This window comes from Aquarana catesbeiana, linkage group LG12, assembly GCF_042186555.1.
Source record: "Aquarana catesbeiana isolate 2022-GZ linkage group LG12, ASM4218655v1, whole genome shotgun sequence".
In the NCBI taxonomy this organism is placed as follows: domain Eukaryota; kingdom Metazoa; phylum Chordata; class Amphibia; order Anura; family Ranidae; genus Aquarana; species Aquarana catesbeiana.
The window spans coordinates 61483769-61627947 of NC_133335.1; the positions used below are offsets into that span (position 1 = coordinate 61483769).

Consider the following 144179-nt stretch of genomic DNA (forward strand, 5'->3'; position numbering starts at 1 on the left):
TGGTGTGGGCATATACCCATAACAAAACCCAAACTATTGTGTGAGGTGGATCAGACACCTCACTCAAGTAAAACAGTGACATAAACAAAACCCCAATCAGAGTCCTGAGTGATGAAGGCTGGTATGGAAATATTTCCCTAAGATCCAACTTCCCAGGACCTATTGTGGTAAGGTTTGTGTGGCATAATGAAATGAATTTCAGGTTGTATCTACGTCCATAAGCCAGGTCACTCTGTCAGTGCGAGGGGGGGTGAAACTTTACTGAGTTAGTCTCGCATATGGTAGGACTTGTGTCTCCGAATAACAGTTCTCCGTATGTAAAGGGGAATGATAAGATTGTATGCGGCTGTAGCCTGGGCAGTTTGTACATCTCGGCCATAACATTCAAAGTACAAACACGTGTACATGGGTAAGGTATATTGACTGTGGTGATTGGGTGGGCTGGGCTCCATATGGTATCATTATTGCAATTGATGTGCACAGGAAAAGGAGAGAGTTGCCATTGCGGGATAGATATGTAGATGTAAGTTCAATAAAGGATGTACAATACCTGAGATACGTAGGACAATGTCCTTCCTGTTGTAAGGAAAGAGGCCTGCGATCCCTTGCTGCAGTACATGGCCATGTGCTGTATATGGTGGGTTATTTATTCTTTCCTGTTATCTCGGCGCTCCAGCCAGGCGATGGCATCTTCAGGAGTTTCAAAGAAAACGGCTCGGCCATCATCCTCCACACGAAGGCGTGCGGGAAATAACATTGAGTATTTAAGATTTTTGATACGCAGGCGCCTCTTGGCTTCTGTGAAGTTTTGTCTGCGCTTCTGTACCTCAGTGGAAAAATCAGGGAAGATGGCTACCTTGACGTTGCCAATGGGTATATTACCTTTCACCCGTGCCATGCGCAGCGTTGTGTCATGGTCTTTATAATTTTAGTAATTTAGCGATAAATGTGCGGGGGGGGCACCTTGTGGTGGCGGCCTAGCGGGCATGCGATGCGCTCTTTCGACCGCAAATGTGGGCGAGAAGGCCTCCCTGCCATACGTTGTAGTTAGTAATTGTTCCAGGAATGTGGTAGGGTCTTTCCCCTCCGTCCCCTCCGGCAGACCAATGAAGCGAAGGTTGCACCTACAAAGCCTGTTCTCCATGTCATCTTGCTTTGCCAGGAGTTGGTTGATCTGGTATTGCATGCGTTCAGAGGTATTCTGTAATGGCGGGATCGCGTCCTCCACTTCTCCTAGTCTGGTCTCAGATGTCTTAACTCGCTCCTTGAGCTTATGCAGGTCTTGTCGGACCAGGGAGACATCTACCTTCACCTCCTCAATTTTGGTCGTGATGGCAGCCTGGAGTGCAGAGATGGCTTCCAGCACTCTGTCCGTGTCCGCACCCGCCACCTCTCTCCCCACCGACGCGGTGCCGCCATCCTCCTCCAGGTTGTCTTCATCCTGTCGACGGTACTTATCAAGTTTGGCAGCCATGTCGGACTTGGGTTTCAGCGGGGCCATGACTGTTAGTAAGAAGTGGCAGATGCAGCTGGACGAGTGGTTTCGGAGTTGGCACGGAGGGTGAGCTGGGGGAGTTTGGAGGTCAGGGACAGCAAGATGGCTGCCACGCGTGTCACCGAGGACAAGGCCTCAATTACTGCTCACCCCCGATGGGCCCGAGTACCCCAAGCAGACTTGGGTGGGGACAGTGTTCTGGCAGGTTGGGGTACTGAGATTGTCAGCCAGGGTCCAGATCAAGCTGAGGAAAGATGGGAAGATCAGGGGTGCCCGTCAGGAAATAGCGAAATGGGTGCCGCTCACCTGGAGGATGCAGGAGCCATCTGTAGGCCTGAGCACTGTGAAGTCCCTGGGGGGGTTGTGGGGAGCAGTATGTGGGCTAGGCGATCCACTTTACTGAATGCAGAGTCCAGGAAGGAAGGATGTAATGCTGGTGAAGAAGCCAGGAGTACCAAGATGGGCGCCGAAACTAGGCCAAAGCCACGGCCCGGATTTGGGGCTGCCGCTGTGTGGGAGGGCACTGCACAGTTCAGTACCCCCAGTCAGGAGCCAGTGTGGCAGGATCAGCGTTTGGTGAGGGAGTCAAACGTCAGAGGGGCCAGGATACAGCGCTGGTGGAGAGGCCCGGAGGAGCAAGATGCCCGCCGGAGCTCGGGACTAGGCCGAAGCCGCGGCCTAGATTTGATGCCGCCGTGCGGAAAGGTACCGCTCCGTTTAGACCCCCGACCGGACGCCCACGGAGTAGGATCTGTGTGCGGTGAGGGAGCCAGACATCAGGGGAGCCAGGAACCAGTGTTGGTGAGGAGGCCGAGAGGAGCAAGATAGCCGCTGGAACCGACTAGGCCAAAGCCGCCGCCTGTAGTTGTGGCTGCCGCCGCGGAGGAGCACCGTACCGTTCGGAAACCCCGTCCGATCAGAGGCCCGCAGGATCAGGTCAGTGCATGTGGAGGGCCCCCAGGGGGTATGCCAGGCTGCTGCAGGAGGTTGCTGGGTAGCAGGATTAACGTTTGAAAAGGAGTATTGGACGGAGCTCGGGTCCTACACGTCCTACTCCATGCTGTACCAGGCCACGCCCCCCTTTCGAGGCCTTTTTTATGCGCAGTTTCATTCAAGACTACTGCAAAACAGTATCCTGTCAACTTGGAACAAGAAGGTCCAAGGTCTGGACTTCCCAATGCGTTTATCGCCCAATGTGTGTCAGAGCCTCAATTGGTGGTTGATATCCCAGAATCTTCAAAAAGTGAAATCCTTTTTACCAGTTACCTGGAAGGTGGTAACAACAGATGCCAGCCTTCTGGACTGGGGAGCAGTCCTGGAAGAAGCGTCTGTCCAAGGGAAATGGTCCAAATCAGAGATGACCTTGTCCATCAATATTCTAGAGATTCGGGCAGTACGCCTGGCCCTGGAGGCCTGGACGTCCAGACTACGGAATTGTCCTGTCAGAATCTAATCCGACAATGCCACAGCGGTGGCCTATATCAATCACCAAGGGGGCACGAGAAGTCGTGCGGCCCAGAAAGAGGTGAATCATATTCTTTCTTGGGCAGAAAACAACATTCCTTGTCTATCAGCAATTTTCATTCCATTGTTCCCGGGAGAATGGTCCCTTCATCCCGACATCTTTCTGTCAATATGTCAAAAATGGGGAGTTCCGGACGTGGATCTGTTTGCGTCCAGGTTCAAAACAAGATCGACAACTTTGTGTCAAGGACAAGGGATCCAATGGCATATGGAACAGATGCCTTGGTCTTTCCGTGGGATCAGTTTTCACTAATCTATGCATTCCCTCCTGTTCTGCGTCTTCTTCGCGGGATCAAGCAAGAAGGGAAGGAGGTGATTCTGGTGGCCCCAACATGGCCCAGGAGATCTTGGTTTGCTGAGATCATAAAGATGGTGGTAGGGGACCCTTGGACCCTACCACTGTGGCCAGACCTTCTCTCGCAAGGTCCGGTATTCCATCCTACCTTACAAACGCTAAAATTAACGATTTGACTATTGAGACCCACAATCTAAAGGACCGTGGGCTGTCAGCTTCAGTAGTTTCTACTTTGGTTAATGCTAGGAAGCTGGCCTTCAGAATCGTATACTATAGAGTCTGGAAGGCATATGTCTCCTGGTGTGAATACAGGGATTGGCACCCCAGAAAATATGTCATAGGTAGGATCCTTGAATTCCTACAGATGGGATTAGAAATTAAGCTGGCCTTAAATACTATCAAGGGCCAGTGGTCGGCCTTATCGGTGTTTTTTCAACGACCACTTGCTTCAAACTCTCTGGTTCGTAATTTTATTCAGGGGGTAAGGCAGTTAAGTCACCCCTAAACCCTTGGGACTTAAATTTAGTCCTGTCGGCTTTACAAAAACAGCCTTTTGAGCCAATGCGAGGTATTCCCTTGGTCCTCTTGACGAGGAAAATAATATTCTTGGTTGCCATAGCTTCTGCAAGAAGAGTATCAGAGTTGGCTGTTCTTTCTTGTAAAGAGCCATATTTGATTATTCATAAGGATAAGGTTGTATTGCAGCCTCATCCTAATTTCCTACCGAAGGTAGTGTCAGGTTTTCATTTAAACCAGGATGTTGTTCTGCCTTAATTTTTTCCAGAACGTCGTTCTGTGGAAGAAAAGTCACTACGTTCTCTTGATGTGGTGAGAGCGGTCAAGGTCTATTTGAAAGTGACCACTCAGATTCGTAAGACAGATGTTTTGTTGATATTGCCAGACAGTCCTAAAAGAGGACAGGCAGCTTAGAAATCTACTATATCTAAATGGATTTGTCAAGTGATTGTTCAAGCTAGTGGTTTAAAAAGTAAAATTCCTCCTTTTCACATTAAAGCGCACTCCACCAGGGCTGTTAGTGTTTCTTGGGCAGTGCATCACCAAGACTCCATGGCTCAGATCTGCAAGGCCGCAACTTGGTCTTCAGTCCATACATTTTACCAGATTCTATCAAGTAGATGTAAAAGGTCATGAGGATATCGCCTTTGGGTGCAGTGTACTGCAGGCTGCAGTATAAGTCCTCCTAGTCTCTTAGTGCCCTACTTTTGTTGTGTCTCCCTCCCTTCAGTTGGCATTGCTATGGGACATCCCACATAGTAACTACTATGGCTCTGTGTCCTGTGATGTACGATAAGAAAATAGGATTTTTATAATAGCTTACCTGTAAAATCCTTTTCTTTGAAGTACACCACGGGACACAGAGGTCCCTCCCTTCTTGGTATACACGTGTATTGCTTTGCTACAAAACGTAGGTACTCCCAGTAGTGGGAGGGGTTTTATAGGGAGTGGACTTTTTGTCTTAGGGTGTGCCAGTGTCCATCACCTGAAGGTGGCCTATAACCCACATAGTAACTACTATGGCTCTGTGTCCCGTGATGTACTTCAAAGAAAAGGATTTTACAGGTAAGCTGTTATAAAAATCCTATTTTTCAGAGTAGCAGCAAGGGCCCTTAAGCCTCGTACACACGATGTGATTGTTGGCAGGGGATTGTCTGTTGACAGACTGTTGTCCTAAAATCTGACCATTAGTACGCTCCAACTTTCGGCCAACAAATGTTGGATGGCAGGCTAGTAAATTTTCAGCAGACAACGGTCTGTTGTCAGATTTTTGTATGGTCAGTACACAAATCTGTCACACAAAAGTTGAAAGTACAAACACGCATGCTCGGAATCAGTGCTCACCAAACATGAAATTAGCAGAAGGGGCCCAAAGGGTGGCGCTCAAGAGCTGAAATTCCTCGTAGTACGTCACTACATTCGTGTTTGTTGCACGACATTTGCGTACCGTTAGTATGCAAGACAAGATCCTGGCACACGCCCTTAAGACAAAAATCAGACACTCGGTTGGCCAACAATTGTACCGTGGCACTCAAGTCCCAAGACAGTAGTGCAGAAACATTAAGTTACATAGATTGGAATGAGTGCCATTGAAATCAATGGGCTGCAACTTGAGGTGAGACACGATTTTGACTTCCCACCTGAACACTAACTTACATCTGCTCACAGCTGTACACATACTTCGGACATGGCAAAACGTGTCAAGGGCAGTGCCGCTGCTGAACACGACTAGTTGCACCACGGTAGTGCAGCTATTGTAGAGTTAAACCAGGTAGTAAAGAGGCAACATATCACCTTTTCACCGTCTGTCAGATGATCCACCGCAAATTGCTCATCAGAGGGCATCGCTCTTGTAAATGAGCCCTTACAGTGATAGCCACAATCTTCTGGGCCCTGCGCAAGTGGCTTCCCCACTGCACTCTTACCACAGGGGGTTGCTCGCTCAGCACAGCCACCATTCACAGAACACCTTTTCATTTTTTCAATGAGTACAAGGTGTTCTCTGATTGGACCAGGCCAACGCCCCGCCTTCTCACCAGTATAGGGTGCTCTTCCGATGTTTGTGTAGGTGCCCTCCTACTGCAAGCCACAAAACATAGAGCTGTGTTTATTGTCTTGTGATCAGTCAGCCTGCTGTGGAATTGTTTGTGTCTATGGACCTCTGCCAGGGATAGCAGGCAGTTTTATGAGCAGAAGGGACTGATATGAAGGATTCTTGTACTACCTAAAGAACTGTTGAATTTGTCTAAATAAACATAATGGTGAAATAAGCAATAATTGCCCAGATCGTATTTTGTGAAGGTAGATTTTCTGTTCTTAGAATGTAATCAGAGGTCCTGGTCTTCTCCTGAGCCGCACACAATAGCTGTATTATACTTCCCTAATCTGCTCTTTGTTCCCCAGTCTGCAGGGGCTCTCCCTCTCTCCCCATAAATCTGACTGAGCTTTCTCTGAGTCCCGTAGCTCTTTTATACTCCGTGGAGGACAGAGAGTTCTTTAACATCAGTTCTTCAACCACTGGACATAAACCCCAGGGGGTACTCCAGCCAAGCACATGGGGGTGTTCGCCCTTTAAAGGAAAATTACTAGAGCTTGAAGCAGCCGTTCTCAACCTTTTACCCCGGAAGAAGCCTTGAATCAATTTTTAAGTCTAGAAGAACTCCTGCTAGACACATTTTATTGGGGGTGTTTGTGGAAAAATGCCCCTTACTTTAGTGGTCATGGGGAAGAATGCCACTCTTACAGACAGCTAAAGGGCTCTGGCACACAGCTGTATGAAAACATGCCAATTGGTTGCAGGTTCTTGGTAGCACAATCTTGCAAAAAAAAAGTGCTTTGTACACATGTAATTATTGAGTAACGATTACATATGTTCAGTTTACATGGGCACTGCAGCCCAGTATCTTTCCTTTGCTAGGATACAGGCAGCTCCTCAAGGAAGCCACCTAGAGTCCATTGTTGCTAGGAAGCAGGCTGCTATTGTCACCTAGCATTTTCTGTTACTAGGATACGAGCGGCTATTGGTGTCCTGCATCCGTCTGTTGCTAGGATACAGGCAGCTTATTGAGGAAGCCACCTAGAGTTCTCTGTTGCTAAGACCCAGGTGGCTATTGCCACTTGGCATCCTTTGCTGCTAGGGCGCAGGTGGATAATGCCACCTAGCATCCTTTGTTGCTAGGGCACACGTGAATAATGCCACCTAACATCCTTTGTTGCTAGGGCACAGGTGGATATTGCCACCTAGCATGCTGGGGCACAGATGGATATTGCCATCTAGTGTCCTTCCTTTGCTAGGATACAGGCAGCTTCTCAAGGAAGCCACCTAGAGTCCACTGTTGCTAGGACACAGGCTGCTATTACCACCTAGCATTTTTTGTTACTAGAATACAAGCGGTTTTTGGTGCCTGGCATCCTTCCCTTGCTAGAATACAGGCAGATTCTCAAGGAAGCCAGCTAGAATCCTCTGTTGCTAGGACACAGGAGACTTCTGAAGGCAGCTGCCTGGCGCCCTTCTGTTTCTAGGATGCCGGCAGCACTTGCACTACAATAGAGCACATTTGCGATATAAGCAAGTAAATGTTAGCACAAATGCATACAGCATAAAATACTGCCTATACGCAGAGAGTCGGGCACAGATTTTTTGTGTTTATTTTTTCTTATCGATCAAAATGCAGCACGTTTACTGATTGTTGCTCAGTTGTGTGTATGGGCCCATAGAAAATAATACATAGACAAACACTAGTAAAAACGCTGCGTTTTTCACAGCCATCTGTATTTGCCCATAAAGTTAACTGGTATCATGCCACTGGCACATCAGATGGGAGATCAGTCAGCCACAGCTGGAGGATCCCCCAACAACCTCTGCAGCAACCATGGTTGAGAATGGCTGGCATGAAAACATGTGAAAACAGGAAGGAAGGCACAGGTAATCCAGTGTACATATGTCAAGGGGGAGTTGTAATCAGCAACTTCATATCAAAAAAGTCTCCTTCAACACAGGTGGCAGACTTTACCGTGTTCTAAAAAAACGTTCCACAGTGGATAGCTTTTTAGACCCCAGTTGATAGCCAATTTATAGGCATTGAAGAGATGACACTTCTGCCTCTTGATTGCCTGTTTTTTTTATCTGCAGAGAGAGAGTTTACATGTATTTCCATGACGCAGCCGTGTCCGCAGACCATCATGGTAATGTAAACTCACCCCTCTGAATGCCATGTAAATTTGAAGGTAGCCAGCAAAAACACAAATCAACCACCTGTTTTTTTCCCACTACTCCACAGCCAGTGTGAGCTAGGCCTAAATATCCTATTTTTTAGTCCTGGTTCACATTGATGCGATTTGGCATGTCAAATCGCATGCCAAACCGGAGGCAATTGCCGGCAATGGCAGTGTCTGAATCGGTGCGACGTCGATTCCCAAAAGTCGTTTCTGTACTACTTTTGGCGATTTCAGGGTGCGATTTCCTTTGACATCTGTGCAGAAACCTGCACAGATGTCTCTGAAATCGCCCCCAAAGTCGGGACTGACATGCGGGAATGAAATCCTGCAAGTTCAGCTGAACTCCCACGATTTCATTTCTGCAGTCCGTGTGAACCTGGGCTCATGGAGAGTTTTTCAATAGTCATAAGAGAACTGAATGGAGAGAGCAAAAATGAATAGATAACCTCTGTTGAACTACAGGGAGTAAATCATGAGTTGCTAAATAGCTTTATATCAAAAAAGGGCAAGAGTGTGTTTAAAACCCAGCAGACACTAAATACCCACAATGCCTCCTTCCAAGCAGCTGGTAATGCTGATTTAGTGAGTATACAGACCAAGAAAAGGTCAGTCCACCCAAAACAGGTTGTTTAGTTCACTGGAAGTGGGTTATACAAATTATTATTATTCAAGATTCTATAGTGCCAACAGTTTCCGCAGTGCTTTACAAAGTAAAGGGAGACAGTAAAGTTATAGTACAAGAAAAAAAAAATAAGCAGGGCCCTGCTTGTGAGAGCTTACAATCTAAAAAAAACTACAGGTGCTTTCCAAGTACACAGAGATCCATGGTTTCTGTGCATAACGACAGGATCCTGGGGCTCTCCACAGTGATTCATTAAGTGAATGCATCATCATGCTCAAGCACAATATTTTGGGCTCAGTTTTGAAGGTGGGAGTGGGAACACCCAGTGGTGGGCAGAAACAATCAAACCTCCAGGGTGGGCAAGGAGAGCCTAGGGCTGGAGACCCTGGAAGATTAAAGTGGTTCTAAAGACAAATGTATTTTTCTTAAAAAAAAGAAGTTATACTTGCCTGCTATGTTATTACACAGAGCAGCCCCGATCCTCCTCTTCTGGGGACCCCCACCGATGCTCTCTGCTCCTCCTCTTCTCCGAGGTGCCCCTTCAGCAAACTGTATTCCTAGGCAGGACCTGTGCGGGTGTGCTCCCAAATCGGCATCCATAGACAAAAAAGTTTTTCTAAGTTTCTCTTATAAAATGTTGTAAATAATTATTTTCTCTCCTTCACTGATATGCGCTGATGAGGCTTCATTGATGGGCACCGTAAGACAGCACTGAGTGGCATCACTGCTGGGCACTGTTGGGGCTGAACTGATAATCAATGCCCTGAATGAATGAATGATTTGTAAAGCGCTGCAAATGCGAACTGAATCGCCTCAAGGCGCTAGATGCATTTTCTGCCCTGATTGTCTGTGAAGATCTCCCCTGTGGGGAAATGCCGCTGATCAGCTCTCCTCTCCTCAAACGCTGTCAGTGTAAGTTAAGGAATGCCAATGACCGGCATTTCCTTGTTTATATGTGATCAGCTGTGATTGGGCACAGCTGATCACATGAGTAAAGAGCTTTGTCATCGGCTCTTGTCATGTCCAAGGGACAGAGTGCAGCACGATCGCCGCGCTGCGCTCCCCCACGTGCACGCAAGCGCGGCAAGAGTGAGATGACGTCATGATGTTATCCCAGAATGAGATCATTTGACGATATGGTGGGCGGCAGGTGGTTAAAGTGAACTTTTTAGTAACTTTACAAGTCCACATAAATTAATTCCTGATATGTTGCAGTGTATACAGCAATTATATCATTTTTCAAAAACTCTAAAAAGCCATCCAAGTGACTTTGTCTAGGCTGAGGAGATGCCATCAACTGTGGGCAGGATGAAGCATTTTCTCAGTCTCCTCTCTCCCAGTGATCAGACTGCAACATTGTAATTTTGTAGCAAATTACAGGGTAAGAGGCTGCAGCTGGGCCTGAGATGATGTCATAAGTTTGCTGCAGGCACTAGGAAGTGTTTCCTCAGTCTCCTCTCCCTCGGTGATCAGACTGTAACATTGTAGCAAATAATGGGGTGGGAGGCTGCAACTGGGGCTACAAGGATGTCATCAGTTTGCTGCAGGTGGTCCGTCAGAATCGGCAACCCGTCAGATCAGTTCACGGAAGTGACGTTCCGTCAGCTGCGCATGCATTCCTCCGCTACCAGGTTTGCTAATCTGACAGAACATCTGCAGTCAGAAGACGGCAGCGCACATCTTACTACACCCAGCTATGTCTTGAATTTCAGGGTAATTTGAGCAATAAAGTAAGCGTATATAAATAAAATAGTATATTGACATCTGTGATGCTGTTTGGATGTTTAATTTTTAAAGCCTAAAGGTTTAGCGCTGAGCAGTGTGCGGTGCAACATGGCCTCCGCCACCTTCCTACTGCTGGTGCTTCTTTCAAAATGTAACATCAAAACAGCATCATAGATGTCAATGTACTAGATTTATTTTTATACGCTTACTTTATTGCTAAAATTACCCTGAAATTCAAGACGTAGCTTGGTGTAGTAAGATGTGCGCTGCCGTCTTCTGACTGCAGGTGTTCTGTCAGATTAGTAAACCTGGTAGCGGTGGAACGCATGTGCAGCTGACGGAACGTCACTTCCGTGAACTAATCTGATGGGTCACCGATTCTGACAGAACACAGGCAGGAGGAAGCATTTCCTTAGACTCCTCTCTCTTAGTAATCAGAATGCAACACTGACAATTAAGGTCTGATCTGTGTCAGACATTTGTGAACACAGCCAAGAATTCTTTTGGAATTGAATCTCTCTATCCATATTTCCTCCTCAGTTGTCCCTCTTTTTGGTATGATATATAAACCTGTAGAAAAGATACCACTAAAAGTGCTATAGTGCACTAAACTTTTCAGCAGTTTCTAAATTTTGCATCTGTTTTGTTAAATTGCTGGCATAATTGAAAAGTAGTGATGAATGAAAACCACTTGTTTTGACTAATCATTTATAAATTAATCTGTTTATAAATTCTCAACTTTTTTGCCATCAGTGTCCTAGCTGGAGAGATTTCCTTCACTTCCTGTCCTATTTCCAAATTTGAAGATTGGGTAGGGAGACTATGGAGGGGAGAGAAGGGTGAGGATGAGAGGGTGGACGTGAAGTGGAAGGGGTGGAGAGAGAACTATTGAGCGGGGAGAAGAGAGAGAGGGAGAGAGAGAATGGAAACAGAGGGAATAGAAGAGAAAAAAGGTGAGGATGGACGTGAAGGGGAGGAGAGGGGACTATTGATGGGGTGGAAGAGAGCTGATGGGATAGACCCAAAAGAATTAGAAGAAGAGGAAGAAGGAGAGGGTGAGTGATGAGGTAGAGAGTAGGAGGCGGGGGGGAAGGGAAGAAGGTTAGTGGAAGGGGAGAAGGGGGGGGGGGGGATTGAAAGGAGAGCGAAGAAGATAGAGGGGGGGGGGCAAGGGGGAGAAGGGTGGGGAGGAATGAAGGCATGTCGGACGGGAGAATGGAGGTGAAGGGTTGGTAAAAGGGGGTGAGGGAAGAAGAACGGTAGATGAGGAGAAGTGATAGAGGGGAGAAGGGGGTCGGGGGGGAGAAGTGATGGAGGGGAGAAGGGGGTCAGGGGGGGAGAAGTGATGGAGGGAGGCAGAAGAAGTGGTGGGGGTGGTGAGGTAGGAAAAAGGAGAGTCTGGATGATGGAAGAAGCAATGAGTAGGTGAGGGTGAAGGTGTGGAGGGAGGGAAGGGTAGAAAGGAGAGGCATAGGGAATAAAGCGACAAGTGGGGGGGGGGGGGGATGGGTAGGGGAGAAGTAGGGGATGGAAGAATGAGGGGGGGGGGGTTAGGTGGGTGTAGGGAAGGAAGAAGGGGTGGAGGAAGGAGGATGGGAAGGATAGAAAGAGGATAAGGGTTGAGGCCAAAATGGGAGGGGGAAGTAGGGGGCGATGAAAGAATGAATGGGGAGAAGGTGAAGAGAAGGAAGAATGGGTGGGGAGATGGGTGCATGGGAAGAAGGTGGCTGCTAAGGCCTCCATCATTCCAGGTTTGCATCCGTCACGTGGAATAATGTTGCTGGGGTGGATGGGCCGAAACAATGAATCGATAACTAATCGATTATGAAAATAGTTGTCAACTATTTTCATAGTCGATTAATTGGCCAGCCAATTAGTTGGCCTGCATACAGAATGCATTATTTGTTTACATATCAGAAGACACAGTGCAGCACACATACCGCTCAGTACACCATCCAAGCATGTTACCCTGTTTCCCCGAAAATAAGACCTAGCGTGATTGCCGGTGATGGCTGCAATATAAGCCCTACCCCCCAAATAAGCCCTAGTTAAAGTCATTGTAGGTCTTATTTTCAGGGTAGGGGTTATTTTCGGGGAAACAGGGTAGAGCTTATTTGTGGGGTAGGGCTTATATTGCAGCCATTACTGACAATCATGCTAGGTCTTATTTTCGGGGAAACAGGGTAGTAAGTGCCTGAGAACTTATGAATGTGAATGTGTGAGAAGCAATGCTTTATGGGACATGTAGTCCTGGGCGGGAAGTGAGTGGTTAAAAAGGCAGAAGTTTTTTTTTTTTTTTTTTTTTTTACCTTGCTATAGGGCCTCCCTATACTATAATTTGCAGCTTGCTACTGGGGCAACCTGAAGGCAGGAGGAGGACCCCAGAAAAGGAGAATCAGGGTGGCTCTGCGCAAAACCATTACACAGAGCAGGTAAGTATAAGTAAAAGCAGGCAAGTATAACATGTTTGTTGTTTAAAAAAAAAAAAAAAATCACTTTAAAGACTGTGCAGGGGAGATCAGCATCTGAACCCAGAGAAGGTGGAGGCTGATAGTCTGGAGGTAATAGAAGGCAATACAATTACATTTAAAGTACATTTGTACCAGTATTGTGCATTATATTTAAAATGATCATATCCATAAAAAAAAATAATAAAATTAAGCTTTTAGTACTACTTTAATATAAAAGATTTTTTATCTCCTTTCCACCCTTCATGTCTAACCCCTAGTTAACTACGTCAGGCCCGGAAAGATTTGCCACCTTAATGACCAGAGCATTTTTTACAATTTGGCACTGCGCTGCTTCAACTGGTAATTGCGCGGTCATGCAATGCTGTACCCAAATGAAATTTACGTCATTTTTTTCCCACAAATAGAGCTTTCTTTTGGTGGTATTTGATCACCTCTGCGGTTTTTATTTTTTGCTATATAAACGAAAAAACCAAAAATTTTGAAAAAAAATGATATTTTCTACTTTCTGTTATAAAAAAAAAATACAATAAACTCAATTTTAGTCATACATTTTGGGCCAAAATGTATTCAGCCAAAAATAAAATTCAATAAGCGTATATTTATTGGTTTGCGCAAAAGTTAGCGTCTACAAACTAGGGTACATTTTCTGGAATTTACGTAGCTTTTAGTTTATGACTGCCTGTCTAATTTCTTGAGGTGCTAAAATGGCAGGGCAGTACAACAACCCCCCCCCCCCCCAGAAAAGTAGACACCCCAAGGAGTTTGCTGAGAGGAATGTTGAGCACATTAAATGTTTTATTTTTTTGTCACAAGTGATTTGAAAAAAAAAAAAACAAAATAAAAATTTTTTTTTGCATAAAGTTGTCAATGAAATTATATATTGCTTACACATGCCATGGGTATATGTGAAATTACACTCCAAAATACATTGTGTTGCTTCTCCAGAGTACGGGGATACCACATGCGTGGGAGCCTAGCCACGTACAGGACCCCGAAAACCAATCACCGCCTTCAGGATTTCTAAGGACGTAAACTTTTTTGATTTCACTCCTCAGTACCTATCACAGTTTCGGAGGCCATGAAATGCCCAGATAGCACAACCCCCCCCCGATGACCCAATTTTGGAAAGTAAACACCCCAAGGTATTTGCTGAGAGGCATGTTGAGTATTTTGCAGATCTCGCTTTTTGTCACAAAGTTTTGAAAAAAGAAAAAATAAATTTTCCTTTTCTTTCTTCATTTTCCAAAACAAATGAGAGCTGCAAAATACTCACTATGCCTCTTAGCAAATACCTTGGGGTGTGTACTTTCCAGGCAGTCACAATGGCCTCTGCCGTCAAGTTCAAAAGGTAATCCCCAGGGTCAACCCCAGGGACAAAAGAGGTCTTGGGAGTGTCGAGACAGATGGGAGACTTCCTCAATTGCTCCAGGGTACAAACTGGAGTTCCAAGAGTTCCCGTCTCCTCGTTTTCTCAGATCAAACGTTCCTAAGGATACAGAGAAAAAAGTCTTTCTTTTAAGCATTGGACCATCTTTTGGCAAAAAGTGATCATGGTGGTCCCCATGTAAGAGCAGGGGTTGGGGTTTGGTTCAAACCTTTTTTTACAGTGCCAAAACCGAATGGACATTTTGGATCTCAAAATCGAATTCGATTCCTGAATATAACCGCTCTTTTTTGCATGGAGTCAATCCAATCAGTTGTTTCTATCCTACAAGGAGGAGAACTTCTGGCGTCAATCAACATCAAAGATGCATACCTCCATGTGCCTATTTCCTCTCTCACCAGTAATATCTACTTTTCAAGGTAGAAAATCTTCATTTTCAGCGTGTAGCTCTTCTTTTCGGTCTAGCTACTGCACCTTGAGTGTTTACAAAGGTTCTGGCCCCTCCTCTAGCCAGATTAAGGGCCCAAGGTATAATGATTATAGTTTACCTAGACGATCTGTTCTTGATAGAAGAAATCTTCCTTAAAACCATGAAGAAGGCTAAAATACTTGGGTCAGATCATAGATACACCCACAAAAGGATATTCTTGCCCCAGGCAAAGATCAGCGCCATAAAGGAACTGATTCGGGTGGTCGAACAAGATGAATTCTTTTATTCAGCTTTGCATGAGGTTGTTGGAAAAGATGGTGGCTTCATTCGAGGCCATTCCTTATGCTCAGTTTCATTCGAAACTGCTGCAAAACAGTATCCTATTGGTGCGGAACAAAAGGGTTCAAGCTCTAGATTTCCCAATGTGTCTGACTCCAAAGGTGCGCCGGAGCCTCAGTTTATGGTTAATAACCAAAAATCTGCAAAGGGGAAAATCCTTCCTTCAGTTACCTGGGAAGTGGTAACAACATATGCCAACCTTTTTTTGGGTTGGGGAGCAGTCCTGGAAGAGGCAACTGTCCAAGAGAAGTGGCCCTGATCAGAAATGGCCTTGCCCATTAACATTCTAGAAATTCAGACAGAGCACTTGGTCCTGAGGGCCTGAACATTCAGTTTACGGAATTGTCCTGCCAGGATTCAACTCGACAATTCCACAGCAATGGCCTATATCAATCACCAAGGGGGCACAAGAAGTTGTGCAGCCCAGAGAGAGGTGAATTATATCCTATCTTGGGCAGAGTTTCACAGTATACATGAACCCCTTATAGTAGCGATTATCTGTTCTTTTGTACTATATAGGGCTAATTTTAGTTTTTTAACCCCACTATTACAGGTGATGCAAAAAAAAGGCATGCTGCTTCTACTAGACATCTTAGGCCTGGTTCACACCTAAGCATTTTTGGTGCTTTTTGCAGAATTGCACTACAGTTCATTTAACACGGTTTTCTATGGGACATGTTCACATCTATGCTTTTTTCAGCCACTGCGTATTTGGAAAGGGTTTAACCACTTAAAGGGGTTGTAAAGGTTCGTGTTTTTTCACCTTAATGCATCCTATGTATTAAGGTGAAAAAACACCTGGCAACCACCGGCCTCCGTTTTACTTACCGAACCCCTTCATTCAGTCGGCGGGGACGCGCTATCTCTCCCTCCATGGGCTCCCGACTCTTGATTGGATAGATTGATAACAGCGCAGCCATTGGCTCCCACTGCTGTCAATTAAATCCAATGGGGGGGGGCAGGACCGAGTCCTTGATTCGGCCTCTATGGCCTCTATGGATGCTTCCCCCACGCTGCACAGTGGAGGAAAGTATTACATGTTTGTTATTTAAAAAAAAAAATACCCTTACAATCACTTTAAAGGGGTTGTAAAGGTTCATGTTTTTTCACCTTAATGCATTGTATGCATTAAGGTAAAAAAACATCTGATGATTACCTGCCCCCCAGCCCCCCCGCGCTCGATCCCGCTCTCGATTGTTCCCCGGGCTTCTCGGCTCTTCTTGGCGCTGCTGTCAATCAAATCCAATGATGCGGGCGACGGCGGGCAGGGCCGAGTCCTGCACTCGGAGGCTATGGATGCTGAATGCAGGACACGGGAGTGCACTCGCAAGGTAACCCCCCGGGAGAGCGCTTCTCCCAGGGGGTTATCTGAGACGGGGAGGAGCTTAGGAGAGCCACCGGGGAACCCCAGAAATTGCCATTCGGGGCCACTCTGTGCAAAACAAGCTGCACAGTGGAGGTAAGTATGACATGTTTGTTATTTTAATAAAAATCAAACCTTTAGTGCCGGTTCACACTGGGACGACTTGTCAGGCGACTTAGCCGCCTGACAAGTAGCGTTCCGTTCTGTACAATGGAACCATTCTTTGTGTCGCTCCGACTTATAAAAAGGTTCCTGTACGACTTTGGGGGCGACTTGCATTGACTTCTGTACAGAAGTCGTTTTGCAAGTCGCCGCTCCTGTTGTGTCCAGGTCGCCTGAGGCAGTCGCGCTGCAAGTCGTGCTGCCTCAGTGTGAACCGACACTTACTGTCACTTTAAGGACTGAGCTTTTTTCTGAGATTTGGTGTTTACAAGTTAAAAACCTTTTTTTTTGCTGGAAAATTACTTAGAACCCCCAAACATTACAATTTTTTTTTTCTAACACCCTATAGAATAAAATGGTGGTCGTTGCAATACTTTCTGTCACACCGTATTTGCGAAGCGGTCTTACAAGCGCACTTTTTTGAAAAAAAAAAATACTTTTTTTCCATTAAAAAATATGGCAACAGTAAAGTTAGCCCAATTTTTTTTGTATACTGTGAAAGATAATGTTAGGCCAAGTAAATTGATACCCAACATGTCACGCTTCAAAATTGCGCCCGCTCAAACTTTTACCCCTAAAAATCTCCATAGGCGATGTTTAAAAAAATTCTACAGGTTGCATATTTTGAGCTACTGAGGAGATCTAGGGCTAGAATTATTGCTCTCGCTCTAACAATCGCGGGGATACCTCACATGTGTGGTTTGAACACCGTTTTCATATGCGGGCACTACTCACGTACGCGTTTTGCTTCTGGCAGGATGTGCCACATTAAATGTTTTTTTTCTTATTTATTTTACTTTTTATTTTTACACTATTCTTTGAAAAAAAAATGGTATCACTTGTATTCCTAAAACATCCCTTGTAATAGAAAAAAGCATGACAAGACCACTTAAATATGAGCTCTGGTGTGAAAAAGACCCCAGAGCTCATATTTACACTAAAATGCAATTAAAAAAAAAAAAAAATTGGTTGTTTGAAATTTAAAAAAAAAAAATGTCCCTTTAAGAGCTATAGGCAGAAGTGACGTTTTGACATCGCTTCTGCCCTGCAATGGTATGGAGACAGGTGGGGGCCATCTTCCCCTCACACGTCTCCATGCCTAACACCGAGAAAGGATCCGATCGCCTCCGGCGGCTCCGGTCAGTGGCGGTGGACAATGGAGCACGGTGGGAGGGGGGCCCCTTCTCCCGCCTCGATAAAAGTGTTCTTGCGGCGAATCCGCCACAGAGACCACTTTTATCGGAAACCGGACCGCTCGCTGAAGAAGAGGATACCAGGGTTATGGTATCTAGCTGCTGCCATAACAACGATATCCCTCTTCAAAGTGCCGACGCATAACAGCGTGAGCAAGTCCGGTAATGGTTGAGGACTTTCTTCAATGCAAAAGGGTGCTTTTTTGGTTCAATAGACTCCAATGGAGAAGGTTCAGAAAAGCATGTAGTGCGTTGTCGCGATATGCGTTTTTTACTCTGCCCAACAACAAATTGGGCAAAAAAAAAGCATAAAAAATGCAAAAGGCAAATTGCAGCAAAATTGCGTGTGTAAAAACGCACAACAAAAAGCACTGCAGAAACGGATTAAAAGCAAACTGCATAGGTGTGAACCGAACCCTATGCTGTGGCCATACACGTATAGATTTTCGGACGAGAATATTCATTACGAAAAATCTATGTACATTCGCTGTATGAAAGAAAATTTCCCTTGCTTTTAACATTTTAGTTTTAAAATGAATGTAATTTCTGAACGAAAACCACATACACTGTCTGAAAATTCCTTTGACCAAGAAGTTTTCTATTCTGCTCCTTCGATTTTTCCATCACTGTGGTCGAAAACGACCGTTGATTTGACCCGACTAACGATTAGAAAATCGAATGAACCTTCTTAAAATTCATTTTTTTTTAAGGATGACATTGTTTTTGTATGGCCAGCGGGGAGCTTTTATTAAGCCACCTACCTGCCTGTCATACATAATATATTACACTTCTGTATGAAAATCGACAAAACTGAATTTAATTCTTTTTCTTTAACTCTCTTCTATTTAAATTTGCCGACCAAAATACGTACAGTGTGTGTGTGTATGTGTGTGTGTGTATATATATATATATATATATATATATATATATATATATATATATATATATATATATTATACACACACGTTGTGGGTTACCGGGAATATGGCTGAAGATATCATCCATAACCCTGGTACTGTTTTTTTTCTCAGCAGGTTACCGGCTTTCTCAGGAAACCGGTCTGAGCAGCTTATTAGCCACTGGAATGGTTCCTGAAGAGGCCGGAGCGACGTCATGACGGCACTTCCGATCCAGGCTGGAAGATCCTTTTTTTTTTTTTTTTTTTTTTTTTTTTAAAGTGAAAGATTAAAAAAAAGTTTTTTTTGATCTTTTGCTTTTAAAGGCAAAGAAGAAATTTGGGGTCTTTTTGACCCAAGATCTCTTCATAAAGAGGACATGTCATCCTTATTTCTAATACAAGGGATGTTCACATTCCCTGTAATAGCAGTAAAAGTGATAAAAAAACAAAACAGAAACAGAGGGACAGTGCAAAAATCTAAATCAAAAAGTAAAATAAATAATAATAATAAAAAAATTAAAGCGCCCCCTATCCCTCCGTGCTTGCACGCAGAAGCAAACGTATACGTAAGTCGTGCACGCATACGTAAACTGTATTCGAACCACACATGTGAGAAATCGCCGTGAACATTAGAGCGAGAGTCATAATTCTAGCGCTAGAACTCCTCTGTAACCCTAAACAGGTAACCTGTAAAACATTTTAAAACCTTGCCTGTGGAGGTTTTTAAGTCAAAGTCGCCATTCCACGAGTGTGTGCAATTTTAAAGCGTGACAAGTTGGGTATCTATTTACTCAGCGTAACATCATATTTCACATTATACAAGAAATTGGGGTAACGTTTGCGTTTTTGTATTTTTTAAAATTCATTAAAATGTATCTTTTCCAAAAAAATTGCGTTTGCAAAAACACTGGGCAAATACCGTATGACAAAAAATTGCAACGATCCCCATTTTATTCCCTAGGGTCTCTGCTAAAAAAATGTATAATGTTTGGAGGTTATATGTAATTTTCTAGAAAAAATAACTGATTTAAACTTTCTGGAAAAAGCCTGGTCGGCCAGTGGTTAATTGTATTCTTACTGTCCTGTTTGTAATTGTTTCCTTTTATATAAAACGCTGTGCAAACTGTTGCCACTATATAAATCCTGTAAAATAAAAATATAGGAATACAAGAAGAGCCTTCTTTCTGTAGAATTCTGTGACCCTGCAGCCTTTATATACACGCTGGTTGCATCCATGACAGCACACAATATACGTGTGAGATAGCATGAAGGCATCTTGCTCTGGGCAACCCGGGGCCTCTCTGGAGAGGAAGAAAAGGCAGGGCAGAACTTCTACTCACTGGCTTCATAGCAACAACAAAAGCCATCGAGACATAATTTCCATGTATGTGTTTACTGGGCAAACATTACATGAAGGATGACATTTACCCTGCCAGAGATGATCAGGACTGTGTCGGCACATTTCACCACGTCAACTTGCATTAATGTCTAGTGCGCCCAATGATGCTAATTAGGGGGAATCTAACTCCAGATACATATGTAGAGATGAGGCAGTGATTTACAGGACTGCCATCTGGGTGCTGCTTTGTTTGGGTGCAGGGACCGTGTGATTTGGTGTTGAAATACACAGCGATTTATTGCTTAGCACTTCTGCCTTGCAGCACTGGGGTTCTTGGTTTGAATCTCAGCCAGGATATTCTCTACATAATGTTTGCATTTTCTCCCTGTGCTTGCTCGAATTTCCTCTAGGTACTCCACTTTCCTCCTACACTCCTAGTAGGCTAATTAGTTCTTACATAAATTGGCCTGTGTGTGTGTGTGTGTGTGAGATAGGGAACTTAGACTGTAAGCTCCTTCAGGGTAGGGGCTGATGGACAATATGTGCTGCGTAAATCGTTACCACTATATAAATGCAATAACTGTAATAAATAAATAAGAAATACTTTTGACAAGTCATGTTGAGACTAAAGTTGGGTAGAGGTTGTGGCGGCTTACCATAGAGATGACCAAGGACTGGAACGTCTCTGATTATCTCTATGCTTTAAGAAACCTGGGGCAAGGAGTATTTTGTCACTTCCAGGTTTACTCTAATGTAAACCGATCTCAGTTGGATCCAATGCTTTTAAGGGCAGAGGAGAGATTTGGGGATCCTCCCCAGATGTCTCAGTAAAGAGTACCTGTTACTGTCTATGCTATTACAAGGGATGCTGTTCATTGCTTGTGAGAGCAATAAAGTTGATCAAAAAACAAATATACAGTATAAAAAAAGAATAAAATAAATAATGAAATAAAAAAATTTAAAGTGCCCCCGTGCTTGCGCACAAAGGCGAATGCATACGTAGGTCGCGCACGCATATGTAAATAATGTTTGCGCCACAAATGTGAGATATTGCTGCGAAGGTTAGAGCGGGAGCAATAATTCTAGCACCAGAACTCCTGTGTAACACTAAACTGGTAACCTGTAAAGGATTATAAAGTGTTGCCTATGGACATTTTTAAGCACCCTAGTTTGGCACCGTTCCATGCAAAATTTTAAAGTGTGACATATTGGGTATTCTATGTACTTGGCGTAACATCTTCTTTGTATATTTTACTGAACAATTAAGTGTTTTATATAGTGTTTTTGTGCATTAAAATTCACTATAGTGTATTTTTTATCCCAAACAATTGCGTTTGAAACACCGCTGCGCAAATACCATGTGATATAAAAAAACTCCAAAACGTACCATTTTATTCTTTAGGGCCTTTGCATAAAAAAGTATCAAGTGTTTTGGGGGTTCTAAGTAATTTTTGAGCAAAAAAAAATCTGATTTTTACACTTATGTGAGACGTGTCAGAATAGGCCCGGTATGTTGTTAAAGTGCAACTCCAAATAAAACTTGAAGAGCAGGAATAGAGTAAAAACTATTGTTGGGGTTATATTGATGTCAAAGGCCTCATAGGGGAGGTCTCTACACACTTCATGTATTGATGACAACATCAGAACTTGGGTCACTATTCTTCCCACAGATACAAGGCACTATTCCTCCCACCGACCCCAATGATGGGGCACTATTCCTCCCACCGACACCAATGATGGGGCACTATTCCTCCCACCGACCCCAATGATGGGGCACTATTCCTCCCACGACACCAATAATGGGGCACTATTCCTGCCACCAATAACAATGATGGAGTATTATCCCTCCTCCTAATACCCACAAGCGCTTTTCATTTTTTTTTCTCCTACTGACCATCAAGCCTGAGGAATTGTCTACTCTCCCTATTGCTGGGGCATTTTCTACTCCCACTGGCCACAATCCAGCCCCACTAAAGTCTGAAGGACAGTAAACTGGGCCTTTGCATAGAAAGTTTGGAGACCTCCTAGTTTGTATGAACCAGAAAACTTTAATGCATAAAGGACAAAATAATCCATCTTCAGTTTTTGGAAAATACCCGGTTGTTGACAGTGTTCAGTTACTGCAAGATAAAAAAACACCTAATCTTCTAAGTGCTGTTTGTGTCGGTAATTTCCAAGTGTTTTGGTTATTAGAAGCTCCCTGTAATTACTAAAAGTGAGGGAAATACTGAGAAGATGGACATTAATGGGAATGGTGGGGATGGGTCGTGGTATGTCACACTGCAGTGCTGGCTCTCTAAGTCACACGCACCTGATACTTTGTCTAGTGTGTCCTGCCTCAATGACGGCCTATTACATGGACACAATAGAACATTCCGGGCACTGTGTCAAAATGGAGGTCTGATACCTATCAAATGTTACCAGATGGCAGAAGACACACAAAGCTTATATTCAGAGTACTGTGGGAGCTTTGTGTGTATAAAATTCCTGTATGACCAGGGGGATCAGATAAATATTTCTTCTAGTCCGTATCAAATGAGCTTCAATGTCTTTAGATCTCAGAATGAAAGGTAAAGTGTTCATATTTAGAGATTACAGTATTTATTCTTAAAGAGGAGCTTCACTTTGCTTTTTTTTTTTTTTTTAAATCCCCCTTACATGTTGTACTGGGTTGTCCTGAATTCACATACCCACTCCGCATTGTCTTACTGCGATCTTACTACTGGGGTACAACAACCTGGGTTCCATGACACCATCTTCTTCTATGACATCATCAGGATCCTGACTGCCTCTTTCAGCTTCCGGCAGCTGGTCCCCAATGATGCGCGCCAGCTGCACCCACTGATGGCTATGTATTCCTGATCCTGCAGACTCCCAGATATGTCACAAGGATATCCCAGGAGGGTGAGGGAGTAGTGATGCATTATTGCTGCATAGACTAGATATATGGAAGAGGGTTCAGGGACGGGGTAAAAATTCAAAAGAAGAAAAAAATGTTTGCTCTATTTTTGTATGCAGAAAAGGGGAGAGTACAATGATGCCTAATGCAGCAATTAAGTGAAGGTTACCTGTTACAAAATTGATGTTATTATTATGAATATTATTATGTTACAAGATTTATATAGTGCTAATAGGTTGTGCAGCGCATTACAATATGATTTTTATTGTTATTATACAGAGTTTATACAGCAGCACTTTACAAAATAAAGGGCGACTGTACAGTTACAATACAAATTTAAAGTGTTACTAAACCCAGGACCCTGCATTCACTATATCTGGTCTCCCACAGCACATAAAAGTGCAAAATATTTTAGTAAATATAAACTGCTAAATACCTTTTCTCATCAGCAGTATATAGCAGTCTTGTGACTTATATCAGCGTCTAGTTAAAGATTTTAGGAGGAGTTTTTATTCTCCTCTGACTGTCCTATGAGGCTGCAGGACTCCTGACTTTCGGTCTGGACAGTGCTGATTGGCCCTCTGCTGATCACCTGTACTCTCCCCAAAAAAAAAACTCTACCAAACTGAGCATGTGCAGAGTGCCTCCAAGGCTCTGTGCTATCAGGAGATGGATTGGGGACAGTAATAGAAGGGTAGGATCATAGAAGACAGAATGAAAACAGCCTTTTTACACAATGCGGAGGATTAACCCCTTAGGTTCCACAGTGAGTATAACAAGCATGCTTTACTGCATATGCAGACTGATTTTACTGTTGTGGGTTTAGTAACACTTTAAAAGGATTAGGAGAGCCCTGAAGAGATTTGAGGTACACCTAAAAGTGGATGGAATAGGAGATAGCCGGACAGATTGGGGTTGGGAATTCCAGAGGATTGGAGAGGCTCTGGAGAAATCCGAAAGGCAAGTATGACAACAGCTGACAAGGGCTCTAGAGCAGGAGGTCTTGGGAGGAGTGAAGTAGACGGGTTGGGCGATATTTCGGAATAAATTTCATGATGTAGCTGGCAGGGGGAGTTGTGGATGGCTTTTTTTGTTGTTAGTATTTTGAATTGTATTTGATGTTGAGCGGAAGCCAGTGGAGGGATTGGCTGAGAGGGATGTCAGAAACAACAGTTGGTAAGGAGAATTAGTGTGGCAGCAGCATTCATGGTAGACTGAGGGGGGGGGGGGGGAGATAGTCTGTGTAGAGGTAGACCAACAAGAAGGGAGTTGTAATATTTGATGTGGGAGATAACTAGGGAGTGAATAAGTAGCTTGGTGATTTTTATTGGTTAAGGGGCGTATTTTGGAAAAAATGGAGGTTAAGGCAGCAAGATATGAACAGTGATTGGATGTGGGGTGGAAGAAGGTTAGCATCCAGGATTATACTTAGCACCCTGACACGAGGGGAGGTACTGATAGTTGTGCTGTTGATCTTGATGGAAAAGTTGGGGTAGGGTACACGGGTTGGGGGGTGACATCAATACTGATATTTCAGTAAGTAAATTACTGACTCACGGGGAGACTGAAGGGGTGAGCTGAGAACCACAGAAATAGATTTGGGAGACATCAGCATAGAAATCGTATTGGAAGCTGTGGAAAGGAGATGAAGATGGTAAATAGAAGGAGTCCAAGGATAGAGCCTTGAAGGACCCCTATAAAAAGAGGAGAGATGACAGAGACCCTTACTGGAAGAGGAGAAATTGCATCGCATGTAATCCGCACAGCAATGCGGTACGACTCACATACGATGTCTGGTATCGCATTAGTGTGAACCGGCACTAAAACCTGGTATACACTAGAAGTTCTTTTTTTTTTTTTTTTTTGTTCAACCCAGCAGGCTGAATGAACAAAACCTCAGGAGGAGCCCCTGTACTAACTATCTGCTGTTAGTACAGCAATCTCCCCCACTGAACAGGGGACCCCCCCAGCCAGAACACACCTGTCAGTGCGCTGATTGGGTGATGATCGGCAGAACTTTTTTGATCATGCTCCTTCGACTAAACTGCCTGCCTTATACGTGGGCTGAATGTTCCTTTTGAACCGGCAGATTCCGCCTGATATTCAGCCCGTGTGTACAACCCTTAACATAGAGCCGCTGACGACGGTGCAGTCTCGGAAAAACGTAAACCGCATGCTGCTTCCGTGCTGCAGCTAAACAAACCCAACTAATACAGTTCTATGTAGCTGCATTCAATGTTCTCTATTGTGGGATGGTAGTACGGCAGTTATAGGGTTAAATGAGGAGGTGACATATCGCCTCTATACTGCCTGTCAAACACCTCCTGAAAACCGAACAAGTGTGGATCATTTTTCAAAGAAGCGGCAGTGCCTGCCACACATGTGAACGAGCCCCAAGTAAGGTTGGGGATATAATACCCCTTGGTCGAGTCCCATTTTTCCCACTACCCCCATTAGTTGGTGACACAGCAGCTGGGGCTGTACACATGATGTGGCTGCTATGCTTTGGGGTTGTAGCAAGAATTAAACCCACCTGAGGTGTCCACAGCACGCAATCTATTCAAGTGAATGGGACCTCTCTGCAGGCACCCCGTACCCATGTGCTATGCACACTTGTGCAGTGATCAAAGGGTTAAAGCAGGAGGTGATACAACACCTCCTCACTGCCTGGCAAATGCTGTCTGAAGAGCAATCTGAACATGGATCTCTCTTCAGAAAGCACTGCAAGTGTGAACAAGACTTAAAAGGTGATATTGGCAGAAGAGAAAAGAAAAGATTACATCTTGCTACTTATGTGTTTGATGGATGGTAATAACAATAAGCTATTTCAGTCCAGTACATAGGAAGAAAGAGTTGTCTAATGGACACTGGATAAGCCCCATATCCTGGGATCTATGGTACGTCTGCCTGATGGTGAATAGGGCGACTCTTGCAGGATCTTGTCTACTCCCCTCTGTGTGCTCAGCCTGGGCTCCACCTCCTCCTCTATTCACACACATTTCAATTGATAGCAACCGTCTGCTCCTCTCAGTCACTTCACACAGCTTGCAGCATCCAGGTGTGGGGACACCACTTCCATGATGTAACGGGGACACCAAGCGGGCCAACTGGGGTACCAGCAGCAGGACTCCATCCACCATGCACTACAAGATTCTCAGGTCAGTGGGAAAGTTTGATGCATGATGATCCTCCCTGCTTGACACGTACATTACAATTCACTGCTGTAACTAACTATACAGGCGCCTGATCATCACAATTGTTCTTTATGGGTCAGTCCATCCCAAAGTGATATTTCAGATTCTGGTAGATGCTGGAAAGTTTAAACACTTGTTGGCCCTTTGTGTCTCTCTATTGGTGAGATTGATGTGCTCTGCCCACCTGCCGTGCCCATTATGAGGGGCTCTCACTATCCCTGCTGGATCTCTTATTTTATGTGATAGAATGGCTGTTTTCTGAATGGAGAGGTCCTGTATGTAACATCAGAAGTTTGGCACCCCTTCCTCAAGACTCTACACGACGCAACTGTGTGCTATGGGCACATAACAGCATTCAGCGTATACGAGGCCCGACACGGCTACCCTCAGTGCCAATCATCTATATCCAGGCTTGATCAGAGGTTCTGATCATATGTAACCACTCATGTAAGCAGTTACTTGTGATCAGCGCCAGCCATTGATTTACACCCAATAAATAAATGTGCCCCTCAGGCTGCACACTATTACTTGGGTTTAATAGGTTTTATTTATACTTTTTATCACTTGGAATTCTATGTGAGGAGTATGGTGTAAAAACCTACGTACATCTTTTCTTTCTGTATTGAACTGTATTATAATTGTACTGTCCCCCTCTATATTGTAAAGCATTGCATAAACTGTTGGTGCTGTATAAATCGTGTATATTAATAATATGTGTGTACTTATCAGTGTAATGTTGGCGAGCAGGTCCAGTACCAGCATACACGGGTCTCCTTTGGCTTGGTTCACACCCATGCAGTTTGCTTTTGATCCATTTCTGCAGCTTTTTGCAGTGCATTTTGCATTTTTTTGTAGCATGTGTATTTTCACGCATTTGGATGAATTTTGCATTTTTTAATGCTTTTTTTTTTGCCCAATTTGTTCAGATTAAAAAACGCAATCCACACTACATGCTTTTCTGAAGTTTCTCAATTTTAAGTCTATTGAACCAAAAATGCACCATTTTGCACTTAAAAAAATCCCTGACCATTTCCCAAAACGCAGTGGCTGAAAAAAAAAGCATAGATATGAATGTTTCCCATAGGAAACCATGTTAAATGGACTGTAGTGTGTTTCTGCAAAAAAACACTAAAAACGCATAGGTGTGAACCAGGCCTGGGCTGCAGTCGCAGGTGACCAGAGTGATCGCGGTTCAAGCGATGATAAGAAGTGCTTTCTGTGTCTAATTCCTATCGAGTACTCAGTGAGACTTCTTACCCTTGAGACCCATGTGCATTGTACACATTGGGGACATTGTACACATTGGGGACATGCCAGTGTCATAGGACCTGGAACACATGAAGGTGAGTGGGAAACCCAGACAGAAAAGTCATTTTTAGAGCAGCCAAGTTATAAAAGCAGCCAGGGACTGCTGCAGCCCACCAGGCGCCACTTATAACTAAATATCAGTATGAGCAGAGTGGCCTTTTAAACAGCTCTAGTCCCTTTTGGAACGGATTTGAACAACAATCAGGGACACCATAGCGTTTCTGTAAGTTACATGCACATTGGTTAGTGGAATTTGGGTAGATTCAAACTGGTGAGGAAGAACTATGGGGCTGCTGGCTTGAAAATGCTGCTTGGATGTCATTTTGATTCTCTGGCTAATACTTTCCAAGTCTATGATCTGAAGTAAGTATGCAGCAAGTGAAGTTGGTGTGAAGTCAGAATTCATGATTGGCATGCTTGTGGAAAGTCAGTGACTTGAATGATTGAAGATAGATAATCAGCATAGCCAGGTGACCAGCATTTTCCAGAAGAAGATTCTTTGGTGTGATGTTTGTTATAATAAACAAGCCATCAGTTTCCAGCAGCATTTTCCTGTATAATGAATGTAGTCAAGGTAATGTGTAATCTTCTGTGTGATCGCGTTTCAGTCTGGCTGTTCATATCTGAGCTGATGTCCTTCAGCCGCCGTTCTTTCTGGCCAGAGAAAAGCCAATTTGTAAACCACTGAACTGAAAATTTTGTGACTCCCTATAATATATGCAAAGTGATATGTTCAACATTTGGAGAGTCGTACAATTCATGGATCCTGGTTACCTTTCCTGCTTAATTGAGTGGTTTTGCACATTCATAGGGACCTCAATGAAAACATTCAAGCTAAACAAATATGTTATCTGCTGACTGTTATCAGTTACATTGTTTCCAGTTCTCTTTGTGGACAACAGAACACCTCTTCCTCTCTCCATCTCCAGAACATGAGGAGGAGGTGTTCTGTTGTCTGTAGCTCTAACACTTTCTGTGCTGGAGTGACGGCGCCCCTATAGAGTAGTGAATGAACGTTGTCACGCTAGGACAGGAAGTGTGTTACTGACAGGATCACTAGGTCAGAACAAAGAAAAGATCCTGAATAAAAAGAAAAGGGATGCAGTCACCACATCTAAGGACTGGTGAGCTGCAATGTATGACATTTTTGTTCTTGAGTTTAGATAAAATTTTTAAACCGTTGCAGGTACTATAAATCTGATGCAGGTATTTGGAATCAGTTGTCCAGAATTGCAGATTCATGGGTTAAAATTAATGGGTTTAGATTCACTTTAAGTTCCCTCCATTTTTAAGATGAGGTCAGTGAACATTTCATCATGCAGGTGTATTTTTGCTCAACTGCCTGAATGAACACCTCCACCAGGTATATTGGGCAAAGTCCATGTTTGGTGGCTAAGCCGATTTATCGGGAGATGGGATACTCAGAAATCAGCTAATCCAGGTCTCTGCGATGGTTAATGATTAATGTGGCTTGTCATGGTTCTTCCATAATGTAGAAGCCTAAGCATAGAAATCGTATTGGAAGCTGTGGGAGGGAGATGTAGGTGGTGAATAGAAGGAGTCCAAGGATAGAGCCTTGAAGGACCCCTATAAAAAGAGATGATGGAGACCCCTACTGGAAGAAGAATTGGAGAATCACATGCGATGTCTGGCATTGCATAAGTGTTAACCGGCACTAAAGCCTGGTATACACTAGAAGTTTTTTTTTTTGTTCAACCCAGCAGGCTGAACGAACAAAACCTTAAGAACTCGGGAGGAGCCCCTGTACTAACTATCTGCTCTTAGTACAGCAAGATCTCCCCCACTGAGGTATTGTGCTCTGACAGGGGAACCCCCCCCGCCAGAACACACCTGTCAGTGCGCTGATTGGGTGATGATCGGCAGAACTTTTTTGATCATGCTCCTTCGACTAAACCGCCTGCTACATACGTGGGCTGAATGTTGGCCGGTTTCTATTGAACCGGCAGATGCCGCCTGATATTCGGCCTGTGTGTACAGCCCTTAACATACAACCGCTGACGGCTGTACACATGGTGCGGTCTCGGCAAAACATAAACTGCATGCTGCTTCCGTGCTGCAGCCAAACAAACCCAACTAATACAGTTCTATGGGGCCACCCTGCAGCTGCGTTCAATGTTCTCTATTGCGGCATGGTAGTACGGCAGTTATAGGGTTAAATGAGGTGACATATCACCTCCATATTGCCTGTCAAATGCCTCCTGAAAAGCGAACAAGTGTGGATCATTTTTTAAAGAAGCGGCAGTGCCTGCCGCACATGTGAACGAGCCCCAAGTAAGGTTGGGGCTATAATACCCCTTGGTCGAGTCCCTTTTTTCCACTACCCCATTAGTTGGCGACACAGGAGCTGGGGCTGTACACATGCTGTGGCTGCCATGCTTTGGGGCTGTAGCAAGAATTAATCCCCCTGAGGTTTTTAGCGGGCGTAGCGCCCACAGCACGCAATCTATTCAAGTGAATGGGACCTCGTTACAGGTACTATAAATCTGATGCAGGTATTTGGAATCAGTTGCAGAAGCAGAAGATTGCAGAGTTAGTCCATTATATCCTACTAATAGTACAACAAAGCCTACCTTGTGTAGATATCCAAAAGCTCTGAGTCTGTTGCTGGGTGCCGCCATCTTGGATGCGATGTTAGTAGTCTGAGCAGACTCAGAGCTGTCACTCGGGTGACATTGTATAGTATTCCTTAAATATTTGCAGAATGGAGAGACACTAGAGAGGAAACCCGGGATTTGCTGCTCACCCCTTGAAAACTGAAAACAGAGGAAAAGTTCCCCCAGGGTGGGGTTTTTAGGCAGCACAATGATAAAGGGAGTCGGATTCAATATCAAAAATATAACAAATTTATTGGGGTGTATCATAAAAGTTAAAACAATGAGCTCCAGTAGGGGGTGCTTAAGATAAAATTACATGTTAAATGAGCTGAACATATATAGGCAGACATATATTCACAACAACACTGGGTAGCATGAATATTTGAACCTGACGCGTTTCAACCCCTGTACTTGGGGTCTTCTTCAGAGGATTGGTCTGAAAAATATACATAGATGAAATTGATACATGTAAGTAAATTACATTGATATAGTAATAGTTACATTCACCATGTAAGATATGGATACAATAATAATAATTACCCAATAATATATGTTCGGCAGAGAAAGGAGCAAGGCCTCCCATATGGAGATCCCTTAGAAGGACTGTCCTCCCGTCCTCCCCAGAGGAAGAATACCGGGCACCCCTACCGCCACCGTGGTTCAGGCCAGGGTAGTGAGGGCAGCGACGTGGCTTGCGAGAGGTCACACTCTTGAGTACCACCCACCAGATTAGCAATCAACCAGGGAGCACAAAAAGTTACACCTGTGATGGTAATCAAAGAATTTCTCATAATAAACTCAGTCATTTACACAGTATTAGTCATGTGTCCAAGAGGGGACGGAAATTGTAAACATTATTTACATATATATATATATGGTATTCTCCATAGGCAGCACCTCAGTATGTGCTCAATGTGACAGCGATCCATGTAAAAATGTGAAAATGTGAAGAAACTAGGGTAAAGTGAAAGGGTAAAAAATGTAATGGCTAGTGGGGAGTAAGTGTAAGAATATGGTGAGAAAGAGTAATTACACCGAGAGTGCTGGAAGTAAAAAAGATGTGAAGGGGGAAGGAGAAAGCGGGAGAAGTGGGAGGGGGGGAAAGGGGGGGGGGGGGAGAAGGGGAAAGGAAAGGGAAAAGAAAAAAGAAAAAAGAAAAGAAAAGAAAGGAGAAGGAGGGGAGGGGGGGGAAGGAAAGGGAAAAGAAAAAGGATTGCACAAAAGTGATTAATTAAAAATTGGATTAATTACCTCCAAAGGGTACTAAAGGACATGTGTTTTAGCACTATGTTGTCCCATACATACAAGACTGTTGCCTGTTAACCAAACCCGGGATTGGTCATAAGGTACAGCGGGCTCGGTGGATTGGTATCCCACACTGAGTCCACCGGTCTAAAAAATAAGTAAACACAAAAGTATAAGTTGTAGAAAGCAGATGGTGGCCAAGCCATTATAGAGCAGGGCCACTATAAATAAACGGGGGTCAATGCGGAGTCAAATAGTATTCGCATGAACCCCCATTGTATAGGGCAAGAAATAGTGCCTAGACACGGAAAAAACGTAGAATGATGGAAATGGTACTTACTTAGTGAGAAGTGAAAAGTGCCTGCTATTCACCAGAGAGGAAGGGAGACTGAGGGTATGCTGCAAATATACCTCTTATATACTGCCTAATGAGGGTGTGTGCTTACTTGTAATCAATCCAGGTGTGTGTGCTAACCCTAGGTCGCTCTACGGTGGGCGGCATGGCCGCCATTGAGGCAGTCGAGCGTGGTTTCCCCGGCGTTCCGGAAGAGCTAGGCTCCGACTCGGCGTCACTCTCGCCGAAATCTCGCGATGCCAGTGACGTCACGCCGCACGCGCGGGGCCCCGCGCATGCGCAGTGGCGAAAGGCATCCGAGAGGAGGGAGGAGCCACCTGAAAGAGGCCGGCTCGTTCCCCCCCACCTTGCCGGGAAGCCGGGGGGGGAACGAGCCGGCCTCTTTCAGGTGGCTCCTCCCCCCATGTTATTTCCCCATTGGATGCCCGGATGGCCACCGGGCGCCACATTGGGGATCACTTCCTCCTTGCCGGCGGCATTCCGGAACACTCTCGGATGCCTTTCGCCACTGCGCATGCGCGGGGCCCCGCGCGTGCGGCGTGACGTCACTGGCATCGCGAGATTTCGGCGAGAGTGACGCCGAGTCGGAGCCTAGCTCTTCCGGAACGCGGGGGAAGCCACGCTCGACTGCCTCAATGGCGGCCATGCCGCCCACCATAGAGCGACCTAGGGTTAGCACACACACCTGGATTGATTACAAGTAAGCACACACCCTCATTAGGCAGTATATAAGAGGTATATTTGCAGCATACCCTCAGTCTCCCTTCCTCTCTGGTGAATAGCAGGTACTTTTCACTTCTCACTAAGTAAGTACCATTTCCATCATTCTACGTTTTTTCCGTGTCTAGGCACTATTTCTTGCCCTATACAATGGGGGTTCATGCGAATACTATTTGACTCCGCATTGACCCCCGTTTATTTATAGTGGCCCTGCTCTATAATGGCTTGGCCACCATCTGCTTTCTACAACTTATACTTTTGTGTTTACTTATTTTTTAGACCGGTGGACTCAGTGTGGGATACCAATCCACCGAGCCCGCTGTACCTTATGACCAATCCCGGGTTTGGTTAACAGGCAACAGTCTTGTATGTATGGGACAACATAGTGCTAAAACACATGTCCTTTAGTACCCTTTGAGGTAATTAATCCAATTTTTAATTAATCACTTTTGTGCAATCCTTTTTCTTTTCCCTTTCCTTCCCCCCCCCCCCTCCCCTCCCTTCCCCCTCCTTCTCCTTTCTTTTCTCTTTTCCCTTTCCTTTCCCCTTCTCCCCCCCCCTTTCCCCCCCTCCCACCTTCTCCCGTTTTCTCCTTCCCCCTTCACATCTTTTTTACTTCCAGCACTCTCGGTGTAATTACTCTTTCTCACCATATTCTTACACTTACTCCCCACTAGCCATTACATTTTTTACCCTTTCACTTTACCCTAGTTTCTTCACATTTTCACATTTTTACATGGATTGCTGTCACATTGAGCACATACTGAGGTGCTGCCTATACCCTATACTGCCTATGGAGAATACCATATATATATATATATATGTAAATAATTTTTACAATTTCCGTCCCCTCTTGGACACATGACTAATACTGTGTAAATGACTGAGTTTATTATGAGAAATTCTTTGATTACCATCACAGGTGTAACTTTTTGTGCTCCCTGGTTGATTGCTAATCTGGTGGGTGGTACTCAAGAGTGTGACCTCTCGCAAGCCACGTCGCTGCCCTCACTACCCTGGCCTGAACCACGGTGGCGGTAGGGGTGCCCGGTATTCTTCCTCTGGGGAGGACGGGAGGACAGTCCTTCTAAGGGATCTCCATATGGGAGGCCTTGCTCCTTTCTCTGCCGAACATATATTATTGGGTAATTATTATTATTGTATCCATATCTTACATGGTGAATGTAACTATTACTATATCAATGTAATTTACTTACATGTATCAATTTCATCTATGTATATTTTTCAGACCAATCCTCTGAAGAAGACCCCAAGTACAGGGGTTGAAACGCGTCAGGTTCAAATATTCATGCTACCCAGTGTTGTTGTGAATATATGTCTGCCTATATATGTTCAGCTCATTTAACATGTAATTTTATCTTAAGCACCCCCTACTGGAGCTCATTGTTTTAACTTTTATGATACACCCCAATAAATTTGTTATATTTTTGATATTGAATCCGACTCCCTTTATCATTGTGCTGCCTAAAAACCCCACCCTGGGGGAACTTTTCCTCTGTTTTCAGTATTCCTTAAATTTAACTTATTGAAAGTAAAACTGCTGCAAGTTAGCATTTCATATACTTGATTTTTTCTGTGCTTTTACCTGTTATTTTTTTGGTTGGTGACAGAGTTTCTTTAAATAAGAACAAAGAGGAAAACCCTGGAGTCTGCACCTTAAACCCCCGTTCACATCGGGCCGATTTGACATGTCAAATTGCATACCAAATTGGAGCCTATTGCCGGCAACGACACCATCCGAATTGGTGCGACACCACACTGATTCCCAAAAGTAGTTCCTGCACTACTTTTGGTGACTTTGGGGGTTATTTCAATAGACATCTGTGCATGAACCCGCACAGATGTCTTTTAAATCGCCCCCCGAACTCGCACTGAAATGTGGGTTTGAAATTGTGTGAAATTGTGTGATTTCAAACCCGCCCTCAGTGTGACGCTTGTAGTATCCAGTGAAAGCTCTCAAAAAATCCTGAAACAATCCCTTAAATCCCTTAATTATTTTCCACCTGAACTGAATCTGTCGTTTGTACGATTCATCTGTTTGTCTTTCTTCAGAGTAGCTTTTCACAACCTTTTTACCCCAGGGGAACCCTTCGATTAATTTTCAGATCTTGGGAAATTCTTGCTAAAACCAATCCATTGGGGATCAATGGGAAAAAATGCCTCTTATATTTCTGGCTAGTGGGAAGAATGCCCCCCTTCGCCCCGGTTCACACTCCGTGACTTCCCAGCTCAAACTCGGCACGACTTGCATAAAACTTTAACAAAAGTCAATGCAAGTTGTGCCGAAGTCGGACCAAAAGTAGTGCAGGAACCATTTTCTAAGTCCGAGTGACTCAAGTCGCTCCTATTAGAATGGTTCCATTGCACGTAATGGGGAATGACTTGTCATGTGACATGGGCTCAGTCGGAACGCATGTCGCGGCAGTGTGAACCGGTGCGTAGATAAAAAGATTTATCTGGCCCTGGAGGTATGCAGGTGCCATTAACTCAATGAACCTCTAGCAACTTCGGAAACGTCTTCAATCAAGAAAACCTTAAATAGGCATCTGTATTGAAGGTCATGGTTGAGGTTATTTGGTCAGCTTTATATTCTAACCTTGCTTTGTCTCTTGTGTGGAAAGCTTTATTGAGAATCTGTCACTTTTCCCATTTCAGGTTAAAATACTAAGTTCTCTTGTTAGGGTTTCCAAACACTGATACCCTTTTTCCATCCAAACCAGTCTCTAATCCATGAGTATAATTTGAATGAAGCTGAGTGACAAAACTTATACACGTCTAATTCCCTTTTTCCTCCTTACAAAAGTGTTCAGTCCTGGCGATTAGAAAGAAAATTAAAGGCTTCCTCCATAACCAGAAATACTGGTTATTTTTCAGTGCTTCAATAAAGGAGTAGTCAGGGGGCAGCACAGTTAAGTGGGTTTCCTATCAGGAGAACCTGTCACCCTGCCATGAATAGGTAAAGTGACAGGTAATGATCAGAGACGGCAACATCTATGTTACTGTCACGATAAGTCGAATTTTGCCATGTCCCTTACCTTTAATGGCTGGAAGAGCACAATATCATATGTATTACAGGAGCTATAGAAAACTGACTGCATGCTCTCAGATGGGTCTGAAAAGCTTGCCTGATCGCAATAATCCCTGACCTTAAGCCAGCCATGCACTGCGTGAATAATCAAAGGATGGAAATGTATTGGCCCAATAATGGCTACATCCAATCAGATGCAACCACTGTTTGGGTACTCTGACAGTCACTGGTGCCAGCAGTCAGAATACAATAGCCACACATGGAGATACATCAATCTGTGCCGTATAGTGTGGATGGAGGAATCGATTTGTTTTTAGTTCAGCCTGTATTTTTTTTTTCTCTTTTTTTTCTTTTGCTCTGACTGTGTATGGCCAGCTTTACTCTCCTTCATTCTCCTCCCTTCTTCATTGAGCTAAATATGTATACTTAGGGGTGCTAACACACTCACAATTGAGATCACTGCCTAGGCCAATGGTAGTCAACGTGAAAATTATGGAGGGTTCTCATGGGTGCACCCTGGCACTTCCAAAGGGCTGTACTGGAGCAGCTCCCATACAAGAGCAAGCCATCGTCAGTTTTATAGTGTATTTGAAGTGCAATGCAGCGAATTACACAGCCAGTTCAAAATTGTTGGGCTACAATGCACCTCAACACCCATAAATGTTGATCCTGCTGTAATTTGTACCGTAAAAACGCTGAAGACAAATTGTCAGTAAAATTAGACCCATCATTGGTGTCAGTTGCTGCAGTAATAACCCCAGCATTGGCCTCAGTGACTGTAATAAGAACCACTAGCATTGGTGTCAGTGACTGCAATAATCTCCAGCATTAACGTCTGTGACCACAATAATAACTCCCAGCACTGGTACTTTTAATTGCAATAAAACACCTCCATCATTGGTATCGGTGACTGTAATAATAACCCCCAGAATTGGTATCATTGATGGCAATGATGACCGCCAGACTTGATGATGCCAGTGACTGCAATAATAACCCCTAGCATCGGTGCAGGTAGATGCAAGAATAACCTCCAGCATTCGCGGCAGTAATAACAACCCCCAGCATTGCAATCAGTAATTTGCAATAATAACCTCCAGAATTGGTGGCAGCGACTGCAATAATACCCACCACATGCTGGTGGTGGTCAGTGGCAGTGTTAATTAACCCCTTCCTCCTGCATTGGTGGTCAGCGGCGGTGTTCATTAGCTTTACCTGATTTCACTGTATGATGACGTCGGGAGGGGAATATACTTCTACTGTTGAGCAGGGATTACTCTGTCTGACAGTATTTGTTTCATTATAGAACCAGGTGTGGGAGCACAGAAAACATCCCAGTACCCAGCACCCCGCTGCCACTCTGCAAGGTGCCTGACCCAGCCTAGGATGTGACGGCTTGCATAAAATGTGCTGGCTGGCTGCATGCGGCCCATGGACTACCGTTGGACACCAAAGAGTGTTTAAATTGTACTTACGAAGTTGTCTTCCATCCCATGTCTATGGCTACCTTTCTGTGCTCTAATTGTATACAAGCCTTGGTGTGTTTACTTGTAGAGCATTAAAGAGCGATGTTTTCCTCATTAGGGATGGTGAAAATTGTCTCAGGGTGAAATTTGAAGTGACAGTCACAATAAATATATGTCCTATAACCAATCAAAGCCACCTGTACAAACTTTTAATGCCTTTAATGTGTTAGTATACATCCAAGTGACAAGGACAAGAGTGTCAGAAGCATGCTATGTCATAAACAACTGGCCCATTGGACATCTTTAAAGACTCGGTTTTCTTTCATCTGAGATTAAGTAAGCAAACGTTTGGTGATCTCTTTGAGAAAATGGGCTGTTGAGTTCTTAGGTCTAAGTCCCTTTGTTGTCCTTGTTTGTTCTCCGGATAAACATTAACTTCAGCACAGCAGTAAACAGAAAAGGAGTCTTCCTTCTTTTGTCTGCTAGATTACCGGTGCCCTCTGACCCCCCCTTCCAGAGGAAGGAACCTTCTTCCCTTGGTGCTAAGTTGTAAGCAGGTTGTTTAATTTGTTACTAATTAATCATTAACTGACAAAAAGTCAAATCTCCTGGACCCCTTTAGAAACCATTTAATACATTATTTTGGTGGGTACAAGGCAGTCGAGGAAGCTCAATTATTTTGGTTAAGGTAGCCCTATTAGTGGAAATTCTAAATCAACTTCATTTACCAATCTTGAACTAAGAGTCACCATAGACCAGACACTAGACCAGCTGCTTGCTGTGGGGACACTTGTGCGTGCTCACTCCCGAGTGGGCTCTCTGCATCCATAAAGCACAGAGAGTGTGGCCTGGCCCTGCCCCCCGCTTCCGCCTCACTGGCTGTGATTGACAGCAGCAGGAGTAAATGGCTCCGGCTACTGCATCTCAGCCAATCACTAGAGAGAGACCCAGGAGAGCCTCGTGCACGTGGCTGGATCATGCTTAGGTAAGTATTGGGGAGGGGCTGAGGTGGGTAGCTGCACACTGAAGGTTTGTTACCTTCATGCATAGAATGCATGGAGGTAAATAACCTTCAGCCTTTACAACCACTTTAACTGAGCCCTCACTCGATCCAGGGCTGTGCCCGTCTGTAGCGGCTCTTCTTGCCCTCACAGGCTTTGTTGGGGCAGTGGGAGCCGCTGGGGCTGGGGCCAAGCCGTGCTGTCTGTTCCTATGGACGCAGGCATGGGATTGAGTCTGCAGATGTGCCACGATAGGAAGCGGCTTTTATGATGGCCAATCAAGAACAGGAGCAGCCGAGAGTGCTGGTGGGGGAACCCAGAAGAGGAGGATTGGGGCCTCTCTGTGCAATTCTGTTGCAGAGAGTAGGTAAGTATAAACATTTATTATTTAAAAAAAACGAAACAAAAAAAACAAACAAACTTTACACTCATATTAATCCTGACATACTGGGTTTCCGGTCGGGCCCTCTATGGACATCCTTAGATATGTGTGCGCAAACTGAGTGCATGTTGCTGCTTGTTGTATGATCAATTTGACTAATTTACGATATCAGAATAACGTGGGGAAAATTGATCAAAACTTTAACAGCTGTGCATCGCAGCCAATCTTTAGCTTGTTTAGTTAAGCTTTGAAAATTAACAACATAAGCTGATTGGTTGCCATACTGCTGCAGTTTTGCTAAATGACCTTCCTTGTGTTTTAAAGTGGTCCTGTATTCCAATATCAACACAGACGTACATTAACAGTTGCTATACCATCTATACCCATTGCTTCACTTAGTTTGGCGCCCCCTGGTGTTTTGTTCTCAGCTCTTCCCGCTGATCTTTCTCCACGATTGTGGATCCCCATCATGCCAACTTTCCCACCAGAGGCGGCATGACGTTGATGTGCATATGATTTTATCTGCCACATGTGAGTTGCCATTTGTCTTTCTTCACAATAAATTTGTAATACGCTACACTCGCGCCCATCCGTTCTCCTTACGTTAACAGTTTTGCTGGGAAAAGAACAAAGAATAATGAACTGAAATACATAACTTTCCTAGAGAAGATGCTGCTTCAGGCTCTCTGTCCAGTGCCACTTGCCAGTGAGGGTTAGATGACCTTCAGGAGCAACACATGGCCAATCATCTACATAGTTGGTCATCTAACCAGCACTGGAGTTAGTATTAAATACTATTTTTCCAGATAAGGTAGAATTTCAGTCCTCCTTATTTGTCTTCATTTACCTGTCCCAGCAAGACTTTTATAGTAGCATATACTATATTTTGAGCATACAATCACTTTATTATATAAAAGGTGTACAAGATTTCCACATTTTGGGTTGAGACCCCCCCCCCCCTCCAGGATTTACTGCCATCTTTGGTAGGGAGAGCTCTGCACAGCTGTGACTGACCAAGCTTGGCTTTTCAGTAAACCTACTATTGTCATTGGCCTACAGGGCCCAGAATTCTGAAACATCACATTTTACTGATATTTGTCCATCTTCCTCTTTACAGCAATGTTAGTATCCACAGTCACTGCTGTAATGATCACTGAACTTTTGTATTTATCCACCATGATGTTAGAATGTGGATGGTGTGGATCCCTCTATCTGTTTGTTTGAAGAGTAAGACCCCATACACATTAGATTTTCTGCAGATTTTTGTCTTCAGATTTACCAAAACCATGTAGGGCAAGGGCCTGTCTGATTGCATACAAATTAAAACTCTAATGCCACGTACACACGACTGGACTTTTCGGCTTTAAAGGTCCGATAGAACGAATCCGTCAGACAATTCGATCATGTGTGGGCTTCATCTGACCTTTTCTGTCGAAAATTCCAACAAACCTAGAAATAGAACATGTTTCAAATCTTTCCAACGGACTTGATAACTATCGAAAAAAACGTTTGTCTGTATGCTTGTCCGACGGACCAAAAACGACGCAAGGGCAGCTATTGGCTACTGGCTATGAACTTCCTTATTCTAGTCCGGTCTTACGTCATCACGTTCGAAATGATCGGACTTTGGTGTGATCGTGTGTAGGCAAGTCCGTTTAGTTGGAGCTCCGTCGAAAAGTCCTTCGGAGTTCAGTCTGGCGAGAAGCTCGCTCGTGTGTACACGGCATTAAGGTTTGACCTCCATATGGTTTTGGTAAATCTGAATACAAAAATCTGCAGAAAATCTAATGGTGTGTATGGTGCTTTACCCCAGAACCTTGTTGTCCTTCTTGGTCACATTCTCGGTCACATTGGCTGGTTGATGGTCACACAAATTGTTGGCAACATGGACCCATCTTCTTCAGTGCCAGCGGACGATTGAGGTGACTTGCTCATATCGAGCCTTGTACTCCATTTAAGCCGGCTTTGGGCAGACCCGACACCAAATACTTGTCTAGTCTATTTCCTGCACAGTTGACACTTTGGTCTCTCTACATCTGTATATAACTTGTGTACCCATTTAACCAGACAAAAATGTAAATTTAAAGAGGAACTACAGTCTGCTCAAATAATTTGTAATAAAAACATCTTTGCCATTCTGAAGATTCCCTCCAACCACTTTGCATATTTTCATATACAACCCCTGGCAAAAATGATGGAATCACCAGTCCCTGAGGATGTTCCTTCAGTAGTTTATTGTTGTAGAAAAAAAGCAGATCACAGACATGGCCAAAAACTAAAGGCATTTCAAATGGCAACTTTCTGGCTTTAAGAAACACTAAAAGAAATCAAGAAAAATAATTTTGGTGGCCAGTAACAGTTAGATTTATAGAACAAGCACAGGGAATAAATTATGGAATCACTCAATTCTGAGGAAAAAAATATGGAATCATGAAAAACAAACAAACAAAATAACACTCCAACACATCACTAGTACTTTGTTGCACCACCTCTGGCTTTTATAACTGCTTGCAGTCTCTGAGGCATTGACTTCATGAGTGATAAACAGTACTCTTCATCAATCTGGCTCCTTCTCTGATTGCTGTTGCCAAATCATCTTTGCAGGTTGGAGCCTTGTCATGGACCATTTTCTTTAACTTCAACCACAGATTTTCAATTGGATTGAGATCCGGACTGTTTGCAGGCCATGACATTGACCTTATGTGTGTGTCTTCAAGGAATTTTTTCCCAGTTTTTGCTCTATGGCAAGATGCATTATCATCTTGATAAATGATTTCATCATCCCCAAACATCCTTTCAATAGATGAGATAAGAAAAGTGTCCAAAACTTCAGTGTAAACCTGTGCATTTATTGAAGATGTAATGACAGCCATCTCCCCAGTGCCTTTACCTGACATGCAGCCCCATATCATAACTGACTGTGGAAATTTGCATGTTTTCTTCAGACAGTTGTCTGCATAAATCTCATTAGAACGGCACCAAACAAAAGTTCCAGCATCATCACCTTGCCCAATGCAGATTCAAGATTCATCACTGAATATGACTTTCATCCAATCATCCACAGTCCACGATTGCCTTTCCTTAGCCCATTGTAACCTTGTTTTTTTGTGTTTAGGTGTTAGAGATGGCTTTCTTTTAGCTTTTCTGTATGTAAATCCCATTTCCTTTAGGCGGTTTCTTACAGTTCGGTCACAGATGTTGACTCCAGTTTCCTCCCATTTGTTCCTCATTTGTTTTGTTGTACATTTTCTGTTTTCAAGGCATATTGCTTTAAGTTTTCTGTCTTGACGCTTTGATGTCTTCCTTGGTCTACCAGTATGCTTGCCTTTAACCACCTTCCCATGTTGTTTGTATTTGGTCCATGTTTTAGACACAGCCGCCTGTGAACAACCAACGTTTTGTGCAACACTGCGTGATGATTTACCCTCTTTACCTACATACTAACAAGCAGATTTAATCTGATGCAGGTGTTAGTGTTTGTAATGAAAATTTACAGGGTGATTCCATAATTTTTTCCTCAGAATTGAGTGATTCCATAATTTATTCCCTGTGCTTGTTCTATAAATCTAACTGTTACTGGCCACCACAATTATTTTTCTTGATTTCTTTTAGTGTTTCTTAAAGCCAGAAAGTTGCCATTTGAAATGCCTTTAGTTTTTGGCCATGTCTGTGATCTGTTTTTTTTCTACAACAATAAACAACTGAAGGAACATCCTCAAGGACTGGTGATAATTTTTGCCAGGGGTTGCATACTGTGATTCTGTACTTGCCAAATATGCTTCAGAAATCTCCCTCCACTGAGTCTGGCTGCAACCATTTTAACTGTGGGCAGCTGAAGCTGCTGCCTGTTCACTTCCTGGATTTACGCAGAATGCAATAAGAAATATAAGGGTGCAATTAGGACGGCTAAGATAGAACATGAAAGACACATAGCGGAGGAGAGCAAAAAAAATCCCAAGAAATTCTTTAAGTATGTAAACAGTAAAAAAGGGAGGACAGACCATATTGGCCCCATAAAGAACGAGGAAGGACATCTGGTTACAAAGGATGGGGAGATGGCAAAGGTATTGAATTTATTCTTCTCCTCAGTCTTCACGAGTGAATCGGGGGGCTTCAGTAACCAAAACTGCAGTGTTTATCCTCATGACACAACACAGGAAGCACCTCCATGGTTAACAGAGGACGGAATTAAAATTAGACTTGAGAAACTTAACATTAATAAATCACCGGGACCAGATGGCTTGCATCCGAGGGTACTTAGGGAACTCAGTCAGGTGATTGCCAGACCGTTGTTCCTAATTTTTACAGACAGTCTATTGACTGGAATGGTACCAGCTGATTGGAGAAAAGCCAATGTAGCACCAATATTTAAAAAGGGCCCAAAAAACATCCCTGGGAATTACAGACCAGTTAGCCTAACATCAATAGTAAAATCTTGGAGGGGATGATAAGGGACTATATACAAGATTTTAGTAATAAGAACGATATCATTAGCAGTAATCAGCATGGATTCATCGTTCTTGCCAAACCAATCTATTAACCTTCTATGAGGAGGTGAGTTGCCATCTAGATAAAGGAAGGCCCGTAGATGTGGTGTATCTGGATTTTGCAAAAGCATTTGACACAGTTCCCCATAAACGTTTACTGTACAAAATAAGGTCCGTTGGCATGGACCATAGGGTGAGTACCTGGATTGAAAACTGGCTACAAGGGCGAGTTCAGAGGGTGGTGATAAATGGGGAGTACTCGGAATGGTCAGGGGTGGGTAGTGGGGTTCCCCAGGGTTCTGTCCTGGGACCAATCCTATTTAATTTGTTCATAAACGACCTGGAGGATGGGATAAACAGCTCAATCTCTGTATTTGTAGACGATACTAAGCTAAGCAGGGCAATAACTTCTCCGCAGGATGTGGAAACCTTGCAAAAAGACCTGAACAAATTATTGGGGTGGGCGACTACATGGCAAATGAGGTTCAATGTAGAAAAATGTAAAATAATGCATTTGGGTGGCAAAAATATGAATGCAATCTATACACTGGGGGGAGAACCTCTGGGGAATCTAGGATGGAAAAGGACCTGGGGGTCCTAGTAGATGATAGGCTCAGCAATGGCATGCAATGCCAAGCTGCTGCTAATAAGGCAAACAGAATATTGGCATGCATTAAAAGGGGGATCAACTCCAGAGATAAAACGATAATTCTCCCGCTCTACAAGACTCTGGTCCGGCCGCACCTGGAGTATGCTGTCCAGTTCTGGGCACCAGTCCTCAGGAAGGATGTACTGGAAATGGAGCGAGTACAAAGAAGGGCAACAAAGCTAATAAAGGGTCTGGAGGATCTTAGTTATGAGCAAAGGTTGCGAGCGTTGAACTTATTCTCTCTGGAGAAGAGACGCTTGAGAGGGGATATGATTTCAATTTACAAATACTGTACTGGTGACCCCACAATAGGGATAAAACTTTTTCGCAGAAGAGAGTTTAATAAGACTCGGGGCCACTCATTACAATTAGAAGAAAAGAGGTTTAACCTTAAACTACGTAGAGGGTTCTTTACTGTAAGAGCGGTAAGGATGTGGAATTCCCTTCCACAGGCGGTGGTCTCAGCGGGGAGCATTGATAGCTTCAAGAAACTATTAGATAATCACCTGAATGACCGCAACATACAGGGATATGTAAGGTAATACTGACACATAATCACACACATAGGTTGGACTTGATGGACGTGTGTCTTTTTTCAACCTCACCTACTATATGTAACTATGTAACACAGACACACAGAGGCACACTGATTGGCCCTCCTATAACTCCCCCCCCCCCCCCCCCTTCCAGGCAAACTCTCAGGAGAGAGAGAGCTGTGCATGATGTCATAAGCCTAGGCTTTTTACCAGACAAGAAACAGGAAGTGGGCTGTATAAGGGATTTACTGGCAGAAAAAAAAAATGTTTTACTATCCAAAGTTAAAACAACAAGGGCAGAAGATTTAATAAATGGAAAGATGAAAAAATGACTGAAGGTCCGCTTCAGGAAAAAATAATGGTAAACCAGAACATTGTTACTGTTTACAATATCTAAATCACACTTTTAATGAAATTATAGGTTGATATACAATTAATGCCAAAGTGTTTATATCCCTGTTATTAGTCCTAGTGAAAGGGATGAACAATGTGTTGACTCCTTTAACCTTCAACAAACATTGCAACTTTATAAAGGTTGTCATGGTGTAGAGCAGAGGATCTCAACATTTTTGAGAACAAGGTCCAGTAAATTGTTTAAAAAAGCTTCCATGTCCCAGCAGTAAAGAATAAAGTTTAATCAGAATACAAAACATGCACTGAAATGCTGGAAGGCTCTGATCGGGGCTGGGTGTTGGTGTATGGGGGGTTTGGGGCTATGGCGAGAGGTAGGGGACTCTGGAGCTGACTTAGTGGCCCTGTAAGGGGGTAGGGTTTCTGGAAGGGCCTGGGAGGCACTGTGGGAATTTAGGGGGGGCACTGTGGGATACAATTTGATTGGGGGGTACTCAGTCACCTGCGGGTGTTGACTGTCAGAATACAATAGTTGGCAGGGATGAGTCCTCCATCCACACTGTTTAGCATTAATAGGTGAGTCCTTTAAATTTCTGTTATTCAGCCTGTGGGCAGAATGACAGAAGTCTGTGCTTCTATGGCTAGCATTACCTCTCTAGCAGCCTGTCCCTCCTTCTCCTTGTTCCAGGACTGCAGCAGTTACTTTAGCATTCGACTGGGAGTGTCAGATGCCAGCGTCTCCTGCCATGGTTCCTTCCTCTGACCCCTTCTTATGTCAGTATGGGACTCAGCGATGACCTAGGAGTTGGATGAATGTACTGTAGCACATGACATGGGACCCAGACATCTGACACTCCCAGAAGTGCTGAATGCTGCAGAGTATGACAGAGGCTGCAGTGCTGGAATAGAGGTCGAGGACAGGCCTAGTACAATACTTCAGCTCTACAAAGGATCTTTCAGCTGCAGTTTTTTTTAGAACTCAACAAAGTTACAATATGACTTGTGCTGATAAGTGCAGCAATCTCTCAGTTTGACAAGTTGTTTGTCACTGTGCATTTTATTATTTTCGACCTTGGCGTTCACTTTGGGGAAAAAATACAATTATTTTCATTGTGCAAATTGTAACCTGATCCCAAGATGTCATCCTGTTGTAATAATACTATGTAGTTAGAATGGGGTAATGCTGCCATCTAGTGTACAAATAGTATTAATACATGTCAACATTTATTTCATTAGTGTTTATGAAAACTCTGTAGAGAATATTTTAAAAACATTGTCACTTTTACTCTGAGATGTTGTACGAATTATTTCAGACTGCCAAATCTTAGTATATTTACACGAACACATCCAGGATGTTGCTACATTTTAAAATATAAAATGAAAACCATAAGACTATAAAGAAACAACTTTCTATAATATACCTTTTTTCTTGTATATCGTTTTTAACGTATGTTCTTTAATAATATGTCGGCAATATAATATAATACAAAGAGCAGTATAAGTGACTATAGAAGCATTTCATTCAGTGTTTTCTAATACAGCACAGTGTACACATGTAATTTTATTTTTTCTAATTGTTTTACTTTTGACTTTCTAAATATTAATACTAGAAATAAATATTTCAGTTCTGGGTGGAGGCTGGCAGCAAGCTCTTTGCACCTAATTTTCCAGCCTAAAAGAATTGGCAATTAATAAATCAAGATGATATAATTATATGCCTAAAATGGCAAATGGAAAAATGGAATAGTGATTTATGAACTGATCAGGCATTATCACAAGCTTTAAGTTTATTAAAGAAATTCCACCAAAAAATGAAATTTTATTAGGCAGTGGTGATTGATTGTTTTTTTTTTACATTTGTTATTGCCATTTTCTACATTAAAGAGGACCCATCAGGGAGAATGGCTGCAGCATTTGGCACTGTACCTGACTGCAGCTGTTGGACACAACAGGGGTTACATCATCATTGTAGTTTGCCTAGAAGAGCAAGAGAGACCTAGCCTGCTAGTAGCAGTGCAAAATTAAAATGCCAGTTAAGGCCCCTTTCACACTTGTGTGACCTGAAAGTAGCACGATTTTGACGTGACTTGAAGCAATGCCTGTGTAATCTTGAGGTCTATGGACTTCAAGTCGCATCAGTCGGACCAAAGTAGTACAGGGACTACGTTGAAGTCACTGCAACTTGAAGTCACACAGATATGAATGGTACTCATTGGAAATCATGGGGTATGACTTGTCATGCGACTTTGCAGTCCCAGGTCACAGTAAAAAGTCGCACAAGTGTGAAAGGGGCCTAAGAATGTAGTAACCATGTAGTTTCTACACACCTAGAATTTTGATTGCAAGTTATTTTGGGTTTGCCCACCTAGTCTTTATCTCACTTATAAAGATTTTGCGTAAGGGAAGGCTTTGTTTATCTCAGGCATTTTTAATGGTTTCCCACTAAATACCTTGGCAGTTAGATCTGCCAGATTATTCTGTTCAGCTAGTCATGCGATTCATGCCCATCTGCAAAGCTGAATCCCTAAAATATATATATTTTTTTTTTATATACATGATGATTGGATAGTGAAGGAGGTCATCTCTGTGTACTCTCCTCCTGATAGCCAATTCCCTTTATTAGACTGACATCACTGAAACTGAAGCAGAGCCTCATTGACTTACAGTGCTCCCCATTTCTCATTTCATTTTAAATCCTGACCGGGAAATTAAAACTGAGGTTATATTTATAAATAATAGACTTTTTTAATGAGTATGTAATTGGGATAATTTTTTAACATTCTGTTGTGTTATGTTAAACTCTTCTAATCTACCTTCTAAAGAAGCTGTACAACTATTAGAAGTCTCACATGTATTAATAATATTGTGGGCTGTTCTTGTGCAGAGCAATCAGTGTTGGCCTCGCTGAAGAAAGGCCCGGATATCTCTTCTGTCTCCCGGAACAAGGCTTCCATCGATCATCAGTGCATGGCGGCCTGCATCATCCCCTGACTCCTGCCAAGCTGGACTCCTCCGAATTCCGTGAGGAGGCTGCCAGTTACCCACCTGTGTTCCCCACTAATCACCAAGTGCCTGCTAATAACCCTACACTCCAGGACAATGAGACACATGAAAAACCAGCAGAGGACATCCCTCAGTTCAAAGATGTTTCTACTATCACAGGTAAGGAAGCCAGCAGGTTAATACTTTATCATTTTATCAACATTAGTTTCAAAGTCCACTAAAATGATTCCCTGGGACAACGAAAAAAAAATAATGTTTTTTATGTTCTTTAGCAAGAAACATACGTTCTACATTTATAATTCTGCTACCAAAATTATTGTATGTTGTAAATTGCCTCCAGAATTGTTCTGGAGGCCGCCATTTTGCTGAAGTCTAAAGCCCCTGAGCAGCAGTAAATCTTTAGGCTGTCAGCAGATCGGCCTCAACATTTTCAACAAGGTGCTGAAAAATACAGGGCAACTGAGCATGTGCAGAGCAGGGTAAGACAGTGTATTACTGGATTTTAAACAGTATAGACATGTATTTTTAACTACTTACGGACCGCCCGCCATCATTGTACGTCGGCTGTTTGAAGTGGATAACCGTTGTTATGGCAGCAGATAGCTTCCATAACCCCAGTATCCTCTTCAGCAGCGGGTGGTCTTTGTGGCAGATTCCCGCCTCCCGCCGCAATACGGTCGCCTCGCAGCTTACCGGAGCTGTCGGTAGCGGTGGAGACGATCCCGTCCTTCCCCCCTGACAGGCCTGGAGCCGAGTGAGGGAAAGATGGCCCCCGCTCGACTCCATAGCATTGGATGGCAGAAGCAATGTCAAACGTCACTTCTGCCCAATGGTCATAAAGGGGAATTTTTTTTTTTAAAGAGTTTTGTTTATTTATTTTTTTTATTGCATTTTAGTGTAAATATGGGATCTGAGGTATTTTTGACCCCAGATCTCACATTTACAAGGTCCTGTCATGCTTTTTTCTATTACAAGAGATGTTTACATTCCTTGTAATAGGAATAAAAGTGACCCAAAAAATTGTAAATGTAAAATAAATAAAAAGAAAAAAAAAATTGAAAGCGCCCCCTCCCACCGAGCTTGTGCGCAGAAGCGAACGCATACGTAAGTTGCGCCCGCATATGTAAAGGGTGTTTAAACCATGTGAGGCATCACCGCGATCATTAGATGTCATTTCACTTTTCTATTGACACCCGCTGCAGATCGCAAATGGAGTGCATTTTGCATGTGCTCTGAATTGCACAGTAAAGCACAGTGCGTTCCTGTGCAATCCATTTGGAGCATGGCGCGAACCGGCCCTTAAACATCCATCAGAGCAAGATCCATAGTCAGTGACACATGCTGAGCATTATATAAGTACCTGCCCCCTGTTCAGACTTGCAATCGCAGTGTTTAGCAGAGCAAAGTCTTCTAGCATCAACTTCCTTTGTGCCTCTGAGATACCTATGTCTACCAGACCCAAAACAGATAACTCTTCTGGGTAGAATTTGGGTCTGGGAGTTCAGCTGTGGTGAGGACCAGTCTGTGTTCCTCCTATTGGGCACAATTGACCTTTCAGATTTACATCTCAGGGATGTATGTGAAGATCCATGGGCCACCTGTGCCTCTGAACGGATAAACATGGCCCTCTACACAGGTGTATGGATCCATCCCCCCTGTCAATGAGCCCTAAATAGTAAGGAGTGAAGGGGGTTGCAGGCTTTACAGCTTTGTAAAACCATAGCGGAGTTATATGTCCATTTCGCAGTAAGCCCCAGATTAACATTGACTGCGGCTTTGAAATTGTGCGATTTCAGATAAAGTCGCACAATTTCAAAGCCGCATGTCAGTGTGACATGGAAGACATCTGTGTGACTTCATGCACATATGTCTATGCATGTCGCACCTGAAAGCTCCAATAGTAGCGCAGGAACTACGTTTTCAAATCAGTGAGGTGCTGTAAAGTCAGCATCGCACCGATTTGAACAGTGCGATTTCCGGCAATAGGCTGCGACTTGTCATGCGATTTGACCTGTTGCTCCAATGAGAACAGGGGCATAATATCCCTTTATCGCCTATCATCAGAACACACCATGATCCCGCTGTCCTCTGCATTCATCAAAAATAGGGAATCAATCCATAACAGCTAAAACAATGTGTGACTACTGGAAATGGGGCAGGCTTAGTTGGTATTGGCATTGATAAACCATGCATGAGACAGGAAGACCCAGGAGCTATCCTAGCAGGTTTGTCCATAAAATGTGGGACGTACGGCCTAATTCTACTCTCAGGTTAAGTTCAGCGTGACTCTACAAGTCTGTATGTTACAAAATCTCATGAAAGATTACCAGTGTTCCAGTTCTTTATTGTATGTATAAAAACATATACTGTTTTATACAATAACTGGAATTGTTAACTTTTTATACTTCTCTGAGTTTAATAAACCACTTCAGCCCCTGAAGATTTACCCCCTTAATGACCAGGCCATTTTTATGCAATACGGCACTGCAATACTTAAACTGACAATTGTGCGGTCGTGCAACGTTGTACCCAAATAAAATTGATGTCCTTTTTTCCCATAAATAGAGCTTTCTTTTGGTGGTATTTGATCACCTCTGCATTATTTTTTTTTTTTTGCGCTATAAACAAAAAAAGAGCAACAATTTTGAAAAAAAACAAAAATCATGTTTTTACTTTCTGCTATAAAACACATCCAATAAAAAAAAATTAAAAGATCACATTCCTTCATCAATTTAAGCATATATTGATTGGTTTGCGCAAAAGTTACAGCATTTACAAACTATGGGATAGATTTTTTTTTTTTCAAGTAATAGCAGCGATGAGCGATTTTTAGTGGGACTGTGACATTGCGGCAGATAAATCGGACACTGTTTTTTTGGGAACCAGTTATATTACAGTGATATTACAGTGATCAGTGCTAAAAAATATGCACTGTTACTGTACTAATGATGCTGGCAGGGAAGGGGATAGCACCAGGGGCGATCAAAGAGATAAGTGTGTCCCTAGAAGGTGCTTGCTAACTGTGTGGGGGATGGTCTGACTTGGGGAACACAGAGATCTGTGTTCCTGCCTAGCAGGAACACAAGATCGCCATCTTTTTCCCTGTCAGAACTGCGATCTGCCTTGTTTACACAGGCAGATTGCTGTTCTGCCTCTCTGGGGAATGATTGCGGGTGGCAGGCGGACATCGGGTCCGCCAGACCAGCTGATTGGCTCCTCCTCTGTCCAATCGACATGCACGCATGCACCCCTCCTCCCCGGTATCTATTGTACGAAATGACGTACAGGTACTCAATCAGACAGGCACAATATACTTGTTGGGTAGACCTCATGGAGGTTGTAATATGTGTGGTCATTTTTTGACAGATGATGGAAATATTATTTTTGGGGATGATCATGAAAAGAAAGGTCCGTTTGTAGAGTTAGACTTTTGTGTTAGATATACAATTTTGTTGGGTGTCTATTACTCTGTTTTATGCAATACAAATGCCCCTGAAAGGATTATTTTGATATTATATAACACCAATAACTTTGTATTTAGTGAAAGAACGACCTTTCCTGCACATAAGATAGTTAGTGTTAATGATTTGTTCCTGAATATGGCAACCACTTCTTTAGCTAGCCATACAAGTTACAACCTTGTTGTACAATCTCTTGAGTACATCCCTCCCATTTTTGTAAATATTTTATTATTATCTTTTCATGTGACAACAGTGAAGAAATGACACTTTGCTACAATGTAAAGTAGTGAGTGTACAGCTTGTATAACAGTGTCAATTTGCTGTCCCCTCAAAGTAACTCAACACACAGCCATTAATGTCTAAACTGCTGGCAACAAAAGTGAGTACACCCATAAGTGAAAATGTCCAAATTGGGCCCAGTTAGCCATTTTCCCTCCCTGGTGTCTTGTGACTTGTTAGTGTTACAAGGTCTCAGGTGTGAATGGGGAGCAGGTGTGTTAAATTTGGTGTTATCGCTCTCACTCTCTCATACTGGTCACTGGAAGTTCAACATGGCACCTCATGGCAAAGAACTCTCTGAGGATCTGAGACAGATCCAGAGGTTGTCTTTGGGAAATAGATGTATGAGAGCTGCCAGCATTGCTGCAGAGGTTGAAGGGGTGGGGGGGGGTGGGGGGTCAGCCTGTCAGTGCTCAGACCATACGCCGCACACTGCATAGAATTGATCTGCATGACTGTCGTCCCAGAAGGAAGCCTCTTCTTAAGGTGATGCACAAGAAAGCCTGCAAACAGTTTGCTGAAGACAAGCAGACTAAGGACATTTATTACAGTAACCATGTCCTGTGGTCTGATGAGACCAAAATAAACTTATTAGGTTCAGATGGTGTCAAGCGTGTGTTGCGGCAACCAGGTGAGGAGTACAAAGACAAGTGTGTCTTATCTACAGTCAAACATGTTGATGGGAGTGTCATGGTCTGGGGCTGCATGAGTGCTGCCAGCACTGGGGAGCTACAGTTCATTGAGGGAACCATGAATGTCAACATTTACTGTGACATACTGCAGCAGAGCATGATCCCTTCTCTTCGGAGACTGGGCCGCAGGGCAGTATTCCAACATGATAACGACCCCAAACACACCTCCAAGACGACCACTGCCTTGGTAAAGAAGTTGAGGGTAAAGGTGATGGACTGACCAAGCATGTCTCCAGACCTAAACCCTATTGAGCATCTGTGGGGCATCCTCAAACGGAAGATGGAGGAGCGCAAGGTCTCTAACATCCACCAGCTCGGTGATGTCGTCAGAGAGGAGTGGAAGAGGACTCCAGTGGCAACCTGTGAAGCTCTGGTGAACGCCATGCCCAAGAGGGTTAAGGCAGTGATGGAAAATAATGGTGGCCACACAAAATATTGACACTTTGGGCCCAATTTGGACATTTTCACTTAGGGGTGTACTCACTTCTGTTGCCAGCGGTTTAGACATTAATAGCTGTGTGTTGAGTTATTTTGAGGGACAGCAAATTTACACTGTTATACAAGCTGTACACTCACTACTTTACATTGTAGTAAAGTGTCATTTCTTCAGTGTGGTCACATGAAAAGATATAATAAAATATTTACAAAAATGTGAGGGGTGTACTCACTATTGTGAGATACTTTATATAGTGTAAGACTGGCCATACACACATAGATTTCTCTCATTTAGCCCCACAGTTGAATAATCACATGATTTCTGGAAGTATGATTGGAGGATGTTCCCCTGCCAGCTACTGTATGCAGACAGCCACGGGTTCCAGAAAACCCATCTGATTGGCTGCAGTCACTGATTGACTGACTGATAATTTTACACCCAGCTCCTTTGATTTTCAAATTGAAATGTGTTGACCCCGTAGTACTGACCAGGCCATTCACGTCTCAAATTTAGGCCAGGTCAGAAAGAATCAGCCATGTCTAGCAAAAAGGCCTTCCTGATTGGGTACAACTTAAATGGATTGGGCAGGTAGTTTATCATATTACCTAATTGTCAGTAAATCTGAAGGAGATTGTACAGGGTGGATAAAAATCGATGATTTAAAAAAAAAAAAAATCAAGAAAATTAGATATTTTTTTTTGGATTTTTATCACATTTATTTTAACCGCTTCAGCCCCAGAAGATTTTCCCCCCTTCCTGACCAGAGCGTTTTTTGCGATTCGGCACTGCGTCGCTTTAACTGACAATTGCGCGGTCGTGCGACGTGGCTCCCAAACAAAATTGACGTCCTTTTTTCCCCACAAATAGAGCTTATTTTTGGTGGTATTTGATCACCTCTGCGATTTTAATTTTTTGCGCTATAAACAAAATAAGAGCGACAATTTTGAAAAAAACGCATTATTTTTTACATTTTGCTATAATAAATATCCCCCAAAAATATATATAAAAAATGTTTTTTCATATTCTTCTACATATTTTTGGTTAAAAAAAAATCGCAATAAGCGTTTATTGATTGGTTTGTGCAAAAGTTATAGCGTTTACAAAATAGGGGATAGTTTTATGGCATCTTTATTAATAATTTTTTTTTTTTTTACTAGTAATGGCGGCGATCAGCGATTTTTATTGTGACTGCGACATTATGGCGGACATGTCGGACATTTTTGGGACCATTGTCATTTATACAGCGATCAGTGCTATAAAAATGCACTGATTCCTGTGTAAATGACACCGGCAGTGAAGGTGTTAACCACTAGGGGGCGGGGAGGGGTTAAGTATGTCCTATGGGAGTGATTTCTAACTGTAGGGGGGATGAGCTAGCAGTGTCATTACTCTGATCACTGCTCCCGATGGTAGGGAGCAGTGATCAGTGACACTTGTCACTAGGCAGAATGGGGAAATGCTGTTTACATCAGCATCTCCCCGGTCGTCCTCTCCGTGAGGTGATCGCGGGTATGCCCGCGGCGATCGAGTCCGCAGAACCCGCGACCCGACTCATGGAGCTCCCGGCGTGCAGGCAATGGCACAGCGGGGATTCAAATGGACGTACCTGTAAGTCCATTTGCTCAGCCGTGCCATTCTGCCGACGTACATCGGCGTGCGTCGGTCGGGAAGGGGTTACTAAAATGCTTTTGGAGTAAAAATCTATCTAAAGATGATTTTCTATTTAAGCTACAATAATAATTTAGTTTGTTCAGCATGAAATGGAGCTTAGTTATGTAGCATGAGGCTGTATATTCTGCAATATTTACATTTTTGGTAAACTCATTCAATGAATCCAAGCTCTGCAAGCTGAGATAACATGCACTGCATTGATGCATTCACACAATTTCACAGTAACCATGAGATAAAACAAAGTTCAGGAATATTCCTTTATCCCATTGTTTTACAAATCTATGTACACTACAAACTGTGTGATTGAATTGGTTCTGATATTCATTCATTTTGTTTGCAAATATTAAAGATTCTAACTACCTGCAAGAATAAGTCCTTACATTTAAGGAGCACCTGTCATTTCAGATCCATCATAGCAGCGCCTGTTAGCGGGCATCCACGTCCCTCACCTTGTTGTGTCACTGCCGCATCACCAGCTGTCCCATTAAAGTGAATGGGACTGTTGGTAAGTCAACAGCGGATCAGATGAGGAGCCGTTGTGGGACAAAGATGACAGTTGCTCTTTAAAAATTATGATTTAAATCAAATCCACCCTGACAGAGACTGAACCATGTGACCGGCTATATGTCTGTGGGTAAATTGGGAGTACATCTGCCAGATCCTATTCGGAAACAATGCTTGCATTGACATAAACAAGGCTGATGTCTAAATGTGGTTAATGCATATATTCTAGATCGATCCTGAAAAGTACCCTTTTTGTAGTTCATTCTGTTTTTACCTACACCTGTTCTGCCCTATATCCCCCTCTTTGGTTCCCTTTGTATCTTAAAGGAAAATGTTTATGAAGGAATCGAAATGTGGAAGCTGTGTCTGAAAAAGCAAGCAGAGAGCAAAGGACTAGTCGCCAGTATTTCCTGTGGCCTCCCTGTAGCAGATTTTTCTCCATTATGCCTTGTTCTGCGCTGTGTCTGTGGTGTGGAGGCAGCCATCTTGGTAGAGGCAGGGATTTGCTTCCTCATGTCAGAGCCTCCAACAAGGAAAACAATGAGCCTCCCCACTTCTAAATGTTCCCTAAACAAACCTTATAAATCTTAACTTTTAAGTTCAGGTCTACATAAGACAGCGTAAAGAATGACCATGTGAACCTGTGTATTTCCTGCATCTTCATGATATTGCTCTAATTAACCCTTTGTGCTTTCAGACGTGTGTACCAATGGGGATGTCCCAGAGGTGGAGATCTTCAGCCTCTTGCAGGAACGACTCCCTCACTACACTCTGCGTGCCAACACCACGTTTGGATACGACCATGACAACTGGCTACACACTCCACTACTACCGCCTGACCTGCCCTTCCGTCTTACACCTGAACAGATAGAAGAGACGCTGAAGTATTTCCGTGAGTGAACGATCCAGACTGAGATCAGCTACAGCTAAGACAGCCTACACTTGAGGCGGATGGGTGAATCACTCCCGCTGTGCTATTTTGTTCTGATGGCGGGGAGCCTTCCCCACTGTCACAATACAATGATCAGTGCTGCCAGCGGCACGGATCGATCAGGAAAAACCCATCAGGCTGGTTGTACGGAAGTTGATTGATTAAATTCTGTACAACCAGGGTGCCCATACATGGATCGAAATTCGGCCATTCACTGCTGAAACTACTGAATTTCAAACCAAGTATGGCTGGCTTCAGTGTCAGGATTCATTATTATTTTTGCCATGTTCAGTGTAAAGCCATGTGCTAAAGCTGGGTCTACACTGTGAGGTTTGAACAAAAAAAAAAATCTCATATTCACGCATTTGCACAAGCAAGGTAGATGCAGGGATCTCCCCCGATGCGTTATTGGGAGAATTTAATAAAACTGGAGCGGACAGAATATAGAGCAGCTATGCATAGTGATCAATCCGCATCCAACTTTAGCTTGTTCAATTTAAGATTTGGAAATGAAATCTAAAATCTGATCGCTCGTGACAGAAATTTTTGTAAACACACAAATCCCGGTCCTTTCAGGGGAGTAGAGACAGATCGTGTGTTCATACTACACCGATCTCTCTCTCCTCCTAGACAGTCCCCTCCCCCTACAGTTAGAACACACCTAGGGAACACAGTTAACCCCTTGATCGCCCCCTGGTGTTAACCCCTTCTCTGCAAGTGACATTTATACAGTAATCAGTGCATTTTTATAGTACTGATCGCTGTATAATTGTCAATGGTCCCAAAAATGTGTCAAAAGTGTCCAATTTGTCCACCGCAATATTGCAGTACCGTAAAAAATGTCAGATCGCCGCCATTACTAGTAAAAAAATATTAATATAAAAATGCCATAAATCTATCCCCTATTTTGTAGACGCTATAACTTTTGCACAAACCAATCAATATACGCTTATTGCGATTTTTATTACCAAAAATATGTAGAAGAATATATATCAACCTAAACTGAGGAAAAAATTAGTTTAAAAAAAAAAAAAAATTGGGGATATTTATAGCAAAAAGTACAAAATGTGTTTTTTTCTAAAAGTGTCACTCTTTTTTTGTTTATAGCGCAAAAAATATAAAAAACGCAGAGATGATCAAATACCACCAAAAGAAAGCTCTATTTGTGGGAAAAAAAGGATGTCAAATTTGTTTGGGTACAGTGTTGCACGACCTCGCAATTGTCAGTTAAAGCGACACGGTGTCGTATCACAAAAAATGGCCTGGTCATTGAGCAGCCAAATCTTCCGGGGCTGAAGTGATTAAAGTGGTTGTAAAGTCAGAAGGTTTTTTATCTTTAATGTAATGTATTCTATGCATTAGCAGCAGCCCCCCTCAGCCCCCTAATACTTACCTGAGCCCCATCTGGGTCCAGCGATATCCACAAGTGCCTCGGTCGTCCAGGACTTTCCCTCCTGATTGGCTGAGACATAGCAGCATGCGCCATTGGCTGCCGCTGCTGTCAATCAAAGTCAGTTAGCCAATCAGGAGAGAGGGGGGGGCAGGGCCAAACCTCGGCTCCATGTCTGAATGGACACACAGAGCTGCGGCTCCGCTTAGTTGCCCCTATAGCAAGCTGCATGAGGGAGGGGCCAGAAGCCTTGGTGAGGGACCTGAGAAGAGGAGGATCGAGGCTGCTCTGTGCTTTTGCACAACTACACAGAGCAGGTAAGTATAACATTTTTGTTATTAAAGAAAAAAAAAGAGACTTTCGTATCACTTTAAGGCTGGTATCACTTCTGTGATGAAAATGATTGTTGATTGGCTGTCCAGTGTACAACTGACTCTGTGTGAGCGTCAAAATGACTAAATTAACATCTGCAACTGGTAGCTGAGGGTGTAAGCTATCAGAAGATAGGTTTTTCTTTGGGTATTGTCCTTACAACTCTGCCTGAAGCTACCTTGATGTGTCTCCACACTGTATAAAGCTGGCCATACACTATACCATCCGATTGTACAATCAGCTTTAGAGGTACAAAATCTATGTAATGTAATGACAAACCCACACAATACATTCAATTTGTATCCAATCAGGAAGGCCCTGGCACTACATAACTAATAATAAATCTAAAAGAGATTGTACAATCAGATTGTATATTGTATGGTCAGCTTTAGATTAGACACAAACATTGCCCCATCCCACAAAGCAATGCATGAGCAACCTATTAGCAGGCTCAGACATTGTCACATGGCGTGTGCTTATAGGTGTGCAGATGCAGAGTTCACTAATGCTGGCAGTACACAGATCCAATCTTTGCTGACTCACTGGGTGAAAAAAACAGTCGCCGAATGCTTACTGCAGCCAATCAGATTCAAGTAGATAGCTAAATGAATGGTAACTGTTTCATTTGTCACGTTATTGTGTTCTTTCCATCCAGTCCTGATGGGTATACATCCTCGCCACACAGCACAGCCAAGCTAGTGACCTTATATTCTCTACTGCAAATAAGCAATACAGCTTGATCACTAACTTGCCCCCAACATGTGACATCGAAGGGGCAGCGACAGACTGATGAGCTCTTCCCTTGACTCCCGATCATTCCTACTAGTCAGTATGTTCTATGGCAGCACATATGCACTATATCACATTTGATTCGCTACTAGCGCTGACCCTCCCTTTTCCTGCTTGGGTACTTAATAGGACTCTGTACCTTAGATGAGATCAGTATGTTCCCCCCACCTAGTGTTCCACCCTTAGGCTTTCAGCGGTGCTGATGAAGAAACAGTTCTGCCACCACTAGATGGAGCCCTAGGGGTTGGAAGACAGACTGCTCATTCATCTCAGTGTACATTGCCATGCTATTAAAGTGTATGTCTGGGCAAATAAAAAACAAGTGCATTACACCTCTGCAAAGCATGCATATTTCCCAAGGAGCTCTGGCAGATCAACAGGTGTTTTTCTAAACATTCAGCACTTTTTAATGGATAAAATGTAGGAATACAGGCATGTATTACATAGCTGTACTATTTTTTTATTTATTTTTTTTTAACCCAGACATACTCTTTTAATAGTTAAGAACATGTTAAAATAGAATATCTTCTTCCTCAGCACAGCAGGATGCATACAAATCTGAGGGGCTGCCAGCTGCAGTGGGGGAAACACTCTGATCTCTTGAAGTAGGGGACCTTTTCCTGTTTTCGTTTTTTGTGGAGCGTAAAAAAAAATAAATAAAGCACTACTAAAAGATCTATAAAGCTGGCCATACACAATTCGATTTTATTCATTCAACTGTACAGTGCAGAGGAACAAATCCCCCTGCTGGGCCATTGAATTCTGACCTCTGGCACCAGTGGCTGTTCGAATAACAGAACAGCGGCTGCATCTGATTGGATGTAGTTGTTGGGCTGACTATTGTCTGCCCAGCTGTCGGACAGGAGGGCCACTCTCTAACCAGACAAACCAGACGAACCGCTGCGGGTGTCAATATAAAGGTAATGACACCTCCAAATTGGTCCACAGAACGCAGTGCAAACTATGGAATCAAAACGTGTGGCTCTGAACACCCATGCAATACGATTCCGGTGTGGACAAAAAAAAATGGGTCCTGCACCTTTTTTGGTGCGGATCCAGTGTGACTTGAGCCATGCATAATGTATGTCATAATTCTCACTGCACTGAATTTGCATGTCATTTGTACAGGTATACGGTGCGATTCCTGTACAAATGACATGCAGTGCGGTAGATCGCATCAGTGTGAACCCAGCCTAAACAGCGTGTAGGTGTTGTATTCAATCTGCCATGACAGCTGCGACTGCCCTAATACCCAAACAATGACTGTATCTGAAAAGATACAGTTTTTATGTGGCCTAAAATTTTCCCCCCAGATCAGTTAATTTTTTTGAGTCTGTCAAGCTGGTTGGTGCGGACAAAGCCACCCATGGCTCAAATTGCAGCACATTCATCAGAAATGTGAGCCGAGTATGGCCTGCCTAAGGTTTCAGGAGATGGACAGGTGGACGGAGCAGTGTTATTGTCACACAGCATGCCTGAGGCTCATGGGTAACGGCGTGTTCAGGTGTTTATGTTCAGCAGTAAGTCATAGAAAGGTTATAGCTCGTGTGTGTGAACACTCCTTGTTCCTTATCACCTCCAGGGAGGGTCTCCATAGCTGCCTTTTCAAAGCACCACTGAACTTTGTACAGCATGTCAATGCGCAAACATGGAAGAGAGCTTATTGGTGAATATATAATGAAAGGCATAAGATATTGCATGATAAAGCTGAGATTAGATAATAACTTTCCTTATTCCTGGGAAGTGATATTTCCAGTTTCTTGTTGATTGATTTTCATTGTATCCTCAGTCACAAACAGCTCCCTAAACTGAAAATTCTGTATTGTGTGAAATATGTTACGTAAAAAGACTAAAGTATTTTTGGGTGTCAAGTGATAGGGGTATGGTAAACCATAAAAGCTCATTTTAGGGGTTAGGCTAAGCAAAGGGCCAGTTTACTGCCCTTCAAGCTTTGAGTTGCAGGGGGCAGACTGTGGCCAATGAGGATAGAAAATGCCCCAGCATCAGTGCCCCATCATTGTGTTAATGGGAGAAATGGGGGCCCAGCATGGTATTAATCTGCTTTCTCCTCCTATCCACGGTTCCCTTTTGTAGTGGTTTTTTTTTTGTCTGCCTTAAAGCGGGGTTCCACCCAAATTTTGAACAACATCTGTATGTATTCTCTTCCTTGCCTAGATGCTGACATGCCGTTTAAAAAAATTTAAATCGCCGTAATTACCTTTTATTTTTCTATTCTTCTTTGCACTTCCTGGTTCTCCTCCCATGGGAGTAGGCGTGTTTCTAGCCTCTCCCAGACTCCTGGGAGCTAGTCTCAGGCTTCCCAGGATGCCACTGAGCATGTGCTGGAACGAGCGGTGAATGCTGGGAGCACAGCATTCACCGCATCCAGGAAATAAATGCTTGTGGGCTTCAAATGCCCACAATGAAGATGGAAACTGCCTGCAGTGAATAATATAAGTTATTCTTTCCGACGAAATCTGACACAGGCGGACATATTACACACAATATGTGAGTATGTAATGCTGAGAAGAAAAGTTTGTGAATGAACTCAAAAAAAAAAAACGATAGATAGGTGGACCCCCGCTTTAAGTTAAGCCTCAAGATTTATGCTGGGCATACACAGTTTAAATTTTCCAATTTATAAACAATCAGTGCAGCGAAGCTGTGTGATATAGCTTCTGGCTGTTAGTAAACATACAGGGCACCAGCAATTCCATAACACAACCCAGACAGCACTGCATGTTAATTCATAAGCACTGCGGGGCTGTGTGGTCTTTCTGCCAGGGTTTTGTATTTAGAAAGCACCTCAGACAAGTCACTTGGCCCCGTAGCACTGCATGATCTGCTGTGAATAGCAGCGCTGGTCTCCAAAGCAGCTCCTGCTGCTATTCCAGCACCACCACTGACAATTCTGTCTTCCAGCTAGCAGCGTGGTCACATAGCGGTGGGTAAATTATCTGACCAAGCTGCTTAGCAATGGCAGGACAGATCCAAACAGGACAGTTACATGCACTTAGACACCTGGGGGATTAAATAAAAGTTTAACAATTTTGCTGAGGGTTCTTCTTTAATATTTAACTTCAGCCCAAGTTTTATTTTTTCATTTTTTTTTTTTTACGGTTTTATTGAAATTATTGCAGTCGATGTTCTCTTTAGGAATATTTTTTTCACTTTCTGTCTCAGTAATATTGTGACCTGAACAGGATGTGGGGGGAAATGTTCAATGGAACAGTAATTAAAAGCTCGAGCTTACACGGCTGGGGAAGGTGGGAAGAGTATCACTATATATTGTCACTTGAGTCTGCTGGGGCTTCTAAAGCTTAGTACACACACCTAGTTTTTTTTCATTCAACCCAGCAGGTTGAACGAAAAAAGACTTACTGCTCCAGTCGGAGCCAATGTACTAACAATTCAATGTTCGTACCGCAATCTCCCCTGCTGTGCTATATTGTGTTCTGACTGGGGGACGGCCCCCTCACCGGAACACTGGTTAGCGCTCTGTCATTGGCTGAGAGCGCTAATCAGGAGTCGGTCTGCTGCTGGTTTTCCAGCATGCTCATCCGACAGAAACCTTCTTTCGGACCGGCTGCCATAAACACAGGCCGAATGTTAGCCGGTTTTTATTGAACCGGCTGATGTCGCCCATGTGTACTAGGCTTTACATCACACCCAAAATGATGGCCCCCCAGTAGTAGTCTCAGGGCTTTTGGTTGTCTACACCAGGGAGGCTTTTACAGATAAAGGACATGCATAAAACATACATCAAATGCACATATATTCTGTGAAGATTGTTGTTGAAATAAATGGTATGGGGACAGGGTCTCTTTAAATTGCTTATGGCCCTGTTCACTATCGATCTATCTATCTATCTATCTATCTATCTATCTATCTATCTATCTATCTATCTATCTATCTATCTATCTATCTATCTATTTCCACTATCATGCATTTTTTCTTGCATTCAGGCTCCGTTCACACTGATGCGATTCAGGAAACCCTGCGAATCCAGTGCGGGTTTCCGCATTGCACTTGAATTGCAGACAGTTCACACTGCCCTATGCTAACCGCTGGGAGGGTCAATACAAAGTTAATGACAAATGACCCCCCCCTCCCTGGATCGGTTCTCAGATCACAGTGCAAACTGTGAATTCGGACAGGAATCTGATCGCATGGGTGTTCACACCCATGCGATCCAATTCTGGTGCAGGCAAAAAAAGGGTCCTGCACGAATGCGATGCAAATTCAGGTCATACAGTTTGTATGGGTGAATTTGCATCGCACAGACATCGCATGTAATCTGCGCAGCAATGCGGTGCAAATCATAAGCAATGTCACAGCAGTGTGAACCGGTCTTAATGTTTCTTTTTGCAAATTTAAGCATGTTTTACATGCAAGGGGTGTGTGTGCATGCATCTGCGGGACAAGGAATGCCTTGTCTACCTACCATTGGCTGTGTACAGTGACCGCTTCCTGGCAGGGTTGCTCAAGTCAGTTCAGACAGGGATCCGAACACACCTGGGCTCATCCATGCATGGCAGGTGAATTGTGGCTGAGCACATGGCAGGTTTCCAGGGGAGGTCCTTGTAACTATAGGATGACCATCTACCATGAGCTCACCCACAAGTTGAAAATGCATAAAAAATTAAAGAAAACTCATATAAATGGACATGCCTAATTTTTAACAATGCACTGTGCAGATGTGCACGGCCTGGAGAGTGCAAAATCCGGTGCAGCTGTGCACGATAACCAATCGGCTTCTAACTTCAGCTTGTTCAATTAAGCTTTGACAATAAAACCTGGAAGCGGATTGGTTTCTCTGCAGCGCTGCACCAGATTTTGTACTCTCCAGTTTTAGTAAATCAACCCCACTGTGTTTTGGGGACATGCATTTCTATGCATAAAAAAAAAAAACAGGCCTATATTATTAGCAAACATGTTTTTGCTGGTATTACTGTACCAGAAATACGATTCTGTTTGAGTGGAGGTGGGGTGGGTATGAAAAGTCACGACATAAACAGAAATCTATTGCATAATAACATATTCTGCTGTGCTGCTTTGATATGGGAAAGTAAATGAACAAGGTAGGCAATTAATCATAACTCAGCTTCATGGTTGTACCTTAATGTATATTTACCCCTGTATAATATATTACTAGAATTGTGTGGAATGTTACCCAGTGTCCACATTACTCCATAGGGTGTGGTCTAGACAGCGTGTTTATGTTCTGAAGCTGAGAGACCTTGAGTGCGATAATGATTATGGCGGCATTCCCGCTGAGAGCTGGCTTTCTGCAATGGCAGGTTTCCAAAGACAATCCCATATAAATGAGGTATTGAGCCTACCATGGCTAACCTCTCCTTCCAAAAATGCTAGTTGCAGGGCTGTCATGCTAATCCAATATAGTACCTACAAAGTCCCATAATATACTTAACAAAGCCGGTACAAATATCATGAGTTACTGACTGAGAAGAGCAAGTATGCAAATTAGGAGCTCTGACTTTGCTGTGACTTTCCTGATCTGAATGCTTGTTTTGGGTCAGTAATTCAGAAAGTACTGAGGCCACGAAACCGCTATTTCACACCCATCCATTTAGTCACCTGGGTGGAATTTTGTGTAGACTGGAATGGGCTTGTAGTCCAGCTAAAGTAGCGTGGTCAACTGGAAAATTATAGGAGGCCTCAAATGTGACCTGTGAAACTTGCAGAGGACCGCACAATAGCAGCGCATTTTTACACCTCAACACTCAAAAATGTGTGCATTGTTGTCAGCGGTCACAATGATAACCCCCGATACGATAAAACCCCATCAGATTGGTGTCAGTACTATTAACATTGACACTCATTGGTGGTCAGTGACAGTGAAAGTTAAGCTGACCATAAACTGTTCGAATATCAGCCGGATCAGCACCGGCCGAGATTTAGACCATGTATGGGTAGGCTGACTGTACCCAAGTTGATCGATCAACTTGGGTACAATCGGCCTGTTGGATTTTACATGCGATTACTGCTATTATCACCGCTGGCAGTAATCACTGTGTTTTCCTGGCAGGGAGGCAGGGGGAGCTGGGAAAACAATGGCTCAGTTGGAGGGATTCCCCCATCAACAGTAAGTATTGATGGAGGAATTTCTTTAATGCAACCAAAGAAAATCGTTCCATCTATGGCTGGCTTAAACCCTCCATGCCTCCCTGCATTGGTGGTCAGTGGCAGTGAAAATGAACCCCACCCACCCTGCATTGGTGGTCAGTGGCAGTAAAAGTTATTTTTTACTGGAAATTTTTAATTTTTTTAGTGGTAACAGCAGCTGGGAAGTTACAGATGGGTTTTACAACATTTCCCTAATTGCCTGCAGACAGAGCAATGCGCTGTCAATCTGAAGGGCTGTGGGTGGGGCTAAGCACCGGCAAGGGTGACAGTGTTGTAGTGATTTCACTTCAAGAGCAGGAATGTTGTCACCTTGCCAAAGGAAGTGCCTTTCTAGCAATTCTTGGCAGAAAGGACCGGTATATACAAAATATTCCAGATCCGTGGCAGCTCACTTCACATATACAATTATATTGATTGACCATAGCTCTGCTTTAATAGGAATTAGTCATGATAGGACTGTAGGTGAGGACAGTGCTGGAACAAGGCCATCTAGAGCCCAGGGCGAACATGTCAAGCTGCACCCACCCCAAGATGTATGAGCATTATTAGTAGTGTTGGCAAAAATCGCCCCCCATAAAAAAACAAAAAACAATTGAGCACCAATGTGCATGTTTACACCCTCTCCTCAAATCCCCCCCACCCCCCCAAAAAAAATCACTCCTCCTCGCACACATCCTCAACCCTTCGAATTTCCTCTTTGAGTACACATGCTCTCCACCCCACTCCAAATCCCACCCATCCCCCTTACTAGCACAAATCCCCCCCCCCCCCATAAAAATGTCCCCTCCCAGCACAAATCCCCTTTACCATATCACTTTTTCTAGCACAAATCCTCTTCCCCTTCCCAGCACAAATCCCCCAACTCGCATGATGCTACAGTGCCCCTCCTGCCCGCACCTTGTCCCGGACCTGGGTATGGACAATGCTGACCTGTTTTTGAACACGCAACCTACAAGGTTGTCGTCTTCATCCTTGACTTCACTACTTGGTGGGCCTCTGACCTGGAACAAGCATGTGCATATCAGATGTGGGGGACACTGGATATTTCCTTGTCAGTGACACAGTAATGGAGAATGTTCATCGTCCCTGGGGCATGCACATTTTTGTTCTGGTGCAGCTCTGCACAGAAACCAATTGGCTTCCAGATTTTTGATCAAAGCCTAAAGGAGAAGTACAGCCAAAGCTTCAGTACTTCTGTACTGTAGATCACAGGAGTGCAACCCATTCTGCACTCCTGTCACCCGTTTTCAGCAGACAGCAGTCTTAAAGCCCGCTGTCGGATGACGTCACAGAGCTGGTCCAGGCTCAAGTTGCGACAATAAAGTCGGGATCCGCCCACAACCCTGGACCGGCATCTGGCTCAGCCTCTCATCGAACGGCCGAGAGCCTGAGCTAGCCACTCCCACCCCCTCCAGCGGGGGGGGGGGGGGGGGCGCAGAGAGCCGATGACTGACAGTCACCAGCTCTCTGCTCACAGAGCACTGAGAATCGAGCAATCGGTGGACTTTGATCGCTCGGTTCTCACCATCGGTTCTTGTCACTATCAGGAAGCCAGTCCAAGCAAAGCTGTATATATCCTGGAGCTGGTGCATGTAGACTGAAGTAGCTGTAAGAGGGTGGAGGAGATCTGCAGTACTGAAACAAAAAAAGGATGAAAAAAATGTGTAAAAACGATTTTATGAAAAAAAACATGGCTGTTGTTTAATACACAATGCTTTAGCAAATAAAATGTCATCCACTTAGGGAGGCTTCACACTGATCTGCTGCAGTTACTTCACAGCGTGGGTGCAGCACAGTGTGCTTACAGTTTTTGTGTGGGTTAGTCACACTTTGCCATAGACTTCCATTAGACTAGGCGGCTTTGGTGCGTTTTGTGAAAACCATGGGTACACTGCGATGTGGCCAAACCGCAGCGGATCAGTATGAAGCCGCCTTTAGGGGTTCCTATCATCGTTCCTCAGTTGTTTCCAGGACTCGACTGTAATTACACAGAGCAAGATTGATTGAAAGGCCATTATTGTTTACTGGTTGACTGTAGAAAGAAGCGACCCATCAACTGTGCTTCACAGATGGTATCTGATCAGATATCTATTTATATATTTTCTATATATATTCTATATACACACATACCATTTTAACCTGTTTTTAAATAGACTCCTCGGTAAAGCTGAAGGTTAATCATGTTTCCTTCCCTGTTCATCACTTCCTCTTCTTCAACATTCTTATGACATTTTTAAATAGACCCTTTTCATTTTATACATTTTAGACCTATTGATGTCATCACTGGTCTCTATGCTGCTCTATGCAATGCAGGCAGATCATGGCTGGTAGGAGACGCCAGCAGGGTGCTGTGCATAGCTTCCTGAAAACATAACCGGACCCTGCCACTCCTCTCAAGAGCCCTCAGTTCTGATATAAGTAGTGGGCTGACTCTTGGGTGGAGTTTTGTCAATATCTAAATGTCTTGATGGGTGTCTGTCAGTCTGGAGGAGTGGGCATTCTTAGGCAGGCTGTATTTGCATGCAGATCACCCTATGTAACACTCATATGTGATGCTGAGGCTTCATGATTGAAGAACTGAAGTCCAGTGAATGAAAGGGGGACAGGCTAGGGAGGAATGCGCTAGATGATGTTGGACATCCTCCAGCCAGGAAATGAGGCGGGCAATATCTTGCTGCAGCTTCCAATGCACACTGCAAGAGGCTCACAGTGTGCAGTGAAATCAGAGGACGCTATTTCAGTACAGAATAACTGTGCAAGACTGAAGGGAAGGCCACATTAGTTAATGAACTGGATGATAGTTACAACACTGTATACAAACATCATAACTCAAATAGGGCACAGGTGACAGAGTGACACAGGAGCACAGTTTGGAGACTGTTTTCATCCTATAAAAAGAAGTACCTGAACAAGGATCTGCATGGGTTTGCAGATATTTTAAACCCCAGTTCACGCTGATGCAATGCTGGAAATGCACAGGAATTGCTGCATTTCTTCGCACTGCATAGCAATCACACTGTGTTCATGCTATCTGCTGCGGTTGTCAATTAAAAGGTAACGACACCCCAAAAGCAGGTCGCGGAATGCAGTGCATTTGCCTGAATCGGATCGCATGGGTATTCATACATATTCAATTATGGGCTCAAATTGCACCGCACAGAATTGCATTTGATTTGCATAGGAATGTGATGTGATTCCTGTGCGACTCACATGCGATGTGACTGTGAACCAGGGCTAAAGGATAAGTTCAGCTTTCATTACATGTTATACTGTATGCTACACCTATATCCAGGGTGTAACATGTAACTAAATGGGCAACCCCCTCCAACCCTCACCCCAGAGGCCTCTGTTATAATGAGGGCCGGGAATCTTCTCCCTGCACCTTCGCTGTCACAATTTGTTAAAAAAAAAATGCTCTGAGCGCTCACCTGGCTGTATCTTTCATTCACAGAGTTCTGTGAATGGGAGAAGAACTGCTGTCAACCATTGCGGTTGCCGGCTTGTAATTCTTCATGAACCACCAGGGTGCTAATGAGCACTTCAGGTAGTTTATTGAATCTTCCTGTAATTCAGTAACTGCCTGCCTGTATGATGTATGAGCAGACAGCTTACACTGACAGGCTGCAGGAGCCTGAGATTGCACCCATGACCCATGCTTTAAAGGCTCCTAATAAATAAATGCACATTTTTTTTACCTACAAAAAGATGTGAATCTATTATTATTTTTTTAAAGGATGAACTCATCCTTTCATAAAAGCTGCAGATTCAAAAATATTGGAACCAACTTTTAAGTTCATATGTTAAAGCTTATATAGTTACATAGTTGGTCTGGTTAAAAAAAGAAACAAGTCCATCTAGTTCAACAATAGAAGAAAATAAATTAAAAAAAAAAAAATATATATATATATATATATATATATATATATATATATATATATATATATATATATATATGTGGTCCTATACCCATATTGGTGATTGGGTTTAGATCTCCAAACAGTAAAAATGTAATAATAGAAGATAAGTGGGTCGCTGTGCAGGAGCACAGAGGGTCAACCTATAGAATGTTTACAATAGAGAGCTGCATCCAATCTGTGCTGACGTTTAATCTGATTCTCTAATATTACTGTGCTAAATGAGATGTTTGTCTGGATTCCTAAGTGGCTTGTGGATGTGACTACTGGCATGTCATCAATGGAGGACCTTAATCTTCACGAGGGACAGGCATGCAGTTAGGGCCGGCCTAGAGTCACTCTCAGCCCCTCACATTTTAAATGACAAAAGATGGATCAGGTTTTCGTAGCCACGAGGCAGAAGGCAAAAGATTGCGGGAATTCTTTCAGTTGCAGCTTCGCCCTCACTTGTTTTTCTACTTGTTTTATGACCTTGTGTTTTCCCTAAGCCTTTTTCATACAAAGGATTTACTAAAAGGCAAACGATTATCTCCTCTCAAGCAACAGATATGTACCTGATGACAGTTTAAGTCAATAGCAATGTTTTTGACCACAGGTTCACACTGTAACGCTGGCCATACACTTCGAAAACTTGTATGAAAATTCTTAGTACATCCGATGACTTGACAAATGTCATTCGCATTTTAAAATTGAGTTTGCTTCTAACATTTGCTTTCTGAAGGAATGAACTTTACCAAACACTGTTCCATTCAGTCGAGGAAAAATATTCCATATTTCGGTTATACAAAAAAGGGGATTATTTCTTAAGGGTTCAATAGAAAAGTTTTTTTGGCAAACCTATTCCTAATATATTTTTTTCATCTTATTTATAAAAATGTGTGTCGAGGTTTTGTGCAGCAATTTGTCAAAAGTTTTTCCCCTTTTTCCATTTCACCATTTATAACAGTTTTCTGTGTCAAAATATAGCTCATTTAGGTGGTACATGGAGCAGTACATGGACTTTAACCATCTCAGTACAGGCTACTTTACACCCCCTTCCTGCCCATTTCAGCTTTTGGCGCTGTCACTTTGAATGACAATTGCGCGGTCATTCTACACTGTAACCATGTGAAATTTTTTTAGAATTTTCTTCAAGCGGAGTTCCTCACAAAAATGTAACTTCCGCTTTTCGGAACCCTCCCCCCCTCCGGTGTCACATTTGGCACCTTTCAGGGGGGAGGGGGGGTGCAGATACCTGTCTAAGACAGGTATTTGCACCCACTTCCGGCATAGACTCCCATGGGAGTCTACGCCTCTTCCCGTCCCCACCGCGCTGTCTGCTGGGAACACACAGCTCCCAGGAGAGAGCGGGGACCACTTGGGACGCGCAGCGCGACTCGCGCATGCGCAGTAGGGAACCGGGAAGTGAAGCCGCAACGCTTCACTTCCTGATTCCCTCACCTAGGATGGCGGCGGCAGCTGCCGAGAACTGAGCGGGTTTTCGGCGTCCCCTGCCGACATCGCTGGACCCTGGGACAGGTAAGTGGCCATGTATTAAAAGTCAGCAGCTGCAGTATTTGTAGCTGCTGGCTTTTAATATTTTTTTTTTTGGCGGTGTGGGTGGACCCCCGCTTTCACACAAATGGAGCTTTCTTTTGGTGGTATTTAATCACTTCTGGGTTTTTTATTTTTCCCTAAAATAAAAAAAGAGACCGAAAATTTTGAGGGAAAAAAAACGTTTTTCTTAGTGTCTGTCAGTAAATTTTGTAAGAAGTAATTTTTCTCCTTCACTGATGGGCTCTTACGAGGCAGCACTGATGAGGTGGCACTAATATGCCGCACTTATGGGCAGCGATAGGTGGCACTGAGCACTCATAGGTTGTACTGGTTGGCACTGATGGGCACAGATAGGCAGCACTGGTGGGCACTAATGGGCGGAACTGATGGGCATTGGTGGGTGGCATTGATGGGCAGCAGTGATGAGCATTGATGGACAGCAATGATTGGCTTCACTAATGGCCACTGATTGCTGGCACTTGTGGGCACTGATTTCTGACACTTGTGGGCACTAATTGTTGGCACTTGTGGACAAAGGTGGGCACTGATTGCTGGCAGTGGTGGACACTTAATTGTTGATTACACCCCTAGAGTGGGAGCCGCTGATCGGCTCTCCTCTCCTCACAGGAGCGCCGATTACCGGCATCTCCGGGTTTACATGTGACCGGCTGTGATTGGACACAGCCGATCACGTGGTTAAAGAGCTACGGCTCTTTACAGAGATCGGGGTCGCGTTGTGTCCTAGCAACACGGCGCGGCCGATCGGTCATTCTGGGAGGCTGTCATATGACGTCCACCCAGAACAAGAGCCGCACCGCCCAACTGTCATTTGACGGTGGGCGGGCGGCAAGTGGTTAAGGACAAAAAAAAATATTTTTTTTTCCAGTGAATTTTTTTAGGGTGTAATATACAAAACAACAATACCAAAGAAAAAAACCCCATATGTTCTATATATACATTGTGTACTACAGTGCTCTCGGTCAATCCAAAATGTTAATAAACCTAAATATTTAAGAGAGTACAGATGAGGTTTTGGCTTTCTTAGGAGAATATGTATGTGTGCACAATTATTGGGCAACCATTAGTGTGCAGAATTATGATGCAACTACATGAAAAACAAAATGTTTCCTTCTCATTTACAAATGAACATTTCTGACATTTAAAAAAAAATAAAAAATCAGTGGCCAATATAGCCACCCTTCTTTTCAATAACAGTCATAAGCCTTCCATTCATGGAGACTGTCAGTTTCTTGATCTGTTGATGATCAACTTTTTGTTCTCCCGTGTAAGAAGGGCCCACAAGTTCTCAATAGGGTTTAGGTCAGGTGAGGAAGGGGCCATGTCATTATTTCATCTTTTAAGGCCTTTACTGGCTAACCACACAGTGGAGTACATCGTTGAATGCGATGGAGCATTGTCCTGCATAAATATCATGGTCTTCTTGAAAGATGCAGACTTTTTTCTGTACTACTACTAGAAGAAAGTGCCTTCTAAAAACTGGCAGTTGGTTTGGGAGTTGATTTTGAGTCCATCTTCAACCCGAAAAGGTCCAACTGGCTCATCTTTAAAGCGGAGCGCCGCCGAAATTTTTTTTTAAAAAAGTCAGCAGCTACAAATACTGCAGCTGCTGACTTTTAAAACATGGACACTTACCTGTCCAGAGCGCCCGCGATGTCGGCACCCGAGGCCAAACCGTCTCTTCGTCCTCGGGTGCTGCCGCCTCCATCTTCGGTAAGGGAATCAGGAAGTGAAGCCGTGCGGCTTCACTTCCCGGTTCCCTACTACGCATGCGCAATTGAGCAGCACAATATGGATGGTCCCTGCTGCCTCTGGGACCCGTGTGTTTCCCAGCAGACAGCGGGGGGGGGACAGGAAGTGGCGTAAATAACCGCAGATTCTGCGGCTATCTATGCCGGAAGTGGGTACAGATACCTGTTACCTGTAATATACAGGTATCTGTACCCCCTCCCCCCTGAAAGGTGCCAACTGTGTCACCGGAGGGGGGGAGGAATCTGATGAGTGGAAGTTCCACTTTTGGGTGGAACTCCACTTTAATAATACCATAATACCATACCAGTACCCTACCTCCAGTCTGCTGGCATTTGAGTCGAAGTTGAGCTCTGTGCCAATTACTGATCCAGCCACAGGCCCATCCATCTAGTCCGTGAAGAGTCATGCCCTGTACACACGGTTGGATTTTCCGACGGAAAATATTCGTTGGGAGCTTGTTGTCGGAAATTCCGACCGTATGTAGGCTCCATCGGAATTTCCGTCACACAAAATTTGAGATTTGGATCTCAAATTTTCCGACCACAAAATCCGTTGTCGTAAATTCCGATCGTGTGTACACAATTCCAACACACAAAGTTCCACGCATGCTCGGAATCAAGCAGAAGAGCCGCACTGGCTATTGAGCTTCATTTTTCTCGGCTTGTCGTACGTGTTGTATGTCACCGCGTTCTTGACGTTCAGAATTTCCGACAAGATTTGTGTGACCGTGTGTATGCAAGACAAGTTTGAGCCAATATCCGTCGGGAAAAATCCATGGATTTTATTGTCAGAATGTCTGATCGTGTGTACAGGGCATTACTCTCATCTGTCCATAAAACCTTTGAAAAAATCTGTCTTCAGATATTTCTTGGCCCAGTCTTGACGTTTCAACTTATGTGTCTTGTTCAGTGGTGGTCGGGTTTCAGCCCTCCTACCTTGGCCATGTCTTGAGTACTGAACACCTTGTACTTCTGGACACTCCAGGTAAGTTTCAGTTCTGGAATATGAGAGCGATGGAGGATAATGGGTTCCTGGTAGCTTCACGTTTGATTCTTCTCAAATCTTCGGCAGTTAATTTACATATTTTTTTTCTCAACACATTTCTTGCAACCCTGTTGACTATTTGCAGCAAAACGTTTGATGTTTCTGTGATTATGTGCCAATATCTTAGCAATTTCAAGAGTGCTGCATCGCTCTCAAAGACTTTTTACAATTTTTGATTTTTCAAAGTCCGTTAAATCTCTTTTTTGGCCTGTTTTACTTGAAGAAAAGAAGCTGCCTAATAATTATACACACCTTAAAATAGGGTGTTGATCTTCTTAGGCCACACACTTCCTCATTAAACAAATACACATTACCTGATATGCTTAAATCCAATAAGCATGCAAGTTTATACAGCTTGGAGTTGGACAATATGCATAAAAATGATTATTTGGTCAAAATACTTACTTGCCCAATAATTGTGCACATAGTGGGGTTGATTTACTAAAGTCAACTAGACTGTGCACTTGCTCCAGAGCTTAGTAAATGAGGTAAAGCTTCACTTTGCAAAGAATACCCAATCACATGCAAGGAAAATAATAAGAGCATTTTTGCTTGCACATGATTGGATGATGGAAGTCAGCAGAGCTTCCCTTCATTTACTAGGCTTCGGAGCAATGTTGCTACAGGTTTTTTTTTTTTTTTTTTAAATACAGTACTTTCTTTTCAGAATTTGCATAGACCAGTACACCATTTTTTCAGTATATCAGTTAAGTCGGCCACAGATGGATAGAATCCTGGCCAGTTCAGTAGGGATCGGCTGAGATTCGATTGGGCAGGCTGGTTGTACTGAAGTCAATCCATCAATCAATTTCAGAACAACCAGTCTGTCAGATTTTTTGCATGAGATTACTGCTGGCTGTATAGCCGCCAGCAGTGATCATTGTGTTTTGCCGGCAGGGAAGGCTCCCCACCGGCAGAATACAACAGCGCTGCTGGAGGGATCCCCCCCATCAACACTGTGTGTGTTGATGGAAATCGAGCAATTTTATTTCCTGCAACCTGTGGTTGCAGGAAAGAAAATCGTATCTTTTTCAGCTTGCCTTAGCTGGTCTATTGTCTTAAACCACTCCCAGAAGTAGTGTACGAGGAAATGGTTTTTACAGACTTCAGTACTCCACTTATTTTAACCTGTTAGCGCCGACAGCACGTAAATATGTGGCCTCTCGGTGGGTGGGCCTTGGTGCCGACCAGCCGTATATTTGCGTACATTGTAAAACCAGCTGCCAGTTACCGACAACTAACGGAAAGCTCCCGATTGTGTGACCACCGTGACAGGCAATCACGGCAGTCACATGATCATAGGCCCCGCCTCGCGGCATCTAAAAATCCTTAAAAGGGCCAGGAGGTGCCTTACCAAAGGGTTAAACTAAGGACCTTGTATTTTTTTTTTCCGGTTACTGTACTGTGCTTGCTGTGTGGTATGCTTATGTAGATGGACATTATATTTATTTATTATAGATGTTTTTATATCACTGACAATTTACGCTTCACATATTTTATACATTCACATCAGTCCCTGTTCTCAAGCATAGTAGGGGCAATTTAGACAGGAGCCAATTAACCTACCAGCATGTCTTTAGAGTATGGGAAGAAACCGGAGCGCAAAGCCATAGTAGCACAGGGAGAACATGCACACTCAATGCAGATTGTGTTCTGGTTGAGAATACCTAAAACTGACTATAAATAGGGAAATCAGCCTATCATGTGGAGAATCTCTAAAAAGTATAAGGTCACAACAAGCATTGAGCACGGAGCTGAAAAGTTTGTAAATTGCTCCACAGCACTCTTTTTCGCATGGGTTAATCACCCACGGAAGCCTACCACTTATCTCTATAGAAGTGCTCTATCACTGGCCTGAAAAGCTGACGAATCTCCCTGAGGGCAGCAAGGGAGTAATATTTGGCCAAAATGGCGACTCAGTAGAAACAGGTGAGCAGTCTCTTAGTAATCCTATTGTTGGTGAAAATCACTTGTGTGACATAGCCTTTAAGATTTTGTGACCTGGGGGTGCGCAATCCCACCACCCTCCACAGCTTAGCAAATTCTATAGAATTCACATATTGTCCCTGATGGTAATTGAGCTCAGTTCTCCAAGACTGTAGGGCTAGTCGTCACTAAGCCAATGGTTCTCAACCGCAGTCCTCAAGTACCCCAAACAGGCCACAGATAAATAGCTGCCTTAAATACCAAGTCATTGACATTGATTTAAAGCACGTGTTCAAGAAGGAAATCCTGAACACATGGCCTGCTGGAGGTACTTGAGGACTGAGCTTGGGAACCACTGTATTAAGGCATTGTATGGGCAGGTAGCTGAATTAATACAGTACATTTTTAGTTCTTCACTGAATAGCCAAAATGGCTTCTTCTTTTGTTAATAACGGATTGTCAATAAAATAAATAGCTAGGCTGTGGTTCTTGTGAACACAGACAGGTCAGATGTGTTCATTAGTACAATATAATGAAGAGAGGATCAGGAGATTCTCAGATCTGAAGTTGCTAGGAATCCTTAAGAAGATTATTAGTCTAGAAAAGCGCTTTCCAGTGTGGTTATCTGTAGAGATTATGGTATGTGTGCCGCACTTATCTATACTTAAAGAATCTATGCCTTAGGGCTCAGTTATTTTTACATACAGTTTGTATTTGTCTAGCACAAATCAAGATTTGTTTTTATTGAAAAGAAACAAAAGCCCCAGCAGTGTGGCTTAAGGGGTTCATATAGAACTCTGGGCACATATAAAAGCCTCATTCCATTAATAGGCTACACAACAGATCATAGATCTCTCAGCTGAACTGGACAAGAAGTAATAGCCTATGTGGCTGCACTACTCATTTGTCTCTCTGTGTACCCACTGTTGTGTAAGTGCAGTGCCCTAGTGCTGCAAAGGAGTCCCATCTGCTCTTGATTGCACCCTGCTCAGGTGAGCCAGAGAACTGCAACGTGGATACTATAGAAAAAGTTTGGGACTTTGAATGAGACCCACATATACATGTGCCTTCATCCAGTGGTGGCTGGTGCTCAAAATTTTTGGGGGGGGCGCAAAAAATTTTTGAAAAAAAATCAATTGCAGCCACTGTGCCCATCAAACGCTGCCACTGTGCCCATCAAACGCTGCCACTGTGCCCATCAAACGCTGCCACTGTGCCCATCAAACGCAGCCACGGTGCCCATCAAACACTGCCACTGTGCCCATCAAACGCTGCCACTGTGCCCATCAAACGCTGCCACTGTGCCCATCAAACGCAGCCACTGTGCCCATCAAACGCAGCCACGGTGCCCATCAAACGCAGCCACGGTGCCCATCAAATGCTGCCACCCCGCTCACACCACAATACCCCCCCGGCCCCCGCGGATGGATCGCGGGACACCGCGCTAAGACCACCCCCCCACAGATGGATTGTGGATCACGGGACACACCAGCCCGCTCACACACCATTCCCCACCACGTGGATGGATCACGGGACACCCCTGTGCAGGAGGCACTTACCTTGGTAAGGTGACCTCTTCTCCTGCGTCTCCTCTCCAGTGAGCTTCCTCCGCTCTGTCCCACTTCCACCAAAGTGCTGAGCATTCAGTAGGGACGCCTGGCGCTTTGGCCAATCAGGAAACAGGTCTCACTGACCTGCCTCCTGATTGGCGGGGAGGCAATGTGGTGTGAAAATAGCGAATATTCATTTGCTATGATCACACAATTGGGTGGGATCAGGGCGTACTCTCTGCGCTCCCCGAGCCCACCCTTTTTTGAAGCCTATTCGAGCCTCTGGCTCTAATCAGGTGCTTCAAAAAAATACACCCCCCTACTGCCCCCACCATAGGAGTCCATGCATCCGGTGTCCTGAAAGGGGCCGGGTGCATGGATAGGGAGGTGGCGACAGGGAGGCGGCGCCCGTGCGCCCACAATGCACAGGCCGCCGCTGCCTCCATCTCTGTTCATTAGCAAAAAGGGAAGGGTCTGGGACTTTGAATGAGGCGTGTACACTGTTGGTCGGTGCAGTGAACACAGTCTTGGTATGAAAGCATAAACAAGATAAATGCACTTAAAAGCAATCTTTATTGGATTGTCTGTCAGTATTTATAACCATGTTGTAGAGCTGCATGATTCTGGTCAAAATGAGAATCACAATTTTTTTGCTTAGAACAAAGATCACAGTTCTCGCGGCGTAAAATCTTTCACATTATACAAAAAAAATTAGGCTAACTTTACTGGTTAGTTTTTTTTTTTTTTTTAATTCATTAAAAAAATTGCATTTGAAAGACTGCTGCGCAAATATTGTGACATTGAAAAATTGCAACAACCACCATTTTATTCTCTAGGATCTCTACTATATATATATATATATATATATATATAATTGGGGTTTCTAAGTAATTTTCTAGCAAAAAAAAACGATTTTAACTTGAAACCAACAAATGTCGGAAAAAGGTTCAGTGTTTAAGTGGTTAAACTTTCCTCATTTAGGCCCCTTTCAGATGGTCGGACCGTTGAGGTCTGCCTGTCAGTTTTGACGGCGGACCTGAACGGGCGCTCCATGCTAGTCTATGGAGCGTCGAATGTCAGCGAGGACATGTCCACTGACATCCGACCCGCTCCGATCCCCTAAAAGCAGACGGATGCCCCTGCGTTCCCATCCGTCGCTATCGGATCGGGTGAGATCTGATGAAAACAGATATGCTGTCCGTTTTCGTCCGATCTCTCCATAGGCAGCAACAGCGCTGGACAAGCCCCTCCCCACTCAGTGAGCAGAGAGGGACCTGTCATCAATGGAGAGATCTCCCGCTCAGTTACAATGTTTATACTTAGTTCCACTGCTAAAGAATGTTGTAATACTTGGCAGACTGCCCAGTTTGACGGCTGTCGGCTTCAGCAGAGGAGAGAGAATTCTCTGCATTGAAAGAATTGAGAAATACTTTGTCAAAATCGCAAGGGGGAAAAAAACGCGATAACGATTCTCAACGATTAATCGCGCAGCTCTACCATGTTGTAACAGGATGTAACAATTACTCAATAAAATTCCACAGCAGTAATGCAGCAAAAATACACAATTTGCAGCGCAATATCTGCACCACTGAGAGCCTGATGAAGACCTCCTGGTATCTTAAATTTTGTGCCTTGGCCCTTTTCAGGGCTCTCACCATTCCCAAGTGAGCAGCCAGCCAACCCTCTATGCAGAACAGATCTTCCAGGATTGTTGTTTCCCGATTGATTTCCGTGGTCTTCATTGGGCCCAGTGGTTTTTCCCTGCTGTTTGTACTGAATTGGGCATATTCCTTATCCAGCATCTGTAAGACTTTCTTGTTTTTAAAGAAACATTTTTTTTCTGGACCTCCATATACTGTTTGATGAACAGTACAGTTGTGAAGTGTGCATATTTTTTGTCCTTAGCCAAATCCTCTGTATCCATTCTGTGGCCTTGGTGCACCAAGCAGTCCATAGGCTAAGTGGAAGTCGGAGTGCCGCCTGAATTATACCACAACATATCCTGCTGCCGTTAAAGTCCAGTGCCCCAGAGTTGCAAGAGAGACCATCTGCTCTTAGTTGTGGCCTATTTTGGTGAGCCGTGGAACGCAACCTGGATACTGCCTGCAGCGCAACTTCTTATCCACTGGGAGCTGTGGTGAAGACGGGTGGTATCTTCAATTCTGCACCTCAGCCTATTTCGAGGCTTTCACCACCACTAAGGAAGCTGCCAGCCAAGACCTCTGTATCCACTCTGTGGCTTTCACTACCATCCACCCAATGGCTTCACCAGGTTCGGGCCTGCCACTCCACCCCCCAGTGGGAACAGATTCTTAAAGTTGGCCATACATTATACCATTTTCTTGTACAATTTTCCTTTAGATTTGCCAGAACCATATAATATGAGGTCAAACCTAAACACTTTCAATTAGTATGCAATCATGCAAGCTCTTCTAATCTAAAGAAAATTGAACAAGAAAACTGTATAATGTATGTCCAGCTTTTGTCATGACACATAGTTTTATGGGTAGTGATGGGTGGGGCTAGACATAGTCTTTAATGTTCTGATGAGTGGGCTATGTTTGGTCTGATGATTGGCAAGCTAGGAGTTTGCGTATTAGCAATAACTAGAATGAAAGCACAGCCTATTGTGACATCACTGCATCATTCTGTAGTTTTAGGGAACACAACCATCACAAGTGTGGCAACGCTGCAATGACCCAGCCTCAGCGGTGTCCTCTAAATACACAAAGAAAGGAAGGAGCCTTGCCAGTGCACAGATCAAAGCTACATTTTTGACCTTTCTAAGAAAACTAGTGAAAGCATTAACACTACATCACTTAACTTGTCATGCTGCATTGTATATTTGTTTTAGTTTTAGACCATAGTTCCACTAAAGGTACATGTAGGCAACCTGTGGTATGTAATATAATGGCCTTATATAGTATATAATGTGATAGTAAAGCAAACTTGCACATTTCCCATTCAGGGCAAGCCTGATTTTTATGTACTTTGCACACTTCCCTACTCCTGCATTTGCTGTCTGGAATTTCCACAGAATCAATGTGTAAGTTCTGACCATAAGTGTTAAAGTGTTCATTGGGCTAAAGACCCCACCTCTGTCCATGTAACCGCTTTTGGGCTTGGCGATTGAATGTGAATTTATAGTGCACTGTGTTGTGTGACGGCAGGGTAAAAAGTAACATGCTTCACAATACCTGGATTTATCGGGTTGCTCTTGGAGGCCCCCATGGACCAGCAGGGTAGGGGATACATATGGAAGGTGCATCTGGATTTCACTAAGGCATTTAATATGGTACCTCATGGCCCCCATCATTGTCTTCCCTGCAGTCGTGCGCCCCCCCATCACAGTCCTCCCTGCAGTCATGCCCCCCCATCACAGTCCTTCCTGCAGTCATACCCCCCCCATCACAGTCCTCCCTGCAGTCATGCGCCCCCCCCATCACAGTCCTCCCTGCAGTCATGCGCCCCCCCATCACAGTCCTCCCTGCAGTCATGCGCCCCCCCCATCACAGTCCTCCCTGCAGTCATGCGCCCCCCCATCACAGTCCTCCCTGCAGTCATGCGCCCCCCCATCACAGTCCTCCCTGCAGTCATGCGCCCCCCATCACAGTCCTCCCTGCAGTCATGCCCCCCCATCACAGTCCTCCCTGCAGTCCTACCCCCCCCCATCACAGTCCTCCCTGCAGTCCTCCCCCCCCCCCCCCATCACAGTCCTCCCTGCAGTCATGCGCCCCCCCATCACAGTCCTCCCTGCAGTCATGCGTCCTCCCTGCAGTCATACCCCCCCATCACAGTCCTCCCTGCAGTCATGCGCCCCCCCATCACAGTCCTCCCTGCAGTCATGCGCCCCCCCATCACAGTCCTCCCTGCAGTCATGCGCCCCCCCATCACAGTCCTCCCTGCAGTCATGCGCCCCCCCATCACAGTCCTCCCTGCAGTCATGCCCCCCCTCCCCCTTTTAGTCATGCCTCTCCACAGTGCCCCTGTTAATCTCTGCCTCCCCTACAGTGTTTTACCTTTGGTAGGGCAGAGGCAGCAGCCTGTGTCTATTCTCTCATGTCTCCTGACTGGCCGCCGGTGTCAGCCTGTTAACTGACCAGCCACCGGTGTCGGCCTATTAGCAAGGCAGGAGAAGCTGCAGTTCGGGACAGAGATTGGGAGCTGCCAAACTTATATTAACAAGCGGGTCTCCCGCTCTCTGTCCCGATCTGCAGCTGCTCCCGCCCCCTGCCTTGCTAATAGGCTGACATCGGCGGCCGGTCAGGAGGCATGAGAGAATAGACACAGGCTGCTAAATGGCCTGCGGTCCGTGACAGGACTCACCACCTGCTGTGTGACGGTGGCCCGCTTAACAGGCCACAGACCGATACCGGTCCGCAGCCCAGGGGTTGGGGACCCCTGCTGTACAGCACTATGTAGTAGAAGTACAAGCTCCTCTTCAGGCCTGGTAAACAGAACTTTTTCCTTTACCCAGCAAAGTACAGGTTCCTTCTAACATGGTGGGTAATCTGAGCCCACACCCCCACCAAAAAAATAAGTGCACTTGAATAATGTGCAACAAAGATTCTCATTTTAGTGTTTTTTTAAGATTGCAGCTTTTTTATTTTTATTAATTTAATTTTTTTTTAGCGCCTTTGATTAGGTGAGTTTTTTATCCCTAGTACACAAAATGAGAAAATCGGACGAAAAAAATACTGCTTTTAGAGTAATCGTCCCATAATCTGATGATTAGTACACAGCTTTCGGGAGCCGATCACCACAGTTCGTGCAAAATTATCTGATGGGACAAACACAAAAATGTTTCTCGTACAATACCAGAAAATTCGCTTTTTGTGTAATTAGTATAGTATTTGTATGAAACAAATTGTGTGACCAAGACCGCGCATGCTTGGAAACTAAAGAATAAATTACAGTACAGTGCAATACATTACATCACTTCTGAAGTTGTATTCTGTCATATGAGAATTTTCGGAACTTCAGTATTCTTCTGGTTTTCGATATGAAACTAGCATGCAAAAAAACAAACAAAAAAGGAACGATCGTTCGTCCGATATTCTTATCAAGTGTACGAGGCATAACTCTATGGCTGTCTAGGGGGAGGATTCCAGATAAATATAAAGCTGCAATTATGAGACATGGTTAATGTACTGTATGTGGGGTACACAAGTAGTTAAAGGTTAGCAGAATTGTTTTTGGATAGTATTGTACAGAAATACCTAATGTTATTAAAGGTAGTTACAAATTTGTGAAATATATAAAGTGCCCCCTTTGGTATAAAGCACTGGTGGTATCCAAAGAATAGCTGCCTTGTATTACCAACATAAGTAAACACAGTTAGAACATGCAATGGTTCAAATCTGCTCTATTAATAAAACGAGGTCAGAGATGAGATGAGCTTTTAGCGCAGATGGAAGTGGAGGATCGTCCTGGGCATCTGTTCTTTTAGCACGCTCTCATCATTTATCTGTGTCTGGTCCTTCACCTCCAGGCCTGCAGGCCTCTTCTCCTTCTCCTCACACAGCCTGGTAAACAGTGCTGTCACACTAATGACACTCGACAGATCTGTCTGGCTGCACTTAACTGCACTAGACAATTCTTGTCTGTTCTACATTCCAATGAACCCATTCTACAGTTCCCTAATGAGCCATTCCTCATCTTATTTCTGAGTACAGGGGACAGCTATGTAGAGCAAAGAGTGTAAGCAAGACTTGTGTTCTTGTTCATTGATGGGGAGCCACAATGAGATCTCGGCCCATTTTAGGTGTTGTCCATGTTAAAATGGCCCTGAGTCATTTAGCAGCAATAGCACTTAAAGTATATATATATATATATATATATATATATATATATATATATATATATATATATATATATATATATATATAAAATAGAAATGAAAGGCAAAACATTTGTGTATACATATAAAAAAAGTGATTGCATAACCCCTGTTTTCAGCTACGGTGGGGGTGGAAAAACAGTGCACTGATCTTCCCAGTTAATGGCTGTACAGGGGGAGCATGTCACCAGAAGTCTATTGGAGGAGAGTAGGCTGAATTCTCAGCACAGCTATAAAACTGACCACACTGTGCTCTCATGCTTAGTGTGGTCAGTTTTTATTAGGAAAGCAGAGGGACTGGCAGGAACCAGGGATATCACATAAAGGAAGCAATACAAAGAGAACAGGAAACTTTTTCATACAAGTACATGGTACAGCAGGCACATATTAGGAATCTGAAATGTTGGGTTGACCTATTATTAACGTTTCAAAATATTTAGTTGGGACACCTTGAAGGGTTTTAGAAGACAGATGTGGATCACAAACTGCGTAGACAGCGAAAAACATGGGTGAGTGTCCAAAAAAGTTGCACCTTCATGGGTATGGCTTATAAGGGCATGCCTTTCATCCATTACTTTTTCTACGTTTTAGATAAATAGGGCCTGTGGGTACTTTGAAGAGAAAAAAGTACTTTGCTGAATACTGGGGTATACAGTGCACACAGTCTGCCATCTTTGTACCCACAAAATACACCCCAATACTGAGCCACAAGTGTTAGCCTCACAGACACATTATCCTTAGGACTAGAGGTGAGACTTGGTATCGCCTCAGCCATGAATTACCAGGGGTCGTGTTAAGGCAAATGTGCACATTTTTGGCCAATTCTGGCCAGGAGACTCACATGATCCAACCACGGTATGAGAATGAATAACCCAGCCCACTCATTGTAGAACAGTGGGGGCAATAATGATAATGTGTTGGAGCTGTTGTAGTGAGAGCATAGGAGGGGCTGGCAAACTGCATAGGGGGAGATTAGTGTAGGGTCTTTAGATCAAATCCGTTAATACTGAATGACCGCCAATGCTGTGGATCTTACACATTTTACAATTTACTTGGTAAAAAACATACTTTTTGAACCTTTGTTACATCTGTGCTGATCTCCTGCAGCTTCTTTAGAACCACGTCCTGCCCACATGCAGTACAGTGATGGCTGCATGGTATTTCATAGGGCTGGTTTCCTTCTAGTGACAACAGTGGACCATACCTGTGCAATGTGCATCTGCACAGCTGCTTGTTGTCTCCATTGGGAGAACATTTAACATGGTGACTTAAAGGTGGGAGATTAGAGAAGACCGTGTCACCCCAAGGCACAAAGTTCCCAGCCAAGGAGCTTCATGCTAGTATCACCAGCTACAGTATCTCACAAAAGTGAGTACACCCCTGATATTTTTTTAATATTTTATTCTATCTTTTCATGTGACAACACTGAAGAAATGATACTTTGCTACAATGTAAAGTAGTGAGTGTACAGCTTGTATAACAGTGTAAATTTGCTGTTCCCTCAAAATAACTCAACACACAGCCATTAATGTCTAAACCGCTGGCAACAAAAGTGAGTACACCCCTAAGTGAAAATGTCCACATTGGGCCAGATTAGCCATTTTCCTTCCCGGTCTCATGTGACTCGATAGTGTTACAAGGTCTCAGGCGTGAATGGGGAGCAGGTGTGTTAAATTTGGTGTTATCGCTCTCACTCTCTCATACTGGTCACTGGAAGTTCAACATGGCACCTCATGGCAAAGAACTCTCTGAGGATCTGAAAAAAAGAATTGTTGCTCTACACAAAGATGGCCTAGGCTATAAGAAGATTGTCAAGACCCTGAAACTGAGCTGCAGCACGGTGGCTAAGATCATTCAGGTTTAACAGGACAGGTTCCACTCAGAACAAGCCTCGTCATGGTCGACCAAAGAAGTTGAGTACACATGCTCAGCGTCATATCCAGGGGTTGTCTTTGGGAAATAGATGTATGAGTGCTGTCAGCAAACTTACACTGTTATACAAGCTGTACACTCACTACTTTTAAATTGTAACAAAGTGTCATTTCTTCGGTGTTGTCACATTAAAAGATAGAATAAAATATTTACAACAATGTGAGTGGGGGGAAATACTATCTGTGAGATACTGTATGGTAAAAGTTAAACCTTTGTTAAATGATATAAAATATTTTTGGAATTGACATTAACATGTTGAAGCTTAAAACACCCCACATTCCCCGTGCCATTTCCACCCCCATATATCCAACACCCAGCCCTCAGGTATGGTTTGGTAGAAACTGGCCAGAAAAGATGCCAGACTGAGCGCAACCAAAACCTGATTCTGCTGCAAAGTCTGTCACTCCTTGTGGGGTACCCTGGTGAATTCCAGGTGGCTCCTTAGACTCTGTGCCTTGAGTCTTGAGCAAATTGACTATTGGCAATGCTGCCAGTCAACAAGCAAAGAAGCATACAGACAACAAAAAATTAGAGCTGCAGCACTTGTCCATCAATGATTGTCTCCCATGATTTGAATACAGCTTGCTTCAGAATTTGCACTGAGAGAGATGCAAAGGTTCCTTTTATTTTATTATTTTGTGATTTGTTGCTAAAGAAATAGTATTTTCGTGGCATTACTAACTTGCTAACTTTACAGGTTTGTAGCTCGGTCACTCAATTAAGTGTGAGCAGTGCTTCATGTCCCCAACTAGCTCGCCAGCGACAGTTTCTTTCCATTCACTTCTATGGCTTTGTTGTAAATCGCTGAACGAGAGAGATTTGTAGTAGAGCACATCAATCTAATGATGTAGTAGCAACAAATTGTAAGTAACTATAGCGATTAATTTGTTGTTTACAAATCGCTGTTTATCGGCATTAACGATTTGATTTGTAGCAGTGAGGAATTACTGCCTAAAAATGTCCGTCTGAAATGGCCCGTAGGCTGATGTCAGAGGGGCGACTCGACCACTAGCAATCCTACCACTGGCAATTTGTCAAAATCGCCAATGGGCAGTATTGGAAAGAGGCTGCAGGTTTGTCTTGATGGAATCGCCTCTGTAGCTGATCAAGCGATCAAGATTCGGCAGCATTTGGGCAAGTAACAGAGCGACATCTTGCTGCAAAGTTAGCGATTCCATAGGGACAGGCAGGCAGCCTCTTTAGCGATCTTGCTACTGGTGATTTGTCTCTAGCAGCAGAGTCGCCCATCTGACATCAGATTTAGGGTTCAGTTGAGCTATTTTTTTGTTAAAACATGCTACTACCATGCTGTGGATGGACTTCTACTCAATTACTGAGACCGTCGCATCTTTTTTTATTATGTATGTGTTGACTGAAGTAGGATCCACAGTGAATAGTTTTAGTCTTCTCTTTGTTAGGTTGAGTTCATGGTACTTTTCAATTTGCATATAAATCCAGTGTCTTTGCCCATAACACTGCCATTGTCCCCAATCCCCCCCCAGCCTCTCTGACACTTCCCAGGAAGTTCAGAATAACAGCTGATCCTACCCCAGCTTGAGTTCTGAGGAAGAGGAGAGATTCATATGTAAAAATCTGAGCTTGATTACTGATAATGGCACTAAATAATTTATAACTTGCTTTTTAAAGTAAAGCTGAGTATAAACTGATTTTCTGTTTTTTTCTTTTTTTTTGTTTAATAAGTAGGCTGAATGAAAAACTCAGATTGCTGAAAGGGCGTACATTCAAGTTGCTTTCTAAAATACAGAGAGAGAGATGAAGGAAATGATTTGTCAGCTGTGAATATTCATCTTACTGCTACGTGCTGTATGGGAATGATAGTTGGCAGGAAAACATTGGGCGTAATTATGAGGTTTTGATGGATCATGTATTTATTTACAGGTATAAATGGGTAAATTAAGGTTATATGGCTTGAAGGGGGTGAATCTGTGATGCTCTGAACTCACACTGCATCCTCAGTCTTCTAGGTTGAATGACGGAGAGCCCCATTCCCCCTGGAATGCTCTACTCAGAGGGTTTCTGGGTAAATGTGCAGGGAACACCACTTCACTGGAACTTGGCACAACTCTCAGCCTACCTGTATTCCATACTCCAAACCTTGGGACAACCCAATCATCTGCTGCTCCACTGCAGTCAACTTCCAATATTTCAGCCCAACCTGGCATTGACAAATTATCTTCTGCTCACTTGCCATGTGGAATTCGATTATTGACCTTTTCTTGCTCCAGTGTTTGCACCATCCATGTCCTAAGCATGCATCGTCACCTGTCTTAGGCCAGACAGCTTAAGAAACTCGTTCTCGTTCCTTGGTTGCAGACAAAATGGCCTCAAGGAATTCAAATGCATGACCTGAATATTATGGCAATATAGTGTGTCACAGCATTGCAATGACCCAGCGCAAGGTGGGGAGCCTGCAGTACTCTGGCACTCAGCACTCACCAGGGCAATATCAGCTACACCTCATGGAGTGAACAGGTGGGAATTTGGGAGACAGTCAGAAACTGCTAGGCCATAACTGAAAGTAGTCATTAACATTCAATACTGGGTATGTACCCCTTACAGAACCACATGCCAGTTTCTTCAAAAGAGGAGAATGTTGTATAGTGAATATATAAGTAAACACAGTTTTACACTGTTTTAAGACTACCATCACACTCCACTGTTCCAGGCTCCAGCGAGAGGGGTTGTTCATGGGGGTGTAGGTACTGCGAGTAGAGAGTTTGTTCAGGGGAGATGTAGGCACCATGGTAAGAGGGAGAGTTCAGGGGAGGTGTAGGCACCAGTGGCGGCTGTGTTTTTGGGGGGGGGGTTTTGGGGGGGGGTGGCAAACAACCATCCTCCCCGGGGGGGTCTCGTGGTTGGTCGGTCATCCAGCCCCACACTTACCCCATCTAGGTACCGGGCGGGCATCGATCCTATGGGCGGCCCATCAAGGCGGCTTCCACCGTGCGTCTCCTTCCTCCTCCTCCTAGGCGTCCAATAGGATCGCCTGTTCTTTCAGCCAATTGAGTGACGGGTCTCAGACCCGCTTCCTGATTGGCCGGGAGGAGGATCAGTGTGAGAATAGCGAATATTAATTCGCTTTTCTCACACAACTGGGTGGGCTTGGAGCACAGCAAGCCCACCCTTTTTTGAAGCCTATTGGAGCCTCTGGCTCCCCCCCATTGGAATCAATGCGTTCGGTGACCTGCATGTAGATTAGGGGGCCGGACGCATGGATGGGGGCAGCGCCCCTAATGGACGGGCCGCTACTGGTAGGCACAATGGTGAGAGGGGGGGTGTAGGCATAGTTGTGAGAAGGGGTGTTTTGGGGGGGGGTTGTAGGCACGGTGGTGAGAGAAGGTGGGGGTGCATGAAGACAGTGCCAGTGGGGGGAACTGTGTTCGTATTCCAACAACTTATTCAATCACACTGTTCCCCAAAATGGACTTTTGGGGCTGTAGCAGGATAACTCATTAACATTTTCTTTCTTCAGACACATTTGTAAATTTTTTACATGAAGCACCTTGCCTTAAAGGGGTTGGCTTTGCACCCAGCGACTCGTTGTAATGGAGTGCCACCATTATGGATTTACCACTCAAACATGTTGTCTATTAGAGATGTTATTGGATCCGTTCCTGCTGTGCATTGGTTCTGACTCAAGAATGAGCCACATTGTTTCTTTTTCAGGGAATATTATAATTATGAGTATATGATAAGGCTCCATATTGGGCATTGTCCATTAAAGTGGTAGATAAGTGATGTGTGCAGGTAACATATTGCATGTGCAAATTGATACATATTGCACAGCGCAAACAAACCCAAATGCTAAAACCTAATGCACAGTGCTAGTGCACAATAATAAAAATAAGTGAGCAATAATAAATGCATATATTGATGAAAAAATGGCCAAGCATTTGGCCAGTGAAAGTTTGTTACAGGAAGCAGCATGAGTTCTCTCACAACTTCACCTGCATGCCACCGCTTATCGGACGTGATGTCACGGGGGAGCCAGAGTCAGCGTTGGACGCATTTGACGCCCTTCAACGCCCTGTGGGGGGGGGGTGTGTGAAACGCATCAGTGCTCCTGTAACGAACGGTCCTGTTCCTGTAAGGAACGGTCAGCTTCCTGCTTCCTGTAACAAACGGACTGCTCTTGATGTTTTATCTTTTGTTTTACTATGGAACTTTGTAAACAGGTGTTTTACTGAATAAATCAAGACATACTGCACAATGCGGACTCTCTCCCTTTCTGTTTGAGTACAACATCGCAGGAAGAATTACACCTTGGATTTGGCGTCTCATCACCCTGCTCACCAGTTGAGCCTGTTTGTCTCAAACGCAGTACTGCCTGAGGGGTCCATCTCATCTGGGGAGTCTAACCACTTAGGGGGGGTGTGAAGCACAGATCACCTGTGTGGATATTAGAGCACTTAAGCACTTTTTATTAGCAACAGCAGCACCTGCGAAGAATATCTACAATTTGAACTTTTTGTTTATTTGCACACCATTGAACTTTCACTGGCCACATGCTTGGTCATTTTTTTATCAATATTTTGCGTTTATTATTGCTCACTTATTTTTATTGTGCACTAGCACTGTGTATTAGGTTTTAGCATTTGGGTTTGTTTGCGCTGTAGGATATTTACCCATTTTCACATTAATTAATTGCTGTCACAAACACATATTGACTGTTGTCACGAACAGCAGCAACAAGCTCATTATTATTTGTTAGCACATTTAGCGCAATGAATTATTGTTTAACATATTGCATGAATCAATGTTGATATTTCTTTCACTTCCTGTCCTGAATACACAGGAGGAAGTGAGAAAAAATTCTACCTTTGTCAGCTATAATCAGAACTGGTCCTGCAGAAAACCAGTAAGACGCTTTGGCTAGAGGTGGGTTTTAAAGACACACATTAATGCCGTTCGGTAATTGTTAATACATTCTGAAGGCCTCATGCACACTGGACAGTTTTACGGGGCTCTTAAAGGCGTCTAGGGTCTGCCTCTATATGCCCCTGCATGTTAGCCTATGTGTCTGTGCACACATAGGCGTTTAGAGGCAGAAAGAAAAACTCACTGCCAGCGCATCCAGGAACAGTGGCGTTTTGGCAGAAAAAATGGTTGACGAGCCTAAACGCACTTTATCACTTGAGTGTTAATTCATTTCAGAATTTATTCCAGCCATTGAAATGAATTGACGCGCCTGAACATGTTACATGCTTTTAAAAGTGTCAAGCGTTTTTTCTGCCAAAGTGCCCCTGCCAGGAAGAAAGGCGTCTAGGAGAAATGGTATTTATCGGCGTATAACACGCACCCCAAGTTTAGGAGGGTATTTTAAGGAAAAAAACTTTTAGGAGGGAAATTTAAGGAAAAAAACTTACATTTAAATGCCCATCAATGCAGTCCCATCAGTGTTCATCTGCAGCCTTGTCCATCATTGCAGAATGAACAGTGTCCATTTTCAGCCTTGCCCATTGTCATATGCAGCCTTGCTCAGTGCTTCCTTGCGCAGTGCAGCCTTGCGCAGTGCAGCCTTGCGCAGTGCAGCCTTGCCCAGTGCATCCTTGCCCAGTGCAGCCTTGCCCAGTGCAGCCTTGCCCAGTGCAGCCTTGCGCAGTGCAGCCTTGCCCAGTGCAGCCTTGCGCAGTGCAGCCTTGCCCAGTGCAGCCTTGCGCAGTGCAGCCTTGCCCAGTGCAGCCTTGCCCAGTGCAGCCTTGCGCAGTGCAGCCTTGCCCAGTGCAGCCTTGCCCAGTGCAGCCTTGCCCAGTGCAGCCTTGCCCAGTGCAGCCTTGCCCAGTGCAGCCTTACTCAGTGCAGTCTTGCCCAGTGCAGCCTTGCCCAGTGTCGTGTGCTGTTTGCAACATTTAATTGTTTAAATTTGCCGGCGAGATAGCCTGTGTTCTCGGGTTGTCATGCCGCCCCGCTTCCCTGCTGTTTCAGAGAGGATGAGAGGAGCGAGCGCTGCCGAAAAAGACCGAACTGAGTGTACTGTGTACTCGGCTCCGCTCGCAGCCCCGCCATTGGACCTGTGTTATGTCCATCATAGGAGCTGGGCAGGACTGCGAGCCGAGTACACAGTACATTCGGCTCGGTCTTTTTCGGCAGCACTCGCTCCTCTCATCCTCTCTGAAACAGCAGGGAGGTGGGGCGGCGTGACTGCGAGCGGAGCCGAGCACTCGCTCGGTCTTTTTCGGCGGCGCTCGGTCTTTTTCGGCGGCGCTCTTTTTTGTCTCAGACAGTGGGGATCGGCGTATAACACGCACCCACGATTTTCCCGATTTTAAGGGGAAAAAAGTGCGTGTTATACGCCGTTAAATACGGTATCTGAATGTGATCTGGTATCAGTTTCTTATACTCATTGTACATCAAAGCTGGAGGGTGAGATGAAGAAGCTGTACAAGGAGCCAATCGGTTCATGTGCTAACAAGAAGAATACTGATAGTATACTTACCAGTGGGGGGGAACTACTTTTTTAATATCTTTATAAATGATATAGGGTCTGGGATTAAAAGTAACATTTCTGTCTTTCCAGATGACACCAAGCTATGCAGTGGAATAACGTCCTTACAGGATGTCTGCAATTTACAAGCCAACCTCAATGCACTGTTTTAACTGGGCTACTAAGTGGCAAATGAGGTTTAATGTTGATAAATGTAAAGTTATGCACTTGGGGGCTAAGAATGTGCATGCATCATCACTAGGGAGAGTACAACTGGTTGAGAAGGATCTGGGGTTTTGGTAGATCATAAGCTCAATAATAGCATGCAATGCCAAGCTGCGGATTCCAAAGCGAACAAAGTCCTTTCTTGTATTAAGAGAGGTATGGACTCCAGAGAGAGAGATATCATTTTGCCCCTGTACAAATCATTAGTAAGACCTCATATGGAATATGCAGTTCAGTTTTGGACACCAGTTCTCAAAAAGGATATCGGGGAACGGGAGAAAGTGCAGAGAAGGGCAACCAAACTGATAAGAGGCATGGAGGAGCTCAGCTATGAGGATAGATTAGGGGGACTGAATTTATTCTCTCTTGAGAAGAAGAGTTAAGGGGGGACATGATTAACATGTAAAAATACATAAGAGGTCCATATAGTGAACTTGGTGTTGAGTTATTCTCTTTAAGGTCATCACAGAGGACAAGGGGGCACTCTTTACGTCTAGAGGAAAAAAGATTTCATCTCCAAATATGGAAAGGTTTCTTCACAGTGAGAGCTGTGAAAATGTGGAGTAGACTCCCTCCGGAGGTGGTTCTGGCCGACTCAGTAGATTGCTTTAAAAAAGGCCTGGATTCTTTCCTAAATGCTCATAATATAACTGGGTACTGACATGTATAGGTAAAGTTGATCCAGGGAAAATCCGATTGCCTCTCGGGGATCAGGAAGGAATTTTTTCCCCTGCTTTAGCAAGCTGGGGCATGCTTTGGTGGGGTTTTTCACCTTCCTCTCAATCAACTGTGGGTGAAGGATTGTGTACAGTATATGGGATTGTATTTTTTTTTTTGGTTGAACTAGATGGACTTGTCTTTTTTTTTTTTTTTTTTTTTTTTTTTTATACCTGACTAACTATGTAACTATCTAACTATGATTGGAGGAGAAAGCAGAGTGACAGAGAGATGATCTCATTTCTGAGCTGCTCATCTTTTTACTGTCCAGTCACAGGCTGAGATGGGTCCAGGATGACTTGGGTTTAGAAGAAATGGGTTGAATGATGGTGCCAATCAGACTAGTGGCAGGAAAAAGTACTGCAGGGATTAAAGGTGAATATTGTAGCAAAAGCTAGTTTTGTTCTTTTATCTTTTTAATTAGCTATTCATTTTTATCTTATTTGTTGCTCACAAAGACAAAATGCAAAGCTGTAAAAAATGGCATTGTTTCCAGTGGCACCTGTTCTAGTGAGAACTTTGATGTGTGTTGTAAAAAACTGTGCTTTTAAACGACAGTCACCAAGTCATCGAATGTACCCAGAATTTTTGTCTGAATGTTCATATGAATATTTGTTGGATTTCCCACTAGAGTATGGCCAGCTTTAGGCAAAGTTTAGCATGCAAGTGTCTGAAAAGCTTTCCACAGTGGATTGCTTTTCAGAGATGTCTGGCAGACAATGAGGGGACAGTATATTATCTCTTCGCCAACTGTTTTAACCCTGTAAGTGCCACACCATCTCTTTGCAACAATGTAATTGTGGTGTGACCCCATTCAATGGGTCGTGTTTGGCAACAGTACTGCTCACTGAATGCAACAGGTGGGATCACTTTTGACATGTGTACAACCTCATCTGGCTTAGTTTTGCAGCTTAACCAGTTGCTGACCTTCCTATAGTAGCTTTACTACTACAGGGCAGCCGCTCTGTGCAAAATCGCGTGTCTATATATAGATATATAGATATATATATAGATATATATCTATATATATATCTATCTATCTATATACATGATTCTGCACTTCCTGGTAGGGGTAGGGGGTGCGTGCCGCTTCTGCTATGATTAGTCACATCAGAAGTCGATCAGCAGGTGCCGGCCAATGGGTGACCCTTTGTCATCCACTAATTGGCGAGGAGACTCACTGGACGGAGCTCTGCATATGTAAACAATACAGAGCTCTGTCCATTGAATACAGAGCTCTGTCCATTGAGCAGGGATGTGGTGGATTTTGTTTCCCTGCAAAGCAGGAAATAAAATCCAGCACATCCCGTGGTGAAAGCAGCACACTGTGTGTACAAAAACACTGCTTAGGCACACATTAAACCCTTTGAGCGCCCTGGATGTTTAACCCCTTCCCTGCCAGTGTCATTAGTACAGTGACAGTGCAGGTTTTTAACACTGATCGCTGTATTTGTGTCACTGGTTCCCACAAAGTGTCAGATTGTCCACCTCTAGAGTCAAATACACTAACTTTTGCGCAAACCAAACAATATACGCTTATTGGGATTCTTTCTTACTAAAAATATGTAGCAGAATACTTATTGGCCTAAATTGGTGAAGAAATTTGATTTTTTCCAAATTTTTTTATTGGATATGTTTTATAGCATAAAGTAAAAAATATTGTTTTGGGTTTTTTTTTCAAAATTGTCAGTCTTTTTTGTTTATAGAGCAAAAAATAAACACAGAGGTGATCAAATACCACCAAAAAAAAGCTCTATTTGTGGGGAAAAAATTACATAAATTTATATTTAAGTTTCTATTATTTAAATAACGCAATGCCGTATTGCATAAAATGGCCTGGTCATGATGGGGGGTAAATCTTCTGGAGATTAAGTGGTTAAGAGGGGAGGTTTAAAAAATAAAATGGCTTAAGCCCTATTTTTTACAACCACAATTGTAGATGAGCTGTAACATTTTGCACACCTTTTATTTTGATACACCGGGAAGGTATTTAGCTGATGGAAAGTTGTTGCATTGGATGCATTTCTATACATTTTGATAGATTTTTCAGCACATCCACATTAGAAAATCTACAAAACAAGGGATCCTTGTGTCAGCCTTCATCCAAATAAACAATAAATCCAATCTTGTGTGCAGACACCTCCTACGTGGGCTGTAAGGTTTCCAGTCATTCTAGTATGTGACACCGACCTGTGTGTACGTGTGACGGTGTGCTTTGTTTTTAAGTTCCAATGTTTTATGACTCTGATAAGAGCAGGTGCAGTGATGGATTGTCACAGCTTGGGACATACCACTTCCTTTTGAAAGGGGGGAAGGAAGGGATGATATATTTTGTTTTGCAAACTCGGTGCAGAGGACCACCCATACCAGTCAGAGCAGAAAAGGGGGGGTATGTATTTCCGGTTACCATCTGAAAAGGGACTTGCATTTTAATGCAGAGAGGACTGTGTTTTGTTTTGCTGCTTATCCCCTCCCTCGTGTTACTGGAGTAAGCCCTACCCAGCCAGGTGTATACACAGAGCCACAAGACTATAAAGCAGAGTAAGAGGGAGCTTCAGCTAGTAGATAATCAGGACAGTGTACTTTACATGGTGTCCCTCAGTGCCTCCTCACTGCCATCCTCTATCTGTCCTCTGATGCCTGCACACTGGGCTCATCAGGATATGGTCAGGCTACGTTCTGGGTGCTGCCTGTTCAGACACTCTCCCAGCATCATTCTCTTAGAGGTCCATGTTCCCCATTGATTGATTTAGGGGCGAAGAAACAATCACTGCTCAACTTCCAGCAGCCATGGAGTTCTGGGCAAACTCTTGCAACCTGGCCAATGAAAATGAATGCAACGGGAACCACATTTTTGAAATTGACACTGACTTCATGGCAGATGACCTGGAAGAAGGTAAAGATTGATTTGTTGTTTGTGTAGCATGTAACTGGGCAGTGGTGATATGGCAGTAGAATGATCATATAATCTACATTTTCAGCTAGCTCTAACAGTAGTAATGTGTCACATACAACAGTCTTGTATAGTGTGATGAACAGTCAAAACAAGTCTTTCCTGACACTGAGAGCCAGAAACGCCCATTGTAAATATTAGCCAGCAATATGTACACCTTTCCATCACGGCTATCCCACAACAACAGGGCAAGCCATGCACGTACCTATTCATCTGTTACATTTAGCGATTGTTTGTGAATCCTTTTTTTTCTTTTTCTTTTTTTTTGGAAATTGCTTTAATTGAGAATAGTATAAAATTCAACTTTTTTTTTCTATTTGCACCAAAGGATAGTTTGAAACAGTCAAATCTGTTATTAGTTGCTTATCGATATGTTTATACAGCCATGAATAGCAATTAGTGATGTACTAGAGTTTAGGTCTGGTCATATAGTATTTCATTTGGGATAGAGGTATAACTGAAACAAGCATTGCTAGCATAATAAGGCTGCCTTTCTCTTGTTACCCCAGAAGAACCCTTGCAACAATTTTCAGGTCTAGGGGAACCCCTGATAAACAGTGAAAAAAATGACCCTTACATTGGTGGTCAGTAGGAAGATTACTACTTAAATTGGTCATCAGTAGGAACAGTGTGTTTTACATTGGTGGTCAGTGGGAAAACTGACATTGGTGGTCAGTGGGAAAACTAACCCTTACATTGGTGGTCAGTGGGAAAACTAACCCTTACATTGGTGGTCAGTGGGAAAACTAACCCTTACATTGGTGGTCAGTGGGAAAACTAACCCTTACATTGGTGGTGAGTGAGAAAACTAACCCTTACATTGGTGTTGAGTGGGAAAAATGATCCTTACATTGGTCAGTGGGAAAACTAACCCTTACATTGGAAGTCCGTGGAAAGAATTTCCCTTACATTGGTGGTCAGTGGAAAGAATGTGCCTTACAATGGTGCTCAGTGGGGGAAAATTACCCTTACATTGGAGGTTAGTGGAAAGAATGCCCTTAACATTGGTGGTTAGTGGGAAAAATGTCCCTTACATCGGTGGTCGGTGGAAAGTTTTTTTTTCCCTGACATTGGTGGTCAGTGGGAAAAATGACCCTTACATTGGTGGTCAGTGGGAAGTATCCTTCTTACATTGGTGGTCAGTGGGAAGTATCCTTCTTACATTGGTGGTCAGTGGGAAGTATCCTTCTTGCATTGGTGGTCAGTGGGAAGTATCCTCCTTACATTGGTGGCCAGTGGGAAGAATGCTCCTTACATTGGTGGCCAGTGGGAAGAATGTTCCTTACATTGGTGGTCAGTGGGAAGAATTCCCCTTACATTGGTGGCCAGTGGGAAGAATGCTCCTTGCATTGGTGACCACTAGGGAGTATCCTCCTTACATTGGTGGCCAGTGCGAAGAATCCTTGCATTGGTGGCCGGTGGGAAGAATCCTCCTTGCATTGGTGGCCAGTGGGAAGAATCCTCCTTGCATTGGTGGCCAGTGGGAAGAATCCTCCTTGCATTGGTGGCCAGTGGGAAGAATCCTCCTTACATTGATGGCCAGTGGTAAGAATCCTCCTTGCATTGGTGGTCAGTGGAAAGAATGCTCCTTACATTGGTGGTCAGTGGAAAGAATACAACTCTTACAGACAGCTAAAAAGATCGCTGGTGATGCTACTGGCTCTGCCAAGTGACGTTGGCCCTGAAACTATGTAGACACTATCAAATAAGAGGTCAATCAGCCACAGCTCAAGGACCCCTAGCAACCTTTGGAAGGACCCTGGGGTTCCACGGAATCTTGGGGAATGGCTGCTTTAGGATATGCAGAGCACATAGTCACATAGATTTCCAGCATGCTGGGAAATATCCATTTGTCACTGATGCGTCTTGGTATGTTTATCAGATTAGGAGGAAGAGTTTGGTCAATTGCTTTAGGACTTACTGTCTGTCTTGTCAGCTTTATATGAAACTGTTGCATTCAACCAATTTGTGTCCTTTGCTTGGATACAATATGCAAAAATAGTGTCCCTCTGTCCCAGCTTAGAAAGTTGAAAGATGTGGTTTAGGTTGTTGTTGAAGGTGGATATCTGGGGTGTCATGAGATGCAACAGCTGTTCATCTCTTCCCATGCTGGCTGGTGGTCTGTGTACTCAGCTGATAGCAGTATCTCTGGGACTTTCTCTATTGGTGATCTGGGATGATCAGTGTGCCCAGTTCTAAGTGAATTATTGCAAGATACAGTAATATCCTAAATATATATTGTATGTTATCACATGATACCATAATAATAATATGGCACCATAATAATAATCTCATGTATATGTTATCACCTATGATTATGTGTTTGTATACATAGAGGTTATGTAAATGTGTGTTGAGCTTTCCACATTGACAAGCCACCACTCCTAGGAACCTATTGCCCAAAAAGAAAACCACAGATAAATACAATGGTGTGCATGTAGCTTAATCTGCAACCCATACCAATCTGACCAGGGTTACAGGCTTCAAAGTCCTTCAACGACATGTAAATATGGGACAACTGCCAATCTGTGTATAACATAGCGATTTCACTCACTAGCCTGCCCTGCAATATGTGGCATATAATCATTTCTTCGCTATATGCCTAAGTCACGTCCCACTCCCCAGACAAAGCAATTGTACACCTGAGTGGAAGATTACAGTTATCGCCTTCCTGATTGATGAGTGCTGCTGGTTGTAAACAGGCTTTCAGTGGCTCCAGGGGAGATCTGAGTTCAGAGAATTTTGCAAATTTGCACCTTAAGTTCCAAGTGGACATGTACAAGGGGTGTGCAAACGTGTGTGTAATATGTAATAATATATAAAACACATACACACAGGAATCATGGCAGGCAGAACATCCCAGTGATGGTCCTCCTAGTGAAACAGTAGTCCAATAGTCACCATTTTGTTTCCATAACACGAAAAATTTTTGTGCCAAAAACTTTTGAGTTAAAACTTTGGTATTCGGGCTAAATAGTTATAGACCTCATCTCTCAGCATGCGTAACCTTTCCACGGTCTGGACCCAGCAGTCAGCCCACTGTTTACGATCAGCAAAACCCAATTATTTTCAATTACTGTCTTCATCAACTGACACGGTTCATTCACCCTTTGTAGAGGATATGGTAGGGCCTGCATAAGGGAAAGACCAATCAGAGGGGTGAAGCTTTTCAATGTGATTGGAGGCACAAAGTTCTGATAAAATAATATATTTGAATATGGGCGAATGTCAGCTTTACACAATAATTTTTAAAAAATGTTTTTTTTAATGTTATTTTTTTCTACTGCTATAGTTATACAAATATTTGATTTTTCACATGTACAAAATAGCTTCAACAGTACTCTTTAGCTTCTGGTAGCCGCACTGAGCCCATATAAATTAGATCTACTCGCCCTTTACACAATTTAAAATTTTTTGGCTTTTTTATCATTTGTTGTTATTTTTAAACTTTAGAATAATTAAGAATAATAAGTAATAAGAATAATAAGGATTCCAAATTTGTATAGCTCTTTAAAGTCTATAATTTAGCAGAATATGGACAATAAAAGAATTGCATATTATTAATATGTAAAAGCGCTTTAAAACAAGCCATCCCTGACTTCTCTAGCTGCTTTAATGTGAACTTATTCCCTTTCAATGATCCTCAAAGATCACAACAAAGACTTTTTAAAGATGGGTTTGAGTTGGTTTCTAACAGCTTGGGCTCCACATAGGCCCAGACTGGCCATATGGCCTGTGTAATGCAGGGGTCCCCAACCCCCGGGCTGCAGACCGGTACCATTCCGTGGCCTGTTGATGACCGGGCTGCACCGCGGGAGGTAAGCCACTAACACAGACCACGATCGCCACTTACCTCCTGCTATGCGGCCATGCCTGTGTCTCCTCTCCCGCCCTACCAACAATGTCATCCTATAAGCAGAGCAGGGGATCTGCACAGAGAGCAGGGGTCTTTTCATATACACAGGTGGGTAATCATCCGCTTGTTAATATTATCCAGATCTGAAGCTTCTCCTGCCCTGTTGATAGGATCACATCGTCGGTGGGCTGGGAGACCCTGGAGAGGACACACTAGCTGAATCCTTCCGAAGGTAGGACTGTGCAGTGGAGGCAGAGAGTAAAAGGGGGCACTGTGATTAGAGAGAAAAGGGGGGGGGGATGTGTGTGTGTGACTGCAATGGGCACTGTGATTGCTAGGGGCAATGTGATACAAAGAGGACCGACTCTGTGAAAATCCCGTCACCAACCGCCCCTGTGAACTGTGGTAACTGTGCTAGGTGCATTGATGAGCTGCAGTGCCGTTAATTGCCATTAATTAATGGTACACCAATGCACATCCAAAAGACGTTCTACGAAAAATGCAGACTGCACCTACTTTTTCATTAGGTTGCAAGGTTTCATAGGCTGCCTATCACAATTTTGCTTTATTGCTCGAAAATGCATGTTCTGCAACGCACTGCATTGTGGTGGGAGTGTTCCCTAACAACTGTGTTTTTGTGTCTTACAGTCCTGTGTTCCGAGCGAGTTGGCAGAATCACCAAGACCTATCGGGATATAGATGCTGTGACCAGTCTGCTAGAGGAGGTATGTAAACACTATTAGTTACATCAGTGTCCTGTTACCCAATGTTAACATTTTTAAATGAATTTAAGATCTATACCAAGGCAAAATAACACTAAACACATATTCAGTTCATATTTTCAATACGTGCACATTCTCACATGTTTTTTATCTTTTTCAAAAATGTTGCAAATACAAAAAAGAAATTACCCAGTGATCTGCCAAAAATCCAGTGTACACCTAACTTCCTGTGTTGACAACACCAGCACTGTACTTTTGCTGCACTGAAATCTGCCTGCTGGACTACAAAACTCTGCCTGTCCCTCTCCCCTCTCTGTTCCCCCTCACATGCATATATTGATTTCTTCCCCAGCAACCAGCAAAACACTGGTGCTGCCTTTTCTGCCAAGAGCCGCCCCCCCCCCCCCCCCCCACACCACACTACACTACACCACACTGTGCTGGAGGGAAAGGGCTATTGGCATATATAGTTCTGGGGACATGCCTACATTCATAGAGAGATACCAGCAGCTGCTCCTGAAAGAGTTTTAGAAGCCCAGTGATGATGTCACAGGGAGTAGTAAAAAAGTTGTTTCTTGCTACAGGAACAAAGGTAAAAGACAAAGATAATGCTGGGCCATGGTCTAGAGGGGCAGAGGGAGATTTGGGGCTAAATTTGGATAAGGTCTGAATATACAATTCAAAGCTCTACTGTTGCTTTGTTAATTCAAGTAAAAGCAACGGGTTTATTTAACACACCCATCCTGCAAATTATAGAGCCAGAAGAGTTTAGTAATCATTTGAGCAAAACAGGTGCTACTATGGCAATAATACCTTTTTGGCGCATGCCTTAAACTGATGTAGCTTAGGAAAAAGATCTTGATTCTAGGGGGTGCGGCAGGCCTTTTACCGACCCTTCTGTTTCATGCCTTTTGGGGTGTAGACTGCCGCCAGTCCTCAATTAACCACAAGCCAAATGTAAGCTGAAACCACCACTCATCATTGGCACCAAAGAGGAACACACAGAGCCAGAGATCGCTACGCAGGATAACTTTTATTTATTAGAAACCGTACATACCAAACTAAGAGCAGGTATCGCTGAAACTAATAAAATGTGAAATCAAATATCATTGCTGTTTGCACCGATGCTGTGTGTGTATGTTTGTATGCATGTGTATGTACAAGTGTCATTTTTTCTTCACTGGGACTTGTGTACTTATGTTGCATATTATTGCCATCCTCAGAAAGAAAGAGACCTTGAGCTAGCTGCTCGTATTGGCCAGTCCCTTTTAAAGCAGAATCGAGAACTGACGGCACGGAACGAGTATCTGGAGGAACAGCTGGAGGCTGCTAAAGAGGAGGTAATTATGAGACATATGCTGGGGTTTAAAGGTAGTATTAAAAACTTGTTTAACATTCAGAGTGTGTAACTTTTTATTTTTTTACTTTATTGGATTCTTAGGTTTATCAGCTTCGACATGAAGTCTCCATGCGGGAAGACCTTCTCCATCTGTACACCAGCAACTTGGACAGCGAGTCCACATCTGCCATTGCAACGCCGTTAGTATTTTCTGTACAGGATTTTAACACATCCTTAGTATTGTAGTCTAGAATGTTAGATCATTCACACATGGACCTGACTTCCTGATTATTTAGGGCATGAGAATTAAGTGCAGACTCAGAAACCCAGTACAAAGATCCCACCAATAAAGTCCCTGAGAGATATATAATAAACTTTCAGGTGGGTTTATTTTCCGGCATCTATCAAAAACTGAAATATTGATTTTGAGGGAACTGACTCTTTAACCATTGCCATAATATACATGGGTGAATCTTGTACCTGTTTGTGCCCACTCCGCCAATGAGAGACTGTAATATGACAACATTTCTTGTATAGACCCAGAAGGCTTCACCAAAGGTGAATCTATTCAGCTTCACTGTCTTTGAGGTCTCCAATCTGGAACTGGTATGAGGCCCTTTCTAAGTGGTTTTGGCCAATTTATATAGTTAAATCCAAGATTATGTGCTGCCCTCTTAGGCAGGTGGTAGCATAAGAAGACACTAGGCAAGATTAACTAAACACAATATAAGAAGAACGCTTGGTTTTCTTTTGATTTGTCTAAAATGTCCTGTTAGGCAGGCATAGGTTGTGTTGCATCTAGTGAGGGAAGTATAGTAAAATGACTATGTATTTTTATTTTTTCCTGGTAGGCTACCTAGAAATCACTCCTCGTTCTGTCTTGAGCAAGATGTCCATCTAGATGCCCTCCAACAGAAGCTCAAAATCCTGGAGGAAGACAACCAGAAGATGCGTAATGAGGTAAGCTCAGTTTAAGCACCAGAAATACGTATAGTCTAAGCCAGTGGACTCCAAACTGCGGCCCTTTAATAGCCTTTATGCAGCCCTTGGGGCACTCTTCCTCCCAATGATATGAAGCATTATTCCTCCCACTGACACCGACAGTGGGGCATATACTGTATCCTGCCACTGACACTAATGATGGGGCATTATTCCTCCCACTAATATCAATGATGGGGCACTACACCTTTCATTGACACCAACAGTGGGGTATTATTCCTTTCACTGATACTAATGATGGGGTACTATACCTCCTACTGACCACCAACCCCAAGGCCATGTTTATTCTCACTGATGCTGGGCCCTAGACATTTTCTACCCCTACCGGCCACAATCCGCCCCCCCTGGAAGTCTGAAGAACAGTAAACTGGCCCTTTGTTTGAAAAGTTTGGAGACCCCTGGTCTAAGCTGTAGTCCACTTACAGTTGTCTACCTTTTTATCGACAGGCCAGCCACATCCTTGATAGAACTAATGACTATGAAGACCAGGAGAGTTCACTAATGCTGGACTGCGTAGAACAGTTCTGTGAGTTAATATCCAAATTCTTTGATCTTCTGAGACAATTATAGGAATTTGTTTCCAACCTGATTCAAAATGAAACTTGAGCCACAACTTTCTTTTTTTTTAGTTGTAACTACAATGGAGAAAAGTTAAAACCTCTGTTAGGTTTTTATTGCTGCCGGTAAACGAAGGAGTGATTTTTCCCATTTTTTTTTTCTTGCTAAAGACAAAAAATGAACAGGATGTAAGAGGAAATCTTTTTAGAAAGCAATAAAACAACAAGGGTCTGACCCTTCACTATGCCATGCAGAACTGAAAACAAAAGGTTTGGCTGGAATACTTTAGAGCGAACCTGTGCATGACACACTGGAAATAACGCACCTACAGGGATTTCAGTTTTAACTGATATGGCAAGCTGAAGAGAATGGCCACACTGAGCTATTTTTTGTTTTTACATTTACTACATGTTTGAGTCCTATAGCCCTGTGGATCCCATAAAAAAACAGTTGGGGGAATTTATCAAAACTGCAGTAGACAGTCTGGAGCAGCTTTGTCAAACAACAACAAAGAAAAATTCCCAGCTCAACTTTCCAGCCAGCCTGCAACAAATCAAATTGTCCTGCCCAGCAGTTTATGTTAAAAACAGGGGTTTTGTTTGCACACATTTGCAAATACATGTGTAAGCTGCAGAGGCCGTGACAGGGCTAAATTGGGCTAACTTTATGGTTTCGTTTTTTTCCAAACAAATTGTGTTTGAAAGACCACTGTGCAAATACTGTATGATATAAAATAAACTGCAAAAGAATTCCTCTAATGGGACTTTATAGGGGCAGTAACTCCTTAATGATCAAACAATGTTGAAAAAATAAGCAGCAGCTTTTTAACTTTTCAAATAAAAAATGAATATTTTTTCAACATTGTTTGGTCATTAAGGAGTTGCTGCCCCTATAAAGTCCCATTAGAGGAATTCTTTTGCAGTTGGTTTGATTAGGAATCCGGGCAGCAACTCCTATCCTATAAATATTCAGCACAATTCACAGAAATTATGATATAAAATATTGCAGTGACTGCCATGTTATTCTCTAGGGTCTTTGCTAAAAAAAATGATATATAATGTTGGGGGGGTCGAAGTAATTTTCTAGCAAAAAATACTGATTTTAACTTGTAAACAAGTGTCAGAAAAAGGGTTGGTCCTGAAGTGGTTAAGCTTTGAAAATGAAATATAGAAGCTGATTGGTTGCCATGCAGAGCTGCTTCAGCTTTGATAAATTCCCCTCTGTGTTTATTTTTTTATTTATTGTTAACTGAATGGGTTATTTTTCTGAAATTATATTGGCTGTATGGCTTGTGGTGAAATTAGCCCAACCTGTCTTTTTATAAATATGTATTGTGGTATTTCTTTTAGCGGAGGTTAGTAAGCAGGTGGCACTGCTGGCAGAGGAATTGGCACGCAGGGGAGAAGATGCAGCCCGGCAGCAAGAAGAGATCAGCCAGCTTCTTGCCCAGATTGTTCACCTGCAGCAGAAGTGTCGCACCGTGAGTGTTTATTTCTAATGTAGAAAAAACATTGCCTTAACTGTACAGATTTTTAAGACCGAAAAGTCACAGACTATTGTAATTTCTGCTCTTAAAGTATATCACTTTTTTCTTAGAACTCCGCAGAGAATGAAGAACTTCACCAACACCTAGCTGCTGTAAAGGAAAGGGAATGCTTTCTGAAAACTGAGGTAGGATGAAAACCTGGCACATGTGGATCACTTTAAGAGGCTTACAATTTCGGCAGTGGATTAAATCCTATTCCTGAAACTCCCCATTTCTGATATGCATTAGCTGAGACCCTAATCTAAATCCCCAGTGCCTTTGGTAATTATTGCCCACCACTTGGGCTTCAGAAGTTAGTTGGAGAGGGAGCATTTGTTTTTAAGGGGCTGTAATAGCAGCGATCACTAGCCGTTCATATAGCAAGCCCCAGTCTCTGAATGTCTCCTGCAGCATGCCCAAAGTCTCTGACCATCTATTCTAGTATAACTGCAGCCCAAATGGCTTTCTGTAGAATTACCTCTTCTAAATCTTATACAGGGCTCTTTGGACATGTTAGTGGCAACAGTTGAGACCACTGTATCTAGTTTGTTGACCAACACTGGTCTAAATAAAGTCACTCTTCAGTAGTCAATGGTTTATGCCCACATTTTGGTTCAATGTCCTTTATGCAGTAAAGAACGTTAAATGTGAAGTAGGAGTAGAATGATGTGACCAATCTATACTACCCTAGGCATTGTAACTGTAGAGCCATGAATGCTATAGACGAGTGAATGTCTCACTAGTGTACCAGGTAGTGAAATATCTGCCCGTCTTCCATCATATTGCCTTGTTAGAAAAACTTTTACAATTGCAATTATTTTTAAACCTTAAAAATGCTTATTATTGTACCTGTCCTAAACCATACATAGCCCAATAATAATTTTAAGAAGTGTTTAGTTGCTTTGCCGTAAAATTACTGGATCATGTATCATAAGGAATTTTGTTTGAGTGGGGCTCTTGTGAATAATTATCAAACTTGGTGGTCAACTTAATTTTGTGGACCTCTTTAGCTTCAAGACCTCCTGGAAAAGCACAGGGAAAGTGAGGAGATGCTGCATGAGGCACAGGAGGAGCTGAAGAACCAAAGGAACCGAAGCCTCCCCAACAGCAGTATCAGCAGATACAGCACACTGAACATTTTCCCTTTGGTAAGTAGCAGAGATTGAGCAAGATCCACTCAGTGGGGTTATGGACCATTGATGCATCATGTTCCTGTGGAGTTGTGTCTATAGCATTGTAGCCTCATTGTGTCTTTTCTATCCACAGGATTCCTTAGCAGCAGAGATTGAAGGAACAATGAGAAAAGGGATTGATGCATCTTCAGAATTAAAGTAAGTTACAGAATACTAATCGACACCTTTTCAGTTGCTCGCTTCCAGAATCTGGATAGATGCAGCCGAAGCCCCATCTCTAATTAACCAAAATATGTCCATATTTGGGCATACACATGTCACCTTTAAAGTGGTTGTTAAGCCATTTAATGCACTTTATATCCTTTATATCATCCTGACTGCTTAATACTCCTATGTGCCCCTGTGTGTTTCATAAAAATAAGCTGTTTTTTACCAGTTTTCAGAGCGGAGATCACGTGACCCGCCGACTCTCTCCTCTCCCCGTCTGACAGCTAGAGCGGAGGATTCCCTGCTAACATCAGTCGGGAGGGGAGGAGGAGAGAGGCAGCGGGTCACGTGATTGCTGATCGTTGCTCTGAAAACTGGTAAAGAACAACTTTTTTTTATAAAACACACACATAGGGGCACATAGGAGTATCAAAGTCAGGATGGTACAATGTTTAATGGAAACTTCAGCAGCAGGGAGGGAGGGAGGGGGCGGGCACTGACACAGGAGCAGACAGGCAGGAAGGGGAGGGTGGAGAGTGCACAGAGAAGGACAGGAGAGCTGCAGATGACAGAGGCACGTAATCTGGTCAGTTTACAAAGGGGAGGGTATAGCCAGGCAGGATCAGCCAGGTATTTCAGGTGATACAGGGGCCCCAATGACACAGCACAAAACACTGTGCTGTATAACATGCTTTAAGGGAACAGGATCAATATTTTCTTTTATTTTTAGATTAAAAATGCTTTAAGTCCTCCCCCTTATACAGCCACGCATTTTGGATTGTCCTACTAAAACAAGTTTCCTCTGGGATTGTGCTGTCTGTAGGTAGATAGCTGCATCAACCTTATCCATCTTATAAAAGGTCAGGCTAGAGCTGGTAAAAAAAGGAATAGCGGAAATTAAAGTAGAGGTATAGCAGTTAGATCCCGCTCTAGATTTATTAGGGTAGGTTAAAAAGGTAGGGTAGGTTTTTTTGGTTATGACAATATTTTTTTGAAAGTCTGATACATTATGTATTTGCTGCACCTCACACAGGAGCTACAAGCGAGTTTTTGAAACAGTGAAAGCTGCCAACCTAGTGGTAAGGTCCCGTGGTCCTTCTCAGCGGCCATCTGCTGCTCCAAGCCGTGTGGGCACTCCTCCAATGAGCTTCTGTGAATCAGAGAATTCCAGCATGGTGCAACTGGAGGAGGAGACTCTGCTTCCAGGAGAAGGGAATGAATCTTCTGTGTAAGTTTCAGGTCCAAAACATTCATGCAGTGTTTTGCAGCCCAACTGGAACATTGTATAATACCATGTAATTGTTTTCATCTTTGCTGAAATGTTTATTTGCCACATGCAGTGCTGGAGAGAAGAAGTTGGGAACACCCGGTACACCTGGAGGACAAGACCTGGCCGCTGCACTTCAGAGACTTAGCGCTCAACAAGAATCCGACTCTTCAGATCTGTTTATGGAGAGGGAACACAAGTTGCAACGAGTTGGAGAGGTCTCAAGTGGATGCCTTACACCCAATGATAGCATCCTTTCCACTGGTACCAATTATTCTGGCATTTCTGAGGCTAGTGGCAGCTCTAGTCTATCCATGGGATCAAGATGCTACCTACCTGAGAAGCTTCAAATTGTCAAACCACTGGAAGGTTAGTACATGGCTTGGTCCCTATAGAACAGAAAGATGCTTGCTTTTTATTCGTTTTTTTATAAGCAAAACTTTTTTTTTTACATTTTGGATAGAACAAGGGAGGGTTATAACTCCTCTCAGATTTTTTTTCCACCATCTGTGTCCCATTTTTTTCCTTCACTTCCTGTCCCATAGCCAAACAGGAAGTAAAAGGAAATCTCTGCAAATTAAGGGAATTCATTGGGGACCCCCGGGTCACCAGGACTAGTGTCCCTGGAAGACTTCCCTCTATTACTTTTCTGGGGACACCCCAAAATTTGGGATTTTCTTTCACTTTCAATGATAATGATAAACAAGACAAATAGCGAGGGTGAATCTCCTTAATGGGGACACAGATAGCAATAAAAACCTGACAAGCGTTCTAATTCCTCTCTACTCCATCCAAAACTAAAAACAAAAGTTTTGCCTTTAATTATACTTTAACTTTAAAAGAAAAAAAACTAAATCTTGTTTTTTTATTTTTTCCATATGCTATAGTGATATCAAAATACTGTTGCTTATTCGTAATCCACACCATGATTTTACTAGTTACCGTATTTATCGGCGTATAACACGCACCAGCGTATAACACGCACCTCAATTTAGGAGGGAATTTTAAGGAAAAAAAAACTTTTAGGAGGGAAGTTGAAGGGAAAAAAACTTACATTTAAATGCCCATCATTGCAGCCTTCTCAGTGCAGCCATGTCAGTGCAGCCATGTCAGTGCAGCCATGTCAGTGCAGCCATGTCAGTGCAGCCATGTCAGTGCAGCCATGTCAGTGCAGCCATGTCAGTGCAGCCTTGTCAGTGCAGCCATGTCAGTGCAGCCTTGTCAGTGCAGCCTTGTCAGTGCAGCCTTGTCAGTGCAGCCTTGTCAGTGCAGCCTGCCCCAGTCCAGCCTGCCCCAGTCCAGCCTTGCCCCAGTGCAACCTTGCAGCTCGCTGAGCTTCAAAATCGCCGACCGGGATTTGAAAATGGCGCCGAAATACACAGAGCCGGTCCTCGGCTCTTCTCGGCGGCTCTCGTTCACTTTCGGCTCCACTCGGGATGGGCGTGACGGTGAGCGGAGCTATCCGAACCTAGCCGAGTACACTCGGCTAGGTTCGGGCGGCGCTCGAGTGAAGCCGAAAGTGGCCGAGAAGAGCCGAGGACCGGCACTGTGTATTGCGGCGCCATTTGCAAATTGCGGTCGGCGATTTTTTAGATCTGACAGTGGGGGATCGCAGGGGATCGGCGTATAACACGCACCTGCGATTTCCCCCTGATTTTAAGGGGAAAAAAGTGCGTGTTATATGCCGATAAATACGGTATTTTTTAAATCCTGTTCATACATTTGACAGTCTGGCAAATGAAAATTGGTTATACTCCAATTTAATAAAAATATAATCCCCTGTAGCAGAACTTTGTCTTGCAAAGATTTTAGCAAACTATATTGCTTACTCCTACTTTCCTCATTTGCCTTACTATGGCATTATCATGTCCTATCCCACAACTACCTGCTAACTGTTAGGGTCTGCATTTGTTTTGGGCACTATCAGGCCTTTCTCAAGGCAGAATGTGCTGGAGGATATTTTTGTTTTCCTATGATGGTATGCTGGCACCATCCACTAATTCACTAATTGGGCAAGCTTGTAAGATGTGTGACAGATAAAATGTAGGCATGCCACTCTATCTTATGTAACCTTCTACCTCCTTTTCCAGGTTCAGCAACCCTCCTGCACTGGCAGCAGCTAGCAAAGCCAAATTTAGGTGGCATCCTGGATCCCAGGCCAGGTGTTCTCACCAAAGACTTTCAGGAGCTGGACATTGATGTAGAGGATGTCTACAACCTCAATGACTTTGAGGAGGATGAGCCAATTTCCTTCCAAGCTACGATGACCTCCACTCCTACCAAAAACAGGAATATGAATAGCAGTGAGTACCTGATTGGTTAAGTCCTCTTTGAAGTGATTGTAAAGCTTGACATTTTTTTTTAAAAAACAACATACATGTTATACTTACCTGTTCTGTGCAGTGGTTTTGCACAGAGCAGCCCGGATCATCCTTTTTCTGGGTCCCCTGCCGGCACTTCTGGCTCCCCCATAGGAAGTTGCTTCCCATGGGGGTACTCATGCGTGCTCAATCCCGGGGGGACTGTTTGTGTCTATGCAGACACACAGCCCGGCTCGGCCAGCCCCCCACTGTCTGCTCAGAGGATTTGATTGACAGCAGCAGGAGCCAATGGCTCCCGCTGATCTCAGCCAAGCCTGTGAGAACCAGGAGAGAGGAGAATAACTGCTGCAGACGTGCACAGTGCTGGACCGGGATTGGGTTCAGGCGAGTATTTTAGGGGAGGCTATTAAAACTATTAAAATTTTAGGGGAGGCTATTAAACTATTAAAAGTTTTTTTACCTTTTTTAGAACCACGCAAGCCCTTTTTTTTAAGTGACTTGTTTTTTTGGACAGATATTTAAAATCTGTTATTGTGGTTATTTCTATGCAATCTCCAGTCAACCTTTTCATCTGGTAGATGTCACAATCTGCTGTGTCTCCATTTGTTGTCTAACTTCTGTGGCACATGTCTGTCATATTCCATGTCTGTAATAAGTAGCTTCCTTGTGTGTTTCAGTGTTCAGTTCCAATAACAACCTCCCCCAGACACCATCTACGTTCACCATAACCACATGTCGCACCCCGCACTCTCTACAGGACATTACAATGGTCACTTCCAGGTAGGTTTCCTCCCTCATGTTATATTGTGTATTTATGTCTGCTTGTTTTAGCTTGGTGACACTGTTATGCATTCATTCCTTGTGTACATGTCTGTTTAATAGCTGACTTCTATAACAACTCACAAGTCGACTCCATCCACATCACCTTATTGATAGAGGGGTTGGGGGTGGGGTTAGCACTGTATCCTAGTCAAGCTTTTTTTGGTTTGCAAATATCACTCACTTTTTCTTTGCCCTGCTGTACCTTTGGATGCTGTGATCCTTCATTTGCTCTGCCCTCTGCTTTGCTGTGCTCTGTTGTGATCCCCCAGTGTTTTTAACTTTTCTGTCAAATAACTGATGAAGCCATTTGCAGGTCTCAGGTTCATCTAAACCTAGAAACAAAAATGTAATATATTGCAGCTTACCAGTCCTTAGATATGGTGGCTGCATTTTTTCAGGCTTTTTTTTACCTGGTGTCCCAACAAATATCACACTTCTTAGCCCAGGGTGGCTACAATCACCTTTTCAATTCCTCATATCTGTGTAGGGATCCATGGTTTTCCCACGAGGTCACACTTCTGTTTTGGATTACATATAGGACTTCTGTTATTCACCTTCTTTAATTGGGGAGGGGGCAGAAAGAAGGCTGATTGAGAAGCAGAGAAGATTGTTTTTTTGCGTTCAATTCACTTGAAGTGACGAGGACATTGCATTTCTGATAAGATCAATGGGTATTTTCTGTACTTTCTGCAATATGTAACTTTAAAAAAAATGAAAACTAATGCAGTCATCCCTTCTGAGGACTGATAACCTGCAGTACATTACATTTTGGGTTTAGTCTGTCAAGTTGGCAAGCTAGAGAAGGCATTCCCATTATCCTTCTAGATCTTCACTCTCATGGCTTTCCGATCTCCTGCAGAGATGAGCAAGTAAGAGGATTTCCAGGGATGTCTTTTTATGAAAATAACACCTTCCATCTATATACAGCTGACAGCTACTGCTGTGCATTTCTGGACTATAGATCTTTTAGCACCTGAAACTAGACCAGTTATAGTTCATTGTTAGCACAAAGGCACTCTTATTCTTCAAATATATTGCCTTTATTATTAAGAAACAGTATTAAAGTAATTAACTATCATTTATATTCAGATTTAGGTTATCATCACCAATATTATTTTTTTTTTCCTTTAATGTGCAATGCAAATATGATCAATCCACCTGCTGTCAGTTTTGGGTGGAGTCGGTCACCTTTCCTATTTCATAATACTATAGGAACCTGGCAGACAGCCCTGCTCTCGATGACTCTACCTCCCTCCCTCTGTAGCTGTCACTTCTATTCCTGCTGTTCGACTCTAGCTAAAAAAAAAAAAAATCAATTGGCCCTGCTGGCATTTTTGCAAATACCGTATTTATCGGCGTGTAACACGCACATTCATTTTAAGAGGGAAGTTTTAGGAAAAAAACCTTACATTTTAAATAAGGAACTTTGAAACTAAATAAGGGTCAGTGCCCATCTGCAGCCTCACCATTGCCATCAATGCAGCCTGATCAATGCCCATCTGCAGCCTCACAAGTACCATCAGTGCAGCCTCATCAGTCTACATCAATGCAGCAGCCTCACCATTGCCATCAATGCAGCAGCCTCACCATTGCCATCAATGCAGCCTGATCGATGCCCACCTGCAGCCTAGAGGGGACAGGGAAGGGGGTGGGACGAGCGCCGACAGATTACATACAGTGAGAATCTCCTATGATAGGCAGAAAAGTGGTCCAATGGCAGCCCAGGAGACGGGACTTCCTATTACAGAGGCCGCCAAGTAAACAGGAGATTCTCACTGTATGTAATCTGACGGCTCTCATCCCGCCCCCTCCCTGTCTCCTCCGAGACAGCTAAAATTGAAGTATTGGCGTATAAAACGCACACGCTATTTGCACCCGATTTTCATGGTGAAAAAGTGAGTGTTATTATGCCAATAAATACAGTAATTACTTCTGCTTATGTTTTTTTTTTTTTACCATCATTTGTCCAGGTTTATGGCCATATTAGTACGACTTCTGATATGGTATTTGATTAATTTTGCTATTTATTACAGTAGATTGAAAGGCTAAACTATAAACCAACTGTACATGAGCTCCTCTGTGTAATGTAGAAGGCCAACAACAAAGCTGAATTGCAGTCGGGACTTCAACCGCTGGGGTCCACTGCTGTAGTCAGTCAGCAGGCAAGAGCTTTCCACCAGTCGCACAGAGCTGGAGCTTTGCGATTATGTGACCACATAGAAAAACGGTAAACAAAAACACAGTTTTGTTAAAGTTTATTAGGAAATATATGCCAGGCAACATTTAAAGTTGGCTTATAGTTTAGCCTTGCCTTCTACCTTAAAACTAGATTGAGAAGCTGAGGAGCTCCTACCAACTCTTACCAGTCTACTGCCTCTCCATGTTACACCCACTGCTCTGGCAAATGGCTGAATTGCTATATTGCAAGCCTAGGTCTATATTTCCTAGAAATCAGCAGGGAAGTCATAGTAGAAGTGCTTTTTGTTGGGGTTCAAGAGAGGCAAAAAAAGAGAAGGTGGGCCAAGAAAATTCCATCAAATCAATGCTGTGAGGCTGAGATGTCATTGATACATTAAAGGATAACCAACCCCAAGAGCAAAAATGTAATATAATGCAGTTTACCAGTTCTTAGAGGTGATGGCTGCATTAGGTTTCTCTTTTTCCGGCTAAGAACATTTTCAGGGAATACAGAAAATACTTGTTGATCTTTCCAGATATGCCATGTCACTGTCTGTGGGACGAACCGCAAGCAAAATCAGTTTTAAATTTCTACTGTAAACTACTAATCTCCCCCACAAGATGAACAAAGGCAGATGTGTTTGGAGTCCTGCCTGTGTAACAACCATGGTTCCCTCCATAGATACAATAGAAGAGTTAGCATAGCCACCCTAGAAAAGAAGTGTGTTATTGACAGGATTGCCAGGTGAAAATAAAGAAACAAAACGTGTAAGCTGCAATATATTTAATTTCTCTTAATGTTTAAGATACTGTATGCTTTAACTGCTTTCCTTGCGGTTCATGGGTTGCACTTTTTCATCTCTCCACTCCGCCACATGCACTTTTGCCTCCTACTTACTCACATGTCCATTTTCCATCCTCATGGTTCTAGGCACTTCAAGTCCTGGTGGAAGCACCTTTTCCAGTGTTTGACTATCTGAGAGGCGTCTGAGCGCAGGGTCAGACTCCACAACAAGGCCACAGGTAGCCAGCAGTGACCTTCACGTTTCTTATAGGACACTCAGTGACCACTGAAGACAGGAGTAGTATCCATTAGTCACTGGATTCTGAATTCACATGGTCGATTAGGGCTGTACACTGCCAAGAATCAGGGTTTGCCTGCACTGGTGATCACAGGGGCATTCGATCAGCTGAGTTGGTAAAACTTGTACAGATCAATAACCAGCTAACAAACGTTGCGGCTGGATGCATGTAATGGCACAAACAATTAGGTACATATGATTAGAGACCGATGAGAAGCCTTGAATGCAGACAAGTTTGCACCTAGAGCCACCAGTTTGCACCTTATCTGTCCTTAATCGCATGTACTCGCTCAAATTATACGCACAGCTGTGGTGCTTTCCAGCTTATCATTGATTTGTACAGGATTCCTGGCTGCCACTTGTCGCACGCACACCTCTGATCACCACCACAGAGAAACAATGATTCTTGGCAGTGTGCAGCTCTAATCTGAAATATAAATGCCCTAAAGAGAAAGGATATACTGCCACCTAGTGTACAGTCTGTATGTTACAAGTCTGCTTGTTCATCAGGTAGCTGCTATCTAGGTGGCTTGTCTGTTATCATATATCTATATTTCAAAGTCCAATTTAAATATATTCGAAATGAAGAACACAGAAAAGTGCAAACTAATATTTTAATAATTGGAATGTAATTTGTTTTGTTAGAAGTGTTCTGTCCATTTATAATTCACTATCAGGTTTTTTTATGCCTGATCCCTGAACAGTCTATTGATAATTTGTATTATTTCCTGTTTAATTTAACAGAGTTTATCCTTGTAGAACTAACAATATAATATTTAAGAACTGTTCGTGAGTTCTTTGAAACTTGAAGGGGCCATTGTGTATTGTGTGCCTTGATAACCCTACAGTTTTATAGAAAACTGATATAGCAAACCTTAAGCCTTAGCCCACAAATGATTGCCCATTTAAATTCAGGCTTATATCCAGGAATGACAGGCATGCTCTTTTAGCTGGTGAGGTCTTTGGTCACTGAGTTGTCCTTAGGTTACTGCAAACATCTAATACCTATAATCAGGGTTCAAATATTGCACCAGATTTGCCAAATGTGACTTTATAAACAGATGACTTCTGGTCCATTTTCTTTTTTTTCCAAAGAGCTTCCCACCCACATGGGAATTTCTGCTGCTAGCAGATATGTTATCTATCAAAACTAATGCAAGTCTCTTCTTGAAAGACATATTGATCGCATGCTCTTTTTGTCCTGGATGTCCTAGTTGCCTGTCAGCTGGGACATGCAGTAACAAACAAATAGGATAGAAAGGATAACATGTCAACAATATCAGGATGCTGATTGAGACAACATGGCTTTCTGACAACTGTGTAAAGTTTTGTATTGGCCACAGTAAATACTATAGAACTATGTACAGGCATACAAGTACAAGGTAAATAATAACTGATTATCTCTTTGCCTGTTTTTTTTTTTTTTTATTGTATTTGAAGAAAAAATGCTAACAAAAAAAAAAAAATTTTACTTACTTTACATACTAAAGAGAATTGGACTAGGTGTCTTTGTGTCATTGAAGTCACAGGCCTGTGCAATTACCCTGAGCCCTGATAGTGACAAAAAGTCTATCTCTCTCTCTAATGCCTAACCGCTTCCATGGGTTCTTGCATGTGCTAACTCAACGACCCGTCTTCATTAACCTATTGTTCTATTTAAGAAAGTCTTTCCATTCATTCACTGGTCTCACAATGAATTTGGTAAAAGTATAATATTAAAAAATGGAGGTGCAAGTGTCCTCATTGGAAGATTTAGCCTTATCTTTTCTGGAATTTTCCATTATTTTCCATAACTTTGGTCACCAGGACTAAGGTGAATCTACCTAGTGGGGACACAGAAGGCAAGGGTTCCTATCCTACTCTGTCCAAAAAAAAAAAAAAGGATCTGCCATTATTATGCATTTTTAGTTATTATCACAAATACCTTTCATGAAAAAAATTCAGTTATAACATGCTCCCTATAACTCTCTGTAATGGCAGGAGCCGTTACACTGTTGTGTGTGCACATGCTTTGTAGCAATGATTGAACTATATAAGTAAACCTGTCAGGTCCGAGGAGGGACAAACAAATCTACCCCACCCTGTTCTAAGCATCTCCCAGGTCCTATACTAAAATTGAATGCTTCTGATCCCTGCTTCAGCTCTGTAAAAATCCCGATATGCGCAGATATGAGATGATTGAGAAGAAAATAAACCTACTTCTATAAATACTCGTGAAACTTTACATACTAAAACATTGTGTAGACCAGTGAATAAATCAGTGTTTCTGACTGCGCCATTGGCATACAGTGTCTGCCTTTTAGTGCTTATGCTCTGTCAGTATTCAATAGATTTTATTCTAGGAAGATGCATGTTTAGCAGGTATTTAGGAACTAAAACCCAGATTGATCTAGCTGCTTCGCCGCTGATTAGTTTTTCTGCTAGAGCCCTTGAAAAAAAGTAAAATAGCCAGTACTTCCGGGTATAAGGGGAGCATGTGATCTCCTCCCATACCTGCCACTGCAGTGCTAAGTGCTTCTGCAGCTACATGGAGGCAGATTATTCACCTTTTCAAAGCTGTGACATGGTCGGACCAACACTGACCTCTTACACAAGGCTTTCCATTCTGGGTTCCAATAGGTGAACAGGGGAGCACAGAGAAGGTAAGATTCACTTGCCCTGAATGGACAAAGTGACAGATTTACTTTGTCATTTAGCGCCGACTAAGCACTATTGCAGTTTGATTAATCAGGACCATAATATTACTATCTGACTTGTAAAGTATAACTAAAGGCAAAACTTTTTTGTTTTTGTTTTGGGGGAGAGGGATTAGAACACCTATTAAGTTTTTTTTTATTGCGGTCTGTGCTCCCGTTAGGGAAATTCACCCTCTTAATTTGTCCTGTTTACCATTGTCAATAAAAGTTAAAGAAAATCCCAAATTTTCAGTTGTCCCCAAAAAGGTAATAGAGGGGAAATCTTCCAATGGGGACACTAGTTCTGGTGACCTGGGGGTCCCCAAGAAAGTCCCTTAATTTGCTGGGATGTCCTAACACTTCCTGTTTGGCTATGGGACAGGAAGTGAAGGTAAATCCCCCACAACCCGACCCCCCCCCCATGGGACAAAGATGGCAAATATAAAACCCTTCCTTACTCTATCCAAAATTTAAAAAAAGGGGTTTGTCTTTAGTTCTACTTTAAGTCTTTTAACCAAAATGGTATTACATGTAGAAAAACTTTATAAAAGAAAAACTAAATGCTAGCTTTAGTTTTACTAGCCTAAGAGAAAAGAGGTAACCTCTCAATTTTTGCTTTAATTTTTATACAAAAAGCCTTCATAAATATTGGTATTATGATCAAATTAACAATAACCTGATCTAGTGTAGAATGAGAAAGAAGGGGCCAATACTGTTTTTATAGCAGACATATTTCTCATCTGTTTTTCCAAAGGGAAACATCTGGGAGAAGCCCCATTGTTTTAGAAGACTTAATTTATTGGTGCATTAACATCTGTTTTGCTTTTTTCCTCAGTCTTCGTAATACAGTCCTTTCTTCATGTGGAAGCTATGAGAGCATAAGTTCCCTCAATCTAGATACTCAAAAGGACCAAACGGCAACCTCTGCCGCAGCAAGCCATGACCAGACCAGCTCTGGACGCAACACTCCCATGGGACTAGTTACCCTGCTTCAGGAACACGGTATATCTGCCACTGCTGAGCCCAGCAAGGCAACCTCAACAGAAAATGAAATTGGACCTCCTGTTCCAATTGCACGCCATTCTTTCTTACCTTTGAGTTGGGGTAGGACTTTGATGCGTCTGGGTTTTGGAAGATCACTAGTGGACAGTGCTACAGTTACAAAGACATCAGACTCTGCTCCAACCCAGAAAAACACCTTCAGCCTGAACTTGGTGGGACAGTTGCAGAGGCTTGGCTTGAATCGGGTGGCAGAAAGGGGTAGTGCCTCTTTCCAGAGGACAACAGAGGACAAAAATCCCCCAAGCTAAATTCACATTGTCCAAATGCCCAACAAGGCAGCATGAAAACTTGCAAAACTTTGCACTGAGTGGACTTTTCCAGGACATGTACAGAAGATGAAGATTCCTGGAATATGATGATCACAGACATTTTAATATCATTACTTGCATGCTGTGTTTGAAAAACATACACACACTTTGTTGTCAGATGGTTCATTAGGAAGCAGCTATTCATTTGACCCCATTCCATCCATGTTACAAGAGAGACCTCTTGTATGGCCACTATACAGTCTATCAAGCATTAGAATATTCATGCTCCCCTATCAATATTAGGGTAACAAGATGAACACAACCTTGTTGCAGCAGACAAGTGCTGGCCAGTGGGACTTTGGCCAAATTGGTTAGAAAACTGGAAGGTTCCCACTGTTCTCTTCTGACTAAGCAGAGATAAACCGGCAGCTCACAGATTTCTCAGTGTGCCCACTGGATGGGCATGCTGGATGGAAAAATGATTGCTTCAGGTTCTGATTGTTCTTTCCAGCTTTTGTATATGTGTACCTTCAGCCTAAAGGGTAACTAAACTTAAAGTGGTAGTAAATGCTGTTTTTTAACTTGTACCTACAGGTAAGCCTATAATTGGGCTTAGCTGTAGGTACAGTTAATATCTAAACTTGCACCGTTTAGAAGATATTTACGCTTGAAGCAGCCGAAGACGTCACCGACGCATGCGTACTGCGCTCTGAGTTGACAGCACACAGAGTGTGCTGTCGATCCGGAGCGTAGTTCTGCAGTTGTGACTCCCGTGTGCATGCGCGGGAATGATGTCATCGCTGCCCGGCCACTCAAACAGCCGGAGTTTATGAACCCGGAAGGAAGACCGGGTAAAGATGGAAGAGCCAACAGTAGTGACAGAGCTGCGCTGGAGGGCTTAGTTTAAAGGCAAGTCTGTCATGATGTTCTAGTATGCAGTGCATACTAGCATATTATGGCTTAAACCTCTTGGGGCCCACTTATTTTTATTTTAATGAATCTTTTTACTACCGCTTTAAAAACAAAAATGAAATATATTATAGCTTACAAGTCTGTAGATGTGGTGTCTGTATTAGTTTTCCTTTTCTTATCCGAGATGCAGTGTTCTCACCTTGCTTTTATAAACTACGTGAACTAAGTGAAGATGAACAAAGGCAGACATATTTAAAGTTGACAACTATGGCTTCCTCCATAGATACAGTGGAACAGTGAGTGTAGCCACCCAGGGATAGGAAGTGTTAAGCTGCCCATACATTATACAATTTTCTTGTTCAATTTCCTTAAGATTTACCTTCAACTATGTAGTGTAAGGGTCTGCCTGATTGCATACAAATTGAAAGTGTTTAGATTTAACCTCCTGTTACCGTATATACTCGAGTATAAGCCGAATTTTTCAGCACATTTTTTAGGCTGAAAAACCCCCTCTCTGCTTATACTCAAGTGAGGGTGCCGATCTGCAGCTGTTCCTGTGATTACTAAAACAGTGGGTGTCTCCCACTGTGTCATGCAGTCTGTTCGGCGGCTGTCCATTGTAACAAAGCCCCACCTCCTCCTCATCCGTGATATACAGAACACTGATACAATACTGGGAAACTGTATCAGTGTTCCGTCTATCACGGATGAAGAGGAGGCGGGGCTTTGTTACAATGGACGGCCGCCGAACAGACTGCATGACACAGCAGGAGACACCCACTGTTTTAGTAATCACAGTGAGGCTGCAGATGGGCACAGTGAGGCTGCAAATGGGCATTGTTTACCCAGTAGCTGCTGCATTTCCCACCCTAGGCTTATATTCGAGTCATTAAGTTTTCCCAGTTTTTTGTGGTGAAATTAGGTGCCTTAGCTTTTATTGGGGTCGGCCTATACGCGAGTATATTCGGTATATGTTTTTGGTAAATCTAAAGGAAAGCGTACAAGAAAATTGTATAATGTATGACCAGCTTTATTGGCTGGATTACCAGGTCAAAATAAAGGGATGGAAAACGAATGCGGCCACTGCATCTGAGCTGCAATATATTACAATTTAGTTTTTTGGGTTTAGATACTTTTTAGTATGTTGCATTACGGTGCACAGGAAGGTCTAGATTTGTAAATCTTTGTGTTTTAAACAGGTGTCAGTTACTAAATGTAAAGTAAATGCACTCTGTGGAAATTTCATTGATCTAAAAAAGGCAGACTTCAGAAAATCTGTGCAAATATATTTTCTGTCCTATGCATAAGTGCATAGTTCTATCCACTTCAGGGTTATCTCTGTAAGATGATATACTTGTCTAACATGTTCATCAGATGGTACAAATTTGTTGTAGGGTTTTGTTTATGATTGGCAGGACGATTTCTGCTACTGCTCACATATCTGAGATAGGGGATCCAATGCTGAAGATCCTGCTCTTGCAAGTTTGTATAGGTAAATGCAGTACCTGTGGTGCTCTGTTTATTAATAGCACCGCTTTTCATTGACCTATGCATATTGTTGGGGTTAGTTCAAGTGGGGATCACCTTCCCTGGGAAAAAGGCAGTGCAAACGGGGCAAGTCTTTTCTTAAAATTCTGACTTGTAGTCCGTTTTATTTAAAAGGGGAGACACAAAACAGAAAATAAATCCTTGCCATCCAGGCACTAACTGAACTGTACAGATTCCTCTTTCGCAGGAGAAGGGCTTCTTCCAGTCACCAACAAAAAAACAAGCATTTTGCAAAACTTTTCTATTCTCATACATAAGAATGGGCCCGGGCATGTTCAGGTCGAACTTGCCAGGAAGCCGGCACTACACACCGCCAATAGACATGGGCTTGGGCACGTTCGAAAGCCAACGCTAATCGGGCACATGGGATTTTCCGTATACGGCCGAGCCCATCTATAACCGCCACTCATAGGCTGCATGTGTATGTGCAGCCGGTCAGGAAATGCCTCATTGCCTATGATTGGTGGTGTGCAGTGACGGCTTCCTGGAGGATTTGGTCCGAACACACCCGAGCCCATCACTACTCATACAGAGCGATTTCTACATGTAGCTTTATCTCAGTTGGCTTCCTGAGTCCCAGGCCAGAGCACCATCTTGCTCTTCCTTATTTATCTCATTTGCTGCTGTTCACAAGTGGGAAGAAAAACCCGGTGTGGATCACACACTGCCAAGGTGACCTGATTTTACCTTCGTTTCCCACATATGACAGCATGCAAGGTGACACATTGGGGATAATTTACTAAAATGGGAGAGTGCAGAATCTGGTGCAGTTGTGCATGGTAGCCAATCAGCTTCTAACTTCAGCTTGTTCAATTAAGCTTTGACAAAAATCCTGGAAGCTGATTGTTTTTTTGCAGAGCTGCACTAGATTTTGCACTTTCCAGTTTTAGTAAATTAACCCCATAGTGTCCCTCAACCACCTACCATTATGCCACAATATCTAAAAGCAGGTGTAGACCATAATACTGGCATTTGCCTGGCTAAATCATATGCAGTAATGGTGCAAGTGTAAGACAGACACATTGGCTAACACTCACATGCTCAAATCTTGAAATGTATAACTGTGGTAATGTGTCCAGAGAACTATAGTTTATTTGTATGTCCATTATCTTGCTTCCAAAAGGACAGAAGCCATACTTCAATGTACAATTCTATTTCTACATTCTGAAATGTTCAAAACTACTTGAAATGATGAAAGGGAATCTTCTGAACATTTCATTCATAATCACTACTGCCACCTGCTGATGAACAGTTTATTACAGTCATCTAAATGTTTTTTTTTTTTTTACTGTCCTCTGCTGGTGAGCTGAATACTACTGATTTACAGAGAATATATTTTTATGCTGTACGGCTGTATTTCAGGTTTTATGTCCTCTCACAATTCTGAGACATTGGAGGAGATTTACTGAAACTGGAAAGTACAAAATCTGGTGCAGCTGTGCAAGGTAAGGTATCAGCTTTCACAAAAAAAGCTTGGAAGCGGATTGGCTACTATGCACAGCTGTGCCAGATTTTGTACTCTCTAGTTTTAGTAAATCAACCCCAGTGTATTGTACTGTATGTATGCTGTGAACTGCAATGTTATTAGTTGAGTGTAAATCAGCGATTACCTGTAAATGGGTGCAGACTGCCTGGGTCCAAGGCCATTCATTCACAGGTAATTACTCCATGTAAGCAGCCACGATTACCTGTTGGAGCCATCGGTCTCATGTTGCTTCAGTGGGGCTTCCTTCTGCAACAATTTTCCAAGAATCCTTGCTGGGGTTCCCGCATGTAATCGCATATGGCCCCATTCACAAGTGTTAATGAGGCCTTCGCTGGACTGTAATGTGATACATGGGACCATGAATGCCTAACACAGACATTTTAAATCTGACTGTTTTTGTTATCCACTTGCAAATTTTGGAAAAGTTAGGGTGACACCGTGCTCAGTACCACTTCTCATTCACACAGTTTGGGGCTCCCCAGACTTTACTAGGCTAGAAAGCAGCCTAATCAGCAGATTTACATTTCAGACATCTATGCCTCTACAAAATCCATTACATTTGGATGAAGAAGCCAGGGGTGTCCTTACCTTTGCTACATATGTATGTCACTATGCACACTGCAGAAGGAACACTTCGTAGAGTGAACACTTCATTCTGACAAAACACCCTTCTACATGACAAGCATGGGCTGTATTATGTTGAAGGCGTTGTATATAATACAAAAGTTGCCTTCTCACATGGAACATCTTGAATTTTAGTGATATTGGTCTTTTAAAAGGAAAGCAAAATCATCTGTTCAGGCCTTTGTTTTTTAAAATTACTTTTTTTTTTTATAAAATGACTTGTGCACTCTCAATCTTTGACAAAATGTATTGCAATGGTGACCCTGTTAGCGAATGGTAATGTGCTTTATGTTCTGAGATGTATATTTCATGATGATGGAAATACTCCTGACTGATTGCCTATCTGTTCAATAAACAGATGACTTGTAAAGGTGGTTAAGTGCCATATTTTAGTAGCATTTACAGGGACATTTTACTGCTGAGCCAGTGAATCTCGGAGAACCAGAGACCTTAAAAATCCACACTATACCACGGATGTCCATTTATAGGTCAGGCCTGCCAAAAAGTTACTCACACCGGTGAGTTCAATCATCCTCTGGTTTCTTGCATCTCCCACAGAATGTGCCTCCAAGTTTTCATGTCTTCCTTCATAATACTTAAAAGGTTGCCACTCTCACAAAACTGGATTTATTCCACTATAAAGGATAACTGTACTTTTTAAAACACAATAGCTACTTTAATGATGTAGGGACACTAAGCAACGTTGCAAATATAACCAAGACCTTTTCCTTTTTTCAGCTTGTCGTCTATGCTGAACTGCATACACACAATGGGTGAGAACAGGGGAGGTATCTACTCAACATACCAGTTTGGTTCAGTTTTGCTAAGAGACATAAATTATGCACTCTGTACTGCACCTATGTAATCAGTGGAGATCACAAACTGCTAGAAGGAGGCAGCCACTGCAGGAGTTTTTATAAAGTGTAGTGAGGATGTCTGAAGACAAGGAACCATTCTGCTTTTCATAATTGGTTGTCTCAAATTCCATCGCATTGGTAAATGGGCAGGGCTTAGCTAATCTTAAGTAGGGGCTGCCTAATTTTAGCGGTTTATGATCTTCTGGGATGACATTAATGGATTGCAGGGCCCTTTGATTATAGGAACAGGTTATTTGACCAAAGCCTATCAGAAGAGAGACCATGAGGCCCTTTTTACATGGGGCGGCTGCAATCCGCTTGCTTAGCAGAGGATCTCTTCTCTGATCCCTGCTGAGCAGCCAGATCACAGGTCCGTGTCGGCTTCACTCCTGCGGAACGGACACAGACAGAGACCGCTCTCCTGCATAGGTGACTGGATGTAAACGGACCGTATGTCCATTTACACCCAACTATCATCCGATCCGCTGGATGGAATCGGATTGGATTGAATGTGGCTGGAACATCCGTATGAAAGGGGCTTTACAAGTGTGCCAGGAGGATCGCCTTACCATAGTACTCTTTTGGGGTTGATTTATGAAAACTGGAGAGTGCAAAATCTGATGCAGCTGTGCATGGTAGCCAATGAGCTTTTAACGTCAGCTTGTTCAATTAAGCTTTGACAAAAAAAATAATGGAAGCTGATTGGTTTCTATGCACAGCTGCACCAGATTTTGCACTCCACGGTTCTCGCAAATGTGTGTACATCTATTTTGAGGTATTTTTTTCTGAAAAAATCCCATACCTTTTTTTAATATATAAAAATACCGGTACTTACCGTATATACTCAAGTATAAGCCGAGTTTTTCAGCCCATTTTTTAGGCTGAAACCCCCCCCCCCATCGGCTTATGTGAGCCGTACAGCAGCCGTATCTTTGATTACTAAAACAGCGGGTGTCTCATGCTGTGTTGTGCAGTCTGTTCGGCGGCCGTCCATTGTAACAAAGCCCCGCCTCCTCTTCGTCCGTTATAGAGGAACACTGATACAATGCCGGGAAGGGAAACTGTATCAGTGTTCCGTCTATCACAGACGAGGAGGAGGCGGGGCTTTGTTGCAATGGACGGCTGGCGAACAGACTACTAAAACAGCGGGAGTCTCCCGCTGTGTTGTGCAATCAAAGATACGGCTGCAGATGGGCATTGTTTACCCAGTAGCTGCTTCATTTTCCCACCCTATGCTTCTACTCAAGTCAATACGTTTTCACAGTTTTTTGTGGTGAAATTAGGTGCCTCGGCTTATATTCGGGTCGCCTTTTACTCGAGTATATACAGTATATCTGTTTTTACATGCAACTTCCTCTCTTTCTGATTACTATATCACTAGCCAAGTTTGAACTGGTGGATATGAACATGACTTGTAGTTATGAGAGACTCTTTAGTCATGACATTTTTATACATTAGATTTTCCCTATGGTAGAGACAGCAATGAGCCAGCAGGCTTTGTATAACCCTGAGGCATTCACTATATAAAGAGGAGTCAGATCCAGCAGGAAGAGTAATATCGCCTTGTACGGTAGGTAGTTGAATGCATACATTTCACCAGATTTCCCTGAGAGATATAAAAATGTACATAGCAGGTGATTCAATTCACCAGTGTCTACCTACATTGAAATATTACATTGCCATAGTCTGCCTTTTACATGTGTATTTTTAGAAAAGCCATTGAGAGGTGTTAAGGATTGAAGTTTAATTTACCATTTTGTCCCCCCAGTGAGCCCCAAGGCCACACTGTAAGTGCTGAAGTAGAATAAGAAAAATCCCCTTGCAAAGTGGACATGATCTCCAGTAAATCAGCCACATTCGGAAGGAGGGGTTATAGGGACACAAGTGGAATCAATTAATGAAATAAAAGGAATGTCCTTGCAACTTCTGAATCCTTCTCCCCCTAAAATGATTTGCATTTTTTAAAGCTGAACTCCGGCCTTCACTTCAGTCTTGCACAGTTGTACCGGCTCCTCTCCTGTACTGAAATTGTTTACTCTGGCTTCACTGTACACTGTGAGCTTCTCACAGCATGCATTAGAAGACGCTCTTGAGAGGCAAACTGAGGCAGGGTGCTGTAATGTTTCCAGGAAGTTATTTACAGCACCCTGCACCCAGCATCTGCAACATTGCATAGATAGTCTATAATAACCACGGAAGGCAAAATATAAGCTTCAGCTTTACATTCTAACTCAAGCTATTTTTGCATAGAATGATAAAGGGTTAGAATCTGCCAAATGTTATCACTTCCTGTGCCCCCATTTGGCAGATTTATCCCGAAGTCCTTTCTATTTGAAAGAACAGGCCGTGTTCCCAACACTTTTTTTTGGTGCTAGTATCAGAAGTACAGCAGCACCACCTTCTGTCTGACAGTGGTATTTCAGAGCCAAGGTGAGGCTCCTCCTCTGCTCTGGTCACGTGACACAGCTGAGGGGGGAGGACTTCCCTCACTCTGAACTACCGTGTTTCCCCGAAAATAAGATCTACCCCAAAAATAAGACCTAGCGCTATTTTCCTGGAGGGCTGCAAAATAAGCCCTACCCCGAAAATAAGCCCTAGTTCGAGGTGATTGTGTGCTTTTCGAGGAAACGCGGTATAATCCTGTTACGGAGGTGTGCTGTGTGTGTCTCTAGCGGTGTCAGGTGCCTTTGATACAGAGCGGCGCTCAGCTGTTCTCCCCGTCGGTCTCCTCTTCTCCCGCCTGTCTGCGGGGGATCTCGGCCCCCCTCCCTTCGCAGAGCTTCGGCAGGTCACTGTAGGTACGGTGCAGAGCCTCTGCAATCAACATGTTATACTGTGTGCGGTATGCAGCATGGATACTCCTGTCTCCACACGGTATTTACATTGTAACAATTTGTCAAAGGAATAGACTTTGTGTAAATGAGGAAAGTTTAAACACTAAACCTTTTTCTGACATTTGTTGGTTTCAAGTTAAAATCTTTTTTTTGCTAGAAAATTACTTAGAACCCCCAAACATTATATATATTTTTTTATTAGAGACCCTAGAGAATAAAATGGTGGTTGTTGCAATATTTTATGTCACACTGTATTTGCGCAGCGGTCTTTCAAATTCAATTTTTTTGGAAAAAATTACTTTAATGAATTAAAAAAAAAAAAAACTAAACCAGTAAAGTTAGCCCAATTTTTTTGTATAATGTGAAAGATTTTACTTTGCGAGAATCGTGAGAGAATGGTAATCTTTTTATTCTAAGCAAAAAAATTGTGATTTTCATTTTGGCCATAATCGTGCAGCTCTAACAGATAGTAACCCATGTTTAAAACATCCGTTTTGCCGCGTTTGCGTTTAGAAGCGTTTAAAAAAAAACCTTTTTTTTTTTTTTTTTTTTTTGCAAAATAGCCAAAAATGAAAAACGCCTGTAAACGAAACGCGGCTAAATGTGAGTTAACCGTGTTCAGAAGCGTTTGGCGCTTGACATTCCTCTAAACTCAGCTTTTGAACCCATTTTTTTGCGTTCCAAAAAATGCCTCTAACCTCAACTGCCTAGAAACGAACCTGTATATATATGTACTGATAAGATAACAGAGGAGAGTTCAGGAGCCGTTGAAAAAAATGCCCAACTGCTCCTAAACGTCCGTTTAGCAGCAGCATTCTACATGAGGCCTAATTGCATCAAAAACAAAGTGCAGAATATTTATCAGACCAATAATTTATTAGCATCATTAATCCCCATTGGGATGTTCACAGCAGTAAAATAGGCAGAGATGGTAAAGGAAAGGATTTAAGATTCTGTGACTTCTGAACTTCTGCGGCCAAAATCCATCCATCCGGCATAGTCCCGGTCACGCATGGGGTGAAGATGGTCCTCAGCATTGGAGAGTTCTGTGGTGGGAGAATAAAGGGTTAGGGTGAGAAATTATGGGAGAAAAAATATAGGGTACAGATTTATACAGTCATATTAAAAATGATGGACACCCCATGAAAATTGTTGACACTTTTAACATATTTGAACCGGAAAATATTAGACCTTTTTTTAAATAGTGCCTACAGATAAATGTGTCAATGTGGATACACTTGAACTAATGACACATAAACTTGACATGGTGGATTCATTCTCATCAAATAAAAATGCAGACTTGTTATGCGGAAAAAGGAAGTATAACTCCTAATACAAATTCAAATCTGGTGCTCCAGATTAGGTGCCAATGATTAGATCCTTTGTAGGGAGTATGCAGGTGGAACCTATGCAATTTAAACCTCAGATATCTAAGGTCCTATGTTCTCTTAGCTATTGACGTGTGGAGTGTCACCATGTCAAGATCAAAAGGAGCTCTCCAAGACCCGCAGAAAGAAAGTTATGGATGCCTAGGAGTCTGGCAAGGGATTTCTAAAGTGTCCAGGACTCTTCTGCTCAAGAGCTGACTGATGTTAAAATAATTTCGAAACACCCCAAAATTTCATTGCAGAATCTGCAGGTGACTCTCGCAACAGTTGGTATCAAAGTACATGTATCTACAATCAAAGATTGCCCCAATTCAACCTGCATTGCAAGGGTGCCACAAAAAAGCCTTCAGGCCTTCTGGAACAGTGCTCAGTGGATTGATGAATCAAAGATAAATTTGTTTGGCAACACTAACCATGTTTGTCACAAACTGAATACAGCATTTTAGGAGAACCTCATACTAACTGTGAAGCGTGGTGGTGCAAATGTTATGTTTTCTGGTTTCAGGGTCTGGACAGCACACAAGTCATCGAGCAGAAACATACATTCTGTATCATATCTAAGTGTACTTAAAGCTGAACTCAGGGCACAAAGCAGAGAGCTGAGCTGTGTTAGGGGGTCAGCAGGTAGTAAACAAAGATCTAAAATTCAGCTCAGTCACAGAATGCTTGAAATACCTAGAAAATCTCCAGCTTCGGTAACTACTCATGTTATCCAATGCAGCTGCTGGAGACCATGGCCCACCAGAGGTTTTTAGTTGTATCGACCACTATTTTAATGGAGTGAATGCAGTTACCTCCACTGTCGACTACTATAATCAGGCAACCACGACACCCACAGCTGCCTGAATACCCAAAGAGAGTGCTGTGGGTATGGGGTAAAGATGTCAAGCACAGGGTGGCCTGCCATGATAACAAGAGGCCTATAGACATGTGAACATTCACAGAGAAGCAGTGGCGGCTCGTTCATACAGGGAGCAGGGGCGCCGCCCCCCCAATCCATGCGCCCGGCCCCTAATCTACATGCAGGGCGCCGGACGCATGGATTTGAATTGGGATTTTTTTTTTAAGCACGAGATTAGAGCCTGAGGCTCTAATTGGCTTAAAAAAAGGTCCACTTGTGTGACAATAGCGAATTTATATTCTGGACCCAAAATATTGAGCACCAGCCGCCACTGCCAAGAAGGCTGTAAATATCTGAATCAGAGGCATTTTCGGGGGAAGGTGGGTGTGTTAGTGTTACTAAACCCACAACAGTAAAATCAGTCTGTATATGCAGTAAAGCATGCTTGTTATACTCACTGTGGGACCTAACGGGGGTAATTCCTCTGCCTTGTGTAAAAAGGCTGTTTAATCTTGTCTTCTCTGATCCTCCCCTTCTTTCACTGTCCCCAATTAATCTTCTGATGGTGCAGAGCCTTGGCGGCAATCTGCACAGGCTCAGTTTGGTGTGTATTGCTCAGTTTTTTTTCTTGGGAGGGTGCATGTGATCATCACAGGGCCAATCAGCACTGTCCATACAGAGCCTTATAGGACAGTAAGAGTAGAATGAAAACTCCTCCTACAAGCTTTACCAGACACTGATGGAAGGCACAAGACTGCTATATACTGTTGATGATAAAATGTATTTAGCAGTTTATATTTACTAAAATAATTGCATTTCCATGTTCTGTGTACTGTGAGAGACCAGATATAGTGAATGCAGGGTCCTGGGTTTAGTAACACTTTAAGGTAAGGATTCAGTTATAGGGGTGTTTAAGGCTTAGAGTAAAGTGTCAGATTAACGATTGCACGTTAGGTGTTAGGAGAGTTGTATTAAAAAAACGGCATGGATGTATTTTCTGCAATTTAAATGTGTGAATGCAGAAAGTACTGCATTATGGCCCCTAGATGGTGCCGAAGAACTTACTTATTTCCTATGATAGCACCATCTAGTGGCCATAGTACATTATAGCCATTAAATGGCACTGACTATAATAGGAAATAGCTTTAATATTATTATATTATTATACAGGATTTATATAGCACCAACAGTTTGCGTAGCACTTTACAACACGAGGGCAAACAATACAGTTACAATACAGTTACAATACCATTCAATACAGGAGGAATCAGAGGGCAATATATTAAATTTTTGTTTTTGTATACACTTTAAATAAAGCAAGCATTGCACCGGGAAATCTTAATCCTCTTGCACTGGAACCATATACTGTACACCCCTGTAAATTCTGAGCCGTGGTTTATGCTCTCTATTACTTTGTTGCTGCACATTACCTGAAAGTAGTTCGGGGAGAAGCTGTGACATGATCAGCTGCTTCTGTTCATGGGTCAGGGATGCTAGGAGGTCCCGTCTGCTGACATCAGAAATTGAGTTCTTCCTTTGAGCTCCGTGTCTTGCTGATTCTAGCTCTGTCATTGGCCTGCACAAGACTGCTATGGCAAGCATGGCTAGCAGAATACTAACACAAACCTTCTTGTCCATTTCTGTAACACAAGAATGAGTAAACCTGTTAAAGAGACCCTTAATTCTAAGAGTAAATACAGTGATCTTTAAGGTACCCAAAACTATTGTGCAAGTAGTAACACCCCAGGACTGCCACCGATGTCCTCTGTGCCTTCCTTTTGGACAATGACCCCAATCTCTGCTAATAGGAAGGCAGACCGAGGCAGGCAATAAGCAAGACCGGGGAGGAAGGTGCTCATTAGACCCTTTAGGCAGTCTATTGGTTTAAATTGGACAGAACCTTTTAGGTAGGCTTGCAGTGGGAGAGAAGGGTCATCATACCCAACCAGAGTAGGAAGCAGAGATTGTATATGTAACATGCAAACACTTAAAAAAGATGATGTGGGATCCTCCGCTCAAAGAGGGGCTTAAACCAGAGTGCTTGTGTCTCATTACCTCCAGGAAGAGAAGAGCTCCAGGTGCTGGCTAAATGCTGATGCAAGTAGAAGAGAACAAGAAGACCTGGACAGCCGCACACCGGAATGGATAAATCCGTCTTTTTATTCAAAATACAGGATCATGGGGTACACAACACGACTGTGGGGTGGTACAAAAGCTATGAGTAAGCACTTGGTGTAAGTGTGAAACGCGTCAGTTATTTTTGTACCACCCCACAGTCGTGTTGTGTACCCCATGATCCTGTATTTTGAATAAAAAGACGGATTTATCCATTCCGGTGTGCGGCTGTCCAGGTCTTCTTGTTCTCGTCTACTTAAAAAAGATGATTTGCAATAACGCCCAACTCAGTGCAAATTTTTGGATAGAATAGAGAAGGGTTAGAACCTCCGCCTGGCTTTTATGGTTGCCTGTTCCCCCACTGGAGATTTTTATCTGTTATGAGACCAAAGGTTCAATTCACAAAGCTTTTAACACAAGAATAGGGTGATTTATTATAGCCATATGACTGCAATTTTCAATCTTAGCTAAAAATAATTCCCACTTTTTAAATATTAGTTTCCTTATCATGGCGTGTTAGCTTTTTAAATGGAGCCTATAAAGTTTAATATGTCTGTCACCATCTACAGCAACATACAAGTACTGCAGCCAGTCAGGCTTAATATACTGTATTTGCTGTGCATCCCACTAAAGTTGTTGTTACACTGATCTAAACTAATAAAACTATTCCTATTACTTCCTGTCCTTCAGACCCCTTTGTCACCAGGACAAGAAGTGAAGGGAAATCTCCCTAACAATCAGCAATAAAAACAAGCAGAGGTTCTAACCCTTCTCTACTATATCTAGAACCAAAATGCTGTTACTGTAGGAGCTGGGATTCAAAGTGTATAAAAACCATAACAGTTATTTTTTCTTAGTTGCTTTTTTTTTAGGTCTGTTAAATATACCAATAAAAGTGGGTTGTGATGTTTGTTTATGAGATTAAAAAAAAAGAAAATCTGCTGATCATGTCAGAAATCCAGTTCTGTTCTATCATTTGTGCCCTCTGCAGTCTTGTCTAGTGCTCGTCTGTGGGCTACAGAACACCTCCCCCTTATGTAAGCAAGATGAGGAGATAAGGGATGTTCTCTGAAGTCCTAACACACTACCTGCCCTAGGGTGATAATGCTGCTCCATAGATAGTGAGTGAGCCCTGTAATCCAGGGGCAGGAAGTGTGCTACCAGGATCACAAGGCTAAGCAAAGAAAAAAGAAAACGAAGGCAGCCATCACTTCTAAGGACTGGTAAGCTGCAGTATATTTAACAATTAAGTATTCTGTATTCTGTGTATTACTTTTTTTTTCTTGCATTTAGTTACTCTTACAGCTCATCTCTTTTCCATAGATACATACATATTTATTAAAAAATAATTTTTTTTATTATATACATTATTATAAATATAATATATTTATATAAATAAAAATTATAAACTCTAAAGTTCCCTTTTAGGATCAAAAATCCCTCAAAAAGGTTCCTTACAATTCTAAGACTGTTATCCAGTAGCCCTTTATTGATCAGGTGTCTCATATAGAAAAAGTCATTCGACCCAAAACTGACAAATGGGGGTGCTGGAAACAACTGATGGCTTAATAAATCTGCTGAGATTGGCAGTCAAAGAGGCTTCAGCCCCTCTTTTACATGTGTTCATTTATGCACATTTTTAAGTTTTTTATTCCTTTTTTATTTTACTGCATGGAAATTGCAGCAGGAGGAAGGAGACTCCTCTAGCTGCTGCATATGGCTTTAGACTTTGTGGTGTTAAGTAGCAATGAGTGACACATTAGACATAAAAAAAAAAATGTAAATGTACAAAATTAAATATTATTTGCAATAATCTATCACCATTTCCAAGTCATCCCATGTAGGCTGGGTTCACACTATTGCGAATTGGATGTGGATTTCTCTGCATCCAACTCACAATAGCAGGAGATTTTGATGTCTCTCTATGGAGCTGATTCGCAAATCTCCGCTGCGGCTTCGGTGCGAGTTTGCACAGGAGTCCTGTGCGTCTTTTGGTCCGTTTCAGGTCCGAATTCAGCCAAAAACTTGGTCTGAAATCGGACCTGAAATGGTGAACGGGGACGCACCGGACCCCTGCTGGGAGCCACATGCAAAGATAGTGTGAACTGAGCCTTAAGCAATACACAGCTGTCAAATCGTGAGCAGTCTGTCGCCCCCTGCTGTTCATACATGGCTCACCTGTTGCAGTGATCCTTCAGAGCCTGGATGCTGCTGCTGGTAAGATGTTGCTGGCTGGCTGCAGCATCCCATCGCCTTTTTATTGTAGGTGATGATGGCTGGTCCCACCCACCCATATTCTTCCTTCAGGGCCCCTTCTGCTTGTGATGTCAGAGAACCTCGTGCCCTTTAGATAGATGGAGATTAACTATTTGTCAAGAGGATCACTCATCACAATAGCAGACGGTGCAATAAAACGGAACAATTATGTTTCATTTCATTGCCTGACACTAAGATGCCAGACCTGCATGTTACGGAAAAATAGTTTTAAGTGGAATTGAAAAAAAAAAAATCAAAGGATTTTAACTCTTCTTTTCCTGGGTCCATTTTGATGCCGTTGATTACAAAAGATTAGAATTTTGTTTTTTGCTTTTTAAGGACAGAAAGGGTACGGTGCCTTGCAAAAGTATTCACCCCCCCCCCCCTTGGCATTTTTCATGTTTTGTTACCTCACAACCTGGAATTAACATGGATTGTTTGAGGATTTGCATCATTTAATTTACAGAACATGTCCACAACTTTGAAGATTTTTTTTTTTTTTTTTTATTGTGAAGCAAATAACAAATAGGACAAAATAACAGAAAAAGTCAATGTGCATAACTATTCACCCCCCTAAAGTCAATACTTTGTAGAGCCACCTTTTGCGGCTATCACAGCTCCAAGTCGCTTTGGATAAGTCTCTATGAGCTTGCCACATCTTACCACTGGGATTTTTGCCCATTCCTCCTTGCAAAACTGCTCCAGCTTCTTCAAGTTGGAAGGTTTGCGCTTGTGAACAGCAATCTTTAAGTCTGACCACAGATTTTCTATTGGATTGAGGTCTGGGCTTTGACTAGGTCATTCCAACTCATTTACATGTTTCCCCTTAAACCACTCAACTGTTGCTTTAGCAGTGTGTTTGGGGTCATTGTCCTGCTGGAAGGTGAACCTCTGTTGTAGCCTCAAATCACACACAGAGTGGTACAGGTTTTGCTCAAGAATATCCCTGTATTTAGCACCATCCATCTTTCCCTCAACTCTGACCAGTTTCCCAGTCCTGACTGCTGAAAAACATCCCCACAGCATGATGCTGCCACCACCATGTTTCACTGTGGGGATGGTGTTTTTTTGGGTGATGTGATGTGTTAGGTTTGCGCCAGACATAGCGTTTTCTTTGATGACCAAAAAGTTTTCAATTTTAGTCTCATCAGACCAGAGCACCTTCCTCCATACATTTTGGGAGTCTCCCACATGCCTTTTCACAAACTCAAAACGTGCCATTTTGTTTTTTGCTGAAAGTAATGGCTTTCTTCTGGCCACTCTGCCATAAAGCCCAACTCTATGGAGCGTATGGCTTATTGTCATCCTATGTACAGATACTCCAGTCTCTGCTGTGGAGCTCTGCAGCTCCTCCAGGGTTACCTTAGGTCTCTGTGCTGCCTCTCTGATTAATGCCCTCCTTGCCCGGTCCGTAAGTTTTGGTGTGCAGCCGTCTCTTGGCAGGTTTGCTGTTGTGCCATGTTCTTTCCATTTGGTTATAATAGATTTGATGGTGCTCCTAGGGATCATCAAAGATTTGGATATTTTTTTATAACCTAACCCTGACTTGTACTTCTCAACAACATTGTCCCTTACTTGTTTGGAGAGTTCCTTGGTCTTCATGGCAGTGTTTGGTTAGTGGTGCCTCTTGCTTAGGTGTTGCAGCCTCTGGGACCTTTCAAAAAGGTGTGTATATGTAATGACAGATCATGTGACACTTAGATTGCACACAGGTGGACATCATTTCACTAATTATGTGACTTCTGAAGGTAATTGGTTGCACCAGAGCTTTTTATGGGCTTCATAATAAAGGGGGTGAATACAAATGCACACGCCAATTATCAGTTTTTTTATTTCTAAAAAATAGTTTTATGTATATATTTTTCTAATTTTACTTCACCAACTTAGACTATTGTGTTCTGATCCATCACATATAATTCAGATTAAAAAAAACATTGAACTAAAGGCTGTAATGTAACAAAATAGGTAAAAAGTCAGGGTCAGGTGAATACTTTTGCAAGGCACTGTATATGTCATGTACATCGATTTGTGGTCAAACTGGGACCATAACCAGCCTTTGGAATGTGTGACCAATGTAAGGATATCCATACACTATACAATCTGATTGTAGAATCTCCTTTAGATCTTCTATCAACTATGTAGTGCAAGGGCCTGCCTGATTTGAAACAAATGGAATGGGCTGTTTAGGTGTGTCCTCCTATTACTAGGTTTGGTCAATCTAAAGAAGGTTGTATGGCCAGCTTTAGGTCCCTTGCTCCTGGGTCATTTGGTCCATCTTTACATTGCATCATTTTTTCCATCCTTTAACGAACATCTTATACTGGCTCATACTAGCCAATCAGAGTGCTTTTTTTTACCACAAATAGAGATTTATTTTGGTGGTATTTGATCACCTCTGTGGTTTTTATTTTTTGCACTATAAACAAAAAAAAAAAAGACCGACAATTTTGAAAAAAAACTATATTTTTTACTTTTTGCTATAATAAATATAAAATAAAATAAAAAATAAAAAAAATGTCTTCATCAGTTTAGGCCGATATGTATTCTTGTACATATTTTTGGTAAAAAAAAAATAGGGAATAGATTTATGGCATTTTTATTATTTTCTTTTTAATAGTAATGACGGCAATCTGCGATTTTTAGTGAGACTGTGACATTGCGACGGACAGATCGGACACTTTTGACACTTTTTTGGGACCAGTGACATTTATACAGCAATCAGTGCTATAAAAATGAGGTGTTTCTAACTGTGGGGGGAGTGGACTGACTGGAGGAGGAGAGAGATCGCTGTTCCTGATCCCTGGGAACAGACAATCTCTCTCTAATCCCCTGTCAGAATGGGGATCTGTTTGTTTACATTGACAGATCCCCGTTCTGGGTCTCTGTGGAGCGATCGCAGGTGGCTGGCGGACATCGTGGCCACATGCATCGGCTCTGGCGATGCGCTGCGGGCGCTATTGCTCTTAAAACGGATTTTTCTGGCACTTTAACACTGGTAGCACTTCCAAATATAACATACTTTAGCAAATCTTCACTTTTTGATTTCTGTTCCCTTTTTCCTTCCACATTCCAGATGTTTTAGGGCATATCAGAAGACAATATGGCGTCTATGAATTGCTACAGACAGGCCTGCACCACTGATCTCAGGATAAAAAAGACAAGTTAGTGCACCTTTTCTGATTGTTCCCCCATAAGTAGGCTCTGGAACTGTCCAAAGCATGTCAGGTGCAGCTCTTCCTTCCCTTTCGCATATCCCAATCAGCAGAGCAGTTATCATTAGCTTGGTTAACATGTATAAATGAGCATAGAGAAAATCTAGTCTTGCATTTATTTATATGTACGGTATGATTATCGACCAGCCTGATAAAAATAATCTGATCAGCGTGCCCTATTTGCTTGATACATATGCAGTTTTTTTGTCATAGCGTGAAGTCAGATTAAAGCAGAGCACCAGTTTGGATTTGTTGAACTTATCTTTGTTGCGGTGGGGATAAATGATGGCTTTATGTTCTGCATACACAAGCCTTTGTGTATGCTGCTTCAGCACGAGCTTTATGGAAACTCCCGCCCGTGCACCATTCTGACTGCCACAGCCAACCGTCATTTTAACACCCCCCCCTAAAGTTTTTTTAATACAACAGGGGTGACCTAAAAGTGCAGCCGCGGCAGCCAATAGTCTTTACTATTGGTCCAAGGAGCCCAGCATCTTGAACTGTACAGACCTATGGAATATGTAGTTTCTGCATCCATCTATGCTGTCCCCGCCTACTGCCTTATCATAGGGGGGGTGATAAATGGACTAGGACAGTCACGTGACCACTACATTACATTCCTAAAGGAAAGGTATTCAGGTGGAAATTTAAGATAAAGTGTGTACAGCCCTGGCCAAAAGTTTTGAGAATGACACAAATATTATTTTTCACAAAGTCTGCTGCCTCGGTGTTTATGATGGCAATTTGCATATACTCCAGAATGCTATGAAGAATGATCAGATGAATTGCAATAAATTGCAAAGTCCCTCTTTGCCATGAAAATGAACACAATACCCCCAAAAAACATTTCCACTTAATTTCAGCCCTGCCACAAAAGGACCAGCTGACATCATGACAGTGATTCTCTAATTAACACAGGTGTTAGTGTTGACGAGGACAAGGCTGGAAATAACTCTGTAATGCTGATTGAATTTGAATAACAAACTGGAAGCTTTAAAAGGAGGGTGGTGCTTGAAATCATTGTTCTTCCTCTGTTAACCATGGTTACCTGCAAGCAAACACGTGCAGTCATCATTGCTTTGCACAAAAAGGGATTCACAGTCAAGGATATTGCTGTTACTACGATTGCACCTAAATCAACCATTTATCGGATCATTTAGAACTTCAAGAAGAGAGGTTCAGTTGTTCAAAGAAGGCTTCAGGGTGCCCAAGAAAGTCCAGCAAGCACCAGGACCGTCTCCTACAATTGATTCAGCTGCGGGATTGGGGCACCACCAGTGCAGAGCTTGCTCAGGAATGGCAGCAGGCAGGTGTAAGTGCATCTGCCCACACAGGAGAAGACTTTTGGAGGATGGCCTGGTGTCAAGAACGGCAGCAAAGAAGCCACTTCTCTCCAGGAAAAACATCATGGGCAGACTGATATTCTGCAAAAGGTACAGGGAGTGGTAAGGTCATTTTCTCTGATGAATCCCCTTTACAATTGTTTGGGACATCCGGAAAAAACCTTGTCCGGAGAAGAAAAGGCGAGCGCTACCATCAGTCCTGTGTTGCCAACAGTAAATCATCCTGAGACCATTCATGTGTGGGGTTGCTTCTCAGCCAAGGGAGTGGGCTCACGCACAATTTTGCATAAGAACACAGCCATGAATAAAGTATGGTACAAAAACATCCTCTGAGAACAACTTCTCCCAACCATCCAAGAACAGTTTGGTGGAGAGCAATGCCTGTTCTAGCATGATGGAGCACCTTGCCATAAGACAAAAGTGATAACTAGCGTGCTTGCTTGGGGAACAAAACATTGAGAAAGGCTCCTCAAAAGGCAGGTGAACACCCCCCCCCCCCCCCACAAATTCTGACAAACTCTAATCATTGCTTATGCAAGAATGGGCTGCATCAGTCAGGATGTGGCCCAGAAGTTGATTGACAGCATGCCATGGTGAATTGCAGAGGTCTTGAAAAAGAAGGGTCAACACCACAAATATTGACTCTTTGCATAAACCTTATGTAATTGTCAATAAAAGCCTTTGACACTCATGAAATGCTTGTAATTATACTTCAGTATACCATAGTAACATCTGACAAAAAGATCTAAAAACACTGAAGCAGCTAACTTTGTGGAAATTAATATTTGTGTCATTCTCAAAACTTTTGGCCATGGCTGTACATTGTCAAGAGGGAGGGGAAGGGGGAAACAATCACTTTGATGCCTGGAGTTCTTGCTTGACCGCTTGCATGCATGACATGGTTACTGCCAAGAGCCTCCAAGATAATAATATGATTGCACTGTCTTCAGCTACTCATTGTGACCAAAGCACCATGTCAAGTTGTTTCTGTTAACGGCGAGTACCCAGCATGTAGACTGATCGCTGAGAGCAAGCTCTTTATATGGTCTGCAAGAAGCACAGAACTGCAGATTCATGTAAATGGGGATATGATCAACTACATAGACGTTTCGGGAACCTATTAGAGCCGAATAAATAAAGAATGAAGATTGTATTGTATGGAATAATATTTTTCAATGCTCACAAAGAGCTCATTTATAGGACAACTATAATTTTGGTAAAAGTTGTCCTTTTAAAGTGGTTGCTAACCTTCTCAGCCAGTGGAGTGAATAGCCTCAGATGATACACAGAGATCAAACAAATCTTTCTAAGTTTTACTTGTTTATCTGCAGTCTTCTCTTCTCTACATCCCTTCAAAAGTTCACAATTGTGCCAAAATCTTTCTCCAACAGAGGAACAGAGAGGAGGGGGTGGAGAGCTACAGTTGCAGCTTGTGTACAATGTATGAGTGCTGATTGGAGGAAAGGGAAAACACCCCCCCTCCACATACTGCACAGGAACGAAGGAAGGATGCAGAGCTGTGTTCTGAATTTACAAGCTGTGTGCTGAGCTCTCCTCCCCTTCACAAATGTATCTCATATATGTCGGGAAAACTTCTCAGAAAACACGTTTGAAGGAAAGAAACCAAAGAAACTGGAACTTTAAAGGGTGTTGAAACATTTTATCAGAAAGATTTACCAATACACTTGCATTCTTAAAAAATATTTCTTTATTACAAATTCATTTAAAGATTTTTTGGGGTATTCATCCCTTAAAAACATGAAAAGATTCTGCAAGCCATATTCAATATTGCAACCCCAGTTGAGAGGCCCTTCCCTATATAACCATAATGTTGAAAATTAGTATAATGTCACATATATCAAGAAAAGGAGGGGGAGGGGGGCCTCATTCCGACGCATTTCGCTCTGGAGGCTTCCTCAGAGGTTCAGGGGGTGCAGCTGAATATGGTTGAATGGACCATCCCTAAAGGATCCCCAAAGGATCGGATCAACAAGTGTTCATGATCTTTCCCAATGTAGTTAGAAGTGCAAAGGGTGCAAGATGGAAAATGGTGTAGGAGCGGAAATCTCCGGCAAACAAACCCCCAAGGGGTCCCATACAGGACCCAAGGGAGGGGGATAGCATAAATTCCCATCAGTGAAAGGTCTTAGATGTATACCTGTTATGGTGCACTCATGAGATTCTACGGAGTAAACCAAGCCAGGTGACACCACTTTAATAGATTTTTTAGCACAAAAATATCTGTGCTCCACAAGTGCAAAAGCAACTCTGCTCTGTCCATGACCAGTATCCATCCAGGTGATTGTTCCACAAATTTCTATAATACATTGGGATGTGGTGTTGATCTATACAACTAAACTCACCTCTGTTGAATTAAAAACTGACTCATCTTGATAAACAGAGGAACGAAGCACCAAAGAGAAACGACACTTAGAGCTTTGGAGATAGACAAGTAAACAATATAGATATATGTGCTTCATTACATGGCTCAACATTTCAAGTCCTGAACTACTAGCCAGGCCTTAAAGTGGTTGTAAACCCTTTACAACCACTTTATACTACAGGCTTACCTGTAGCTATACTGGATATCTCCTAAACCTGCACGGTTTAGGAGATATCCCTGTATTTGCATGTGCTAACGTCATCGGCACATGCGCACTTACGTAGACTGAAGCAACGGCACTTGCCGTTGCTTCAGTTGTACTGTGCCGTTACCGGCGGCTCCCGTGCACACATGCAGGGGTGATGTCATAGCGGCTCCGGCCAATCACAGTGCCGGAGCCGCGATACCCGGAAGTAATCCCCCGGAGCCACCGGAGCTGTGAGCGAGGACCGCTGCGGGGGCTTCGATCCCAGGTAAGTCTTTCATAATGACTTACCTGAGACAAAGGCATAATGAGCTAGTATGCACAGCATACTAGCTCATTATGCCTTTGTCTTCCAGGTTTTTTTTTTTAAGATTTTTTAAAACGGGTTTACAACCACTTTAAGGGTTACTCGCCAACAGTTGCCTCACCCAACCCCTACCCAGCCCTGCCCCTAAACACGCCTTCATAAATTATCTCATGAAATGACACTTAAATGTTTTATGCAGAATTAAGTTACAAAGATAAATATTAACAACAACTTTATCAGTGCCCATCAGTGCAGCCTCACCTGTGCTCATCATGCAGCCTCACCTGTGCCCAACAATGCAGCCTACCTGTGTCCATCAATGCCGCTTCACCTGTGCCCAACAATGCAGCCTCCCTGTGTCCATCATAGTTACATAGTTACATAGTAGGTGAGGTTAAAAAAAGACACAAGTCCATCAAGCCCAACCTATGTGTGTGTGATTTTATGTCAGTATTACCAGGTGCTTTTCTAATAGTTTTTCGAAACTATCGATGCCCCGCTGCTGAGACCACCGCCTGTGGAAGGGATTTCCACATCCTTGCCGCTCTTACAGTAAAGAACCCTCTACATAGTTTAGGGTTAAACCTCTTTTCTTCTAATTTTAATGAGTGGCCACGTGTCTTGTTAAACTCCCTTCCGCAAAAAAGTTTTATCCCTACACCAGTACGGTATTTGTAAATTGAAATCATATCCCCTCTCAAGCGTCTCTTCTCCAGAGAGAATAAGTTCAGTGCTCACAACCTTTCTTCATAACGAATATCCTCCAGACCCTTTATTAGCTTTAGTGACATTCTTTGTACTCGCTCCATTTCCAGTACATCCTTCCTGGGGACTGGTGCCCAGAACTGGACAGCATACTCTAGGTGCGGCTGGACCAGAGTCTTGTAGAGCGTGAGAAATATTGCTTTATCCCTGGAGTTAATCCCTTTTTTAATGCATGCCAATATTCTGTTTGCTTTGTTAGCAGCAGCTTGGAATTGCATGCCATTGCTGAGCCTATATCCTGTTAGGACCCCCAGGTCCTTTTCCATCCTAGATTCCCCCAGAGTTTCTCCCTCCAGTGTATAGATTGCATTCATATTTTTGCCACCCAAATGCATTATTTTACATTTTTGTACATTAAACCTCATTTGCCATGTAGTTGCCCACCCCATTCATTTTTTCAGATCTTTTTGCAAGGTTTCCACATCCTGCGGAGAAGTTATTGCCCTGCTTAGCTTAGTATCGTCCGCAAATACAGAGATTGAACTGTTTACCCCATCCTCCAGGTCGTTTGTGAACAAATTAAATAGAATTGGTCCCAGAACAGGACCCTGAGGGACCCCACTACCCACCCCTGACCATTCCGAGTACTCCCCATTTATCACCACCCTCTGAACTCGCCCTTGTAGCCAGTTTTCAGTCCATGTACTCACCCTATGGTTCATGCCAATTAACTTTATTTTGTACAGTAAACATTTATGGGGAACGGTGTCAAATGCTTTTGCAAAATCCAGATACACCACATCTACGGGCCTTCCTTTATCTAGATGGCAACTCACCTCCTCATAGAAAGTTAATAGATTGGTTTGGCAAGAAGGATTCCGCATTAATCTATGCCGATTACTGCTAATGATACCGTTTTCATTACTAAAATCTTGTATATAGTCCCTTATCATCCCCTCCAAGAGCTTGCATATTATTGAGATTAGGCTAACTGGTCTGTAATTCCCAGGGATGTATTTTGGGCCCTTTTTAAATATTGGTGCTACATTGGCTTTTCTCCAAACAGCTGGTACCATTCCAGTCAGTAGGCTGTCAGTAAAAATTAGGAACAACGGTCTGGCAATTACTTGAGTGAGTTCCCTAAGTACCCTCGGATGCAAGCCATCCAGTCCTGGTGATTTATTAATGTTAAGTTTCCCAAGTCTACTTTTAATTCTGTCCTGTTAGCCATGGAGGTGCTTCCTGTGTTGTGTCATGAGGATAAACACTGCAGTTTTGGTTACTGAAGCCCCCCGATACCCTCGTGAAGACTGAGGAGAAGAATAAATTCAATACCTTCGCCATCTCCCCATCCTTTGTAACCAGATGTCCTTACTCATTCTTTATGGGGCCAATATGGTCTGTCCTCCCTTTTTTACTGTTTACATACTTAAAGAATTTCTTGGGATTTTTTTGCTCTCCTCCGCTATGTGTCTTTCGTGTTCTATCTTAACCGCCCTAATTGCACCCTTATATTTCTCGTTGTATTCTTTATAATGTCTGAATGTTGATGATGATCCCTCAACCCTGTATTTTTTGAAGGCCTTCTCTTTTGCTTATATATGTATTTTTACATTGGAGTTAAGCTATCCAGGACTTTTGTTCTCTCTTTTAAATGTATTACCCAATGGGATGCACTGGCTATTGCCCTTATTTAATATGCTCTTAAAGCGAACCCATCTCTCCTCCGTGTTCTTTGTGCATAAGATTTTATCCCAATTTATACCTTCTAGCAAGGTTCGTAGTTTAGGGAAGTTGGCTCTTTTGAAATTCGATGTCTTTGTACTTCCCTTATGTTTCCTATGTGATTTATACTGAAGCCAATTGACCTGTGATCGCTGTTTCCTAAATTGCCCCGTATTTCCACATCCGTGATTATGTCTGTATTGTTGGTAATCAGTAGATCTATTAACTCTTTATTTCATCAATGCCGCTTCACCTGTGCCCAACAGTGCAGCCTACCTGTGTCCATAAATGCCACTTCACCTGTGCCCAACAATGCAGCCTGCCTGTGCCCAAAAATGCAGCCTACCTGTGTCCATCAATGCCGCTTCACCTGTGCCCAACAGTGCAGCCTACCTGTGTCCATCAATGCCACTTCACCTGTGCCCAACAATGCAGCCTGCCTGTGCCCAAAAATGCAGCCTACCTGTGTCCATCAATTCCGCTTCACCTGTGTCCATCAATGCCACTTCACCTGTGTCCATCAATGCAGCCTACCTGTGCAGGAGAAGAGAGAGGAGAGGAACATCGCTGTAACAGCTTTCATTTAAATTGCAGAGTGTCAGTGTTCCCGCCGCTCACTGTCACATACAGCCCCGCCTCCTGGCGCCCGGTATGTTGATACATGGCACACATCCCAGCATTGGATGGGTGATCTGTCTATCAAAGTACCCACGGCAGGAGGCGGGGCTGTATGTGACAGCGAGTGCAGGGAACACTCTGCAATTCTAATGAAAGCTGTTACAGTGATGTTCCTTGGCGCTCTTATGATCCGGCCGACTGCTCTCCTGTATCTTCCCCAGGGGCGATCGCTCAGAGAACAGCTCCCATTCAACCCCACCTGCCGGCGGTGCTCGCCATACCCCCCCAGGAATGTCTTTATTGGCAGACTTGTTCCATGTTAGTTACTCAAAGCACTGACGCACTGGGATCAGACAACTAGCATTTTCAGGAGCAGAGGTCAACAATGGCAGCTTCTGTGCCTCCTTCTTAAAAAGGATTTCTTTATAAAAGGTTACTTTGTTATATACGGGAGGCAAGCCACCCCAAATGACAAGATTTTTAAGGTGGAGGGGAAAAAGAAAGGAATGGTTTGACACTTCTCTACCACATAGGGATTTTTCCTGTGGGTTATGATAACGTAAGATCTCGGATCTGGAGTTACGTTTTTTTTCATGACCAAGAATATTTTGTTGATATATATTTATCATGTTATTCCACAGATTGGACTTAATTTTCATTTGTACATCTTTTGCACTGATGTTCGGTTATTAGTATATCAGCTATGGATGTTTTCATGGAAGATGTCTTTCTTTTTTTTTCACCTTAACAATCACCTTAACAATTTTTTTCAAAATTGTTAAGGTGATTGCAATACCTTACGCATACCCAGTAAAGCCGGACGCTACCATGGTATCCCCATTGTTTGTGTCTGGGCTGCGGAGCATGGAGTGCCTCTCAGGGGGGCGGCTCCCTTGGGATGGTGCTTCCTCCCACAAATCGCACCCTTCCTTCCCGATCGCGCGGCGCATACGCGGGAATCGGGCGCGTGTGAGTCATTGGCGGCCGGGCTAGGTGACGTCATTGCCGACCTACATCGGCGTTGGGCACCCTGGTTTGGGACGCATATATTTAAGTGCGCAGGCTGCACTTTAGGACTGCTGCCACCATACCTGGTGGTTTCTGTCATGGCGGGTAGAGGATGCGGAGGATCTTCTATGGCATGTGTTTGTGTACTTGTGTTTGGGTTTACCCAGTGGGATGGCGTGTGCTTGCCTTTCCCTTACTGTCTATCACATTTGACTGCACTAGCTTGTATTGACCCTTATGCACACCATTCTCTCGTAGGCAATATCATACAGCTACTAAGGAAGCTGTTGCCTTAAACCCATTGAGGGATTGGACACTACACAGAACGTGAACCTTTATGCCCCGTACACACGGTCGGACATTGATCGGACATTCCAACAACAAAATCCATTGATTTTTCCCGACTAAGGAAGCTGTTGCCTTAAACCCATTGAGGGATTGGACACTACACAGAACGTGAACCTTTATGCCCCGTACACACGGTCGGACATTGATCGGACATTCCAACAACAAAATCCATTGATTTTAGTGGATGTTGGCTCAAACTTGTCTTGCATACACACGGTCACACAAAGTTGTCGGAAAATCCGATCATTCTGAACGCAGTGACGTAAAACACGTACGTCGGGACTATAAACGGGGCAGTAGCCAATAGCTTTCATCTCTTTATTTATTCTGAGCATGCGTGGCACTTTGCGCGTCGGATTTGTGTACACACGATCGGAAATTCCGACAACGGATTTTGTTGTCGGAAAATTTTATATCCTGCTCTCAAACTTTGTGTGTCGGAAAATACAATGGAAAATGTGTGATGGAGCCTACACACGGTCGGAATTTCCGACAACAAGGTCCTATCACACATTTTCCATCGGAAAATCCGACCGTGTGTACAGGGCATTAGACTGCTTAGTACCAGTGGTGCAGGTCCATTCTATGTAAGGGAATATCTTTTGCTAATAATATTAAAGAAAAGGGTTGGGACTTTAAATGAGGTGTGTATGAGGTGGCTCATCAAATAGAGAAATGTTGTAAATCTATGTTTTATTGTCTTAAAACACATGACAATCTCATACAACAAAAATACAAATATAATAAATGCATCAATAACATGTTGCAAACCATATAATAAAGGCTATACAAAACAACAAACATATCGAATGGTAAAAATGATTAAAAATGTTTGTCATCCATGAATGGAATCCCTATATGAGCATGTGTTGTACTGTGAGCTGAAAAACGTAATGCATCTAAATAACACCGACACGTTTCGTGAACTGATTCCACTCTTTAGGGGCAGATGCGTCATTGATCTATAAAGAAACATAGGCATGACAGTAAAGTCTAATCATAAAACTCCAGTAGGGGAAGGTGTAATGGAGAATAAGGAAGGTGTAATATTTGTCCCCTTGTCTACTTACATGTCAGCTGGATGTAGATCATGTAAGGCTAGAGAGCATGGGCTGGCAGGGATGTCTTCTTCAGGAGCTGTGGTAACTAGGACCCGTGGTGGAAACGGGGAGCAAAAGGGCGATTACTAAGGATAAAGATATTCAAAACATTTGTGTATATGGGCTCCAATTCTGTCAATTGAAGTATAAATAACAGTGAAAATAAGCTAAAGAAGAAGTAAAAACAGCCCATAAACCAAGTGAAGAAATGGAAAATGGCATGTGTATACCAAGGATTGTAAGTGAGCAAGTGACGTAGATATACCAAAGGATGTAAGTGAGCAGGTGCCCAAAGTGAATGGAAGTGAGTGAGATAGCCTCACGAAGTGAATACCTTATGATATTGACACAACCAAGTCCAAAGACAAAGTGTCGAGTGCACAGAGTATGCTGGTGACAAGATCTCCCACCAGAGAAGAAAAGGTCAGTGTGCTCCCGATGTATCCAACGCGTCCCGCCCAGGGTCACGCTGGCATGACGTGAGGGGGAGGTGTCTGAGTCAGGGCGGCGAAGGCCGCTCTTTAAAACTCAGACATACAGTGGCTCCCCATTGGTCAGCCATGATGACAAAACACGCACCGGCATGACGACACCTGAGGGCGGCGAATGCACCGGG

The 144179-nt window shown here is 43.2% G+C and overlaps 2 protein-coding genes across 4 annotated transcripts; one reads left to right on the forward strand and one right to left on the reverse strand.

The window, feature by feature from the left end:
• Positions 1–25883: 25883 nt before the first annotated feature.
• HAP1 (huntingtin associated protein 1) lies at positions 25884–116412 on the forward strand. 3 transcript variants are annotated; one of them, XM_073607912.1, is made up of 18 exons: positions 25884–26031; positions 47113–47390; positions 54972–55166; positions 98259–98335; positions 99556–99672; positions 99774–99871; positions 100523–100631; positions 101118–101196; positions 102578–102708; positions 102825–102899; positions 103764–103901; positions 104020–104084; positions 105127–105321; positions 105434–105729; positions 107451–107663; positions 108359–108461; positions 111613–111704; positions 115274–115409. In XM_073607912.1, the coding sequence occupies exons 1-17, from the start codon at positions 26012–26014 to the stop codon at positions 111659–111661; spliced, it is 2238 nt and encodes a 745-aa protein (XP_073464013.1). In that variant the 5' UTR covers positions 25884–26011; the 3' UTR covers positions 111662–111704; positions 115274–115409. The 3 variants fall into 3 exon arrangements, with proteins under 3 accessions (XP_073464013.1, XP_073464010.1, XP_073464012.1); XM_073607909.1 differs by lacking the exon at positions 111613–111704 and having other exon boundaries at positions 115274–116412; XM_073607911.1 differs by lacking the exons at positions 25884–26031; positions 47113–47390; positions 54972–55166; positions 111613–111704 and adding an exon at positions 93174–93697 and having other exon boundaries at positions 115274–116412.
• Positions 116413–124866: 8454 nt separating this feature from the next.
• Positions 124867–130664, reverse strand: LOC141113760 (gastrin/cholecystokinin-like peptide). The gene is made up of 3 exons (XM_073607040.1): positions 130532–130664; positions 127669–127878; positions 124867–125055 (listed from the first exon to the last, which is right to left on the reverse strand). Exons 2-3 carry the CDS (start codon positions 127874–127876, stop codon positions 124955–124957), a joined length of 309 nt encoding a protein of 102 aa, XP_073463141.1. The 5' UTR covers positions 127877–127878; positions 130532–130664; the 3' UTR covers positions 124867–124954.
• Positions 130665–144179: the final 13515 nt, after the last annotated feature.

Excerpts from the sequence above, each read along its gene's own strand:
- HAP1 (XM_073607909.1), top strand. The coding sequence starts at position 26,012 with ATGCACTACAAGATTCTCAG. Across the intron at positions 102,709-102,824 it reads TGCAGCAGAAGTGTCGCACC|AACTCCGCAGAGAATGAAGA; the intron begins GTGAGTGTTTAT and ends CTTTTTTCTTAG. Across the intron at positions 103,902-104,019 it reads CACTGAACATTTTCCCTTTG|GATTCCTTAGCAGCAGAGAT; the intron begins GTAAGTAGCAGA and ends TTCTATCCACAG.
- LOC141113760 (XM_073607040.1), bottom strand. The coding sequence starts at position 127,876 with ATGGACAAGAAGGTTTGTGTTAGTATTCTGCTAGCCATGCTTGCCATA. Across the intron at positions 125,056-127,668 it reads TCTCCCCGAACTACTTTCAG|AACTCTCCAATGCTGAGGAC; the intron begins GTAATGTGCAGC and ends CTCCCACCACAG.